This window comes from Hippoglossus hippoglossus, chromosome 2, assembly GCF_009819705.1.
Source record: "Hippoglossus hippoglossus isolate fHipHip1 chromosome 2, fHipHip1.pri, whole genome shotgun sequence".
Classification (NCBI taxonomy): Eukaryota; Metazoa; Chordata; class Actinopteri; order Pleuronectiformes; family Pleuronectidae; genus Hippoglossus; species Hippoglossus hippoglossus.
The window spans coordinates 2,101,093-2,245,271 of record NC_047152.1 but is presented as its reverse complement, the minus strand read 5'-3'; the positions used below and the strand labels follow the sequence as shown (position 1 = coordinate 2,245,271).

The 144,179-nt window shown below is 41.8% G+C and overlaps 1 protein-coding gene across 1 annotated transcript; it reads right to left on the bottom strand.

The window, feature by feature from the left end:
• Window positions 1–47,632: 47,632 nt before the first annotated feature.
• Window positions 47,633–128,395, bottom strand: nlgn4xa (neuroligin 4 X-linked a). Its single transcript, XM_034612446.1, has 6 exons — window positions 127,888–128,395; window positions 112,962–113,688; window positions 91,436–91,588; window positions 58,516–58,701; window positions 54,851–55,640; window positions 47,633–49,090 (listed from the first exon to the last, which is right to left on the bottom strand). The coding sequence occupies exons 2-6, from the start codon at window positions 113,410–113,412 to the stop codon at window positions 48,196–48,198; spliced, it is 2,475 nt and encodes an 824-aa protein (XP_034468337.1). The 5' UTR covers window positions 113,413–113,688; window positions 127,888–128,395; the 3' UTR covers window positions 47,633–48,195.
• Between the last annotated feature and the right edge of the window lie 15,784 nt (window positions 128,396–144,179).

The window sequence follows — 144,179 nt, the reverse complement described above, 5'->3', positions numbered from 1 at the left end:
TGGCTCTCCACTGATGTAGGTAAACAAGGCGACGCTGACAGAATCCAAATGTCCCAGTGTAGTGATCTGTACACATATCACAGTGATAACACTGTTTACATAATTAATCATGTAGCAAAATAAATCTCCCACAGGTGAACGCTTGATACATCATCTCTCAAATTAATGCCAGATATCTGGGTGCCCCAGTATTTAGACAAAATATCCCCGGAGCTCTTATTCTTTTTGCCCTTAAGACATTTCTGTGTTTCGATCCCGATTTCAGGCTCCACTGGTTCAGGCAATCATTAATCTTCATTTCAGCACTTTGGGATTTGTTGTGACAGTCCCCTCTGATTTCACTCCCCTCGTCCTCTGTCAGAAAATCAGCCGGCAACACATCTCGCTGTAAATTGAATGGCAAAAAAGAAAAGAAAAGGGAAAGAAAAAACCCCGAGCAAAGATAAAGGTATGGGAGATGAGAAGTGGGAGTTTCAAGGGGGCCTTTGACTCTTTGAATTAGAAAATGGACGAGACAAATATTCACAACACTTTAGATGCTCACATTGCACAGAGGCGATATGTTCCCGGTGGATTCACGGATAATTACATGCCCACTGGAGACATTAAAAGCGTATATGAGAGGGAATGTAATGAGGGGAGATATAAAAGAAGCCATCAAAAGGAATACCTCAAATGAGACCTGCAGGAATCAAAAGATTCGCCGGGTAAAATCGACTGCAGCTACTGAAACATCCCTCAGGTTGTAGTGTTCTCAGTTAAACTCTCTCTCTTACCTCGGTGCATCGGTTTTATGAGCTCACCAGGTGGGCGAGCACATTCGCGATGAGACTTCAGGGGCCCAAAATCATTTCATACAATCCAGTAAAATGGTACTGTAACAAATACATGCATTGTAAAGCTTTTAAAGCTGTTTGTTTTTGCTTTAATATTATTTTTGATTGGCGTCACAGAGGTGGTGATTCAGATTTGTCGCACTTTGGCTGAGCAGTCTGAAGAAGCAAACCTGCTTTCTCCTGCACAGCTAGCAACAGGAAATAGGGCTTGATTAGTCCAGTAAAATTTTTATTTACAATTTAAACTTCTTTATGTTTATTTGAAAATAAGTTTTATTGTACTTCATGACGGAAATCACACCAGCAACAACGCCATCTTGTTTGTAGTCAAGTTAAGGACATTTAATCCCGCCATCTCCCGCCATTTAGGTCTGTGCACACACAGTCTCTTACACATTTATGATTCATAATTTCTCAACATGTTTCCCCTTGCTGTTAACTAGCATTAACACTGCACCTGTAATACCCGTAACGACATCAGTTCGGTTAAATAATAATAAACGTCTCGTGTTCTGTGAAATGTCTAAAAGTGCCATTTACCTCAGTGTTAATGTTACGGTTGTTAATGTACTTCGATTTCTCCGTCGAGGAGGAAGAGTTATATCATTGGCCGGCATCTATTAAAACTAACTTCGAATCAGGACTCAGACAAACATGAAATATTCATAGTGGGTCATTTGCTGCCATAGTCTGCATGCAGGCACCAACTCACACACACAGATTCAGAAGACAAAGATTTATGTCAACAAAGGAGACGTCCCACACTTTGTTATAGACCCAGAGTCCTTCAACAAACCAAAGTTATTTGGGACCTTGGTGCAGCGTCCAATCTCCATACAACCACAGACAGAGCCTTAGTTAACTGGCCACAGCCTTTTATGTGGAATAAATCATGAGGACTGGCTATCGAATGAGGCCACATGCATAAAGTCTCAGATCTCATTGTGAATAGAGCCTTGCTTTTTCCACAGAAAACTTCTCGTGTAAAGAAACAAAGCAGTTAATGGATTTTTTCTTTTTTTCCCCCAGGAAGTATTACTGTTGAAAGATCACTGGATGCAATCCACTGAGCCCTCTGCCACTGAACTATACACGGCCACAGTATGAGATGCCTGGAAGCTAATTGAATCCCACTGGAAACATTTTGGCTGTTGATATACATATTTTACGTTCAAATAAAGAAACCATCCCTCAACATTGAAGCAGGTTTCTCTCAGCCGAACTGGTGCAGGCAGATAGTCAAAATCAAATCCAATCAAAACCACTGTTCTCATATTGTTCTCTGTAGTTATGGAGTAAGTTAGATGCATTTGCAGTAGTAGTTCCATTCTTTGACATTTATCTAAAGCAGTTGTTAATATTTTCAATATTCTGGCATTGCTACTTTTACTTCAGTGAAAGATCTGATCCGCTGCCATGCTTTTTACATACAATAAAAATGTCTGCAGTGAATTGGAGTTGGGCAGCTCTGAATATAACACAGTCCAGTACATAAATCATCACAGTAGTTTGTGAACCAGTCTGAATATAAAAACTGAATGATGTGACTAAAAAGGTCGTACTTATTTCAAAGCATCTGTATTAGTTGACATGTGTTCCCTTCTTGTGCTCGCCCCCTGTACTCACACTGGTCCATAAATGCAGAGAGGTGCACGTTTGATGCCGTGCCCTTCGTTTGTGTTCTCCATGCGCGTGCCATTCAGGACTGTCTGCGGTATTGATGTATCGAGCTGTGTGTCTTGACCTGGGCTGGGCCACCAAATTGAGCCATCATCAGTTTAAAGTATCTCTGAGGCCTCTCAAATGAGGCTGATCCTGCCCAGGCATCGATAACGTCCGCGGACGGCACAATGATTTTGGGAACAAGTGGTATTGATAAACATGTCTCGAGATTTGCGAGAAAATGCCAAACATGCTGTCCTTGCGCAGTCATCTCTGCTGGTGTTTCATGTAGTTAACAAGAAATCCAGCTGCTTGCAGAAGGATTCTGGATAGACTGGATATTCTGAGTGTCAAAATGTCCACAACTGCGGGGCTAATAAAGCGACCCTATAAGTGTTTTTTTTATAATTGGATGAGGTAACAATGCATAATGTGAAAGGAGCACAATCTCCACTTCTTCATTTAGCAGCTTAAGAACCAGAGATTTCCCTGAGGACTCGGCAGAGACCAGAATGAAACACCAGTCAAAATGAATAATCATGCTGCTCTGTGTCTGCGACATGTGGCGACAACAAGTTTACTGATTCAACTGTCTATTAATAGTAACTTTATTGAACTAGTAGTCTGTAATTGACTCTTAATAATCTTTTACAGGAGTGCCCGTGCTCTGATTGTAGCAGACTAAGACCAGTTTGGGGGGGTGCGCCGGTCTCTCACTTCCTGTGGCTACGTGGTGGGGACCAGAATGTTGGAACACTTACAGTATGTGCTTTGAAGTAATTTAGGAGGTGCCCTGCGGAGTTTTCTTGAAGAAAAGCACATTTATTTTAGGTCTCTCAACAAAACACATTAAACGTCCCTGGATACTAAGACATATGATACATTTTTAGTTCCTCAAATATAATCAATCCATCTAATCATCTACTGTATACCTCTTGTTCTTTGAGGACCGCATGCAGGGTGGATGCTGGAGGCAAATCCCAGGCTGGTTTGAACTGGGAATGTTTCCACAAGAAACATTTGGAAAGTAAGTTTCTTGAATCTTCAAATCCTACAATATTCACGACCACGTTTGTAAGCCTGCTGTCTTCTTCTTCACCTGCTTTAATCGTGCATTGGTCAGTCAAAAAGGTCTGAAGGTCATTGTTTGGGGAATATCTAGATTTATCAAGCATATATTGATTTCTCCCTTTGTGTCTGTGGCATGTTATATATAAACCTAGCACAGCGTTGTGTCCTCACACAGTCCTTCACAGGTTACGTCTAACATGTTATCATACTATCATGTCAAATATAGAAAGTCAGCTTCGAGATTATTGTCTCAGGTTGAACAAAGATTGGTACAGCATGAGTTTGAAGCCACCAGTCGGCCAGGCAGGGTTTAATTGGTCATATAAGACACGGTATGTTCTGCTGATGGCATGTTTTAATCATAACCTGGTAATCATGTGGTGTTTATATACCTGATGGACATATAATTTATATTTAGTACCGAGTCACGAAACAAACTAATGATCTGTGGGACACTTGCAGGATGAATTTGCTCTAAATTCAAATCCCCTCTGAGAATTTGAAGGTGACCTTTGTGTTATGGGGGCGCACACCACCCCGCCACAGCTTGTGATTAACATCTGCACTCAGTCCACACAGCACTCACACAGCCTGTGCTGTTAGAAGGGAAATATGGAACGAAAAGTGTGCGCCCACTGCGTGAGGAAAAATCTGCATGTTGGTAGCTGCATAAAAACCTCATTACCCAGACACCCGATCTTGTGTTTGTAAATCAAATGTCTACCGTGCTTTATGTTTCAAACCAACGCGCTGACATGCAAGAAGAATGTGGCAGCGTAATTATGTGTCCACCTTATCTGCATACGTTATAAGCTCTTGACATGTTGTGTGTGCACCTGAAGCGTTGCCTTGTGTTGCTCATCGCAAGTATCAAGAAGCAACCTGATTCTTTATGCAGCGACTTTTGACTCAGACATTCTTACAGGCTTATAGAGACACATCTTTATTCTTAATTCCTCCTGTTCACTGGCTTAATGCAAATACACTTCCTGATGGTGTTATTACGCTGATGCATTTTGTACGAGTACATTTTGCAAAGTACTAGTTCCAATAGCTCAATTCCATCACTCACAACTTTGCTACTTTTCATTCATTTACTTTGTATTTTGGTTTTTGAATTACTGTTAAGCTCTATTCAGTGAAAGTCGATACTGTCCTGTCCCTTTCCTGGTAGGCTAGGCTTATGTCTGTGTTTTTTAGCTGAGCATCTCTCATGTCAAATGACATGGTTGTGTTTTTTTTTGTGATGCATGTAATCACACGTGTTTCCCCTTGTAGATGTCACACTAAGCGTGAAAGATCATTTTTGAACTTGAAGTAAAAATAAATCGATAAGAAAATTGCTTTGCATGAGTAGTTCAAAATGCCTTTTTTCCAGGTACCCCTGCATCCCATAGGAGTTTAGACATAACCCACAGCTTTAGTAGATTGAAAACACATTTTCCTGCTCTTGTTTGCTGTTCCAGGATTACCAACCCTAGCTTTGAATACAATATACAACATTAGTGTAGCAGGGCTGGGGCTCCATTTACACCTGAATTCAATTACTTAGGATGGAAGGGCTGTTTCTGTGTAGTTCAGCATCAAGACTACGAGGTAAAAAAGAAAGGCCCTTGAAAGACTAAATGTGAATCCTTTCCTCTCTTCATGGCCAGAGTCTCACGGCCTTCCTCTGCTGTACATTCAACAACCCAGGAGACCTCAGTGCAAACTGCTTCAGAGTCTGTAGACAATCACAGCGGCATTTTAATTTGTCCCCTCGATATCTTATTTGCCAAGGTGGGACTCTGGAGGGGCCTTGGCCCAAAAGAGTGTAAAGCATTATTGAACCAGCCAAGGATCACATAAAGGGCTTAGTATTGATGCAGACAGGGAAGATGGGTGACAGAGAAGGGAGGGCCTGGCTAGGGGAAGACAGAGAAGATGGAGGAGGGAGGCAGAAGAGAGATGGAGGATCGCAATTGTGTTATGTGCTGTTGGGAGCATTAGGAGAGTTCTACAAAGAAGCAGAAGGAGGTAAAGTAGGAGATAATTAACAAGACGCTGGCTAAAAAACAACACTTCAAACAGGACCAGAAAGATCATTTTTTTAGTGACGTTCCCTCGTCCCTACCCCTGCCCCTTGTTTTCGAGGGTTGTCTTGCCCCTTGAAACAGAGTTACAAGGGCCAGTGGTTAAAATCTCCCCCTATGAATTGGGACGGCACTTCAAGAAGCATCATGTGTCTTCAAAAAATATCATCAAGGGCTCTCGAGGAAAAAGCTCTCTTCCTTTTTGTCTGCACTTTTATGAGATCCTCCAACTTCAGCTCTTTGGTTTGCATCAACTATTGAGTGCATTTACCGAAGCACTTTCAAAATCAGATAATTAGATCAAACTCACACCAGTGGAACGTCAAGCTTTATTACACTGCAAATTAGATCAGCTGAAAACTGGTTCGATGTTATTGAGGATAAACTTCACCAAACGAACGCTGAAGTCGAACTTGTGAATCATGGATAAAAGTAGAAAAAGTACCATATATTATTTATTGATCACTCAAAGCACCTTACAGTACATGCCTCATTCACCCAATAACACACTGATGGGGAAGGTAGGGATCTGTATCCCTATCTGTGGATGACCCACTCCTATCCCCTGGGCCACAGCCGCCCACAAAACCAAGTCATGTTATTTTAGCTATTAGCACTTTCACTTTACATCGTAACCACTAAAACCAACAACCATCTGACATCTTAATGGGTAATTATCCTCAATTGACAATGGATAGCACTGCAAAAATATGTTCCACCGTTTCCAGCAAAATAAGCACTGATGGTCTGTGTGTTGATGGGAGTTGGGAGGCTGCTCTAATTAGCTGCAAAATACTAAATATTACCGCAGTGATACAGATTGTCTTCTCTTCAAACTGAAAGGGAACCATCCCTTTATTATGTTAATATCCAAATAATTCATCCATGTAACAACAACATACACTGGGTGCTTATATATATACATCTAAAATGTAGCATTTACATCTTCAGATGCTTTGTAATATCATACTTCCTGGGCTCATTTGAAAATATTTGTATTGGATTCGCTTCAAAGACAGGGGGAAAAGTCAGGCCTTAATCACTTAGTATAAGCTATACACTATAGCTGGAAGACATTAGGGTGGACAGGTTGCTGACTCAATGCCTGCCTAAATCACCCAGGTAAAGCCTGTGCCGTCTGTTTCGTTTTATAGGACAGATACATCAGTTTAAGCAGGCGGAGACCAATCAAACTACTGACAGATGAACCGAAGGAGCCAAAGTGCTGGCTGCAGTTTGACAGGGGGGGTGATACCTGATCATGGGCTAAGATTTAATATCCAACTCTTTTTCGTATCAGCCTCGGATTATTTATCGATCAAATTGATCTGCAAAACTTGTTCCCACGGATCCATTTTTGGATGTATATATTTTCACATTTTTTACATTTTATTGCATATTACGTAGGCTGAAAGAATACTCATTTTTAGATCCCTTAAATATAATTTAAAATACTACTCATCTTAACCGCCCCCCCCCCAAAAAAAGTACCCTGAGCAAGACCTTTCTATTTAAAAGGCACAACTAACAATAAACAACTTTCAAGGTACACTGTTAAATTATTGAGTATACTTTGTTGACCAACCTTTCTACTATAATACTATAATAATAATAATTAGTATTATAAATTATGAATATACTACATGTTTAGAGGAAGTACCTTGCAAGGTACAGACATTTACTATTAAACTAAAATCTCGGGAAAAGTCGACCTCCCAAAGCATTCTAGGAGCTTAAGGCATTGAGTGTACAGGTATATCCCAAGGGCACCAAAACTATTACTTTATTGTGACCAAATTACCAGTTCCTCTTTCTTTCCATTAGAGATACGTGATTATTCACTCTGCACTATAGTAATCTCACACCTGTATAAAGATATTACACTTTAGTCCTAACAAGATGCATTCAGACTTTTATGCATCCCCTTCTCTCTAGGAGGACAACACTAGTTTGAAATACTCATCGACAAAGCAAATCAATATCTAATTACAAGCCGCACATTACGTTGCCTCGGCGGGGGAATGGGGAGAGGCCTTCCCTTCCTTCTTAAACCAAGGGCTCAATAACACCTTGTAGATTATTTCTTTGCCCGCCATTTGCATGCTGCCCTGGTAATGGCCCCTCACTTTGAGAATCTATTACCATTTTTGCCTTAAAGTCAGCAGTTTTCAGGGAACAGAGATTTGTCTTGCTGTGGTCCATCACTCAGCCTAAGCTGCATTCGATTTACACCACAAAAAGGTAATAACGTGGCCACTGAAGGCATGTTTGTCTTGCAGAAATTGAAGTGCCATTCTCTGGCTCCAGATGTTTAAAAGAGGAAGGCATTTGTAAGGACAACGTGAATCACAATGATCCATCTGCACTTATTCTCAATGCAAATAATCCATATGTAATAGCAGTTCCGTGAAAATGAGCCATTTCTGCCTTTACAATGTTCCAAAGAGGTAAAACTGTGGAGGACGGTGGCTGTGAACAAATGCTTCATGGAATCTGTAATTTATTCGGGAAATTGACTATTTTCTGTCATCCTTTAATATGTGTGAAAGTGACTGCCGTAGAAAGCTCGTCGCTTCAACATCGGCTTGAGGTGATGAGGTCAAGAGAAACAAAATTTCCGTCTAGTTTGGTCCGACCAGATGGTGATCAGCATACTCCCAGTGGGTGATAGCTGTCCGTCCATAGGGACCACATCGCATCTGCTGTTCTAATTAAATGGTTGGGAAGGCAGTGACACCTGATCTAATAGACTTTACTAAGTACTTCTTAGCACAAGGACCAGCTGTGCAGAGCACAACTCTTTTAAAACCACATCATTCAGAGAACTGCACAGTTAAAGGGCAATGGGCCGCTCTCCTCAAAATGACATAAATTTCAGTCGAGGTTCCACTATTAATAACACTCACCACCTACCGACCATATCTCTACTCGTGGAGCATTACCAGTAGTGGAGCTGCAATGTAGTTCATCCTGGATATGGAGTAAAGGTTATCAGTTCATTCAAATTAAAAGGGTTCATCCCCATGAGAGCAGGAATGACGATGTGCCCTTTTGACAATGATAAATCTGGTGTGCAAAGCTGGTATTTTTACCCAAGGGTAGTGCAAAAAGGAAGGAGTGTTTATTTCCTGGTAATCTGCCAGTAAGATTTTTAGTCTGATATTTAACATGTGGCCATTTTGGGTTAATTCTCAGGGAACCACTGATGTCCACAACACATGTCACAGAGTTTGTTATCAATGTACCCGGATGGATACCATTCTAAATCTCAGGCTCTTACTCTGAGCAAAAAGGCCTCAGCCTCTGATGCATGTGGAGCAAAAATCTGGCTCATGATTGCATAACTCCAAAAATGCACAATTTATAATCTAAAAAAAGCTCTCAAACTGCTTTGAAGACTTTAACTCAACATTACTTGACTTCGCCCAACACCTTTCTTGGGTCACCACTGGTGTGGCCCAAATCTCAACTTTCTTTGTTCAGGTATTTTCACTTTCCAATTTCTAAAGGCTACCGAGAATTCCTGCCATACTGGATAATTATGCACCTCACGATTGACCATTAAGTGCTAAGGGAATGTGCCAATACTGCAGTGTGCAAATGCTTGGGTTCTGAAATTTGAAATAAATCATTGTTTATTTAAAATGACAGTAAACTACTCTTTGTTATACTTTAATTTGAAATAATTCTTAACAAACAGTCTAGCCGAGCCTTGTTTCCCCTTTTTTTTTGCCTCTTCTCTTGTTGCCACTATATAAAGTCAATAAATTCTGTATTGTGGTTGCATTTTAAACGTTTAACAAGGTTTGCCACAGAACCTCAGCATCGACATCGGTGCTTTCCTGGAGCTGAAGTCTGCATTGTTTGGCAGAAGTAGAAGTAGTTCCTATCAACTTGCAGGTTTCTTTTTTCATGAAAATTACAATGTAGGTGAAATATTAATACATTTGCAATGAGGTAAAATGGAGAGAAAGTCTAATTTAGGCGCATTAACAAAGCAAGAACATGTATTTACCCCCTGTGCTCCTCTTTCACCTCACTTCTTATCTTGCCTATCCTTTAAACACAAATACGATGATGAAGTAATGGATAATCAATTGCGTATTTAACATTTGAATAGATCTCATATTGTCTTGTAAACTGCTTATATTTGTAAAGGCCGTGTATAGTGTTGTACCAATAGGCGTTGAATTGTGTTTGTTTGTAGATATCTATGGATGAAAAGAGTAAGACACGCTAACGCTAATGTGAGTGATGAGTCTGACTCCTTAAACAAACTGTGACGGCCCGGCAGTGTCACCAAATCAATATTATTTTACAGGATGATCTTTAGACATGAGCTAAGGTATCACTTTATCGAATGCAATTACAGCTAAGACTATATCCTTGAAGGAAACAAATGAGAACTAAATGTGACGCACGTATATAACTCTTGAGAGTGTGAGACTAATAAATCCCTTGCACTCCATTGAGCAACAGCCAAAGGTCATTGTAAACCTCTGCTGAGCAGCACTGGGCGTAGGAGAGTGGACAGAGACGTGCTTGACGTTTCCAATAAGTCACCCCTGTCAACAAAGAAGGTATATAACGTTCAAACAGTCTTTGCAGAGGATTAAGCTGGGTACAGTCATGTTTGGACGGCTCCATCTATCAAGCACTAAAAGTGAAGCAGATATGCATTGGGTCATCCCTCTCCTTGTCACACCATAAGAGTAGGCGAGCATGTACATAAATCTTCACCCTGTTTGCCAATGAGAATTAGCTCGAGGATTTGCCACGATCCCGCGGCAACAGATGCTTCACTTGATATTTATAAATGAATGATCATACACGCCACATCATCTGATTATGCACGTTGACTGTTGGCTCTCCGCACACTGGCACAGCCCGAGCAGCGAAACATGTGTAACTGGGCAAATGTCACAAATCTCTGCATGCACTGTAATGTTAGTAGACAATAGATACATACATATACATCTATCTAAACCTAAACTATCATTACCTAATGATATCTACATCTATCTTACTTACTTGTGTATAACTTGTATTTATCTTGAATGGCCAATCAAGTGGAAGAAACCATTTTCAAAGTGGAGATGTTTCTCGATCCAGATGAAGTTCAGCATGGTGTTGAATTTTATTTTATTTTATTTGTCAATCATTAATATCTACTCACAGAACCAACGTTTTTTCCTTTCTGTATGAGACTGTATACCCAAGGTCCTCTGTGGCTCAGGAGATAGAGCGGGTTGTCCACTTACGCAGAAGGTCAGTAGTTCGATCCCAGTCTCCCCCCATTCTTCTTGCCAAGGGACACTTTGGCAAGATACCGAACCCCAAGTGATGTATGATGGAGAAAGTGCTGCACATAGTGGCAATGTATAAATGTGTGAAAAGGGAAATAACAAAAATATACTGTAGAGCTCTTTGAGTGGTCATCAAGACGAGCAAAACGCGATATAAATACAGACATTAATCATTACTGACAGGCAGACCTGGATTTCATATTTCTATTTTAACCGGCCCAGCTTTTCTAGCTTTGATGGCACTGGTTTAGCAGCTCCAGACACTCACATCATACTACACAGCCAATCATTGGGAATCGAGTGTGTGAGCGAGATACACAGATGTGGATTATTTCCCCACCGGCTTATGAACTTGTGAAGTTATTAAACCAAACTGTTTAATCTTTTGGAATCCATTGTAACTGTTTTGAGCCCATAGACGCCAAAACTGTTAATTATTAAATGAATAAAGTAATAAGACATTAAGAAAAAAATGGTGAATAGAACCAGTGAAACTATACAGTATTGTAAAACAATTCGATACGTTTACAAATTAGCTCAATCGTATGATACTTAAAAAGGATTTCAGTACATCCTTTAAAATCTCTGTTTTAGGCCATAATGCAATTTTTCACTGAACCTTTTGTTTGGATCTGTTGGAGTTCCTGTTAAAAGATAAGTCTCAATCGCTCTCCCTCGACTGCTGCTATATGTAGGTTCATTGAAGGAAATAGATTTCTTTATAATATTGTAAGGTATTTGATGTACAATTAAGATTGAATTGAAAAAGATCTCAGGGTGAGAAGGGTTGCGGTTTATCACTAGATTTAAGCATTAATCCGAAAAAAAACACACATAAACAGAGGTTGGTGTTTATTTAACCACCTCTATTTACCTGATGCCCAGGGTCCTGCTGCCACGTCGGGTTTCAGCCCGCTGGTTAATGTTACACCTAATAAAGCCACTAACCAATGACATCGTTGGGTGGAAAGTGGCACTGACAACCAGTGCCGGGTTGCTGCGACATGATTTAGCTCTCGTGAGTGCAGCAAACACAATATTAAGCCCTTTCAAAGTGTGCTGCCCCCGGCATTATGACCGACCTTGTCTGCACCAGCTGTTGGCAGGTTTTCCTAGCAAGCCTCTTCTGGTCAGCAGTTTTTCACTTTTTACACACAATGGGTTCACAGTTCACTGGGAGACCAGAATGGATGGATTTCTGAGAGAAACATAAATTAAAACATCCCTTAAGACAAAATCTGGGGTCTGAATCTGCATTAATTGAGACTTAATCTTTTAATAATCTTGACAATTTGGTTAATTACTCAACTTGAGTGCAAAGAGTAAAGGCTTGGACAGAAAAGTTCTGAAAGTTGTGTTAATGTTAGTGTGGAATTGATAATATTCTGATTTTGCTGTGATGGACATGCTCTCTCTACAATTTAACAGTATAAAAAAAATGTTCTTGATGTATATACAACTTATGTAAAATACATTGCAGCTGAATTATTCATATATTATGGAAGGTCTTTCAGGGGGCACAGACACTGAAGGAGAATTTAGTTGCACCTGTACAATATGGGGCTCTGTTATCATTTCAAATGCGGCGGTGCTCACAGGGACTGATGCAGAAATGATTTATGCACATCCATGGGTGGTGCAACAGTAGCATCATGGTATCATGAGCACACGAGAACGCTTTGCCAACTTAAATTATAAATCTTTGGAGACAAAGTTAATCAAAGTCCCATTTAAAACAGCCCATCAGTTATAGCACAATGACATTGCTCCGGAAAGTATTGATGCTTTCATGGTAACATAAGTCAGCTGGTGTTATCTTGCTAGCTTACAGTCAGGTAAACAGTTGTCAGGTTTTCTTTTTTCAGAAGGGATAAAGTGGGATGCTGCTGCTGTAGGCATCCAAACTCCATATGCACAGGGGTCAGTCACAAAAGGAAAAGAAAAAAAGAATCTCCGTTTCAATCTTTCCCACTAAATGACCTTGGCAGATATCAAACAGAGTCCTTCACCCCTGCTGAATGATAATTGTAGCTGTCTGCAAGGACCAATACTCAGGGGGTCATCTGTGGCAGAGAGGCCGGACGCTGTGAAGAAAGATCTGCTGCCTCCCTCTTTCCCTCTCTTTACTCTGTCTTTTCTCCTTTTGGCTTTGCTTTGAATAATGCAGCTCCCGAGGCAGCTCAGCAACAACTGTACATGGTAAAGACAATGACTCATGCGCGTGGCATGAAGATGATCAATGGGCTCATATTTATCAAGCACGTCAGAGTAGGAAATGAGTCCTAATTGATCTTAATTGAGTCGAGCGTGCTACAGTATATATATATATTCAGTTCTGCTGTTGTTTGCAGTTATAAAGTTGTTAGCATGTTGTGTTTACATGCTAATATTTGCTAATTACCACTTAACACGTGTGCGACAGTCTGGTTTAAGGGTAAAAAGACATGGTAGACAGAGGCTCAGCAGAGTTCTTGCTTGTTGTTTCAGAGGTGAATAGTTTTATTTTGTGTGCTCACCAAAATCCCCCCCCGAAAATATAAAAAGGGAAGAATAATCAAACTATACAACTGGAGCGTCACCTCTCCTCTCTTTTTTATGGAGGTTGTCAAACAACTTTTAGGTGCACCGCCCTCTAAACTGGAGCATGGATCAGAATACTTTTTACTCCACACTATAATATTTTATTAGTCCTGTTCTAGTTAAAACAAAGAAAATATCGCCTTATACCCGAAAAAGCCCAGAGCCCAATGTCAGCATTTCTCCCATGGGAGATTTGAACTTTTTACTACTTAGTTCCTTATTTTTTTGTTTAATTTACTGGAATATGGTTTGAATCTTTAATCTCTGCATCTTCATATCTGGTATTAATTAGTTTATTTTAATCATAGTCATAGTCTATGGTCAGCAACCAGCAAGATCATGATCCACCATCAAGATCGGTTGGTTTTTACCTCTGGGCAAATGTACTGAAATGGGAAGTACATCCAAAGTATATCCAATGAGTTGAAAGGCAAGTTCTGCTGTTATTGTGTCTCATGGGCCTGGACCCTCACACTCGAACAACTTTTATTTTCAAATAGTGAAATATACATTTACTTTGGAAAACTTTCGAAATGCAATCTATGCATAGTCCTGACAGTTGTGGAATGAACATCGATTACTTGTATACCTTCAAGTCAGCGGCACACATGTTACCTTAATGTAAAAAGATCAATGTACCCAATTCAGAGACTGAGGAATTGGTTGTGTTAATTAGCAACCTCAGGTCTGTAGTCCATCACTGTAGACTGTGACAGACACAGTGGATTTGAATGCAAATCTTAAAGATTCCCAGAGAGACATTTACCCCACCACAGCTATAACAGGGAATTCCTGAAGATGGTGGTGATGATGAATAAGATTATGGAGGATAAGAATATTGTCATTCAGGATATATCTTTGCCCTGTTGCTCATGAAAGCTCCCAAGTCGATGGAAGGAAGGTCACTGCCTCCCTGGGAAAATCTGCAAGGGTCAGGAGTGACAATGACATGCAGGGTATATTAAACCAATTAATAGACTGCCAGCTTAATGAATTCAGTGCCAGGTTACACAGTGATCTGTATGGCCTGATGAAATAAGCTGCCACTGGAAAGCATTTTCCGTTTCACGTGTTTCTTCAGTATGCTGCAACCACCGACCATTTGGATTACTGGACGTGGGACGTGAGAGTGACAGCTGCCCACATGGGATCGGCAGATGCAACGAGGGAATTTTCCTGATCACTAGAAATCACTCACGCAATAAGCACCCCCCCATTCAGCAGCATCGCATCAGCAGACTGCAGAGGGGTCACTGCTTTCAAGACAAGGCATGTGACCAGTGGAGCTGAGCCAGCAGCCACTAGAAATCTTCAAGTCGGCTAAGATGCCTTTAACTGTCTGTCTGTCACTTCCCTCTATTCTTGCACAATTCCCCTGACTTGTCACAAACTGTGCTTGTCCAAGTCTAAACTTGCATAAATTGCACATTGGTGATCACAACGTGGTCATAATGGAGAAATAAGAACACCTGTTAACACCAGGTGTAAACATAAAGTTCCATGATCAAATGCTGTTATCCAGTTCACATATACGTGGTTAGAATATGCCTGAGTCCAAGTATGACAACTTGGAGGTCCAACAGGGGAGTTAGTCAAAGTGTGTTTTATTGGACTATTTTAGGAAGCACTTAAAATATTTCAACACATATTTCGGATATCGTAAATACTCGGGATCGTGTCTTTATCTATTCCTTATTGATGTCATTTTAAACTGAAATACTTCCGTTTTGTATTACTACCCTAAATTTTGAGTGACGTCCTTCATCCTTCATGTTAAATTATTCCTTGCTGAGAGTTCTTGTAGAAAGCTTAATAAATAACTCTGGGGAAGGTGTATTTATAGTTCCTGTCAACATTCAGCTACATTCTTTGGAGGGTTTCGTTTTTGGAACAAAAGTGACCAGTGATGAGATGCCATTCAGACAGCTGCTCTTTAAAAAGAAGGACTCCTCTGTTGGTTTTTACCTCCGGCCCTTAAATGATCCCACAGACCTGAGCAGGGAAGCTTCTTTGAACATCACAGGCAAATCTTTTTTGTCCTTGTAATCCATCTTGATTTGTTTTCCACTCACACACCTTTTAGATTCCACTTTGGCCCATATTTATCCAACTTTAAGCTAAGCTGACAGAATGAGAAGGGACTCTCATTCCAGCTATATAATAGGAAGAGACCCTTTCTAAATGGCAAAATGAATCTGCAATCGACCAGCCGCACATTAGCGCTCACGTACCCAATCCCGTAACCAGGCTTGAAACCAAATGTCCATACCTGTTACAGATGCAATTTATACACATCAGTTCAATTTGCCCGGGCCGGTCAATAGCGAGCTTGGGATCACCTTGTGACATGTAAATGAGGGTCCTTTTGTGTCACAAGACAGAATGAAATGAGCCTCATGATTTCCTGCCCCCTTGTTTCTTACAGTCCATATAGAAATGGACTCTAATGCTGGAAACTCAACTGAGAGCAGCTCATGTTTTATCGTACAGATATGCAATATTACTTCCTGCATTTGTCTGGTTTTTAATAGCATACTATTCATTTGATTTTTGTGTGTGACTATATCTTTTCAAATAACCTATACAACCAGAATGTCTTGTCGTGTTTGAAGGACCATATCAACAATTAAGGACATCTTGTTGTGCTTTTTGGCATAAGACTGGATACAGGGGAAACAAAATGTTGTAACCTATACAAAATGTATTTGCTTGTGTCTGTGGAAGAATTAGGGATTTCTACCTTTTTTACTACTTATTAGTTTTCATGAGAACAGAAGAAAAACAAATCCAAGCAAAGAAAGTGTCTGTCTTTCTGCTTACAAACAATAAGTAAGAAAAGCCAGTGGTGCATCCGCAACTGTGTTCTTCTGTGTGAAAAACATAATTGACATACACCCCCCCCCCCCCCCGCCAAAAAAAAATTGGCCACCCCACAGATTAAAGAGATTTCAAAAATCCATTCTTTCTTCTAGTAAAAGATGAACCATTTGGATACTGACAGAGTGTCGACAATAGGGCCAATCTTTTCTATTCAGTTCTATGTTATTCTATGTTTATACCCACAGGCGCATTTTGTGCCCCAGCAGCTCACAAGCAAGCAGCACACAGGAAAATCCTCAAACCAGGGTCCGTCTACACTTGTGTTTTCTGTTGCAGTTAAACGCCAGGGTCTATTTTATTCCACTAGTTAGCCTGCATCACAAGCTCAGGGTTAGTTGCAGCAGGACAGTCAGGACAACAAGCACCGTACGGCAAAACTCGGCGACCAGTATAACATTGGTCAACCTCCACTGCAATATATTCATACAACTTTGAGAAAATTCTACTTTAAACGAAGCAAGAAAACTAGGACAGCTTAATCTGTGTTATTTGGACTACTCCAACAGTAGAGCAAGAGAACACTAACACTAACCTGCTGTATGTCTAAAGTTATGTAGTTCCCAAGCTTAACCACAGTATACTGTATATAATTAAAACAATTAATAGGTTAATTAAAGGTTATCCTCAATCGGAAATCTTTGTCTGTATTTCAGGCGTATTACAATTTAATAAATGCATATACATTCATCTATTCCTTTGTTACATTTGCCTGACAAAGATGGCAACGCAATGTTTAAGTCAGGCCTGATGTTGCCTGATAAAGAAAGATGTCTGTCCTCACAGTGGATGAGTGTATACTGCTTATTAATTACACCCTGCCATAGGATCGGTGGTATCAGCTGATAACCAAAGCTCAGGTTTCAGCATCAGTGCGTGGACAGGAAAAGTTTGAGCGGTGCATCTTTACTTCTAATGGGGAATTAGAATCTAATGCACTTTGACATTTCCCATAATGCTGGAGTCAAAACTAATTTACAATGGGAAACAGATGGGAGCAGTATCATCTGCCTGGATATCATTTGTTCTCTATGCATTGCAGAATAGATGACTTTTCAAGTGCTTCTATAAGCAGGCTGTCCGGGTCCATCTGGTGTAACAGCACTATAAAGACAACTTTCTCGCACTCTGCGATACACAGAGTACATCACATGATAGCGGCCGTCGTTCCAGTGCCCGCTTTGCTCATTTATTCATTTTTGTAAATGTACAATCATTAACACCTTGCAGTGTACTGTATTGCCATGTTTACTGCTGATCAGGCGGCCTCTGTGTGTGGAGTGTGACATCTCTGCCACACACACACACACACACTGAGCAGTTGACGGATCGCAAAGGAGTGGGCCAGCCACGACCAATCAGAGAAGACTGCTCTTTTGTGGAAAAGCTGTATTCATGGGTTAGGGTAACTCTTTTCTTTTAGAAATAAGGTTTTTCGCAAATATGCTTTCCTGCACGTGTGTCTTACTTTAAGATATGTCTATCTCTACTTAGTAAAGGTGTGTGTGTGTGTGTCTGTTTGAAAAGTACCCTGAATAGATCCCACCTACCTCACCTCTAAGGAAATAATCTCCCAAAATAAACCAGCTACCTGTGTAGTTTACACAGTCGTACACAATACATGCTTCAGTATGTGTAATTAAAAGGGGAAGTGGATTACGGCACCTGCGAAAGCTCGTGAAAAACGGAACAAATAACCCTTCAAATACTGTGTCCGTTCAGATTACCTCCAGCCCCTGAAACACATCTGCTCTTAATCCAATCGATTTTTATTTCTAATTAGGTTTGAAGGTGAGGATCCGCACGAGTACATGCAGATAAATCTCCCAACACCTGGCCAATATCAAGTGACACAACCCCAAGGAAACACTTTATCCCCTCCTTTCAGTCTGCAGCAGAGGTGTGGGATATTCAGCCTCACGCGTTGGCCTGTCTTTGCTGGGCGGCGGTGAAAAGACCACCTTATCATCAATGATACATGGAGGTAATGCCTCCGTTTGAGAATGAATGGGAAAACTACGCCTCGATTCATGCTTCTCTCTCTCTGACTTTAAAGACATCCGAAGATCCTTTATTCGAAAGCAGAACACACCTCAGTCTCTGCCACAGAATATATTTTATGAAACTAAGTGCCTTCTGATTCCCTTCTAAGTCACTATTTGCCTTTCATATGCCGTTTCTTGCCATTTCCCCACGCCCCCGCCCCCCCCCTCCTCTCTCGCACGCCCATAAAATATTGATCTTTACATATTTATCCTGCAAACATCCACAGGATCCTGACCTGTGTTCCCAGTGTATGTGAAATATTCACCTTTTGCTAAATAATAGATGTCAACGCTCGTGTTTCAGCACCTTTTGCGGACATTTTAGTCAGGGCCCCAGCCGGGCTGCTTGAGCATGTTTTATTGGAAGGATCAAGCCTCGGAGCATCTGCTGTTTCTCGACAGTGACAAAGCAGAGCAAGCATTTTAATTGGGCCCTTGGCCGAGAGGCTAGGCTATAGGGGGGGGGGGGGGGGGGGTGTAAAGAGGTTAGCATGATGACCTCCAAGATGCTGATGGAGTTGTTTTTTAGATGGGTAAGACACAGAGGTAATGGGATGGGGACGAGGCCATAGGTGGGAGTGGGTATGGGGAGTTTGTGCTGATTTGTGACCCCTGTCCTCCCCTACTCAGTGGAAGTCATATTGATCCACCAGCTTCGAGTCAAGACATGGTAATCCCCCCCCCCCCCCCCCCCCCGAGCTCCACATTCACAGCAAAGGTCGCGGTAGCAGCAAATCCTGGTGAAGCTGGAGGACCCACAGGATACCGGCTGTCTGTTCACTTCCTCCTGTAACAGAGTGGAACACCATTGTGTTGTGTGAATTATTCACACAATATGTGCCTCAGGGGTGGGAAGGAGTGCTCAAAGACCCAACTCAAGAACAACTATTAAACTTAAGAAATAGCTCGAGGGTTCTGCTTATTTTCCGCTAACTTTTTATTTCAAATGAATCCAACATCAAATCTGTTTATCTTGTCTGAATCCTTTAAGCTTTCATCACAAATTAATTATGGTTCAGCTTTTAACGCTGTCAAGTGTATAACTCAAAAATGAATTAAATCACAAAAGGTGGAATTCAAATCTTTTATGACTTTTGCAGTTTTTGTGAGTCAGTGTGAGTTATTTTGACAACCCTGCAATTTCAATCTGAAAATAAAACGACATGCTAATAAAATATGGATCTGGCACGACGCTTTAGCCCACTTCTTTACACATTATTTTTGAAAACGTATTTATCGCTCTGCTGACAGAAGGCATCTATGGGTGTCGGTTTCAAGAGGCTGTTGATGGAGATGATCTACAAGGTCTTACGGTGATGGTGGAGTTGGGACTTCTTTGGATATGGACACTTCTATCAAATTAAAGCATAAATTCAGGTGAGAGCCCGGTGAGGAGTGGAGCAGCAGGCAGAGGCAGGGTGGAACATATCTATTCCATTGGGTAGATCCCCTGCTGTGCACTCACATTGCATTTCTGCAGACTTTCTGAGGACTTTATACTCGCGCGCCAGGTGGAGTAAAGTCTGCAGATACTCTGGAGGCCCTCCCTCGTACATTTGCGTTTACACATACGCCTCCTCTGTAGAAACACTGGAGAGTTCAGTGCATGTCTGAAAGCAGCTTTAGTGTGGTCTATATCCAACAACTTCTAGGCCTGGGTCAGGGCTCACTTCTTGTGCTCCACATATCCTGCTCTAGATTTTGTAAAACTGCTTCAAATCAAAGACATTGCACATAAAATGAAAGCTTAGATTTATTACTAGCTGTTACAAGCTCTGGTTTTGAATGCTTACTCAACCTGCCAGCTTTGTGGTTGGTATCCAGCAGCTTCTAGGATCGGGTCAGGGGGTATATTCCTGTAGTTTACATATCCTGCTCTGGATTTTGTTAAGCTTCTTCAAAGTTCTACATCACGTTAAGGCCTAGATTCACTTGTTCATTCTAAAAATATTTGATTTTGGATGAATTCTGTTCGATTATGGAGAATTTAACAAAATGCATTCAAATGAAAACCCAAAATGTGCAATTATGCACGTTAAAACTTACTTATAAATAAATGAAAAACTACATGCACTTATTCTTGAGTCGTTTTGGCTAAGCAGTTTTGACTTTGGGGTGTTTCTTTAAAGGTCAGGAGGTGTGAAAGTGAAGTCTTATCTTTGTACTGACTCCCGCCCTGACTTGCCCCACATGCATATTACTGCTTATTTATAGCTCCTCTTAGAATCACTGGAGTGTGGACAAGGGATCTCTTCCATTATGGGTGCCTGTGCTCAGCTGCACAGCTCTCCTCGATTATATTCCCTCATGTGTGCCTGTACACCTCGCTTTATGAATGTAAAAGGCAGCTAATGGATATGTGAGTTGACAGGAGGGCCAGTGCAGACATCGCGGTACATGTTGTCATCCTCAGCTCTCTGAAGGGCAAAACCAAGCTACCTCAGCCACGTGTCCCTTCCACCAAGGGACCCCGCCCCCCCCTCTTTGATAAGGATACACAAATTATTCCAATCTCCAAATCATGTGGGCTGCTTTCAAGCAACAGCTTGGAAAAAAGGCTGTTGGAGGGGTCCCAACTGCACACACGACTCTCGGGAAAAACTGTTCTTTGAGAATGAGATTTGCAAAAGTAAAGTGCTTATTTTTATTGCTACTAAAAAGTCGAAGGCTGTGTCCAGAATCCCTCACTAATCCCTACATAGAGTATGGTGAGTTTGCCATTTTGAAGTGGTTTCCGAATGTTTGGTGAAGTTTTTTTAATACCCTAAATCGTCGTTTCCCACAATGCATCCTAAAAAGTCGTGCACAATCGATGGTCACTAACCGAGCATTATATACCAGCATGCATTGCGCTGCTGGCGGAGAGACGCGAGAAGCGAGGGCATGAACAGCCTGACCAGTCGCATACATGTAAATAGAAGCAGAGCAACACAGCACAGCACAAAGTGCGGGAAACAAGTTTATTTCTACATTTAAAGATGATCATTCAATATGTTTTTTCAACGTAAAGTATAAATAGTAAGTGTAAAACAAAAGTTTTAAGTTTACCTTGGGATGTTCCCACGGCCGATGTTGTTGTTAGTTTAATTTGTCCTGGCTTGAACATGTTCCTCTGATATTCTGGCATTGATTCTATATCTTCTTACTGTTTTTCCCCAGAGAAATATCAGATTTGTGTTTCTATTTCTTTTCTTAATCTTTTAGTGTCTCTCTCCCCCCTCCCCCTATTTCTCTCTCTTCTCTCCCCTCTTTTCCACCCACCTCTTGCTCATTTTTCTCTGCTCACCCCAACCAGCCGAGGCAGATGGCCGCCGACATTAAGTCTGGTTCTGCTCGAGGTTTCCTCCACTTAATGACTGAGTTGTTTCTCTCCAAAGTGCTGCTCATATTGGGAACTGTTGGGTTTCTCTGTAATTTCTAAGGTCTTGACCTCACTATGTAAAGTGCCTTGAGATAATGCATATTATGATTTGGCGCCATACAAATACAATTTAATTTAGTTCTGACCCACATACTTACTCTCTCCACCTCTATTTCTTCCCACTCTCTTGTCCCTGTTTAATTTTACACCTTTTCATTAATTGATGACGCATTTTCTGATCTGAGTTGTATCTCTTTCACACACTTCACTGCATTTGAACAATGGTTCAGATTGCAATGTTAACTGTGACAACAAAGAATTCCATCACATGGCACTTTCAGCCACCTTATCACTTCTATTAGGTTTTGAGGCAAAACACTTGTCTTACCTGTTTTACGCTTGAATCGATTTTTTCTTGGTGCAAAGATGAATTTAAATGAAACACTTTGAAACATGACAATAAAGTGTCATTGTTAAAATGTGTCTAATTCATCGTACCAATCAAGAAAACCATTTATACTCCCTTACAACAAATGGGTATTACAAAGGACTGAATGAGTGATTACTGTACACCGTTCATGAATCATTTCCTTGAAATGAATTGTCAAAGGACCAGACGAAATGGAGACACAGATTGTACTTCAGCAGGGCTGGAGGGGGAGGGGGGTGGGGGGTCTGGCATCCAAGTAGAGGCCCAAAAGTGGTAATTAAAGTGGACACAAGGGTCCTCTCAATAAAGCATGTCATTTCAGCCCTGCCCGGATAGTCTGACAAGATCTATGGCAGGCTGATATTAAACTGGAGTTGATGAAGTTCGCAAAAAAATGGAAATTCAAAAGATGATTGTCTTTCAGATTTAATTATTCAAGCCCTGTTCGCCTGGCAGTGCCCGGAAGCTGGCGACTTCCACGGCTCGTTGATAAACTGCTGTAACTCACAGGCTAACTTCTAACAACCTCATCATTTGGGAACATGCTGGCCCCCAGCTGGACAAAAAAAGATTGCTTGGCTGGCATGCATATCTGGCTAGGTGTTGGTATTGTGGGATCATGTGACGCCCCAAAAAGCAATTATTATCCCTACTGATTCCTTACAAAGGGAAGAACAGCGATATCAATTCATGCAACAAAACAGTGGAGTTATTTAGGACGTGCATTTGTCCCACAACTCCAGCTTCATTATGAATAGGCTATACACCATTAGTCACCAATACAAATTATTGATCATCTTGTAATGGAATCGCACCAAGAAAAATCCAGCTCGAGAGAATTTAAATGAGGACTTTTAGCTCAAGCGCTTGCGATAAGATTGCAATATAGATCTCCTGATTAGGGAGATACAACCCCCCCCCACTACACTATTCCTCTTTTAGGCATATGAACAATCATAACAGTGCCCTTGTATGGCACAATGTGTTATCTTATTCAATTTAAAGCACTTGCTCTACTTTATTGTCTTGTACAATGTTGCATAATATACAACTTTCTGTCAAAAAGAGCGTACGGAGGGGTAAAGGAGGAAAGTCTACTGCAGGTAGTTTGCCCTGATCTGAGAGTTACCACATCTGACACTCCTGGGGATGCAGTGGGATGGTTTGGGTGGCGGGGGGGGGTGTGTCAATGGTGAGTTTGAGACACAGTTGGCAGAGGTCTTGGGGAATAAAGCAATTTGGTACTGAGGGCGGCCATCCAACAGAAAGGTCACGGGAGATGAAGAACAAGATGAAATGAGCAGAGGCGCCTTGCCAGAAAGTGACAAGACATAAAGATGAGGAGGATGATGAGGGCGGGCTCCCCACCACCTCCACTCCGCCCTTTAATTCATCCTTCCATCACACACACACACACACACACACACACTCCTCTTTGACAATTGCCAATTACCAGATATGCTGACTTGGTTCTGTTCACTTTAGGCTGTCAATCACTGCAGATAGGTGGCTAACTGGCCAATTTAGCCAATACTGTCATCCCGCAAGGACCACACATTCTGCTGTCCTCACCTCCAGCCCCCCCTTTTAATACAACAATACTTGATCTTAAGTAGGTGATAATGTAGTAATATTTATAATATATTTAAGATGAAGTTACCTGAAGTAAGCAGGTCGTAAGTACATTATTTGTTCTTACTACATGTAATGGCTGCGATTGTGTCATTCTTTTTTCCTTTTTTTTAAGATTAACAACAAATGTTTGCGAAAGCATTCTGTACTCGTTTCACAATAAATAAAATAAAGCACTCCAGCATTTCTGTTGACAGAATCCATTCATTTGTTTTGGATTTGCAGGAGCGGATGATGCACGGCTTCATACTAAAAGGACTACTTTTATTCAAGGGAATACAGTAGTCATTCCAGAAACCTCAGAAAGGCTGTTTTGTATGATAAAAGTTGAGTCACACAAAAAAAGCTGTCAAGTCCAAGAAAACTTCAGGCTAAAATAGTGATAGTGATAAACGGTCTGTATTTATATCGACTTTTCTCTAGTTTTGATGATCACTCAAATTCACACACACATTCACTTTTTCTAAGAGGGGCAATTCGGGGGTTCAGCATCTCGCCCAAGGACAGTTGGCATGCAGATGGGGAAGACTGGGATCGAACTGGGACCTTCTGGTTAGAGGACGGCCACTCTACCCCCTCAGCCGTACATGTGAGACATTGGACAGAGAGAAATTGAAACTGTTGTGATTGACCATTTTCACTTTCTAGTTTTGCTGTGAACCGCATGTTATAAGCGAGACCCCGACTTTCGACAGGAGCAGCACGGCTAAGCAAGATGACATGGGCACCAACATGACAAACAAGAAGGAATTCTTTGCAGTATTGTTGTGTTTCCCCATGACGTTAGCATTTAACAGAAGGTTCGTATTTTCAAGTACACCGGCCCTGCACTAGCCTTTTTTTGGTCCATTGCTGATGAAGATCTGTGTAACTTGGTTTCACACGGTGAGCCATGATGGAATTTTTAAAAGGTCAAGCAACTTGGACCGCTGGTGCAGAAAGCCATGTGTTGATAGGACACCCTTGCTCTCCTTGTCATTGCCACTTGTTTTAGTGGCATAACTCATATTGGGTTTACAGTGGCAGCAATAGACACATCAAAGTTCTGACAATTTATGATTTCTCACCATAATACTTAAGTACTAGAGAGATCATGTACTACTAAGACATGTTGAAGTATGTTATTACCAGATAACAGTTTGAATGACTATTCATACTGTCCAGTATACTGTATAGGCAAAGGCATTGTGTTACTGCTGTACAAGAATTACTAAGCAAATACTAAATTAGTTAGGTGTTATGCTCTTTATCTGCATTGTATTGGCCCTGAAGGTATTCACTTTATTCTTCAGCAGCCTTTGACACCTACTGTCCATGACAATGTTTGAATCCTTGTAACCAGATATCTATCTGTACTGAGCAGTGTATTTGCAAATGCCTGCATAGAAAAAAAAAACATCACATATCATCTGCCACTTTTCATACCAGAGCTTTTCAGTGTTGTTGCCAGGACACTGAACAAAAGTGCGAATTTGCATACAAACAACTGCGCATACTGACACACGCGCGTCTCACACACACACACACACACACACACAAACACTCGCTCCTCTCAATTATTGTTTGCTGTCGAAAAAAGATTGCATTAGCCACCTGTTGGTGACTGCGATGTTGACGCGTGCCTCCTAATGAAACGGCGTCTCATATAAACCATGCAGTCCTGTCACTTGGCTCAGTGAGGAGAAATGAGAATTGGGGGAGTTTTTTTTTTCCCAACAGATCAATGACAGTCTGTTGCTGTTTTTAACACCGCTCCCTGTTTAAAAGGCTGCTACCCGTCACTCTGAGCAGCCTTTTTTTTTTGTTTTATTCTCACACGTTGAATCAAAAGCAAAGGATGAAACAACAGATGCCACAGAATGATAATTGTGGTTGATGCATAGATGGTGAGCATCCAGCCACCAGACAGACAAAACTTTCAAAGGCATAGAGTACGTGACACCACCTAAGTAACAGTAACCCCCGGACCCTGTAATTATCTCCTTGCATATTCAATATTAGTACTCTGCATACGTGGTAGAGGCTATTAGACACACAGATATTTGAGGGAGGATGACAGGTGGAGTAATTGTGCCGACTGTGCTTCCCACAGCTCTTCCTGTCAGTACCGTGGGATGGCTGCATAATGACTCTGACTGAAGGCTTAGTATTCCTGTTGGGTGAATGCACAGCCCACTCCGCTGTCGTCCCCGTGGGGACTAATTTACCGTTGCGTCATTTACCCCGGCTGCGCCCCCCCCCCCTCTCCCTCCTAGATCACAGCAGCCGCCTCTGACCGTCTTCCGTTGGAGGCGACTGTGCACTCTGCCGCCGAGTCGACCTGATCGATGATTGATTCGTGGATTGATTGATTATGACTCATGTGTTTGCCTGCTGCGTTTCGGGCCCAATGTCTCTGTGATTGCTGACAGCTCATTTGTTAACATTAGAGCCTGCATCAGGGTAAAGTTGCCAGCTATTATAAGCCGTGGCTGGTGTTCACATTTTTTTACGTCACAAAGTCAGTCATGGTGGTCCGCTGCCTTACAGCTAAATGGCTGTCAACTGAAGTCTATATAAGATATTGAGAAACAAATTATAGTGTCATATAACCTGCAACATATTGTTTTGTTCTTATATGAAAATGAGATTAGTTTTTTTCTCAAATAAGATTATTTGCAATATTTGGTTTCTTTGAAAATTACAAGATCTTCTAACATTATCTATGACAAATGAATGGTGTCCTTTTTTAGCCACAGTGTGTGAGCGTGCTGATTTCAAAGAGAATAGTACGATTTTTGCCTCAGGTGCATATTGCGTGATAAAATTTGTGTTTTATAAATGTGAATATTTCCTGAAAAATGGTAAAAAACATCTCGCTCAAGCTGATGATTCTCCTTCTGTGTATCCGTCTGTCTAGCCTTCATGGATCCTCAACTCTGGTGCTTTTCTTTCCTCGTCTAGATTTACAGACTAAAATTCTCCCCATTATCGCTCTGCTCACGCAACAAGAAAGTGAACCATTGTGATATTCAAAACACATTAGCGAAGTGGCGTCCCGTTTTCAGGCAGGTTTTGAGTATTCTCACTGGAGGGTGACAAAAATACAGACGACAGCAGCAATCAACACGACACACAGTGCTTGCTTGATTCTTGTTGTTCTGGGTTTGTACCCTCACGGTTGAATGCACTTCTTGTAAGTCGCCTTGGATAAAAGCGTCAGCTAAATGAAAAATGTAAAAATGTAAATTGTCAAAAAAACAAAAAGAAAGTTGCATGGGTTTGAATTCACACGTGTCAGTGAAAGTATCCTCTGGTTAGCATTATATACTATACCTCTTGTATACCGTCTGGAATATATTGTATGCAACTAATGAAAATACCCCAAAAAAGTTATATTTTACTCGTTTGCTTACACGTTGCAGTATGAAAGTTTTACTATATTAGAACTGTCATGGATTAATTATTAATGATGGCTCTATGGGGGAAGGTTTGGCCTGCTTGGGGTTTTCTTTTGTTGCAATGCCGTGGCCTGCCACTGGAGCAGCTGGGGGCAATATATGATTTGAAAATAGCATTAAAAAACAAAATAAAGTGACTTGCCTTCTCTTGCATGCCACAAGGTCCGAGGTTTGTACTAATGGCTCAAACGGTACAAGAACATTGAGAGTTCTCTGAAAACATTGCTCACAGTAATTTGGGTTTCAGACAAACCGGGGAAGCCGTGCAATGGAGCAGGCCGAGAGATGTGAGCTGATGGATTTGCATTGGTGTCCTGATTTGTTTTGCGGACAGTGATAATATGTGAGTGTGTCTCTGTGGGCCATCGACACTGACAGCCGGAGGGGCTTGATATCTGACCTTTGAAGTCCTCTGCATCACCTTTTTAATTGTCAAAGTGAACTTTGAGCAGATTCATTACTGCACCGCCTCGGCTCTGTGGAGTAACGCTGCCTGTTCGCCTTCACATTTGATCATGTTTATTCTTAGATTCCCCACAATGCTCCAAAAATGCAGACCATGTATATGTCAGAGATCTGAGTCACGGTCAACACTGCTATTTTTGGGGCTGGACTGAAAGTGGCCCTGTCTGTTCTGTGAAGATGCAAAGATGAAAACTGATTTCTCTCTTCTTTTTTTTTGTATCTAACACAGTGGATTTGAGAATGTGCTCATGTAACGTTGTTTGAATGCATTAAAGGAACAGACTGATCAGAGCCTAATGGGTGGGAATAAGAACGTTGCTCGCTACCTAGCTCATGATTATATAACAACAACTGCATCATTATGTGACTTCACTTTGTAGTGAGTGAATCACTTGATCATGCGTTACCGAGAATGGCCTTTGCTTTCATGGGAAACAACGATACAAGTATAACCAAAACATGGTGACACATGTGGATGAGATGGATGCAGTGACTTGGAATTGGACTGATGTATCTCTTTAATTAGTGTGAACAACATTAAGTAAAATTAACTGCAGCCAGTAATTGCTACAGCTTTCGTATCAAATGAAACGGATGTCAGAGAGACAGACACACTCTGTCCTTGATCGGTTAATTGCAAAACAAATCCTAATGAATGTCCCTCTGATGGATGAGAAGCGGCATTCAAGTTCACTCAGGGTAGAAAAGTCCTCCTCCAGGACAAACATTAAAATGTTTGTTTTTTCTTCTCATGCACGGCCTTGTTAAGGACTGGCAAAGAGAGGCTGTGTCTATAAGGAAACATCATTATTGCATTTGCGGCTTGCCAGGCTAAATGTTGTCTTTTGAAATCAATAAACAATCAGCAGTGTCTAACGTTAGCTATGAGCTCCACGGATGGATTGTCAGCAGAGCCCAGCATGTTTATGAATTATATATTAGCAATATAAATCATTTATTATTGTTAATTTACGTATTTTTTTTATAAATGTATTCATAAATCAGACTGTTTAAACTGGATTCTGTTGTCTATTGTGTGGCTGAAGTGGACAAGTACTCGTTTAGGTTCATTATTCTTGCTTCTTTAGGATTGTCACTTCTTCTGAGGGAGCAGTGGGGATCAGTGATTGGCCCAGTGACCTCCTAACAAGAGGCCACTGGGCCAATCACTGATCACTTTATGAACTTAATGGGCTCATAAAGGTCAGCTGTCTGGCTTCTGGCTTTCCATGTTCTCCCTCTCCTTAATGAAGTTATCCTCCAGTTTTTTTTTATAAGGCTACAAATTTCACAATTGCCCCTCACATACACAAAATTCACCAACTATACTGAATACTCTCACATAAACAACTGAAACACCACATATACATTTTCAAATACACCTGCTTCCAAACCTACTGTATTTGTCAGTTACAGATCATGATTTTGTTTTAATGCACACTCTTACTAATTAAATTGTTCCCGGTTTGATGTAGAATGCACACAGGAAGTAATATTGTGTGTTTCGTCATTCTGCTGTGTCTACATCTCCTTTCGGCCCATCTCTCTTAACCTTCCACCTCTAACCAATTGCTAAGTCGATGTCCTACAGAAGATGCCGTTTGTATCGATTTTGTTTTCCATGTGTTGGGGTCCCTCCGTGCTTCTCTACCTCTTCATGTCACCCCTGTGGGCATTTTGGAGCGCAGCGCTGAGCAGGTTCGCCCTGTAAACGGAGCATCAAGGTCATCGTTAGCTGTGAGAAATGTTCTCTAATAAAGCTCCTGCAGATAGAGCAGTGGATCTCACCTTGCGAAAGCCAAGCAGCTGAGGGGATCTGCTGCTTTATTACCTTCCTCTGTAAATAATGTCCGCACGAATAAGGCCTTTCACACACAATGGGCGAATAAAGCATCACGTTTCACCCACCCTAGTCCTGAAATGAGCTATTAAGACTCAAACAAATTTGTAAAAAAATATATATAATGGCATGATGATACTAAAAAAACTCCCTCACTTACTTTAATTCGACCTTGTTCCACTCTTCAGTGCTCACAATGACCTTTTATAAGCAATCTCAAAGCTGTTAATGTGAAGTTATAAATAGTGACGGGGAAACGAATCGATTGGATTGTTTGGGGGATTCAGCATCAGGACCCTCACTTGGAAATCACAATTCAGCAGGTCATGCAGCACTTTAATGCGTCTTATGTGTACAGTGCATTCATGCTCCGTTGTTATTGTAATTTTAATGTTGGTTTTCAGTTGCTTGTCTCACAAAATGAGTCAGTTATTGTGTACAGTCTATGCTCGACACCCACACACTACATGCCTTTGTGCTCCAAGTCATTTTTTGAACCATGTGTGTCAATGTGTGACCTACACTGTGTTTCTAATTCAGTACAGCTTTTGAATTCACAGACAAGAAAAAAAATCGATTTCTATATTCTTCCTGAATATTCCTCATGTGACCAACATAACACTCTATCTATCTGCTAAACAAACCAATGTCAAGCATAAAAACTCATTTAAATTAACTAAATCTGGATTTTTATTTGGGAATTCAAAATACAATTACAAAACAATTTAAAACCTCAAAAATCACGAGGGCACAAAAAAAAAAGGCCAAATTAATTGTCATGTAAAAACCATGGCAGAGCTGCATCTGGGATTTTAAACGAATCCAGCGCGGCTCCTCCGGAAACAGAAACTCTTGTGGATTCTTCGGGGCCAGCAACTTCAAATAATAAACCAGACTAAACTAGTTTCATGTCAGAGTTCTCTCAATTATTTAGGATCCCAAAATAATTCAGTCTCACAGGTCTCCTATTCAGATCTCCCTCGCCTTGTGGCGCTGCGATGCATATTATTAGAAACAACTCAAAGCTGGGAATATCGAACGCACGCTGCTCCGCTTTTAACGATCCCAGAGAGAAGGACCAGTTACAGGACAATGTCGGACTTGCCGGAACCTCGTCCCCCAACTATGATCATAATGAAATGGCAGATATGACCTAAATACCTCTAATCCACCAGCAAGATTTTCTTTCTTGGGGGAAGATTTGTTCCTTCTACATCATCACCACCTCGCCAGGTGGCTGACTGGCGATCACTGGATCAAAGGGGTTGACTCACAGTCAGCTGGTCGGGGAGGAGGACGTGTACCTGGACTCTTTAATCAGCAGCGAGCAAGAGTCATGCTGCAGTTGTCCTAATCTTCCAAAACGGACGGTCTTATGTACACGCCTACCGCACACGGTAATTGTAAATGTGCAGAATGTGAACGGTGCCAGGAGTTGAGTTTTTCTCTTCATCCTTTAACCCCGTGAACTCTGGAAAGTGCCTATTTTTGCTTATCATGATGTCATTCTGTACATTCGAAAGCTTTATATCTCTGTTTTCTTTCTTCATTCTGTTTAGTTGTTTTTTAGCTAAATATTCCTCTGTCTCACACCAGTGTCATTCCAGAGTCCGCAGTGATCCCCTTTCAGCCACAGGGGCTTTGGATAAGTCAGGGGAAATTAACAGTGTCCTTTCAAGACCCAGATGTTGTTCTCCACTATATCCTTGCCTCTGGTCTGTGATAACAACGGACACAAATCTTGGAGGACACATTTAGACCAGCAAATAGAAGTTCAAGTCACGTTCGTCCTGTGCTCTGTCCTCTCTGTGAAAGACGATGTCCCTGGGGAAGGGTTCCTTTCACCAGACACATGTTATGAATAGTCCTCTCAAGGATTGCTGTTTGAAAGTAACCTTACTTGTGCATGTACAACCTATTTATTAGTCAGATTTAAAGTTGGTATAAGCTTGGTGATAGAGATACCTCGGCAGTGACAGAAGCTCTCTCTCCTTTGTTTCTATCAAAACAGTTCATGCAATTATTCAGAAGAGACTTGTGTAATGTAAGATTCCTTCCTCAGTATTAGCTAAACACCATGCCTTCTCTGTAAAGCAGGTTAAAGCGTGGCTAAAGAGGCTTGAAGTAAAAAAATACAGTTTATTTCAACTTGCAGTATTTGCATTCTCCAAACACAGTACACTCCAAGAGCAGCGCTGTTAAATGCTTCTATCGAGGTACAAACTTGCTCCAGATTCCTCAAGATACTGCCATTGTCCATTGTAGCAGCCCACGTTTGTTTTCATTTTCACTGACTTTGACCCCAAAGTGACCCATAAATCCATTATACCCACATATATGTTGATATAAAATGTAATTATCCTGGAGTGGATAGTGCAACCCCAGCTAAGAAGACTTGACAGCTTCCTTGGTTACGGGCTTCCCAACTCTTCTTCAAAGGTCAGCACTGTCGAGTTGGTTAAGTGGAACTGGTACCAGAAGTATTTCTCCCTACTCTCAATCCCCATTTATTTAAAAAAAAAAAAATCTCCTCAAGCATTTGCTTCAAAATTAAACACATCTATAGTTTATTAACAGACAGTTTAAATGATGTCAGTTTTTTTCTCTGTTGGTTTGTCATGTTAATGTTTTTTATTTTTATTTTGGCATTATCAGTTCATTTAATTATATATACTGAAGTCAGTCATTATCTAGAGGCTGCTCATGCCCACTCACTCTCTCAGCCATTTTCCTCACTCGCTTGTTCTTTCTCTCTTAAATTGTGTATGTAACCTATAACACCTATGTTATATAGGCAGATAACAATGAAAACCCTGTTTATAATTGTCGCTTAGGTGTGAACCACTCCCCCTCCCTTCCCTTAGAGGTGGATTCAAATGATAGATAAAATACCTGTCATAAATCACACCACATTCCACATGTGGGCAGATACACAAAAACATGTAACCGTTATAACATATGTGTTGAATAATTCAGTATGGTCTGTGAAGGATGTTATGGAAATTGAGTTGGCTCTTCCTGTAGCACCCTGATTAGGATGCCCATTCAAAATGCTAATGGTTTCATCCTCCAATGGTCCACTGAGATCAAAATGTGATTGTCCAAGACCCGTGTGACTGTGGAACTGCTAAAATAGGACGCTGCGTTGTATTGAAAGCATTGGAAAAACCGCATTCTAACAGATGCACCAGGTAACTCACAATCACGGTAGATCCTATGTAACAGATGAAGAAAATGATCGTATACAAATCAGGATCCAAGATGACTCCCAAATTCCTGACGGCGTCATCTAGAACAGCTATATCATTAGTTAATGCATCTCTAAGGGGTTTAGGGCCGAGCATTAGAACATCGGTTTTATCTGAGTTTAATGGGAGAAAGTTGCAGGTCATCCAGGTTTTTATGAAGCTTAAGCGTAAGTTCAGTCAGGAAGACTTAACCTGCATGCTGATCAGCTGATTGTGGGTGTTCCTAAATGTCCTATCAGGTCTGCCGCGGTCTGGAGGATGTATGCAGAGTTAAGAATGCTTGTCATTGTCTGAGGTAAAGAGCGGTGACATAGACACTTCACATTCTCACATTTAAGGCAAAGTCCAATATACATATATCCTACCACTGGCATGTTAGTATTTCTATATCGCCCGTGAGTTGCCTGTGTCGCTCTGATAGTCCATGAGTTGAGCTGTTACTTCCTCTGCTTTTCACCCTCTCTGAGCTGCATTCCCGTGTCTCTGTACATTGTCCAAAGCGTGCAGGATACTCAGTCCAAATCAAGAGTGCCTGAGATTCGAGAAGGAAGAGATGATCAATAAATTCCAAGTAAACTGAGCATACTGGTACTGCTACTCAAGACAGATATCCTAGATGACCTTGCTGCTTTTTTTGCAGTCAGAATAGAAACTTGAGAAAATACACAAATAGTAGAACTGCAGAGCATAACATGTCTGGACTACTGTTCAGCACCTGCTGCTGACTTAACAGAGTTAACTGTCATGCTACATTTACAACAATTTAACAATTAGAACTTACATTTTTTTCCCTTTATAACTCAAAATATTGCTTTTGTTGAGCCATTGATAATCTCAGTCAGATATGGGAAAACAAATACTCAGTGTCATATTGTGTGTCTATTTGGATGAGCTGTGGTCTTTAGAAATTTAATTTTCAATTTCAATTTCAATTGGCTCATCTGCTCATTTCAATTGTGTCGGTTGAATTTGTGTTCAGATATTCATGTGACTGATCTGCTGAAAGGAGTCGGCCATAATGTGGTGATGTTTGTGTTTTGTTGTTTTTGAGTGATTCCAGTGCAGACCATCTGGTCAACGACTCAGCCACCAGCAGGCACATCCACTAAGCTGTAAATCTATGTATATATGCTATTTTGTGAGACAGATTGGTGCATCTGTTCAGTGTTGTAAAATAATAACTTCCAAATGATATTAATTTACAATAAATTCTACACATACGGTCATTCAAAGTTGGCCCCTGTGCACGTTTCCATGGCACTTGTCGTCATGCTTGTCATGAAAACAAAATAAACAGGTGCAGGAAAATAGTTAGCTGATCTTCCACAAATCTGTCTCAACTCAAAGGAGTGAATGAACGAGAACTGAAAGGTTCCGGGAAAAAACTCAATGCAATAAATGCACACACTTGCATTCTAAAGCGTGCACTTATAGGTATGCGCGTGTGCCAACGGATGACTTGTGAAACTCATGCTTTCCCTGTTATCCTGTATTCTTTTGAAAGTTTAGAACTGGACTCTCTCACCCCATGGTTAGCTGGGAAGACGGTACGTGAAACTGCAGGAAAAATTCACTTATCAGTGGCGGACAAGTGTTTGGGTGGCAACTTGCTGTGAGGCTGCAGCTCTGAGCTTTTTTTTCCTCCACCTTCTTTTTAGTAATCGTCTGAATATCCAGGGCTTTGCATTTTACATTTATTTCATCAACATCGGTATTACAGACTCCTGCGCCTCCTCTAAGATTTTCAGTGCAAGTTGAATGCTCTGTATATAGAGCCTTTCTGGTCTTGATGACAACTCCAAGCGCGGTACAGTATTTCGACCTTCTGGTTGGAGGACGACCGCTCTACCCCCACAGCCGAGTTCTTTCCAACTCAATTCAACTTAGTTTTATTTGTATAGCACCCAATCACAACATACATTATCTCAAGGCAGTTAACATAAGGTCAAAACCTTACAGAGTTATACAGAAAGCCAATAGTTCCCACAATGAGGAAGCAGTTTGGTGAATATGGAGAGAAAAGCTCGAATTCTTGTTTTTATCAATGTTATTATTATTAGAATTATAATTCCAACATAATTCGCATGTCTTGGTGGATGCAACGTGACAAATTTCGGAATTCTATCTCAAAAGCAGACTTTTTAAAAATGCACGTCACCCATTGCAGTTGATGGAAATACATAACCTTTAAACATAATTTATCACTCAAGGAGCAATCAAACTTTGTGAAAATATATCACACACGTCTCTATACAGAATTGATAAAAAAAAATATCTTGATAACTGAATTTTGTATTTTTAGAACATAGGACAAGATGGAGGATGTCCCTTGTACGTTCTGCAGGACTAATTAATGTCTACCACCAGCGGATGTTAGGGACATATCATATGACAGGCTTAGGCACAGTATCAGGTCATACAGAAACCACTCCGACTTGGCAGTACTGAATGGGCAAATCTGAGCAGCCCTAATTAAATTCTAAAAGGGTTCGAACTTTAAATATCCCTTTGCTATTCACTGGTTGTTTCTGTGGGATTACGGCTGCTGCTAGACTTTGAAATTGGATTTGCAAAGTATTTACTTGCATATAACCAGAGGCAGCGTAACAGAGGCAGAAATCAAGTCAACTTATAGGATCAGTCTCACAGCCAACAGAAAAAAACACAACCAGCGTGGTTTCTCGTGTGGGAAGGATTTCTCTGTAGCATTTATTCAGAGCTGTGAGGAAACTGACAGAAAGAGTATCATTAATGGGGATTAGAAAATGTAGGCGAGCATTTGAATCAGTTTCCACATTATTACCTCCTGACCTTAAGGGATAGATGAAAAGCACCATTGCACTTTTCTCAATCAAAACGTCATGTCTTTTCTGAAGAACTGCACAATGCCCATGCATTATAGGCTTTTAGCATTGTCCTGCGCGATAACAAGTTGTACGAGTACGACTTCCAGACCCCTCCTCACCATCCCGCACTGCTGAGTAGGTTGTGGTGCACACGCAAGATAGTAACCACAGCAACAGAACAGGCCACAAAAGACAGCATGGACACCGCCAATTCACATAAACAACCAGTAGCAGATATATTGATTATCCTATTGGCTAAATAATCATTCATTAATTAACCCAACGTATTGTGCATGAGCAGGGATTGACACTCCCCCAGGCTCTGATTGGGGATTTATAAATGTTGGATTATTCAAGCTGTAGGTGGAGCCAAAGGAGACATCTTTTTTTCTGAGATTATAAACCTTGTGTATGTCAGATCAACAGACTATATAAAGATGGAATACATCATCTACGTCTAGGTAGGAACGCTGCCATCTTGCACACATGAGTGTGTGCACAGTAGCGATTTGGGGATGGAAGCACTGTCTTAAAGTCCGACTCATACACATTTCTGTTGTGGCCCATGTCACATCAGAGGAGATAGGGTAATGACATATACAGCCCCCCAACCACCAGGGAGCAATCAAGAGACTTTGGCTGGAATTTTGGGATGTTGTCATGTCCTCCATCTTTATATACAGTCTATAGTCAGGTCATAGTCACGGTTTTAGCAAACTTACAAACATAAAGTTATGTACATGTATCTTTGGTGGACAAACTGACACCTCAGTACAGTTCAGCACCTGAACCTCCAAAATGTTCATCCTGTTGAATCCAAAACTCTTCAACACAGTTTCAACACAATCCAAACATTATAGTCTTTATGCCAAAGGATTTAATGCAATGCAGTTTAATCAGTCTGCATTAGTTTTAGCTAGATGTCCCAAATAAACTAAAAGTGAGTATGTCAATATCCGGTCTAAAATCGCCCCGATAATCCATTAGTGTGCAGAAGTCTTTGCTTAAACGTGAAAAAGTACAAATCTCCCTCTATCCTTTGAGATATCCACTCTAAAAACCTGAGATATTGGAGTTAAACATGTGCTAATTAAAGGACTGGGTTTGATTAACATATAAAAGTAATTGTCAAACTAGTCTTGAATACTGCTGAATAGTAGATGTGGACGTGAGAGGCCAGATGTGCCCCACGCCGCTGCTTTTAAATCCCTGATGCATAATACACGCTGCTCTGTATACATTAACTGTGCTGCGGAGGTGGCGAGCTGGAAATCAATGCAATCGTTTCCAGTTGTCACCGCACAGCGTCTTCTTCCTGCCTGACAGATGGGCAACGCACTCCTCTGCTCTTTATGTAGCAATGATTAGATCCAGAGGCTTCCTGTGGCATCAGCACCTGCATGATGATGTAATCCACTTTATATCGGTTCACAAACAAGCAGGTGAAAAATGGTTTTGTCCTCTTTAAACGTGAATGTGGCCCACTTTGTCATTGTGGACGTGGAGTTGCATACGTGCATGTCCTATTTGTGCATGGTGCAAACTTGTCTTGTCTTGAGGGTTTATTTATTAATATCTATCAATGTAAAGCAGGAAATCAAATGCCGTCCCCAGCACCTATACCATATTTAGAATGTGGCTCTGACTGGGCCTAACAAATATAGATAGGTCTGACAAACTTGGATGTGTAAAGAATTATATCAAGTAAAAAACTATTGGGTCAGGAGTCGTTATTTTATCAATGTAGGTCGCTAACACGTTGCTTTAAATTACAACAATGTAGAGAAACCCTACTGTAACTAGTCCTGATCTGTTTCTAGTGCCAATCAATTGAATAGCATCAAGCTGCACCTGCTCTTTGTTTAGTTTTTTTGTTTAAAACTTTGTGATGGACATGTATTTTGCCATTGTTAAGTTAATGGTTAGTCACCAGGCACTGGTCACTGCTCATTTTTAGCTCAAGAATAAGCTAGCACTAATTCGCTGCAGCATAATTGCTGTAAAACAACCAATTTGGTGCAGCGCCCTCAGTAGATTTCCGCTGACAACACATGCCCATTAAAACATACATGATTTAAAGTGCAAGGAAAATGTTATGTAACAAATGCATACCTGGGAGAGGGATCCCTCACATGTGGCTCTCTCTGATGTTTCTGTTTGTTTCCCTGTTAAAAGAGTTTTTTGTAGTTTTTCCTCATCTTGTTGAGGATTAAGGACAGAGGATTTTTTTGTTTTTTTTTGTTGCTGTTGTTTGTTTATTTCAATTGTTTTTTCCAGTTAATAAAAGTTAAATTATAAGTAAAAGCTTCAAAGAGAGACGCATCGAATTGTTACGTTTTCATATTCGCAAAATTCACATCACTTTTATATTTAAGAACTATGAGGCAAACTGTGATCTTGGCTGCACAAATCAAATTTGATTTGACGTAATTTTAGTCCCGGCTGTGTGTGTGAACAGTTAAATATTCTATTCAAAACGTAGCATACAACTCCTCAATTATTTATGTAAAACATTCTATTATATATAAATGCAATTTTACAAACTAGAACCACTGTAACAGTTAAGATAATGGCTGTGTTTTCCCCCCCACTGGACCCTCATTATTCTAAATAAGGCCTTTTTGAACACACTGTATGGTCGCCCCCGTGCAAACAAGTTGCTTTATTCCCTTTCATCTTCTACTGCTGATGCTAATCCGCAGTGAAAAGAGCACGGTCTCATGACACAGATATGTGAATTAAGCAAATATTAATGCTCCCATGATGCCACAGTGCAGAGAAGAAGAGAAGCACAGCCGCAGAGGGGCAGAGCTGATGCACAGCTGATGCACAGCTAATATTCCTGTTGACTATGAAATAACCAATAGCGACTGTGCCCCCAGCGTGTAAATACTCTCTCACTGTAATAAACACTTGATGCAAAATGAAATAACAGCATCTGGCTGGGCAAAAGATAACAGGTTTACCTAACAACACTTTACCTCAGGTTTTACACATGAGACAAACTAGGCTGCAGTCACAGCTTGTGGGTTTACTGCAGCATTTTTTTTTATTCCGCTCACAACATTGCACAGTGTGGTAGTATACATGCAGTGTAATCAAATGCGTGTCATAAGAAATCACTTAAGTCAAATGTCAAAGTGTCAGACGGAGCAAGTGTCAGTAAATGGCAGTTCATTATCAGACGAGGAGTAGCCTCTGCATCCTAAAATCCAATTTATATATATAAAAAAAAAAACATTTTAGCTTGCCATGCCATGCTTCCCCCTTCACTTCATTTGTCTTTTTATCTTTTTAAATGATGTGCCTATAAAAGAACATTTTACCATCAAGGGAGAGGTGCAGAGTGTCTGCTCCAAAATTATTTTATTTAAAAACGTATAAAATATGAACAGCACTTGATGAATTGTATTTAAAAAAAAAAAAACAACCTATAAGAGCACTGGTTAATGACTCATCGACTATCAATACATGTGGCGGTGGCTCAGGAGGTAGAGCGGGTCATCTGCTGATCAGAATCAGGATTGATCCCTGGCTTCTACATATTAAAGTGTCCTTGAGCGTGCACTCTCATATATCTATATCTATATCTATATATATATAAACCCATTAGTTTCAACCCATGAATAGTTCAAACTTACAAGCTATGAATTAAACAAAAGTGTAATTTTCTGCTACTGACCTTTAATAACAGATGAAATGGTGTCTTAACTTCGCCAGTGAGATTACCCCCTTTTCCTACATTTAAATTAAAAAACAAGTTGTGCCTTTTAAACTTGATATATGCTCGAAGCTGGCCAAAAAAAAACATCTTCCTCAGAGGATCCTGTGTGTTTGCGCTGCAGCCCTATTGACAGGACCACGTCTGTGTCTGCTGTTAAGAGGCAGGGGGAGATGAGAGACCTCTGTAATCCAGCGCCATTAAAACAACCTGCAGGGGAGGAAGGCCATGATTCGATTTGTTAGTCTGAGACACAGACCTTTTACATTTTGTGAGTAACCCAATTTTGGCTGTGTCTGCCGGGGCCAGTGGAAACACTGCTCCCCGCACTGCTGCCAACCAGCCAGCCACCATAAATCATCTGTGCCATTTCATCTGGCAACCGAGCAGCAGGGCAAAATATCATCCGGCACTGACCTCCATGTCCTACATGTTATGCTTTCCATCAGAGGGGGGGGGACGCACTCTCTCTTCTTTTTTCCTACACTATCTCACATCATGATAAACATAGACCACCGCACTAAATTTAGCATGGATTAGGATATAGGTTATTACGGAACATGAATGACAGATAATGTTCCCCCCCCTATTTGATAAAACTGCTCTGGTACAAAAAGGAAAAGGTTCCGGAAAATGAAGTGTCTAAGGTGTAATTTTGAAATGACTCGGAAATAAAAACAAAATGCCAGTGCATTCAGAAGTGTGGATGCTTTTATAACGATGTAAATAACACTGTGAAAGGTTGTGTTTAACTCAAATATTAAAAGTAGCTTCTTATTTCAACGGAAAGAGCACTTCTCAGGGACAACATTTGTCAAACAAACTTTCAATGATAATGTAATGACTTAAAAAGTCTGTGGTCTGATCTGGCCTTGTATTAATCGATCGGTACTTTGTAAAATGAAGTGAATTAGAATGTGTTCCTCCCTTCTCTGGACGGGAAGAACACATGTGAGCATCCACTGCTGGAGTGCATGTTAAAAAATATTCAGGAGGAAGCTTCTAATAATAACAAAAGTTGCCGGCAGGAGTTCAAATCAGCATTGGCTGCATTAATTCCATGACTAACTGGATGAGAGGTCAAAATAAAATCAGCCTGTTGTCATATTTGTGTGCTGCCTGTGATTATTTATAATTAAAACCAGCATCACAGAGTAATGAAGGTTGTGCACCAGTGTTTTTTTGGAGTCTGAACTCAAACAGAGTGATACCTCATCTCGACAGCCATTTGCTTTGCTTTAAATGTCAGGAGTCACACCATCCTGATTAAACGCTCATTAATATCCTATCAATAATTTAGGCTTATGATCGAAATAGCTTTGAACCAGGACCTTCAGGATTTGCGTTCAAGGAGCTTGCGAAAAATAAGTTGAGCCAAATTTGAAAGGCTATAGCAGCTGCCAGATCCACTTTTGATCAATATTTAAGTATTTAAGTATTAGATCGGAGATACCAGGATGGGGCAAAATAAAATATTTGAACATCTACATTTTTTAATTTTGTAGATTTAAGTGCAGATTGCTATCTTGCAGTTTAGCAAAGACCTCGCAGGAGGGGTGTAATAACTACTGAGTCTGGTGTATCATAATTTCCAAAGCCTCACATCACTGGATCCTACATCTCCCATAATGAAACCAGGAGCATCATCAGCTCGACCCAGGTACATTTTTAAACTCCACATGGTCAGTCTGTAATTTTGCACATGAAAAGCCTTTCCTGTTCCACTAAAGACATGATAGCATTGTTTTGTAAACATGTATATATGCATTGCATTATAATGCATTATAATGTCCTAATGGATTCTTCACAGCATTTCACAGCAAACAAGATGGAGAAATAAAAAAAAAGTTGTAGCTTTTGCCAAATTCGAGAGAAAATGGTATACAGTAGCATCGTACATCAAACTCTTGCAGGTTGGGATCTTATGACTGCTGGAATATAACGTCATATGTTATGGCATAGTGGGTGTAATGGTAAAAGGTCTGTATTTGTATATAGCGCTATTCTAGTCTTGATCACCACTCAAAGCAATTTACAGTTTAGTTTTTGCCTTTCACCCATTCACACACACATTCGTACAGTGCATCTATGTGCAGCACTTTCTCTGAGAAGGGGCAATTTTGGGGTTCAGTATCAGGCACAAGGCAGGTTGAAGTTATGAAGCTACTCAATAATCATTAAAAAAGCAACAAAAAAAATAACAGTTAACTAACAGACGAGGTGACAAGATGGCCGACAGGTATCCATTACAGAAGTTAGATGAAACATGAGAAAACAGCGAAAGAGCCTGGGGGCGCATTTCAATGCACAATGAATCGCAGTGCAACTGGGAACGGATGAAACGAATTGGGTCAGAACAGAAAATCACAAAGACACACAAGGGTAGGAATCATGCTGCCTTTAAATGGAACTCGTGAGTTTGAGTCTGATGCTTCCACTAAGGTTCAAATCTGACATTATTCTGAAGGACTTTGTTAGCTGCCATATTTGTATTTGTTTTCTCTCCTTTTCTTCAACTATGACCTTGTACTTTATTTTCACCTGGTTCCCTTCCCCAAAAGTGCTTCACAATAACAACAGTGGAATTCTGAACTGACTCTAATGTCTGCCATGAGAAAAATACTTAGTGAAGTTGGATGCGATCCACTGTACAACAGTTTAGTAAACAAGATGGCAGTGCATCTGCTCGGCAGCCACAAAGTCACATTCAGCTGCATAATTACACTGCAACCCTCCTCCAACCAAAAGCAGCCTCTCTCATTCATCCCCGTCGTCTTTGCTCTCCCAGTTCACATTGTCGACTGTAAACATTTTAACTGAATGGCATCAGTTTGATGCTGTTTGATGAGACAATGGGGAAGCGAAGAGAAATGAGAACATTAGCGCGGGCCAGCTGCTTCCCCCAGATGCCCCCAGCTTACAGCATTAGTCCATCCGGGATAGCCTGGGTCCTGCTGGCCATTTCATTACACACAAATGAAGCCCATGCAATAAACCAGATCTAAGACAGAGTTAAGACAAGCAAATAAAAAGCACCCATATTTTTTACGATTGAAATTAGAATAGATGATTGGATGGAACTGGTTATCAGCCTGCATTGTAACAGAGGTCATATCATGAATCTTAATCTACAACTCTGTCTCCATAAAATATATTTGCACATGTTTAATTTTTGTATGTAAATACTGGTTGGTGGAAATGTAATGCTTGCCCAGAGTGTGGAACTGTCATCCTCAATAATCTATTATGTTTCCAATAAACTATATATACTATAACTATAGATTGCTGCTTGTCCAAGTTTCAGGACAAATAAATGTTTTCTCAAAAGGGAGGCAGTTTGTAAGCCTGTTGTGACAAAGAGAGATAAGATTAGGAACTCTTCTTAAAAGCGCCAATGGTAAAACTGACCTCCCCAAGTAAATAAAAAAAAAGCAAATGAGGAAAACAGATACGGCTCATACAATCTGCAGAGAGGGGAATCTAGGTGGCGTCAATAAAACATTAGTCATCACTCTTTTTGAAGCCACCCAGCAGAGTTTCAGGACTACACCTCATCTCACCACATCTTTCTGCGGTCTATAAACATCCTCCTTTCCCCCTCTCCCTCCTCCGTTCTCGTTTTCTGCACCAGAGCCAATAGCAAGCGATACCTGTTTGAAACGCTGGTCTTACCTATAATCCATCCACTCACCTCTCAGCAGCATGGACTCCATCTCGTTGTCCCTGTCAGATCTGTTCGGAAAAACAAACAAGACAATTGCAGCCAACGTTTTCCGCCGGCTCACGTCAGGGATACCAAGGATCAGATGTTGAAAGGCCCCTCTCTCCGCCATCCAAAAGCCTCCCAGCAAGCGAGTCTGGCTAGTCCTCACAGTTTGCTGTTGTCCATATCATCTATTGTCAACATACATGGCTAAAGTTCAGCCAAAGGGTCCACATCTCCCAGTACAGGGGAGAGTGACGCTCAGTATGTAAATCCTGCCCGATGCGTGCAGTAGGGGCCAAGAGCTCAGATTTACTTTGGAACCCTAGCATGTTGAATAAATGATAAACGTTTTTGAAAACCACCAATAGCCTTTAATGCAAACACACACACACACACACACACACACACACACACACACACAATCTTTCAATTCATGAATTTAGTCTGCCATTTTTAGACATGTTGTGGATGCGCATGTTGTGGCTGGTGATTTAGAATTACCTCTGAGTCACTCATTTGCACGGACAACAAGTAATGTCGAATATTCTCTTCATGCTGCAAATGGCGAGGACACTATTGAGGAGACTTGGATGTAAGTTTAGGACAGTAATATTTAAAATAAAAAGAGGTTGACACAGATATGTAGGGGGCATCACTGTGACCGCAACACTTACAGTATATACGTATCGACTCTGAATAATTTAGATTCAGCTGCTGAGGATCCAGCTACCCAGGGGAGGGTAATGCAATCAACTGCCTTTGCTGCTGAGGTATTCACCTGCATTTTAATTCATGTTTGGGAAACACTGTGGATGTGGGGGGGGGGGGGGGGGGGGGTTTGTGGGCTGCAGCTGCTCACAATGGGGTTTTGTATGTTTTTCATAGCACCTAGAAACAGCTCATCCCGCTTCCCAGTAGCCACACAAACGTATGCAGTGCCCATTCCAATTTGGCACACCTTGTCACCGTGGCAATCGATATGCCTTGGTAATGGCTGCCCTGGAGAGGGGTGCACTTTAATGGCAGTTCAAGGACTGGTTTGAGCGATGGAGCACTGTTGCTAGCTTAATTAACTTTCAGTTGAGTCTCCAGTATTCACATTTAACACTCCCCCCCAACATCACCAAAAGCATAAACAATATGCCAATTAAAAGGATGCCTGCACATTTGCACGGCTTTGTTTGTGCCCACGAAATGGATATTTTTCTCATCATCTATGAGGCTCATTGGTGGATTACTGTATATTATGGATCAAACTATCTTGCAAATGAAAGGACGTTTTTCACGTCCTCATGAAAATAATTTAAGACATCAGCCTTTACTTACGAGGGAGCTTCTGAAATGTCACAGAGGATTGTGTGGCGACATCCACTACGCCTCAGTAGCTGGAGATTACTATTAAAGATTTCAATTTTCCCCCTGTCACTTTAGTTTTAAGTCAAAAGCTAATTTGCTTGGCTTGTTGCAAAGGGGATCGATAGATTGACTAGTGAGGAGGGAGGTAGGGTGATGGTGGTGGTGATCTAAAGACAGTTTCACTGAATACAGCATGCTTAGCGACTGGATGCAAGTGTCAGGGGGAAATTCAGCTTAGCTGGCAGAGACCAAACAGTTTGCAGATGCAATTCAATGTTTCAAACGTTTCAAGTGCTAGATTGCTGGAATTGATTGAGTCAAACTCAATGGGCACCATGCAGCTGGATCGTTCAATCAACATTCTTTACAAATTAGCATAGGAGAGCTGTAATACAAACAGTCAACCTGCACAATATAGTTGTAGTTATGCAGTATACTATAATTTCTAATATATATAACTCATGGTCCACACAAAGAATGAAGGGAAATGGACTACCCGCATAATAATGGCTCTAACTGCTCATCTAATAACAATGCATCCTGGCAGGGTTACATACAGACCACTGTGTGCTTTTGATTCATACGTGAAATAATGCAGAGCATCCAAGCTTTTTAATGTCAAATGTCATTTGATTCACCTGCATTAGCATAGATGTTCTCAACAATGTTATTACAATGACATCCCCAGTCTGTTTAAATCGACGGCTACTGATGACGTAACGGCTTCTTGAAGGGCTGTCCCAATTAGTAGGGGAAGATTTTAACCACTACCCCGTGTGACTCTGTTTCAAGGGGCAAGATAACCCTCGAAAACAAGGGGTAGGGGCAGGGGTAGGGAGAAGGGGTGAATGGGATTGGGCCTAAGTGTCTGCTTTCAGTTTTCTCTAACCAAATTGCAAATTGGCAATTCAGTTTGCAAATTGCTTCTTAAAGCAAGCAAACACAACAACGCAACTTCACAGGTGACTGCCATATTCTTGTATTTGTATTCTTCTATCATTTTGTTTGTTTGTTTGATGCATTATTGGACGCGGGAGGATAAGCTGGAGTCGGACCTAGCACTCAGTTCTCAATATAGCTATTTCAAAGAAAGGCCATAATTATGCCATCTTAGCTGCTGGCTTTCATTGAAAAACATCCGTGCATGAGTAGTTTTAGTTTCATTTTAAGGGCTTCACCATAATCAAAAGAAAAACAAAATTGATGCTTTCTGTATTAATACTCTTTATACTAGAATCCGAACTGAATTAATTACATACACTTCAATATATTCGTACAATTCAAGGAGTCAATCTATAGAATGGTTCATAATATAAAGATTCAACTGGACAACAAGTTGAAATTCTACTTCTTTAAAGTATTTAATAAATGTCAATTTTGAAATAATAGCGTGGTCCTAAATAAAAATGGTCAGCACAAACGAATTAAGGCCAGGTCAACAAACACTCACATCATCTGTACTATTGTGCTTTCCATGGAAATCTCTGCATAATATTTTGCTGTAATAAGTGTGTCCTTAAGAGTAGTGTGAGATGATAATGTGTGAGGAAAGTGTAATACTCAAAGTAGGCATACATGGGACTGCCTTAAGGAGAGCCCCTAAAGTAAGTCACATTTAACCCAGAGCGGCTCCCATTATGGACTTTAAATTTGGGTCTGTGACAATAAACATATGAACTGATGTTTATTATGATTTACAAGCGTGATTTTGTGTTTAAAACCTGATAAAAAAACTCTACACAAGGAACTCAAGTTATCTGTAATGTCATGTTTAATCTAATTTGTGCAGGGTTTTTCCAGCTTTACAAAAGGTGGTGTGCAACTCCATTCGGGTCCCTTCTAACATTAAGCTTGTGAACATTTTTGATTTTTGATTTTGACTTCAATTTAGACTGGTGCACCTCCTATTTTCCATAGTTTATAACTTACCAGTTTGCTAGTTGTTGTGCAACCAAAGAGGGGGACAGCAACTAAATCCAACCAAAGAGGGGGATGCCCACTGCGCTGCCGGAGGGTATAATGTGTGAGGAAAAGTTGAATTTCATAGAGGTGAGATTAAAATCATTCAATCAATTTCTAGTATTATTAAACTGACATCCCAAACCATCATTCAAACATACCACACACTGTACAATCACGCAACCAAATCCAATTAAGCATTCTATGTATATTCTGTTTTTAGAAAATACTGTGATATTTTATTAAAAATGTTGCAGAAAAAGTTCATACAGGTGTCCAGCCAGAAATATCTCTATTATCACTTAAGGCAAAACTGCAAACAATTATAAGACAAACCAAGGATTTTAAAACTCTATATTAAAACCCTTGTTATCTTGACTGGTTTAGGGATCAAATGTCAAGAATATATCTTTTATAGAATTTACAAATGTAGCTTAAAACCTTCTGGATGTACTTCCATTTTTTTAATATTAGGATGCAAAACAGAAAGAGAGTTAATGGTTACTTTGTTATAATTTTATAATAATATCATTACTATTTACACATTCACTTGCTTTTGCCCAAAATATCACAAGCCTGGCACAATACTTTACATATTGCTAGCATATGACAATTTCAAATATCTAACATACACTTCTTTACAAACATATCCAACTAATAGTGATACAAAAGAAAATCACTGCCTTTTTTTATTTCTAAATAATACATTGCTGGTCACACTGTAAGCTCAGGCAGTGCCGAGATTGCAAGACAGAAAAAGCCCACAACGAAAAGTACGGCAAGCATAACAGAATGGGAGCAGGTGATGAGATCCAGTCAGTCCTCACTTTCAGACAGGAGACGTGTCTGAGAATATAGAGTAAAGCTCTTCCTGGACATGCAATGTCTCGAGAGTGAACACAACGCAACGCACAAAACAGCACTGTATGCGATGACCTGCAGACGCCCCAAAGTGCAACTCTTTAAGGATGGGATTGTGTTCGCATTTTGGTCATTGTGTGAAAAAATAATAAAACACAGGTTGTTATTGGGAAAAAAGAATGAAGGATGTTCTAATATATTTACAAGCACCTCAACAGAAACAGCAAGCTGGAAAAAAAATATATAAAAAATAAGGAAACAGCCAAAATGAAAACAACAGAAGCTCTTCGAATATAATTTTTTTTCTTTTTTTTTTTTTTTAAATCCATAAATTTCCACACACAACTATATACCTTTTTTTTCTCCTTTTTCTCCTTTTTTAACAAAGTTTTCATAAATACATTTCAGGCTGGGGTGTAGAATTGTGTGCCTAAGTCAGGTGTCTGATGCATGACGGATCATATTTTCGTGATGTTCCGGATGTTCAATTGTTGCTTCTCAACAACTTTTGCCACTGTCTTCTTATTGTGTTGATATGGCACAAAAAGTCTCTTCTCTGTCACACGGAATCTGTTCATCTTGTATTATAAGAATATTAACAGTCATCCCCTGGTTGCCTTTTGTTTTGGTAAAACTCCTCAATATCCTTCCATGAAACTTAGCTCCAAATAGAGTTATTACTATAGTAACATTCACATTGAATATTTTCATGAGTCCATGATCAATTTATACTATTTATACTTTTCAAGAAGGCATGGTAGCAAAACAGCATCTGCTGAGACTTTGTAGTCTGTGCTTCACACAGTCAGTCACTAATGTTTGCCTTGTGTGGTAAGTTGCTTGTCCAGAGGGAAGCCACCGCTATTCCTGTCCCAGCAGAGCTATACCCGTGTGGTGGAGTGGCCGTGGGGTAAGTTGGTACTGTTCTGGCTGCCTCCAAAAGTATTGAAGTTGTGCAGAGGCTGCATGCCAGCCAGTGAGTTTGGGATCATGGTGATGGTGCTCGGTGTCATCAGCGGTATGTCGTCGGGTGACCTGCGCAGGGTGAGGGTGTAGTCGGGCGGGCAGGTGAGGCGCAGCGCGTCGTGGGCCTGCAGCGATTCGCACTCGTGGTGGTGCTCCAGCTCCAGCTGCTGCTGCTTCATCTGCAGTGACATCAGCTCCTCGCTCTGCAGGTGGGCCACGTCGTTGGCGGTGGATGGGGTATTGGTGGGTGCAGAGTTGCGCTGCGGGGTGGGAACGCGTCGGTTGGAATCGTGCCGCCGTTTGTCTTTCTTGTAGTACAGCGCAGCAAAGGCAAGGATGTTAAGAAAGAGCAGCGAGGCTCCAACTGCGATGGTGACACTGAGTTCCGTGGAGTAGTCCCTCTTGGTCTCGATCACCACAGTGGACTCGTCGGTCAGGTCGCCACTCTTGCGCTGGTCGGTGGTTTGTTTTGTGTTCGCAGGCGGCACCCCTGGGTGACGGGTGGTGGATGGCCAGTTAATTTTGTTCGGGAACCGCTTGGTGTAAGGATAGGGGGTGGTGTCCTGTGGGGGTATCTTGGTGGTGGTGGATACATACTGAAAAAATTCGTTGATGTTGTGGAGATGCGGTACTAGCTCCAACCAGAATGCAACCTTGGTAGCTCGATAGTGGTCTCGGACTCGAGGTTTGAGGCCGATGTGGAGGTAGAGCTGGTCTTTGGGGTTGTACTTGGTCCAGGCTACTTCCTCGAACCGGTTGGGCTTTGTATGGATGAACTTTGTATCCTGGGGAACTGGTTGGTTTGGATCCCTGAAAGAGGAAAACACAACAGAGAAGAGATGAAATACAAGTACCAAATACTTATATGTACCTATATTATACAGTTTTGGACAGAAAGCTGGATAATGAATACATGTCATCCCAAAATAATAAAGAGGATACTAAATATAACATGTTCCTTCATTACCATTTAAAACATAATGACCACTTTAATAACAGGCATTTATTGTAAAACTAGAACATCCTTCAGAAGATGTTAAAGCAGCCCGATGATACAAGTCAGCAATATAACTGTCCATTAGATTCACTTAGCAGTAATTTGTAACATTTACAGATGAGTCATTACTCAATAAAGTCATAGCCTTCTTCAATTTTTCTTCTCCCTCACATTAAATCTAATGGATTTTTGAGGTGAATAAAAATTTGAATGCAGAAGCGAACAACATTTTCAGAGTATGCTACAAACCAATGACAGATCCAGGTATTCTGTCCATTTTCTTAATTTTCTGTTTTATACTACATGCCTTTTATTTTTTACAGCTGCCTTTCTCGTCTTTGTGACAGTGATTCCATTTCGTTTGATGGGGTGAGGGGGAGAAAAGGCGAGACAACAACCGTGGAGATGACACACTGGGGCGTTTGTGTGTCTGTAAATGCATGTGTGAATGGGGGATTGTGTATTTAAATACTCAACAGGGAGGACTCATCTTGAGTCCCGCATCGCATTTGGAGGGACACACAGAAACACTGATGAACGATTACGTGTACGAGAGGCAAACAATCAGTGAGGGCACATTTGTGTGTTCACATGTGTTACTAAAATGGCTCTTTGTGGTTTTGGATAGATGAGTGTGGACATGGGCACTTGTCCAAGTAGTGGTGTAGTATACAGCATATATATGGCATAGAGTATAACCACTTCGTATCTGTAGCTCAGGGAGTGATTAGTCCCATGGCATTTAAAAGTCCAAATAAATGTAATACAAATACGTAACTATATAGGTACGTATATAGGAAAACTTATACTGCTAATGTACATCCGTGTCATACTGTAACTGACACATACCCGAAAAATGGTGTCTGCAATTTATGCTGCAGGCAGATCACCTCAACAGACTGAAAATAACAAAATCAGGCATCTTGCAAATATCATGTCAAATAGTACAGCTCAAATCAAACCCTAGACTCAAGATGTCCCACCATATGGCAAACAATCGCAAGATGGCAGATGGTAGCAGCTGCAAACAGGTTACATCAGTAAAGACACGGCCCCGATGTACCGTTTGAAAAGAGCATTGAGTAATGTGTTAGATAGTTGAGAAATATGTAGTTGTCTGGATATGCAATAGCCTCTTTAATGAGTAAATTGGATTTTGATCATATTGCACAGCCCTGGATATGAGATATGTTGAGTTGAGGAGAACATTCAGGGACTCCTTCCATTTATCTCACTGAACACTGAAATGTTACAGTTAAAACGTTGTTATAGTTGTAATATTTGGTTTGATATTAGTCTGTTCTAAAAGATTTAAAAAGCAGCAATAGCATATCTTGTTAAAGCCCAAAATATTGTTGGAAATGACCCGTCTGCTCAGGGCTGATCTATATTCCTGTGTTCATGTGACTACATGTGTCAGATGGCTATTATAACCAGCCCATAAAGACCCAATCACAAGCCCACATTTATGGTTACTGCACAGAGGACGTTTCATAGCATTATTTGACCAAATGCTATCAGGAATGTTTTCAAGGGCAACACAGAGGAGCAAACTCAGGGATGAGAGAAGTCCCTGTTGTTTGCTCTTCCACCACTTCTGAAGCTTTGGTTCAGTTGATGTGATTCAACACAGATAAGTTGGCCTCCCGTTCCTTGAATACTTTCATATGATGGAAATGTTCTGTGGGGAACAAAATGCCTTCATTTTGCCCCATCCTCAAGTATTTTCTGGAGGAATGAAGCATTGAAGCACACACGTATTGTGTCCATAAGTAGATAAAGTAGCTTTAACAGTTTAGGAGTCATTGAATTAACTTTCAGCAAGTAAAAAGAAATAGAAGCTTTTGAGAATGTGTTTCAAGATCAACACACTGAGGTTTAGTGTTTCTTTAAACAGCCTAATGCTGAAAAAGAAAAGAAAAAAGAAAAACAACAGAAAAAACAAATATCGCCGCGTGGAAAACGTGGTAACACATGCCGACGACACCGACGAGGATGTCAAGAGAGTTTGTGGTGACAAGAGCTGATCATACGAACTTGGCAGCGGAGTTAATACGTCATCTCCTGCTTCTGCCTGCAGCTTCACCTCTCGCCTGTCATGTCTGAAAACGGCTTAAATCATAGCCTACCTTGAAAAGTGTTAAAGTGAGACTATGTGAGATGACTACACCTTCTTACGGCACATGCAATTCACTCTTTTTGGTCATTGTGGCATACTGTCAGTGCTCTGCTCACTCTTTGGCAGCCTTGCCTTTAGCTATGCTGAAACTTGCTACTAGTGCTGTTACTGTTCGTATAGCATTTCTTCAGCCCCGCATCCACCAACGCATCCACCCGTAAACCTCGAGTCTTCCTTTCCCTCCAGAGTCATACCCGAGTGAGCTCAGTGTTTCCATGCGGGGAGTGATTCAGTCAGAGCCACTGAACTGACTCCATAAATGTCAGTCCGGACAACGACATTTATCTATAGTTTGCTAAAAATGTGAGAGCTTCTCCTCAGCTTTCCAGTCCCTTATCCCAAGGCATTGCCAGGCCTCCCAAGGCATTGCCAGACCTCCAACCACTTCAATGTGCCTCTTACCAGTTGGACTCAGCCATAAAGCATTGTCAGTCCTCCAACTGGTGGCTGCATATGGAATTGTACACACGGCACTGCTGACATGTGGAGGGGTTTCACTTAACTCCTGTTATCTCAGTTCGAGCATATGCTGGAGCAATATGCCACTCCTTTGCAGCTGATTTGCTGAGAAAAAAAGGAAAATAAATAAACCAAAGAAATGCTTGAGGCCTCACATGCTAATTGAACTGAATACTACATGCTTTGCTTGCATATGTTCCCATCATGCCTCCAATCTGTTGATACAAACATTAACTCCTGCTATCGGTTCTAATTCTGTGCTCCTCAATCTGACAGCGGGATGAAAACAGAAATATCACAGTTACAATACCTGTCACCAGAGCGGTGGAACAGATGCTTTTGGATATGTATAATGTGTTATCTTGTACCCTCTGACACCAGATAAGTTATTACATTGGATATGTGTATATTTAAATGTGTAGGCTAAATATTAATCATATATTAACCTTTAAATGAACAACAATTTTTCAAATTTCTACTACTCCATATCGTTGCAGTAAATTAATTCCATCATTCAGTATTCTATATATATTCCTGAATTAACTTATTTTTGATCATCACAAATCCTTTTTTTTTTTCTGACTTTATTCTGATGTTTTTATTTCTGAACATTTTTGTATTATTACCCTTCCAATGTTAAGCATGGGTTAAAAGTGTTTTATTTGATCATTTATTAAATATCCTGTTTTCAAATGCAACAAATGATTATTTTTTGTTTTTGTCTCTCACTTTATATTCATGGTCAACACAAGGCACAGGTGGAAAAGTGTAACACAATATGTAAAGAAACAATTATTCCTACCTCTCCTCAGTTTGCATTGTCTGCCTCCCACCAACCAACCCTTCCCCATGCAGCTACTATATACTCAGAGATCTATCGTAATGTTATGGGTGGAGCCAGCAACATTCCTGCCTAAAAATAATTAGACGATAATGCTAATTTGCTCCAACGGCCGTGATGCTATCCGCGTTAATAGTCAAGAGTATTTAGTAGGAAGACAGTTAATTCTCATGTATAATAAAGCGCTAATTTTCTCTAGGAGCTTTGATCAGAAAATAATATTTATCTTGGCATAGTGTAATTGCGGAGAGCTAGTCCCTCTCTCACAGTGTATGTGGTAGTTTCCACTGACAGGCTACCATCCTTTTTTAGCAGCTGAATTTGAAAGGAACTTCTGATGTATTTGAAATGTTTTCCCTTCGTAACACATTCAGTGCAGGCAAGCTCTCAAACTGAGCATGGCTGCATTTGCAAATCTGACGAAACTAGGTCTTGTGTGTATAATTTATTCTTACAGAAGAAACATTTGATATATCTTGTGAATATTGAGGTTGGGTTACACCATTTGAACGTCTGGGTTAAGGATATGTAGATCTCGACATGGATTGCTAGTCGCACTACCCAGGTGTCCCAGTTAGAGTTGTCCGCAGACAGTGTTCCCAGTGTACCAGGCCCTTGCACTTAAACAGTCAGTGTTTGAGTCCACAAAACACTTTTGGAGTTTCAGGGGTAAATTGTGTAGCAGCCGAATCAAATACAAAAGTCAATAGTGAGTCCTTCTTCAGACATATTTGCTCAAATTGTATCAATCAAACACATCAGTTTAACATCAATATATCAGTCTTTACAACCTAGTTTCTGTGGCACAAACCCATACTTCCACACAAAAACCACACTCATCCACCCTGTGCCCAACTATCCATTTCCTTTGTACCCCATCAGGAAAAAGTTTCAAGACATCAATATGTCGTGATTCACTGCGAGGGACTTTGCAAAGAGTGGGGGAGAGTTGAAAAATGGCAACACTTCCAGTGATTCATTTGCCGTCAGTTGCTGCTTTATTGGAAACAAACTGGAAAAAAAGAGCAGCGAGGAAAAATGGAGTCCTCCCAAAATGTCTACAAGTCAGCCGATCGCCGTGAAACAGAGAGCAGCCTACAAGCTATGAAGCTGATCAAGATTTGATGCATACACCTTTAAGTGAATTTATGAGTATCCCAAGGTATGTGAAACAAAAACATGATCCACATTTACAGCTCCTCGCATCAAATCCAGCACCTCCACAGCATCAGGGGAGGACTTGATGTGTTTTATTAACCGCCATTTGATATCTTTGACTTGTGTGCTAGTCATTAAAACACTAATCATAACCAAATATGTGTGGATACCCCACCTCAGATCTGTCTTGGGAGATTCAAGTACTCTCCTCTGGGGACTTTACAAGTCATCTTTCATTCCACATAAATGATGGTGTATAATACAATAGCTCCTAGGATATCATGTTTAAGCTGTACATGTAGATCACCTGTCACACATACTTAACAGTGATCTCTCTCTCTCTCTCTCTCTCCATCAGGACACATGTGAACACAGCCAGAAACATGGAAGGTGCAACGAGGATTACGTTTTAATTCTCATGCTAATTTAATGTGTTTCGATTTAAATGGTTTGTTTTTCCCTCTTTCCCTTGAAAAACAATGATAATTGTTTCTTGTTTTATCCATAGCTTTGTTTATTGGGGTATTTATTTCTGGTCTTCTGTAATCAGTGTTGGTTGGATTGAAAGGGAGCAAGGATTGGGATTCCCATGAATAAATTGAGCCACTGAACCTTTCATACATACTTAACTACTTTTGTGAGTTAGCACATGTCAAAACATAATCATCAGGAGACAAGTTCTGATTATATTAACAGTGCTTCTAAAAAGATTGTGGATTTGTATTGTTAATGGCAGATGTAGAGTTGTAAAGATTCCGGCTGTATGTGTTTGAGTCGGTGTGTTCGCTGGTGACCTAAGGAAGAGCGAGGTGAACGTTTAGATGCAAAATCAATGCTAATGGTTGTGTGTCTCTGAGTGAACCGATTCTCAGACAACCGTAGTGCATCCTGGACAAAAATGCAAGAAAGGAAAGGACAAAGGAAAGGAGCACTCACCCTGTTTTAGCGAAGTTTGTCCAGTAGGTCATGACAACAGCGCTCAGCATCACGTCGTTCTTGGAGAAGTTGCAGTTGAAGAGATCCGTGGGACCAATCATAGGAATCCCAAACACGTATGGTACCTCGTCCCCGTGGGCGGAGTCGGCCCAGCTGGGCTTCATGTCGCTTTGACAGTGGTGGTAGAAAGCGTAGAAATAGGTGGGTGATCCGTACTGGGCATGGAGGTCAGCGGTGGCCACTGCTGGCGCCACCCACTGGTGATCAGTGAACAGAGCCACCAGGGTCTTACGTCGAGTTTCCGGGTTCTCCTTGTCCGCCCAGTCTGTGTACATGAATTTGATCGTCTCCCGCAGAGTGTCCTTCCCCTCCGGGTATCCATAGAGATGGTCCACAAAGTCCGACACAGCAAAGTCAAAATCGTTGGCAGACACCCCGTCCTCACTGTCCACAATGCCATCGACAAACTTAAACCCCTCCCCTTGATTGACCCCCAGCATTATGTCATAGTTAAGGAACTCCCCTTGCTCCATTAGGATCTGGGGGTCATCCGGGATCACATCGCCATCAATCACAGGCCCGAAGGCGATGTGGTACTTTGCGGGTGTGATGTACTGCTCAATCAGCTCCTTGTAGTTCTTGTTCTGCAAACACTCCACCAGGTCTATGGTGTCCAGCATGTTGCAGCCCACCTTCTCAGCCAGGGCTCGTGTGTACTTGGCAGGCTGGTAGTTGACTGCCCAGCTGGACAGTGCCGTGCCACTCTGGATGATGGCTTTCTGGAACAGATCTGAGAGGGGAGCGGGTATTAGTGGAAGGCTCATACACACAATGCTGGCAGCACAGACTCAATGCTTCATGTGAGGTAAAAAGCAGAAAACATTGCATTGGGTAAAAGCATGGCAATTGGCATTTTTCGAAACAGGTTTAGCTCTGAAGAGGTAACAGAAAGACCGCACACAAACGTTTTAGGTCTTAACAACTAGTTCATGTACGGCAGCTGTCATGTTGACGTGTGTGTGTCTGCTTGTGACAGAATAGTAACAATACTGCTTTGCGCAACCATAGTTTGACATGGAATGATTTAGGTTGGATGTATGAAGACAAGTCGGCAGTCAGTTAATGAAAATGACAAACGCACAACCTTGAAACCAAGTTATATAAATTTCTCCCTTTTGGCTACTGAAAAAAAATGTAATTTCAGCATAACTTTGACTCTCTAGACCTCTCAGTTGAGATATTTCAATTTGCAAAGTAAGATCACAATACATAATGCCCCGCTTAAGTGGAAATGTTGCGGAGACATTCATATACCAACATTCCTCACCGCTTCACCTGCGTGTAGCTGCACAAGCCCAGTCCAACTCAAAATTCTCTTGCTCTCTCTCTCCTTTCATAGCAGCATAAATGTATTTCTCGGCAAATGAAAGGGTGACTCAGAATACAGACGTTACATATGTGTGTCCTTAATGAACCAAATATATTTCCTATTTATCTAGCAACAGCACCTCCAGGCAGTTTCCACATCCCTGAATAGGTAGCGCAGCTTCACGGACTGCCAATAAGCAAGTAGGCTACAGTACACGAGAAACACTGGAGTTATGTGTGTTCTTTTTGTTTCAGAGATTGCTATTTATACTCATGCAAACACGTTGTGACTCAATCAGGCCGACTTGAAAAGTATGTTTTGAGCATAATGAAGACATTTCCCACAAGGCTTTGTAAGCTGCGTACAAGGTTTCACTGCTGCCGCCGTTAGTCTAGTCGAGTATCAGTTAAACCTCAAGTCAGATGTCAACAACAAAACTGTACGTACTGAGTGACTGAGAACCTTTTATGACCTTAGTAGGCTTTTTGCTGAATGCCTTGATGGTACCGTCTCCAGAGCAGCTTCCCAACAGAGCTCCAGGTTACAGGAGCAAATGCTTAAGGGAGCAGTAACCTTCACAGTGATGTATTGTACATTACCAAAGATGCCTGGCAATGCACAGCGCTGTTGACTCTCAGTCATTATGGCCGCCCATCAGGACATTATATTAATGTATAGTAAGCCATTCCTATTCCCTCTAGTACAACACGGAGAAAGATGAAACCGTTCAAATAACTGCAAATACAAGGCCGAGAGGAAAATGGGAAATCTCCCTCACACTTGTTGGCCTCTAAGGCAAACCCAAAGAACTTCTAGCAGCAATATAACAAGGTTGATTTTGTGGGAAGGTGCATTTTTCTCAAAGATTGTATTCGTCCCTCACGGAGAGAAAAAGGGACTGGGGACTGCAGCCGCATTTTTGAAATTCAATCTTCCAAATGCTCCTCTCTTTCTGACAGACGGGTCAGGCGATTTTCTTCAATTTGAGGTCGCACAGAGCTATTCATTAGCGAGTTTCCATGGGAGTCAGAAAATTCTACAATAGTCTTGGCTCCTCTATTTATATTCTCCATTAATAATACATATAAATACAAATGCACTATGATAATGCAGAGTCTGTTCCCATTCATTCCTTCTCCTTCAATGCAGATGTTTGGAGACGGAGGCATGGACACACACTTGAATGAACCATTGGTTGGACACTTCGCATGTGGTGATAGAAAATAATGTCATGAGTAATCTGATAGAAAGTAACAGAGCACGGTATTTGATTTACTGCCTGTGTGTTTTTATTTCAACCAAATAAAATAAATGTATATTGTTAGCGAATCTGAGATGCTACATTGTTAACTTTACCCCATGTTAATCAGACCAGCTCTTCCCAAACCAAAGTTTCGGACTTCCCAAGTTTTGGAAAATATAGATGTGAACATTTCTATAATTATTCTCATTTATTTTGCATAACCCTCTGCGCTTTTTTTTTAGTTCAAACTAGTCATAACATACAGTAAGTGGTTACTAAGCCAGAATTCACAGATAACTAAAGGAAAGTGTCTTGGACCACACAACATAGCTTTTATGTTTGTGAATTTATTGAGATCAGATTTTACTACACTGATTTTACCAAGGTCGTGAGGTCATTTATATTAAAGGGGGAAATTAGAGGGAATATATTTGTTGTGTCTCAGTAGAAATGCCTTCCTAATGTTGGAACTAATAGTAAGGTCAATATAATCTACTTTAGACTATGAAAATCAAAGGTCAGAGATTAGCCAAAATCTATAAAATGTATGACCATGTTCACGATAAGGCATGGCTGATAAAACCTCTTTCTCTAGAGCTGCAGGATCCAACAGCAAAAAAAGTTATTATTATTATTATTATTAAGTGCCTTGAGATAATGTATGTTATTACTTGGTACTATATAAATAAAAAAAAATGAATTGCACCGAAGAGGAAAGCAATTGATTCTGCTTCCATGTATGTTTGTGCACAAACTTCGAATGGCTGAATGTGTGAATCACACTCGACTTCACTCTGCCATCGCTTTAAACTGGATCTTGAGATCAAAAATACTCTGTGTCACTCGAGTTTAAATGTTGCTCATCACACCTCCCTCGAATCAAACAACACTAACATCCCAGAGCTCCCTTTGAAAACGTGTTCCTGGTGTAACACCCGCACCGTATCAAAGCACGGGAGTAGATACAGCAAACTCTGCAAAAATAATGAAAGGGGTCTCTTGCTTGTGAGCAAATCGGTGTTCCTCTGCGTGCCTGTGAGCGAGTAGACGTACCTTCTGAGTAATGGGAGAGGGTGAGCAGGCTGACGCACGACGCCCCAGCGCCGGAGCCAAAGATGGTCACTCTCTTTGGGTCTCCTTTGAAGGCCTGGATGTTTTCCTTGATCCACCGGAGAGCCTGAATTTGATCCAGCAGGCCGTAGTTGCCCTTGGCTGCCTGGTCGCCTGTGCTTAGAAAACCTGGATTGATGGAAACAAACAGAGGCAATAAGTGATCTCAACTTTACTTCAGAAAGGGTTTTGGGATTGATTTGATGTAAACCTGAGAGATCACCCCCATTGAGTAAAGTGGAGAGGCCATTTCCCGACTATCCTCCAGCTATTCTCTTACCTTTCCTGAGGCCTAAACTGTCCCTAATCATTACCGTTCAAGAGATGAATTGGTGAAATTAAGAGAGGATCATGGCACTCAATCTATCTGGCTGGTCTTCACTATTTTATAACGATATAAAAAAAAATGTTTTAATAGATTCCAAGGGTATATAACGGATCTATTATTACATCCGAGCTGTCCTTAGCTACTTTAAACTGCCATTTTACGGAGCTTTTTTCAGTTAGGTGACAGCCTTTTATGTAGCCAGTTGTTTGAAGTGTGGAACTTTACTTCAGTATTTAGTTGGATAGCAGAGCCTCCAAACACCAGATGAACAAACTCACGTTGATTCTGTTGCACATTTGCATATCATGTCAGCAGAATATTACAAGAACCCTAATAACTAATTATGGGAACGTGACCTGGGCCAACAAAGCAGCGTAAATTGGACGGATGGATTAATCTATTTGAAATTAAACATTTTCTGTTCTTAACTTCCCAATTCTGAGCTGATCTTCCCGGTGGTGTGCCTGCAGAAACTCTGTCTCCTCATTAGTGTGCAATTTCAATAAGGTGCAATACTTTTAAGGCCTTAAGGGCCTGAATTCAGTCTTTTCTAAGACTTCTCAGAAACCGACATATAATATGTTGTGGCTGTATTTCACTGGTTTTAATGACTGGTCTGTCTGGTCTGTGTTTTGTCTCTGTCAAGAAAAAAGAAACGTTGGGTTCCCTCTCCCGTTTCACAGACTGACAGACTTACAGAGACAATTAAATCAAAACTACAAGGTCATATAAGATATTTTATTTAATGGTATCTTATACGTACTTATATTGATTCCATCGACCTGACATATAATGGAATGAGCCAAATGGATGAAATTGGCACATGCTGAAATTATCTTAATGGAGACTGAACGTGAAATCTCCAGTGGACATTGCATCTTACTTCTGAATTGACAACAACGGTTGATTGTTATGGTGTGTATGTAATTCCCCTGTTACACACACACAGATATAAACAGTAGTATGAATTAAACCCATTTTTTAACCAAATACCAAGTTAATGAGGTACAAAGAGTTGAAAACCTAAACAACACGCGGTAAAACATCTGAGAAATGACTTTGACATGCGGAAGTACAATGGCAACGTGAGAATAAGACTACGTTAACAGACATGAGAAGGTTAATCATGTACTCAACACCAAAGACGGGAAATGTGAATGAGGTGTCTGTGACGACAGATTTGATCATCCTCCAACAACAATAAGAGACAAGGTTATTTATTGCATCTCCTATCTTCTTTGCTACACTCAAATACCCCCTGAATCTGTCTCCATTGAGACTACAGGACAATGCTGATAATTAGTCAGTACATCAGCTTGTTTGTAAGCCATTCAGCATGAAGCTCCGCAGCCTCAAGCACCAACACGCACCCTTTTTAATTTGATTTCACCCGTGGCTCCAGAAATCGCCGGCCAGTGGTGATCCCTTCCAGTCAAGTGCCAGGCCAACCAGCTTGGAAGTGAGTTCCACATCCAAAACTTGTTGACAAATTAGCAAATGTGCCTAAACCCATTAAGTGGCTTTCTAAATGATGCCACTGGGGGAACTGGTGGCGCCTCCTTGCCAGGCCTGAGAGCTCGGCGGCCAAGCCTGGCAGCAACAGCCTGTCCCTGTGAGCTGACCAAGACCGAGGCAGTGTAAATGACAAATGGGATGAGGGCCGCTGGGTAAGAAAGGAGGAAAAAAGGGGAGAGGTAGCCTGAGGTTGTTTGATAAAGAGCAGATCCGGTTTGTCATGGTGAGGTGGAGGAGATGATAGAGAGGGGATGGAGGGCAGGGGCGGGGGGGAGGATTACAAGGCCTCTGGCAGCCTCATACACCCTGTAGAATGACCAACAGGCCCTGGCCCTCTCATCTCCCCACTCCACCTTTCCCATCTCCCCCCCTCCCTCACTCATTTCTCTTCTGCTCCCCCATGTTTCCCCATCTCCTCTCAAACCTAACCACAAAGGAGCCGGGGAGAGGAGCATGCCTACCAGGTGCTCCCCAGGATGTGTGAAGATTAGTCAAAGCTTCATTTCAAAGCACTACGTTCCGAAAATAGAGTGCATACATAACTAAGCCTGTCGCCTAGAGACCCACCGTGGACGTCTAAAGAACAGACTTATCTGAAACCAAAGAGGCCTAAAAAAGAACAAAAAATTCAGAAGAATAGGAAATATAAATGTGATAAAATAAACCTGTGCAGGATTGTAACTTTGCATCAAAGGTAGGGTTTTAAGAAGAGAGATTTTGAAATGCTGTGATTATAATCCAAATAGCTAATCATGCTGTGGCAAGTCCGATGTGTCGACCATTTTTTACCAGCGATAATGACACACTTGTAGCTATTGTGTTATTATAGCATTTTTTTTTTTTTTTAGTTTTCCATTCAACGCTGTTCCCACTATGGCAAAAACATGCATCGATAATTGTGTTTCATAGACAGTAAGACAACGATTTTTGGATTGATTAACCCTTAGAAGTCCAGGGCTATTTTAGCAATTTCTTTTGTGCTTTTGTAGTTGTGTATTCAGCCTATTCTGAATACGACAAAAAATGACAAAGATTATTGAAATAGATGCCTCTGCCATCCTATCTTGCATACTTTGACTCACGTGTTAAATACAAATGTTTACGTCAGATTTAAACAACCACATCTTATTTATATTCTAAGAAATAGAATAGAGAGAGAGAGAGAGAAACGTGGCTGTGATGCAGTAGGTTCATACTGGTACTCAGACAACTATTCATTCTACTGATATGTTCATGATTTAAAAACAACTGACAGGCCCAACATTTCTTTAATGGTACACAATTAAAAACAATCTGCAGGATGAACTACACAAACAAACTGCCTATCCTTTCAACTAACAAACATGAAATAACGAGTAGAATGGGAGGTAGATCCCCCCCGTAAAACACACACACACACACACACTTATTTTACTACATGTCACAACTTTCTCTTCCATAGTTTGTGCTCTCACATCTTTGTTATTTGAAACTACTTGTGCCTAGAGAGCCTCAACCCACAGGCAAACATAAAGCTGAGAAATATGGAGGACAGATTTGAGCAGTTCTTTCAAGGTCACACGGCGTCATATTTAACTTTTCAAAAAGACATGGATTTGTTCTGCTGAGGTTTAAATAACTGTATAGATTTTGCATTTAATTAGCTGCATCCTGAAGTCATTCTCATCCATGAACACGTGACTCTTCCCTGTGGCATGCTGCAACTGCAACTTTTTTGAGATATTTAAAAAAATGAAACATAGCAAGGTCAACTGAGGAGACACCATCTGCTGAGGAAGCCCATAATATGTGACTTACAGCTTCTGCATAACAGGAAAGCAGGTCTAGTGATCAGTAAAATAAAGAAGTACTTTCAGCCTAACTTAAGTTTTTCTACAATTTGTAGTACCAGAAGATTATCCTCGATGCTTTATGCTACCTCCGGAATCACAGATGACTGTACTTTATGTTCCTAACAGTAAAACATACAAATACATCCTGGTACACTTACATGTTTTTTCTTGAATGTTTATAGAGCAAAGGTGTTCAGTTAAGTTGAGCCAGTACTGTGTCCTATAAACTGGTGACAGAGCCGTTTCCTTAATGATATAGGAAGGTCACAATGATATAAGTAGCACATACATGTCACTACCATTTAAATACATACCATAAACATGCCACTCCTTTTTATATGCATACCATATATGTGACACTCTCTTTAATACACGCAACATATACATGTCACTTCCTCTTCCTGCCTCCTGACCTATACCTCAGGAGTTCAATGGAAATAAATCATGTGACTTCATCACAGCCTCCCGATGGATTCTCGTGCCCTATGCAGATTTGTGCCGTGTATCCATCAAACCAAATCAATCACTCGTTTTTTTTTTAGCCTGGAACATTTATGTCGCAACCAAAAAACCTACGATTTCAAACGCATACGACACACAGGATGTAACAGCTTTAATATTTTCCGGGCCAAAGTGAATCTTATTGTTGTTTCCAGATAAGGTTTTTCCCGTGCTGTTAGTGACCCTGTGATCTCTCTCTGCGCCCAGAGGAAGCGCTTCATCATCAGCATTACTCCCTCTGCTCCAGGGGGGGGGGGAGCAATAATCCCTTCCCTCCACTATTTGTATTAATGCTGCCCTGACAGGGGCTGGGGGCTCAATGTAGGTCAGTCATGAAAAGCACACAGTGGACACAAGCACAAGGTTTGGACTGAATCGTGGCAGGAGTGTCTGCTGATTGATTTTCGAACTCCTGGTGGAGAGACGGAGAAACTGAAAGCTTTGTTTTGTGAGGTTTGCTCCATTTGGGGATATTTGACATATCTTCTTATAATAGGTAAATGATAATCATTGATGTGGCATGTCACATGTATTTGAAACCATTAAAATGGTTGAACTTCTTTCTCACTAAGTGTGTGACCCGGCTTAATTTACACTTTAATGTCAATAATCATTATTACTGATGATGATTATTGATGTTTATTATTGTTATCATTATTGGTGATGTTATTATAAATTACATTAGCGGTGGCAAGACAATTATAAGTATTAATACACTTTTTTTCCCCTCCAAGATTATTAAAATGATGATGATGGTTAATATTATATTACTATCAATATTATTTTCTACAATTATTGTTGTAATATTAAGACTATTATCGTAGTGGTCAGACTGTTAATATAATATATGACTTGTGCTATCTGCCAAATTATTATTATTGTTCTGATTGTTGTACATAATTATAAATATATTATAGAAAACAATACACACACACCCTCTCTCTACTCACAGCTCCTGGTTGAGGTAAGAGAAAGACCATGGTATTGGTTCAGAACAGATTTCGACCATTCTTCCTTTACTGTTTATTTTGTGATCCAACTTCAAATGCGTGATTGGAGTGGATTGTTCAAAACCACAATATTTGTGTTGGTGCGATGGCTGTTTGACAGCTTGGTGAATTACAAAAAGATCAAGAAATACTCCTCTAACATGCACAAGTCCAGATTTATGTGGTCATCTGACAAATCAACTAGACGTTGGCATTTTGGAGACACGAGCGATTTCCCCCCGACAATAGAAATGTGTTTGCTTCAGGTTTAAATCCCCGTCAGTCAGTTCCATTTAGAGCAGCTGCACTGACTTAATCTGTGCCAAATATCAGAGTTGAAATTGAAAAAGGATTTTTTTGTTCTTTTACCAAGTCCTGAAAATACCACCGGTGTTATCCAAATGCCACTGCATGCAATTGCACACGGTTAAATGTTTCAAAGTCGGCGCGTCAGATGACAGCAGAGCAGCCCGAGTGACACAGATGACGGAGTGAAGCGGCGTTGGAGCTCCGCGGACAGACAGTGACCCGGCGGAATGCCAAGCGCTGGAGCTTTGAGCACAACATGTTCACAGGCCAGAGTGCCATATGAGTCATTACATCACCCACTAATGGAGAAATGTCCCTAATGTTGCACAAAACAAACAAAGATGCAGGTTTTTTTGTTTGTATTCTTCATGATCGTTTGGACTATTACAGCTACATTTGCTATAGAATGCATAACATTACAGCATTTCATAATTTATTACATGCAGTTACTTTAATTTAAGCACTGTGTGGTTATGGAGGAGAAGTAACAGCACACTGGGACCTCAGTGGGTGAGGGAGCCTGTGAAGTGGATGATACATTCATCTTGCTTGCAGTCAATGCACATGGTTATATCCTATTTTTGCATTAGGTTAAAGCCAATTGCTCTAGATCTACTGATGACGTGCGGCATTATATAACCTCACCCTTCTTCACTGAGGAGCCAATTCTGACTCACATGGAGCACAGGGACACTAAAACAGAATCTTATTGAATTTGTAATCAAGCCAATGGAAATAAATATGTGTCCGACTGTAAATACAGTGGTTTTGAATTTCATCCACTTTTTACTAACACAGCACTCCTTGGCCTCCATTTACATAAGTGATCTCTGTGAGCTCCACGCAGTGGGCATTACATATAGCACCCCCCCCCCCCCCCCAAGAAAAAGAAAAAACATAATCAAATAAAAAACATATATAGATAGATAAATAGATTATGTTGACGCGCTCCACTTGAATTTACTAAGGCTTGTGTGGTGAAATATTCACTATAGTCTTTATAGTATCACTCACATTATTATTATTACGACTTTATAATAACCTGCTGAATTCATATTTATGTGTTGATGGATAAACGGGCCGTAGCCTCTTCTGCAACAATGACGTTAAATCGCTACGTCATTATCTGCAGGAAGAAGAGTGTTAGTGTCTGCTCATCTCTGTTGCTCGGTAAAAGAATACCAGACCGATAATGTGTGTTTGCCCAAATCCTGAAGGAGCGACGGGCTGCGGCTGCAAGATGAAGTAGCTCTCATCACACCTATGTATGTTCAAGTGTTCATTTTTCGTTTTCGTGGTGTTATAAAAACTGGGTGAACCGTCATGATTGCCAGCTGAGATCGGTCGGCAGGACCCGAGATCGGTCGGCAGGACCCGCGTCTGTGGTGCAAGATGGCAGCATTCATGTCATCAAGATATTTTGGCTAGGGGGAGGAAGTGACTACACACTGTCTATCCTTATATACAGTGTATGACCAGGAATCAATATTAACAAGATACCCTAGACTTAATCAATATTGGCAAAGAAATTGTTTGATTCAGTGCATCTTGAATTTGCATCTTTGTTAAACACAATGCAAATACTCAATACACACCGACAGATGCACGTCTCTGGTTCACAGTGCGAGCGCAAATATCTGACAGTGTAATTTTGCCATAAAAGCTCAAACATCCATTAAGTCCGCACTCAGTAGTTGTAAATGGAGCAGCCTCGGTTTTATCAATTCTCACACTCTGGGAAACCTGGTTGTAATCATTAAAAATAAAGTAAAAGCAGCAAATAACCCATTTCAATTCATTTGTAACTTCAATAGAGCAAGGGAACAAGTAGAGGTCCTTTATCATCCTATGGTGAGAGGCAAAGCACCCTGACAATGTGACAGTAATAGTCGTTAATTGTGCTCTCTGTCCAGAGTGTTCCTCCCGCGGCTACCAGATGAAATGTGAATTATCAAAAGGGAATGATGGGAAGGGAATGGTTTTGGATAAACTCAGCAAGGTCAGCCGAGCTCAGCCGCAGCCGCAGTCAAACCTCCTGTCCGTCACATTCGAAGCCGCCCATCAGGCCGGTCAGACAGGCTCCGAGCGCAGTCACCAAAGACAAGGGAAGGTGACGGGGGGGGTGGGGGGACGACCATAGCCGAGTGTCTTCTCGTGGCTGAGCTCTGTAATTAGGATGAGGCATTAAGCCCACACGGGGCACGCCTGGTGTTAAACATAACCTCTCCTGACTGACAGTGCAGTGGTGGGAAAAAAAACACACCACAGCTGTCAGAGCGCATCAGCCCACACTGGCGCGTTTGAGGGTCACATCAGGTGACAGACTTTGGGTGACAGCGGAGCAATGAGTCACACTCAGAATGACATTATGATAATGACTGAGAAAGACAAACGTGGACATTTAAATTGAAGATTAGCTGTGGTTGGCTAAGCTACCTCCCCTCGCCACAGACCAGGAATATTTGAGGTAATTTCAAAGGATTACACCAGTGTCATATATATACATATATATATATATATCAGATTTTGCTTACCTTTTAAAAGCCCCCAAAGTCATTAAAAAGAGCTCACAAAGACACAGGGCTGCCTTGACTAATGTCATCCATCATGTTCAACAGCACCGTTTTGTCTTGCCGTGGCTTTATTACACAGTTAATTAGCACTTAAATTGGAGTGTGTTATTTATTTCTCCAAGTGGCGGTGACGAAACGTAAGCAGGAGGCAGAGTGGGAGGTGGAAACACAACATGATCTCTGCGTAGTCACTGTCGGCCAAAAGCAGGTTGTATGCAATCAATGGCAATCAGAGGCTTTCAGAGCTGGTTGGGAGTGGCCTGTGTTTATAAAACCACAAGGCCTTCAATTTAAATGAGTTTAATGTTATACTTTTAACACTTTTAATATTTTCTCATCCGTTATGAGTTGTTTTGTTGAGTTTTCTCGTTTTCCCTCTTTGCACCTTTAGTCTGTGGACTTTTGAGCAAGGCTTGTAACACCAGGGGTTGATATTGCTACAAGTAAGTTCAAACTATGAACTTCTAACAGCAACAGACACCTCAACTGTAGCAAATAATGAGAGACACAACATGAGCACTATGAGGCTATATCACAGTGAAAATCATTTTATCTTCCAGTTCCATGGTTGCCGGTGCAAGCACTTATCATTTGCAACTTTTTGATTGGCCAAAAGTTGATTCAGACTCGCTTTGTCTTCCAGAGTTGGTAATGGCGCCCCTGCAGTTCCAAAGCGGTGGCGTCATTGAAATATATCTCTCATTTTGTACGTCCAAACGCACCTTTTCCATTACATCCACTCACTGTCTCTTCTAATGTCATCTGCTTAACTTTTCATTTCGCAAACCTCTCTGCCCTACTGTTGTTGCAAAACTGGAAACTGAAATGATGCTTGCTCCGGGCTGCTCAAAGCTGATATCATGATTTAACCCAACTATCAAGAACCTCTGTAAACATGTACCAATCGCCTCTAGGCTAACACTACAGGCTCCTCTCACTCCAGCTCATGTCCAGAACCAGCATATTTAATATTGATGCGCATTGATATCATCAATATATATGAAATGGTGTTTCAGATTATAAAGGAATAACGACCATAGAACCCACTGTGTGTAATTGCAACTGTGGAGTCTTTATTAACTTTCATTTCAAAGTTGTGATTCAACCACCTCATAAAAATACACTAATGACATTGACCTTCTTGATTGGTAATTGCAGGCTGAAAACGTCTGACTTTCCTAAAAGCTGCAGCAAATCAATATCATATCTCAGATCACGTTGTAAGAGCACAATAAACAGGGAGCTAGAGATTAAATGAGTCACTTCAAGGCAGCATGGCCACCCCCCCCCCCCCCTCTTAATAGTTCACACAATGCCAGCAGAGCCCAGATGTTGCCCAGTTTAATTATTTGGGGGCGATTTCAAAGCAGGTAAACAGTATGCATCTGTTGTCGGAGTTTTCCCCCGTTTTCAGCGAGAAAGCCTTTGATGAGCGGTGTCTCCTCTCCCCAGCAACACGGCGGTAGCGTTCCTCCCGGTGTTGTTTACTTTGACGATGAGCGATGTCGGTTTCCACAGCATCAAAGGGAATGAACAGTGAGTTCATTTTCTGATCCCAGCAAGCCAGCTCTGGGCACAGACACACGTCGGAGTACAGCGTGTGTTCTGTATCAGAACATCGGGGGTGTGACAGTATCACACTCTGGCGGTAGGAGCTCTATGTCTGGTTCTAATGGCTGTGTCACCTCCAGATTGGGATCGCGACTCAGTAATAATCCTGTATCTAAGTAAAAAAAAACAGAACTGTATCTAGGAACTTACCAAGTAGCTAATTCCTCCTCTGAGTTGATTTATTGTCATTGATTTGGACACGTGATAAGTTCAATATTAATAAAACTTGAATAAACATGTGACCATTACCTGTGCATTAGCATCTTGCATATACGTGCAATTTAAATGCAAACTGCAGTTGTAAGAAATAGAGAGATGAGATTTTAAATGTATAAAACTAAATAAAAAAATAAAAGCAAGATGCTTTGTGAGGGGTTTCTTTTCTTAACGCTAAGCTAAACACATCTTGGATCTGGATCCCTGTACTGGACTCACAGAGATGAAATTGGAATTGATCTACTCTGACAATGGTTAACAAAGTGCGTATTTTCCCAAAATGTCAGATTGTGCCATTAAAATTGAAACCTGACAAGCGGGGAGAAATCAGTTTTCTCTCTGTGTACCAGAGCTGCATGCTGATAGCAGCTCTAAATACGATCGAGCTCCATGGAGCCTAACAGTGAGCCCTTTCGATTTGAATATCTCGGAGATCTTCATGGTGATTCCGGAGCACGTATCGTGGATTTGACGCATTTCTTTGTAATTAGAATCTAATCACCAGGGACGGAGGACTGCAGGTGTTGGAATGGTTCCCGTGTCCACCTCACTGTGACATTCGACTGTGCGAGCTGAAAATGGATTCGACGGAGGTAAATCAATGTGAGAATCAAGGACAGGAACGAGGAACAGAACCGAAACCAGACATTTACACAAGCACTATCAATGGTAAATACTGTAATGTGATAAACACGCTTTCTGCTTACTTGGCCTCCTTTATTGCCCTCTGCAAAAATACTTCATGGTCTGCATATGTAGAGTGAAAGTCATCCACATACAAGGGGGAAAAAAGCGGAGTGGGAATGTGCCAGGGAGATATTCTGCTGCAGTGGGCTCCTCTCAACTGTGGAAAAGTGTGATTGGTTACACATCCATTCAGCCGGGGCGCTACCCCAGTGATCCACCGGCGTATGTTCATTAAATTCTGCAGAGCTAATTAGAATCTATTTGACATCCGTTGGGAGACATTTGCACAGCTTGCAGAACTGCACAAACAATTCACGGGCACAAGCAGCCGTGCACACTGCAGGCATTTTTTTTTAAAAGGGAGAAGATGCAGTACAGCACGCAAGGTATTGTACGGTAAGTAAATTAAGCAAGTGGCTTTACTCAACTTGAAATGCCTCATTAGCCACATGTGATGAAAGCACGTTTGGCTTTTACTTCTCCTCAAACGTTCTGAGCAGGCCTAACACTGTTTTTGTTATTGTTCATTTGTATTCTCTTACCGCCGACCCACGTCCTTGCTGGAGGATCATCGGATTGTAAATTATTTCAAGTCACGTTTCAAAATGTGTGTGCTTGAAATGTCATTTTGTAAAATGCAAAGGCATGAAAAGTGAAAAACAGTGCAATCTGATTATTGATCAATGAAAATAATTCTTCATCTATTTTATGATAATAAAGCATTTTATAGCTAATAAATATGCATTTGATTTTTGATTAAAAAGATTATTAAATTAAGATATCACTCTCATAATCACAATAAGACATATTTCCTAATTATGCCATAATATCTCCTAATTAGGACAAAGTGACATTTCATCATGTTTATGAATTATCATTCGCTTATTGTGAGATCTGTATTTTCCAATTAAAAACAACTGCATAACTTCAGAATCGTCTTATTTTGACAGAAAAACTGTTAAGTAAAAAAAAAAATATATATATATATATATACGGAAAGTATTTTGCCTCCACATAGCTAGACAAGACTACTATACTGTATTTAGCTTTTGTGACTTACCACATAGTTTACACCACATATAACTGTAAATTGGAATTTTGAAATGGTGGATCAACAAATACATTTATAGCATTTGTTTAGTGCCATTGTATTTGTTATGGAAGAAAGATATTCCACAACAACAGAATCCATCTCTCCAACAACAAATTAAAGATGCCGTCAAGTGTGAGTTTCCTCATATGCATCAATTTCCTTTCCACGGGGAGTTCAGTGTGTTCCTGAATGCTCTACTTCAGTGATCACTTTTATCATCTCTCTACTGATCATCGTAGATGCTGTCCGACCAAACTGCAACAGACTCATAGATGCTTTATCTCCAAATGACAGCCTCTTCATATGGATTTGATTATTCGGGTGCTGAGTAAGACTATGGCAGCAGAGAGCAGTACAAAAGTCACACTGGGACATTGTTGGTTGCACCCTGCTAAAGACAGGACCGGTCGAGCAGATGCAGACTCTTTTTACACGGCACTGTGACACATTCAGTTTGATAGATGCACATCAGCGAGCACTGTTCAAACAGCAGGCACCAAGGGATGAAATCAAATGTTTAGTATCAGCGCAAACAAACACAAGTGTGTGCAAATTACGTTGAAAAACCCACACCGCGAGCTTGTTTTGTCACATTCCTGTGTGGTGTGCGATGGCGAGATCCTGAGGCGCGTGACTCTGCGACGGTTTGCCGCTTCGTAAATGTCACCGGAGATGTCACACTGCGATCGTGTGTCAGCCTGAGTCAAAGATACTTCCTTGTCGTCTCCCTCTACTCAACATCCGTCCATATGATGGCGGGCCCAGGGCAGAGCTGCTGCTGCTGCTGCTGCTGCTCCAGCACCCACATCATTAAAATCATCACGAGAGCATGCAGGAGACTGACAGTTCCGATGGTTTGATGTTGACTCTCTGGCAAAACTACTGCTAAACAGCAAGCAAGGGCGAATCAGAATGGTCACCCACAAGTGTGTCTGGTACTGGGGAAAAAACAGGCCTCCAGGATGTGTCCCCCCCCCCCAGAATAGTCTGTCTTTTCTCTGCCTTTGCTTCCTCTGACACTCACCCACTCTCACCCCCCTCCCATCATCTGTATGAGTTGAGTGGGGATGTCAGGCCCCTCTTACTTTTTCAAATTGCTCCCAAAACCTAGCCAGCCATGGCAGATCTGCATTCGGCAGAGGACGGAATGAGGGCACACAGAGAGGAATACATTTCTGGAATGAAACATGTAGATGTTTCTTTGCATGATGGCCCCCGGGAAACAGGCTTTTTTAAAAAAAGGGTGAAGGAGTCACTCAGTCATACCGGCGGATAAAAGCCAACCTTCAGGATACGTGTGGAAGGACGACGAGGCGATTTCCAATGATTTGATTATTACTGCAGCAATGTATGTGTATGTGTAAAAGAGTCTCTTTGATGAGGATGCAAATGACTGAACAGCAAAAATGAGAATTCAAATCAAATTCAAGACTGCAGAAACAACATCAGAGGCGGGGAGGAACCAGTACAAGTTGAGTTTGGGATTTCCTACTTCTCTTTTGATTGGACATTTGATTTGTGTCCTCTCTCATTTTCTGCGGAATCATATCCTTCACTCTGTGCTTCTGTCCTTCCATTTCCTTTCCTTTTATATTGTGCAAAGTGCACAAAACAACATTGGCGTTCATTTTTTAAATATAATAAAATACATTTTAGTTTATTATTTCATAACCAGGGGGCGTTCACAGACATGTAGCCAACTTTTGTGCCTTTGAGACTGTTTCTTATTCCCTTATTGATTTTTTATGTTTTTTTTATAATACAGTAGAAGTCATAGCACGACCATAGTCCCAAGTGAGTTTCGGGGTGTGGATTATTTTTTGTGTCGATAACAGATTTAAAGTTTATTAGCGTAGGAGTTTATTTTTCTATCTGTTTAGTTCTAGTAACATCATTAGCTCTAGGTTAGAGTCCTACCCTTGTTTGTACAAGCCATTTCATCCTCACTCACTTTCTACCTCCCTACTTTCTTCATGATAAAAGACAAGAAATGATTTTTAGTCTTCCTGTCTCTGTCCTTCCTCAAAATATTTCCCCGTAATCCTTCCATGTGCCTTAAAAAATCTTTACCCCATACTGTAATTTCAGCTCTTTTCTTTATATTGACCATTTTACCGTTTTATTCTTGAGTAAAGATTGGACTGCAGGGTTTTGACTTGTCGTACAGTATTCTCTCAGTGTTATTGATTCTTTATCTTGAATAAAGGATGAGAATAGTTCTTCCACAACAGTACCCTTGAGAAGTGAGGTGTAGATTCGCTGTCAACTCAACACTTTACACTTGTCATTTGGGGGAAACGGCAGACAGAGAAGAAGAAAATTGGTGGGAATGTGAGGGCTGCGGCAGGGACAGCGGACCTCGCAGTGAGGCTTAACAAGCTTTCAGCTCTGACCCCAGCTGTGCTCTGCCCCTCCTTGTACTCCTCTGCCAGCGTACATATGGCAGGGGTGTATGATGTGTGACAGAGCTGTCACAGGTATCAAGCCTGTGTGCGGCAAATCCACTGACTGTGGCAGGGAGAGCTGGGAGGATGGGGCAGGAGGGAAGCAAGCAATGTTGGACGAGAGGGGTTAGAGGAAAGGAGATGGAGACCCCTGCTGGAGTGACAGCTTTTTCCAGGTGGGGGACAGCCGGGTGACAGTGATGGAGGGGCCGCAGCTTCAACACACATTGTCATCTCGTCCCTATAGTCAGTGCTATGCTTTGCTGTCTTGCAGACTTCCTCGTTGCTTCTAAAGTAAAAAAAAAACCCGGAGTGTTTGCAGATGTGTGCACTAAAAGGCTGATAATGGAGTGTGTATACATACTGTAGAGCTCTTCACATATACGCATCCACAATGAAACCCCACTACAGCACTGAACACTGGACACACGGCAGTGCTCAGGCTAGATCTGGGTCACAAGGCATTAAATCCCCTTGTTCATCAGCTGCCCTCACACACACACACACACTGCAACCCACTACCGTCACCTCACCACATACCATCTGTCCTCCAAAAGCTGGGCTATCAAATCCATCAGGGTCTAGCGGGTCAGCCTCCACAGAGATGGCAGACGCACGTGAACTGGCCAGCTGACAATGCACACGCCTGCACAGCACCACACACAGCCGGGGAAGAACACCGTCACACTGCAGCAGGAGACGACTCACGCTCATCGCTTGAGTTTTAGCGGCGATGTTTACAAAGTATTCAATCACACGAGAATGTTGCCCTTAATGGTTGTGGATTCAGCTTTAATTGGAGTGTTTCTGTTTTGACTTGTATTAAAGTTTTACTACGCAATTTGGATGAGAGATGTGCACAACACCATCAATTGATTTGTGGTCTCTTTTAAATCTGCACTACAGTAGAAAAGAAAAGACCTTTGCAATGTGGATGTATTATTGTCGCTTTACGAATTTTTTTTATGTCTGTTTTTTAATGCAGGACTTGGAGTTTACGGACAATAGTTTTAGATTCACTGAAGGAGATTGCTTGGCAATTCAGATCCAGTCCATTAGGAGTTAGGAGTGCGAATCTATAAAAAATAGCAGAATTATAACGAGTCTGCGTAGTTGCTATAGAAGTCCAACAGGAAGAAAAGGAAAAGTGTGAATCATTTAAATATAAAATACTATGAGCCATTTTCTAATTTCCTAATTGTACAGTAATAAGTAACAACCGTGGAAAGCATCTGATAGTTATTATAATATATCTCGTAATTATGGCTCTAAATGTTCTAATTAAGAATGTGAGTTTATAATTATGAAGTTGGATCTCAAAGGTCATAATGTTGTCGCATAAATGTGATGTAGTATCTCAAATGTCTTTTTTTATGTCTTCCTATGTGTATACATGCGCACACACACACGCACTGAAGTGGAAAACGTACTATGGCTATAATATTAGTCTCTTAGAGTGTTGTATCTATATGAGTGTGTGTGTGTGTGTGTGTGTGTGTGTGTGTGTGTGTGTGTGTGTACAGGGCCCATTCTGCCTCTTGGCCTGTGGTAATGCTCCAGAGCTTCTTTCAGGATTCGACCTTGTCCCCTCCTGAAACAAACCTACAATATCCCTTTATTTTGAATGTGCTGGATGTTGCGTGCACACATTTTTTCAACAATCTAGTAGTCAGAGTGAAGTTGGAAAACAAATAAAACAAAATTTGCTGTCCCGATTACGTTGAAAAGTGATTTAAGTGGGGCGGGAGAGGAGGAGCTCTGCCTCCCCACAGTTTGAGTTGTAGCAGCCTCTGTCATCGTGGCACAGTTTTTATTGTTTCTCACTTATTTTTGTCCTTTTGAGTTATGGGTCTAGTTGTCCTGTTTTCAGTTTGGCTTCGTGCTTCTTTGTTTCTCACTTGGATAGTCAAGGGGAAGTTTCTCAGTCCGATGGTTCATGGCACAGTTGGCCCAGATCTTCCCATGTTGTTATTTTTAGCCAGGCTCCCATAGTTTGATTTAATCGTTTTTGCTTTTACCGTAATTCCGACGTGTCGTCCATCTTATCTGTTGTGATCACTGATTGAGCCAAGTAAACTCTGAGGTTGTGGCTGTTACACTGTTCACATATTTGGCTAAACAGTACATGTTTACACACATCTCTGTACAGCACGTTCTCTATGAGAAGGGGCAATTTGGGGTTCAGTATCTTGCCCAAGGACACTTCGTCAAGCGGACTAAGGAAGACTGGGATTTAACCGCCGACCTCCTGGTTAGAGGAGGTCACTAAGCACTGTAATTTAGCTCGATGTAAAGCAATGCAGCAACAAAAGGGTTACCCTTTTTTTTCAAACCTCAACCAGGAGCGTTACCTTAAAATAACCATCATACAAATGAGGAAATGAAACAAAGTTTAAATGAGGGTTCTGGAATTAATTTGACACTATTTTTGAAGTAACAATGCAAATACAAGGCTTGCGGCAAACACCAGGCATTAATAATGCATTTTGTTAAATGTTAATGAACTGTTGCTTTATATTTCATCAACTTCATTTAAAAAAAAGGGAGAAAACAATGGTAATTGTCACTTGTAAAATACTCCTAACCCTATTAATTTGTTATTTAGGTTAGGTAATTAATTCATTACGATTTCAAAGGTAGGTGCAGAATTGTCAGCCGATAATTAATTGACACTTCGAACCTTGTGGTAACACTCAACAAACATTGGCTAAGCAACAGAGGTTCGACTGAGGGTATGAAAAATATGTCAACGCAGATTCAAATGAAGAAAAGGCAATTAGAGGGAGAAGACCTGGAAGACCAAGACAACTTTCAGATAAGACTGCATATTTGCAGAAAGGCAGAACATGAAATCTCTCATGTGACTGCAACCCTCTCCCCTGTGGCTCCGTTTGAAGGGGGGACCCTCCCAGCAAAGGGCACTTCATATCTAGGGGTAGGGCCTTACTTTACCAGAAGTGACGTAGGGCAAGAGGTAGGGGAAATCCGAGATAAGTGATAATTGATTGCATGTATGTTCAAAGAGGACATGCACAGATGTAGGCAGAGCTCCACACAGAGGGGCCCATGGACCTTGCTGCACTGTATGCAAATCTGGATAATCCAGAGTTCTACTGGAAACAGATGGCCAGACCTTCTGAATGATCTATCCTGCCTCAGTTCTAGAAAAAAGGATAATTTGATGAAAAGGACGCGGGAACATTACGTGTGGAGAAAAATAATGATTTAAATACATATAAGCAAACTCTGGAAGCAGATGTCATGCAGTCAGTAAGTGGAGGAGGAAAGAGGCTGGTTTCCATACCAGGGCGGTGACCTAAAGCAGACCCCAAAATCCACACTTCAAGAAATAGGCCTTTAGCTTTAATTTCCAAAGTATGTGCTTTAACTGTTGAGCGGAACAGCCTATAATACCTCAGAGCTTGAGGTGATCTGCGAGAGGCCAAAAAAAAAAAAAATCGACAAAATCAAGAACAGAAGGAAATGTGTGCAAAAAGCTGTGATATCTGCCAAAGGTCAAGTCACTAAGATAAAATATTACCTCATTATCTTGGTCAAAAATATATTCTTCACCTCAGAAACAATGTGAGAAACATGTTTTTCCTAAAACTGCTGTTGCAGGGTAGAATTGAGACAGTAGAGGGAAATATCCACTTCATCATTTCCATATGCATGTATCCAACTGCCATCATGCCATGGGTATTTATGTATTTTTCTTGGCAGCAAGTACCTTCCATAGAGGAATGTCTCCATATTGCAGCCTTACCATTCTTGGTCAGATTGCTAGTGAAGACTGTCAAGCAGAGAGATTGGCCAACTGATGGGAGTGACCATAAAAAGGAGAACTAACAGGTCTCCGAACAGTCAGGGAGAAAGAGATTGAGAGAGACACGGGAGGATGGAATGCTTTCCGCAGAAAAAGAAAATAAAGATTGTCTGGTGGGCAGAGGAAGATCAACAGAGCTCAGGGGGGGGAAAGGAAACGGCCATGTTAGCTGAATTCTCCGATACAACTTCAGCACAGCCAGTGTTTCCCCAGCCAGAATCTACTGTCAAGCTCCGCCATAAAATGCTTCAGTTATCCTGATGTTCAATCCGACTTCAGGAAATCAATCAAGGGAGATGAGAAAAACTGACCTCTCCTGCGAAACAAGGGGGTAAGAGAGCCAGCAGACATTCTGTTCAGCCGAGCATGAGCTTGCATTTATTGGTTATGTCGAGCCACAGAACTGTTTTAGCAGCACCTGAGCAGTTGCGGAACGTCCAAAGCAAACAGCAGTTTCGAAAAGGGCCGAGTCTGACAGATTCATGTGGCGGATGAGGGAAGAGATTGCATGTAATAAACAATCAATATCAGGGATTACGCCTCAAATGACGGAGCCCAAAGACTTGCAATTTGCGCAGGCTGTGTTTGTTCAACTCGGCCAATTGTGCCCTGTCAACAGAAGTGGGTCACAAAAGCAGGAAAATGACATAAGTAATCAATAGTAAGCAAGTATACACACATGTCGAAGCGGCCGCTGGTCCTCTTTTTCAAGAGTGCCACGGCTGTTCCAGGGAGCAGCTCCTACAGGGCGGCTGACAGGGACATAAAATGCATCTACCTACCCTGAAATAACAAAGTTTGAAATCAATGCTCTATTACTGGAATAGGTCAAAACATTGTTGAAATACTAGCTACAGTGCACAGACACCTCTAGAACATCTATACATGCTGATTGTGATTAAATAACCAAATCCACTGAGTCACAGCTGCCCATTAGAAGAAGTCACTAGTTACTTCATTTTAAAGTTTGCATTTAGAATCTCCACACTGGATGTTTAGGCCGAGTGGAAAAAAAAAAGTACTTTTACGGAGGCCTCGTAATGAGGCTTAAGCTAATGTTGCCCCGTTTCAGTCAGATGCTCAACTGGCAGGTTGCATAACGGGCAGTTTGGAATAAAACATAACTTTGTGAGCTGTGATTAATACAAAGCTTCTCTCGTGGAGTCTAAGAATAAAAATATAAAAGTGGAAATGAGAATAATAGGTCCCCTTTAATGCTTTTAATAGTCAGCATAATGGGATAGGCTATGTAGCTTGTCTGTAGTACTTGCCCTTACCTTTTACAGCTATTTTAACATGAGTGGCTGAAATGCATTTTCACTAAGTTCTATGGCTGCTCTTGTAATTATCACACATGAATGCAGTGAAGTGTAGCGGTGTGACACCAAGGTCCTCTGGGTGCTCAGAGAGAGCAGGGCATCACTCATCCCAGGCAGTGAATCACAGTCATATGGGATGAAACCAGGCATTACGGGAATGGCTATTTTTAAAATGACAAAGTTTGCCCACCCAACTTCCTCCTAATTTGCTCAAACACAAAGGAATAATGGGAAACTGTGGGGATATCTATTGTTTGGGACACGTTTCCTTCCTCAGGATGATAGCCAGTAGTCATGTGACTTACAAAGAGCCCATCTCCACCTGGAATTAGATGATTCACTTAATAAACACATTACACATCTATTACAAATCTTACCCAGATCATGTAAAACTCATATTTCGACCTCAGCAAGGTATTAGTTTGGATAAAAGTAAATCCAAAACCAGCAAGGCAGTTGAAGAACAACAAAACCTCTCAAACGAGGTTAGCCTCTCAGCATTTCCACTACATGCGTGTGTGATTACCTCCCGCGACATTGAGACTCTCCTCATCGAAAAGCTACAGGTAAAATACAATTGATAATAGGGGAATACATCTGGAGATTCTCGAGGATCCTGAATTGCGTCCTCACACCAGAGATGCACTGTCCTTGTGGATAAGACCGCCAACTGTACCTAGTACCAATCTACCCACACACAATGCTTCTTAAACCCAACTCAGTTCACGGCTGATGACTAAATCCCTTCCATGCAGCTGAGACCTCCTCCTTTAGATCACAGACGTCCTGTTGTTCCTTGTCGCCCAGCGGCGATCACCTGTCCTACTGTTACAGGTCACTGCATTCAGCTGTGGTAATTGTTGGAATCAGGAAAACTGCACATCAGTCTGCTCGGCTTAAAAGCTCTTAAGAGGATGTGGTTGTGTGTGCGGTTTGGCTAACCGCAGAGTCTGACTCAGTGGCAGAAGAAACATCGGGTGGGATGTTACGGCGCTACAGAACCTTTTGGGAAGGAGGTGGTAGATCCAATGTAGGTCCTCCCATCTGTTAAGTTGTTTCTTTTAACTATGACCATTTTATCTAACACTAACCAAGTGGTTTTCAATATTATGTTACTTTTTTTTTTAAGAGTCATGTGGGTTTCTTTTCTTCCAGTTAGTTTCTTCCAGGGAGTTTTCTTTCTCCTTAGTAGCCACTTGTTTGCTAGTTGTGGAAACTGTTTGGTTTCTCTCTAACTTATTAAGGTCTTGACCTCACTAAGTGCCTTGAGATAATGTAGTAATTTGGGCGCAGTAAAAAGTCAAACTGAATTGAATCCTCCACGTGCATCTGCATTCTGAGAAAATCTACTGTTGTAATGGTTGACATTTTTTTTCTGACGCTACATCATTGGTATTCAGGTGTAGCGCAGCGCCGAGTCCAATTATTTAAAATATGAAATTTGCAAACGGCGGCATATTTACAATCACTTAACAATTCTATTAACTGATATTGTTCCCGGCCTTTTTGTATTTATTGTAAGAGGAGTTCTTTGCCTGTTTCCCAGAAGACATTGAGTGATTCTGCCCCCTAGTCTGCTCTCCTGCGTTCTGTGATGAGTTTATAATCATGCACTTTCATTAGGATTCAGACAGGTTAATTAGGGAGAGAAGCAGCAGCCACCGCGTCTATGCCTGTGTCTTCAGAACATCAAAGCGGCGCTGGCCCACTTGGTGGTCAGCCATCTCACTCGTCTCTCCCTTTGCCCATGAGTTGTGTTGCGCGACATCACTCTGTAATCAGCCTTGCATCTGGGGAGCATTCTGCCCCACAGACATCATGCAAATGAGCCCACTCCTCTTTGATGGAGGCCCCGATGCATTCTGGTGGTCTGCCGCTCGCCACTTGGCACCGGAGTGTTCCATCATTACGCCCGGGCCAAGGCAGTGCTGCTTCCCCTGTAGTCCCACAGGAACAAAAAAAGTTTACCTCTTCACCCTCAATTCAGTTCTGGCAAGAATCCCGTTGTTTATGTGGGCTACCAGATGGTTGGATCTGGAAAGTGATACTTTCTTTTGGCTCGTGCGGTAGCTGTGAGTGTGCCCCTGGGTCGCTGAACGTGCTACTCCTGGCTACACTGACCAAAGCTTTTTCAATAAAGTCTCGACGGCCTGAATCCCAGGTGAATATGAGGGGTCTCGTCTGCTGCTGATGTATTCAAACTTAGCAGCGATACAGCCGGCATGCTAGGCAGGAAAAAAATAACCAAAATAATCAACTGTATGCTGAAAGAAGCTGAGCAGCATCAAGGAATGCAATCCAAGGAGACAGCGATTGACTGACAGCTTGTGGGCCTGGACGGGCAGATCAAACTCTCTCACACCATTACACAAACCTAGGGCTTATGTGGTCCTCCGAACTGTTTCTTGACAAGACTGCGCACACCAGTGTGCCAGCAGCAGTGGGATAAAGGAAATCCTTTCTATGCAGGGCATTAACTGCTTCTGGGCATCATGAGTAGGGCCATCAGAGGCCCGTTGGAGGTTCTGAAGAGCCTCCAGACTGGTGGTCGGAAGGAGAGATCTGTGGGGAAGTTTGACATGGGTCTGATCAGAATGGTTGAGCAGATACAACCTTTTTTTTTGCCATTTGCGGCAATTGCATCTTTCATTTTTTGCAGAAACTTTAGCCATGATGGTGGCCATTTGGGGGACAACGCAACTCCCCCCTCTCGACAGCAACTCGTGTTTTGTCAGACGCGGCAAACCAAGACGTGCGGTGTAAACCCTATCGCCACCCCCGCGAGTGAGACGGCTGCACGTGGCCGCAGAACAGTTTTGGAAATAACCGTCTCTTTCATTCTGACACCAAAACCTGACATTTACTGTTTGCGATTTAGATCTCCGAAAAACACGCAGCTATTAAACTCTGCAACAGTGTAGATATCTGAGCTGTCTCCGTTTGACATCACATTAACCGGTATCCACGGGAAGAATCTCACCAAGACGAACAGGAAAAAAGGATGACACAGCAGTCCACTATGTCACTGTATAAGGACATGCACAGTAAGCTCACTGATCATATAAGCCCTGAGCGGTAACTAGGAGAAGGAATGTCCATCCTTCTCTCCTTCCCTTCTATCGCCATATCTCGTCTATCCTAATGCAGCACATGACAGCGAGAAGATAAAAGAACTTCAGTAATATCCCCTGACAGCAGCTTTTACCTTTCTGCAAATGTGAGGAAGTGCCGTCTCTGATGCACTGTGTGCAGCAGTTGAGCCTTTGTGCAGACATCCTGCTCTTCAGCCACAGCAGACAGAAAGCGTGAGTCATTTGAAACAAAGCTGTCGTCTCTCTTCACTGTTGTTTACCGCTTAAAATTATGGCTTTTACCTCAGTTGTCACTCACATCCCAGGGCCTGGGCACGGTGACATATTTAACTGTGCGGAAGAACGCACATTCAAAATAAAAATGCGAATGTGACATATCCGCTGTGATGTCAGGATAATGGCTAAAATAATATTATTGAGAGAAAAGGGTTAACCACGCGATGAACTCAAAGGACACTCTTCAACTAGTTTGTTCTTGGGGGTCAACATGAATTTGAGAAATATATTTAAAGCCAAGCAGACATAAGTCTATTTGAGGCGTAAGCGGAACGTGATTCCAGAGTAATTAGAACAGGTTTTTCAAAAAAAAAAACTGACAACACCTGCTCCATGGTCTCCAGAACCACATTTCTTTTTTTAATGTTTTCTAATTTGATGCCTCAGCAGGATCACGTCATCATCAAAAACAAATCTGCTGTATGGTTTGACATTTGGTGAGCAAAATATCTTGATTATTTGATGTCAAAAGAAAACAGTGTTGAATTCACCTGCATGTGAAGCAGAACATTAGTTAAAGACACAGTCAGTAGCTGGTCTGGCCCAAATCCGGTGTAGTGGTGGGTAAACACAAGTATTCACATCATTAATGGTACTTAACACTATCTTTGTGGGCGCAGCACGTAATTATGAGAGAGTGCAAGTGTGAAAATGTATGTGGTCACATCGATGCAGGAGACCGCTGAGTTCTCACAGTTGGACCGGACAAATACATGTGTGCACTATGCTACACACCCAACACACATTTCCCTCACTGTGTCTGCACGAAATGGCAAAAATCTAACGCAAATGAGTTTCATGGCTTGAAGGAATTGCACTGCAAGCAGGAGGAATACGACCGTGATCGGGGTGCAGGTAGATCGATAAACAATATAGTGAACTCAAATGTGGTTTTCATCCTTTCTGCTAAACAGCCAAACTAAAATGTGCACGTCTTCCAAGTCCATATATCAACGCCTCCTTTTTTTAGATGTGCTGCACACAGAGTGGCACATATGATCGAGGCAGTGCGTTAGCATTAGGAGATGGGAAAGAACCTTCCATACCTTGTGAGCACATTAATCTCAGATGATTTACTCGCACGGTGTGAGGTGGGATTTGATAACAACAGTCACACAGTGTGTGACCAGCTTACGTGTCTACTATATCAAATAGGTCAAATTATAGAAGCCCCTCATAATCTGCAAAAATGAAGGGACACGATTGATGTTATCAGTGTTTCTCACACACACACAGACGCACACATATACAGTATATATAGCTGTTTTAGTGGGATTCATATTTATTTTTGCTTAGTCACTCCACCATTTTTGCTCTGGAATCAAATACCTCAACAAAGAAACAGCATTTTAAACATCAACTAGCTCCAGAGTATAAATCCAGAAGACTCTGCTGATCCTCGGACTTTCCACACAGTGCATGTGTTGTTACTGTATATATTTAATTATATTTGTGGATTGAGTCTGGGAGACCTGTTTAAGGTCAGGTTGTTGCAAATTGCATCATCATGTATGTGATGTGTTGTGCAGATCTGTATTTGAGGTGCAAAAACAATGTCAGAATTACAGACCTGTTTCCTACAGCATTCCGCCATAATAAAGTTACGGCGGCGGCATATACGAAATAGGTGGTTCATTATGCTAAACACATGGCATATGCCATTTTGAGGGCAATGACTCGACTGAAATGTGGCTGGGGTCGCAGAGGAGTGACTCATAACTGCTAAGCCAGTAAAGACACCGGCTCTGTCAGCTCCAGAATAACAAGTCAACTGTCCGACCCGTGGTTGTCGGAGATTCGAAGCTAATGCAAGTGTCTCCGCTGTAATTCTCCTCCACTTAGCCATCTCTGATGTCGATGTTTTGGGAATATTTCTTTGTGTTTTGCTCTGTCAAAGTAACCATTTGGATGAGCTACTGGCTGCTCCCTTTCATTATTCTCCAGACGTGCTGCGCTGCTTTTTAGATACGGGCAAACTGAACCCGCCATCTCCGAAGCGGTAATTGCTGAAAATTCATTTGCAGCGTGCAATTATCTTCACTATCCTTGGCTCACAACATGTATTCAAAGGGTAGTATATCACACTCATCCAACACATTCTCTGAGGAAAACAGGCGAGTAGGAGGGGGGGGGGTGTTGAGGGGTTGTTGGTGCTGCTGCCCCCATCATCTGCCATTGGGGGGTCGTCCAGGACGATTAAGAAAAACAACACAGCCTCGTATCAGGGAGATTTACTCGGCAACTTAAAAAACAAACAAACTCGTAAACAACATCCTACTTTAGCTCATTTCATCAGCTGTGATTAGCCACAAACAGCCATGTCCATGTGCAGGTTAAAGCTGGCAGGGACGTCCTTCTCCTCTCAGGGGAAAAAAACCATCTGGGCCTATTTTTCAAGCCTATCAAATCCCTCCAGTGCATCTGCTTCCTTCTCCAGCGGCTCCGAAAGCTGATGCTCGAAACTGCAACATCTCCTCAGTACAACACCCCCCCCACCCCCCAGTCGTTTCAGACGGCAGAGTTTGGAGAGAGTACACGGCTTCAACATGAATATCAATATAGTTTGGTTTTTGTTTGGAATCATAATGAAGGCTGAGCGCAGAGCTGTGACAACGCTGACCTTTAAAAGCCAGGTTTGCTTAGAAAGCCGCGGCCAGGGTTATATAAGAAGAAACTTTCCGAGTTACAAAAGCAAACAGAGTGAAGTAAGGGATAGCTCCACGGTTTGCCTCTCCTGCAACCAAACGAGAGGTGGTGGCTTCACAGAGGAGCTGCTGGAAAGGGATAACTCCAGATTCGAATCGCTCGAACAACAGCTCATCCTATATGCATGTATTGTATTGACTGCGCATGTTGCTTCTACACTGGTAGATCAGCGAAGGTTACAAAAGAGCCAATCAGCAAGCGGTTGTCTGTGTCTACATCATCATCATTTCAAAATGAAAATGGGCTTTTTCAAACTTCTTTGTTTTAGTGCGTCTAAAACTCCAGTGTGGTTGTGGTTGTAACTTCTGTGAGTGGGTGCATTTTCAAATGAAATCATAGTAGTGTGGAATTTGCCCGAAACTCTTCAGTAAATATAAACCTTTCAATTATCCATTTCACATGAAAAAACATGGCTACGTCTCAACACACACCTTGTCTGTTTATTGCAACAGACCATTTTGAGTATGCACAAACTGATAATAATAAATCAAATTAATTTTAACAAAATATTACCATACCAGATTGATGACTATTATAGAAAAATAGGCACTGCCTGAAATTTTTGGTTAAAACTTTGTGAAGTGTTCTAAAACCTCTGCTTTAAAACAAGCTGCTACAACAGTTTAAATTATTGCTCAAAACATGTATAAAGCTGCTTTTAAATGTTTGACCCTCCTCAATTATTTGCTTTTATCTCTGGTTTAGTTGATGTCTTTATTGAAATTTTTCCCTTTTATCCTTAATTTGCCAATAAAAGTCTCTTTTCCTCTGTGTATTTCACTGCTTTGTTCTGCCTCAGCCCTTTGTGTCTTATAAAGTGCTATATAAATAAAGGTTTAAATATAAGTATTATTATTTGGACTCAGTGAGTTTTACAGGTGTTAGCAGTTGCATTTCTGAACTTTGGACAGAGCCAGGCTAGCTGATCCCCCTTGTTAAGCTAAGATAGCTTGATTGAGGGTCTGTCTTTAACACACAGGCAGGAGATGGGTCTCCTCATCTGACTTTGAATAAAAAAGGAAACAGCTGTTAGTGTTGAACATTCTTTAGGGGGACTGAATCAATGTGAAAAATACTGTCACAGGAGGGCGGACGGCAAAGGGTGATGCATTGACAGTGAGTGGACGCTGCTGATTAGTCTGGAACATGGCAGTGGCACACATTGTCAAAAGCACACACCGGGCGCCATTTGTCATGTTAATGACTGGGCTGCCAAAGCGACAGATGACTCTGCTCACCCTCCTCCCCTCCCCTCCCCCCGGCAACGTCATGCGTGCCCGGCCAAGACGAGAAGCATGTTTTGCGAGACGTCTTCTCCTTTGTCTCTCGCAGCGCGGTCTGAGCGGCAGCTGCGGCCCTCTGCCTTTCTGTGCCACGTCAGAAGGCATCACCTCACCCTCTGGACTTACGGCCGTGGCGGATATCTGCCTCTGCCGAATGTTGTGAGATAGCCACAGCGATGACACATTTCCATCTTGCTCCTCAAGTGTTGTTGATTACTCAGGGGGCGGGGGGGGTGGGGTGAATAGTAATGACCTCCTCCTAGCCACGGCTGTCCTTGCATGCATGGAGGAGTCATGGAGGAGCAGGAAGAGAAGGGAGGCTGAGTACCTGACCTACAGCTAGAGAGTCCACTATGTCAAATTAGAATAAATCACAGTGAAACAGAATGACACAATGGGAATCAGACAGAAAAAGGGAGACTAGAGGGGATATAGAGGGTAAGTGAGGATAGATATTTAACTTAAAGACAGTTTCACTTGCTTTTAGGCTTTGTATTAAGCCTATAAAGAGGCCCTGGATGTCTGTTCTAAATGGAGATAATAGCAATACTAATCTTCTGACTGAGTAATATGGTAAACACCATCACATCACATCACAGTTTCATACTGTCCCTCTAAAGCTGCTTTAGCGAGGAGTGTTTCCACACTTAGACCAAGGTCTAAGGTTCATGGTTTTGTTGTACTCTACATTTGATACAGTCAGTTTTGGTTTCACATTGCAGTTTTACAAGCAGACTGAAGAGCTGTTGACATCACCTGTGAGTCTCTACTCTACTATTACATTGTAATGGCATTATTGCAAGCAGCACGGCTCATAGAGTTACGATCAAATCTCCTCCTCCCTGCCCGAGCCTGCTGTGGTTCATTTGAACTCCTCTCCCTGTTATCTTTCTCTTTGTCCTTGTAGTTAAGCAGGTTATGAATCTGCCTCAATTTTCAAAGATTTCAAAAATCTGAAGGATATTATCTCACCGACAAAACTGCAGGTCAATTTGAACTGGACCGAGACCACCTCTTTTGTTCGGATCAATTTTTTTTGTATTTGTTCGAGGCTGTGGTCCAGCACCGATTTAACATCTTTGTGATCGTGATGGCATCTGATTATGGATTATGATTACAACTACAAAGCTTTGTTGCATACTTTGAACATTGATACACCTCCCTGTTAAGTCAGGCATTGTTTTCTCTCATGAATATTGTTATTTTATCGATGTTACACGCGCCATCTATTCCACTTTTGTCCATCCTGGGAGAGGGATCCCTTACATGCGGCTCTCTCTGTAAAGCTTAAGCGTTTCTCCTCCCCTCTGTCTCCCTCTGTCACCCACTGGTTTGTGGCAAATAGAAAGCAAGGCAGCAACACGTCTCCGTCAGGCAGCCATCACTAGTCATCTCACGTCTCGCCACAATGGGCAGTAGGGGGTTAGGAGAGAAAATGGAGAGTGTCATGTGCCTCTGACAGATCCCAGCGCGCTGTAATGAACGCTCACGTCACTCTGGCTCATGTGACAGCTTCCTGAGGCCAGATGGCACTCAGTCTTATCCAAGAGACCTCATCCTGGCATCTCCAGCACCTCATTCGCTGGGACCAAAATCTGCACTCACTAATAGTCCACTGCAGCTCTGGTGCAAACTGCAACCGCCCTAAAGAGAGAACCTAGATCATGGCCTAGTTGGTGTACAATCCTGCTATCTTAATGACTGCCCCCGAATGTGTTGTGCCTTGAAGGGCAGGTATCTTCAAGGCACCTGATAAATCATGCACCTTCTCTGCCAATGTTTTCTGTTTCCTACGTATAGAGAAGGTCACGGTGGCCTCACAAAGTATGTTTATAATTTTCTTTGATTGAACGTTTGGAAACGATGATGTAGACACCTGCAACCGCTTGCTGATTGGGTCTTTACGTCACAACGTAGCCTTCCCTGATTGGTCAGGCTCCTATCACACGACCCTCTTCTGGAAGGAACCAACCCGAATTAGCCTTGGCGACCAGTGTAGAATGCAATAAGGACAATCAATTACAAGCATTTCCGACTCTGTTGTCTTTGTTAACAGGTCTGCATTTTAAAATGTTGCAACTGCCTACATGCGTAGGAGACACGCTATTATTCGAGTAATCTGCGAGAATTCCGAAAATAATAATAAAATGCTTCCTGTTAACACCAGCCCGCACATGCCCAGAGTAAGCTGGTTTCTAGGCGAGTTAGTATGGAGATTAAAACCGAAGCAGATCCTTGCGCCCAACAGGGTGTGTGAGGTGCGAGCGGCGAAGGGTGATGAGTGTCTGATGGCTTCTCTCACTCCACTCGCACCCTTTTCTTTATCTGCCCCTCCAGCTCGCCATCCCTTCACACAAGATGTCTGCTTCAGCTCAGCGTCACACCGTTCACACACTCCCTGCACCCAGACAGCTTTGCACACTCGCACCTTTTTCCAACAGCAGCTGGAGGTATCGGTTTGAATCATTTCAACCACAAAAGCCACGGCAATTAGTGAGGTGAGGGGACTGCTGCGTACAGACATTTAGAAGACATTCAGCTGTGTCCTTTTTCTTCATGCACTTGACTTTTATTCCGGCTTTTGCAAACACCACCTTTGCAAAGAATATATAAAATCTTTTTTTTTAGTTAATGTGGTAATAAGCCCACCAACATTAATGCCACAAGGAAAACATGATCACTCAGGCTGGAACACTGAACAATAAAGCTATTTCATTGCATCAGCTCCAGATTCAAGTTTGATACTTAAAGTTATAGACCCGTGCTGCATCTAGCGTTCTTGGTCTCTAATGCTGGTTACCTTCAATATTAACATCACCAAAAAAAAAAATCAGCAAAGAAGAGGAAAGTATGCTCTCTCTTGTAGTAAATAGTTATTCAGCAGAGTAACTTCCGATGGCCAAGGCTTCTCTGTTTTGACAAATAAAAACCTGGTTGCTGGCCTATGTATGAGCTAACTCGGGAAATTGCTTCCACTTGTCATGAAGATCGCCAACTACATAGTTGTCAACTGTGCAGTTCTATAAATAACTAGTGCAGTGCCCATTCTAAACATGTCTGTTTGGATGGGTTTGTGTATTGGACGTTGTGCGCAGAGCTTTTTTATAAAAGGTCTATGATGCAGAGTGAACTCAGAAAACTGCATTCATCCTACCTGGTTTATCTGCAATGAAGATTATATAGTCAATGTTCAATGCTCTGAATTAGTAGTGGAACTAATTTCTTCGCGTTTGGCTTTATAATATCTTCAAATATCTGGGGTCAATCCCTTGAAGTCTATCAAACCTCTTAACTCTTTATCTTCTTGGGTTGATATTGTTTTGTGTGTATTTTAATAATGTAAACCACTTAGAACATTTATATTTTATTATATTATATATATATATTTTAATGTCTTCTTAATGTATTATTGCTATTATAGTAATGTCTTTTATGACTTAATTGTAATGTCATGCCATGTAAAGCAATTTTAAATTCCTTGTTTTATTGTCTTGTATATAATATTTGTAAATTTGTTGTAATGTATTCTTTTTAAGGTCTTTAATGACTTCTTTTAATATAGGTCAATGCCTTTGTATTACATTGTGTCTGAATGGTTCTAAATAAGCTTGCTTTGTTTTCCTTGTAAATTCAACATTTTTACTGATTACTTTAACTTTCTGCAGTCCTGCAGCCACTGTTTCACATTAAAAGGTTTCCACCAGGGAGCCAGTGGGATACTTTTATTGTCAAGCGGCCGCAGTCGAGGATGCGGAGTGTGTTTGTGACCGAGCTAGCAGAACTTAGCTGGCTGTGCAGTTGTTGAAATGAAAATCGGTCTCCACAACAACATATGGACAAACCCAGCACTGTTTATCCAGCTTAAAGGTTTTAAACATTGCAGGCATGGAGTGATTGACATATTCTGGTGCCCCGGGGTGTCAAAAATTTACAGTTGGCCCCCACTGACCCATCTGCTCACATTTATTTACAAGTATGCAGCATTTTGCAGCACAACAGAGTCAAACTGAAACCTGAACTCCTTGGTTCTGTTCGAGAGGTGAATAAATCCTTATTCAGAATGCCACCATTATTTGAATTTATCCTAGAAATTGAATATATATACATTTTCAGAAAAGAGCCGCTCTAAACATTGCATTTGCTGGCATAATGCAACAGAAAAGGCAAGTCAGTTAGTAGGTTTAGGGGCTAGTATATGTTTGATACTGTACTTGCACGCTCACTGCTGTTTCATCATACAGTCTTACAGTTTTGTTACTTTCTGTGACTCCAATGTGAGCATCATTATATTCCAGCAAAACATAAAAACAATATCTCAAATTTCTACAGTCACAATGGTTTTCCTCTCACCTTCCTCTCTCGTCTCTATCTGTATTCTCATCTACATTCCCTCTCTCTCTCTCTCTCATCATCTCGTTTTCTTCCCTCTCTGCAGTGCACACGTTTCCAGAACACCTTCCTCCCCCCCCTGGCTCTCAGGCAACTAAATATAGGGACTGGTGCAGACAGCTCAGCCTTATAACGAATGGTAAGCAGAACAGAGCAGTGGCGGTGGTGAACGACATGCGAACAATAAAGAGTGCCATACCTAAATAAGTGTGACCGGTGCTATTGTGCTATAAATCAAGGCTAAATCTCTGCAATTACCATGAAATATGCTCAGATGAGTGCACATGGTATCTAAGTGGTAACAAGACAGATATTACTTGCATATAACTGGATGGTGTAAGAACTCATATGCCATGTGAAGCAGAAGAGATTTGTGTAAAATCTACAGAGCAGCACACACTGCATGGAGTTAAAGTCTGTTTGCAGTGGGCTGTAATTAGTGAGCCCTCGTCAACAATATACTGTCACTATTTGATTGTTTGTGTGCTGGACGTTGTGTGCCGAGCTTTTTATAAAACAGCCTTTGGTTCAGAGTGAAGTTAGGAAACTTTGCAGCACTTCCTCTATCGCACATCACTCACACACTGCCGGCACAGCCGTAAGGGGCAATTTGGGGTTCAGCGTCCAAGGACAACTTCAGCTGTGGTTAGTGGACAACCCGCTCTACCTCCTGAACCACAGCTGTCAAGATGTTTGCTTATAAATTAGAAATCACTAATAGAGCTGTGATTAGAAAAGACAAATACTATTTTCCAACTGCATCAGCTGCCTATGATCATTAATATAACATAATATTGATGCAGACATGTTCGTCATGTAAATCTGTTCCTATAGGTTGACCATCACTTAAAGTCCCTTATTAGGATTCAGAGGGGACAGTTTATGAAGAGATTAGGTTCACAGATTTATTAGATTCATAAGAACTAAGCAAAATTTTAATTTAAATTTAATTTTAGCTGATATTTCAATTAAGAGTTTCAAAAGGGGAAAAGGGCTCCAGGTATACCCCCATCTAGAGGGACATTTTCAAATTACTTCCTTCAAAAACCTGATGCTATCGGCCTCCTCTCAGACTCCAACATTTTATCGGGCACCAGACATTTAGAGCCCGAACCTGTATGTCAGAGCCTAGATAAAGTATCCCTGTGTGAGCCAGACACTACTTTCATCTTACAGACAGGAACAAAGTAAGATGCACATCACTGGGGTGCAGATACCCGGCTCGGATCCCTCTTCCCAGCACCGAATTTCTCAGGCTTATTGACGTTTTGCTGCAGAACGATTCAAGTAATTGAATAGGGCAGTGATGTAAGAGTGTTTCTTTTAATTTGCATGTGCTTATCTTGTGCTGTGTGGGCCATCCAAGGCTGCGCTAAAAGACAACTATTTGTTAAGAACGCAGACAAATGCTAAGTACCTCCTACACTGTGGTTCGCAGCTGATTGGCATTGGCAGAGCAGCACACATGATAGCTGGAAGTGATGAAACCCCGCACGCAATCAAGGATGAGAATCATGCGCCACACATCTTCGCGTAAGCGTGTACGGGAGTGTGAAGGGATTGACCTGGTTGATTTGCTTCGCTATAAATAAGAATGGCATCTGAAAGCCATGTTAACATGCACACCATTAAAGGAATCAGATGTTGAAAAAATGTATTCAGCAAAAGTCTAAGAGGGTTTTGAGTGCCACCCTCCCTGCATGTACGCCCCAGACAACAATGTAAATGTCGTAGCTTTTCCAAGACCGGCCAGCTGGTGAAACGCTGGGAGCCAATTAGCCATTAAATCAATCACTAAATCAATAACTCATGTTCTGATTCAATTAGCCTTCCCCAAAGTAATTAAAGCCCCCCCCGCCGATTGGAGGACTCACCCAGAACTCCGAGCCGGTAGTTGATTGTGATGACGATGACATTCCCGTAGCTGGCCAGGATGCTGCCGTCAATCATGTTGCCGGTTCCCTCCATGTAGGAGCCGCCGTGGATGTAAACCATGACCGGCTTCAATCCGTTCTCATCATGGATATCTGCAAAGGAAATAAATAAAAAGGTTGCCTTAATGCGTCAAGCCTTTATTTTTATATTGGCACTATATTCAGTGTTGGATGGGTTTGGAAACAGATACCAGAAAGACATCAGTGAAGTTTTTTATTTTATTATATCAGAGGTTAGTATTTCAATTTCCGTTACTTTATGAGGAAAGTTGAGTGTATGAACCTCATAAAGTCATGCAGGGGAGGTAATAATGAAAAAGGACAGAAGAGTGACATGCATACATTTCCAAATCAAATTAAATACACAGCGACTATCCCAGATCTTTAGGCTTAACGAGTGCGATTCAATAAACTGCATGTGTGTTCAAGCATATGGCCTCACAGTGCCTTCTATATTTTAATGTCAAACAGTAACAATCTAGTTGTAGTTTAGTTTGAATTAGTCTGGCTCTCCATATAAACATGTGTGTACATAAGAGGGGTGGAAATAAAAATGGAGGCACTTCATACACCATATTAAATACAAAAGGTGCACTGTTGAACCAAATGTGGATAATTAAAATACTGAATTGCAGTTAAAAGACTCTGACTGGGGTCACTCTCTATGATAGACACTGAGTTCTGGTACTGAACCCTTGGTCTCATACCCTTGAATTACATTTATATCCATTAATGGACATACCTGTTTAAGTATAAACTCCACAATGCAATAGATAGATAGATAGATAGATAGATAGATAGATAGATAACTTTATAATACTTTTACTTGTATAGGGAAATTTGAAATATCCCATGCGATATCCCACCACTTACTGAGACCAAAGTCTCTAACATAAATCGTTTGGGACGGCTCTTGCCATTCCCTTGATGTTGTAATCAAGAATCCAACACTATCAATGTCTTCACAGCAGGGAAACTAGTTTGACCTTTTTCGAATGTCAGTGATCATTTTACAGTAGTGCATATACGACACATAAGATGGGCTGTCTGGGGTTGGAGTTGTAGTCTGATATTCTCCACCAGATCCTGATGGGAATGTTATGGCTTTAACCTTACAATAGCCACATCTGTCTCCTCTCCCCTCCTCCGTTCTTTCTCTGTCTTATGCTCAGTGATCACTGCAATTATGCCAGATGAATACCTTGTTTATGAGGCTCTCCAGTTGTGAGTGAGCTTGGTGATTAGTACATGTGTAGGCGGTCATTATAAATTAAGACTAGGTCCTTAGCATGAAAGGAGATGGAAGGAAAAGATACAAATCCTCCCAACAAGCAGGGTTAGTATCAGCCTGCAGTATCTTCCTCATCTGCGGATCAGCTAGCGTTAAACATTAAATCCTCTGGGTGTGTCAAAACAGGCAGTCTGATGCATAAAAAACATCTTTTTTTTCAGTTCACCCCCCCAAAAAAAAAATGCAAGAAAGGAAAAAAAAAATAATTTCACTGCTGTCCTCACACGGCCCAGCGTGTCTCAGATCTCCCCGCACTACAGTAAGCTTTGGTTGCCTGGAACCAACAGCTGAACGAACCCATTATCCCCGGCCCTGACGACCAGGCTGCTTGGATGTCTCTCAAATGTCATTCAGGATGAGAGCGTCTGCTGAGGGAAATATCAAACTGCGAGGGAAGCTGGCCAAGGATTCGAGATATTGTGCACACTGTGAATGATCAAATAGCGGCCGTTATTTGCCCAAACCGCAGGAAAAGAAGGCCTTTATTTTAAATTGCTTTTATTAGAGACATAATGTTAATTGCTAATTTAGAAGGGCTGTCTGCTCCTGTTGTAATTTGCTGTTAGGGCAAACTGAACACTAACGCCATTAACACCATTAGAGCAGTCATGTCATATCACTCTGACGCTGCATCTCTCTAATCTGGTTCTTGTTTTCAGCCATCAATAGCAAATCCATTTTGCGGTTTCTCCCATTATAGTTAATGTCAATGAAATGCAACACTCCGACAACAGATGTTTGATATTAAAAGCCGAAAGGGCACAATTCCTCTAATTCCAGGCAGGATGAGAAATTGCAGAGTTGAACCATGAGGTAACAATTTTCAATCGATCAACCGATCAAAATGTATTTGTATCGCCCAAATTCACAAATCACAAGGTGGCCTTCCCTTGTAGAACCACACAGACAGACATCTGTGGACGCGATGGACGCACTGTTGTTCTCAATGTCTGCTTCCAAGGAAACTGTAGAGAGTGCAGTCAGTGCCCTGTGGGTCCATGCAGACAAAACTAATTATAGGGTATACGGATGTCCACACCGCGTGCACCTTCTAAACACAAAATGGACGTCATGTGATCAGAGTCGCACCTACCGCGGATACAAAAAGGACATCGCTAGTCTACCTGTACTCACTATTCAGGACACAGACGCAAAAGTAGGAAGGAAATGAATAAAATGACTGTTGTAATTACTCCACCAGCACTGTGAAATTGTAGATTACATTGAATTTAACACAGGGGCTTTTAAATTTCAGGGGATTTCTGCTCTCTGTTTTTTTTTGGTTGTATTAGTAAGTATGCTTCAGTTGGTCACACTGCCTGTTATTTGAGATTTTCATTGTGTTTGTTAAGGAAATAATTCAACTGTATACTCGGGAGCATGAATGTTAAACATCATCTTGAACACCACTCTGTGCTTCGGTTTGAAAGAGGATGCCTCCTGTCCACATCTGCTATTGCTTTCTCTCCCAGTTGCTGTGGGCCGTGACAACTGGGAAACTGGCTTTGCCGTCTGTTGTGTATGTTGCACCTAAGTAGGCCTGGCAGAAAGCAACACAGCCAGCCAGGCAGGCAGCCAGGCAGGCAGGCATGGGGCAGGTGGACTACATCAACCCCCTCCTCCACTAAAGAACACAGTGAGCTAAGTCAAAAGCAAGTCTCAGTGGCAGGTTATCAATCTCCACGGTGCGATAAAAAAGAAGAGTTCTCGGCTTTGCTAACGTGCCTTTGTCATTTTGCAACTCCCCACCTGCAACCAAGGCCAAGGATGGGGGGTGGGGTTTCTACGCACTGGGTCTGCACCAGCACTGGACCAGCCCTGCAAAGACTCACTGCAGTTAAATGCAAATCGTCTGATTAAAGCACGGAAGGTGTGGCGTCTGCAAGCTCCCGTTGGAATTAGGACATTAGAAGACGGCCAGCGGAGCAGTGTGGGAAGACAAAACAACCTTGAAGAGGCAGACGCACACAAAACAAGATCGCAGCCATTAAGTTGCCATAGTCTCTAACTGATACACATCTAATGGTCGCTGCAGGCATTTGGGGGCTCAGACGCAACTATTCAGCTGGCTCTCCATCAAACAAACAAGCAAATCGACTGTTACTACCCATCTCCATTGGTCAGAAGTCGGGAGGGGTGGAGAGGAGGAGGGGGACCCACTCAGGGCACTTTGATATAGCAGAGAGATCCCCTGCAGATTTAGAGCCACATTTTAACGGCTGGGAGAGGAGAGGGTGGTCTTCGGGCCGGCGTGTCCCCATCCTGTCAGCGAGGAGTACACTTAGAACTAAAGAAATCAAACCCGCTTCGAGTGCTCTTCTCTCTTTCCCTTACTATCAGTGTGTCTCTCACTCTCCGCACTCCCCGGGGCCCGCGGAGCTGCCTGGGTGACTGTGCAGCGGGTTCGTCCCAGACATTCATCACTGCCACCCGAGCCGGGGGGGATAATATATTCCTCCACTGGCTGCGCAGCGTTGCACACATTACTCATCTTTATATGGGTGAGGGTGGTGGGGTGGTGAGATGGTGTATGAAGGGAGGAGGGAGATTGTTTGGGGGCGTCTATTTGAATTTCCCATTGCTTCCAGTGTTGTCTACCGTTAACGGGACAAATACAAATGGCGGCGATGTAAAGCGAGTGCCCGTGTTGCCCCCCCCCACCACCACTCAACCACTATCACTGCCATCGCGGCTGTCTGTCCCACCGTGCTCTCCGCGGACTGCAGTCTACTTCCTGTTCAACACATTTCCACTGACATGCCAAAATACAGCCAGCGTCCTCTCTCTCCAGAGTCACGGCAAGTCATTACGTGGCTCAGAGCCAAACAAAAACTTGTCAGGAACATATACACAGCTACTGAAAACAGTATAATGACTGTTATGCACTCACAAAGTATAGAAAACATGTAAAAAATCAAGTGTGTGATCACAAATGAGTATAGCCATATAAGCAAAGCACTCTTTGAGCCCTGTCTTACACCCACAACTAAAGCAACTACAGTGTCTTTGGTTGGTTCAGACCAACACGGCTGTCATCTGTGCGCTGGTCTTGAAATGGGATCGTGAACAGGCGCGTTGTCGGTGCATTGCTATCTTGAGGCACCAAGACGCTGGTCTGAAGTCAGTGGTGCAGTATCTCTATGTTATTTTAAGGGCATGTCATGGAGACAGTAATATGCACCTATGTATGCAGGTGCGCGGTGCATGCTCTCTCCATGTTAAACACACAAAAATGTTTCCTCTGCAGAGAAGCATCACCCTGCAGTTGTTTTTTTTAAAGGAATCGAACATGACACTAAATTATTTTTTAATGCTTTTCAGGACAAAAGCCCACCTATGATCAATTTAGAGACAAAGTACAACCATTCTGAAACGTGTGTGGTGCAGTGGACATGCAAAAGCTCATTTGAATATGTCCCCACTGGATGTCTACCTGGAGTATATGGAAATAAACTTGAAACATTTTTAACAAATCATCTGTAACTTTTCACATGCTATATATTAAATACTGTATCCGCTGCAGGAATACTTTTTGAGCACACAGACAGCCGTCAGGGGCCAGAGCCTTAAATACTGTCCATTTTGTTTAACACGCTATACAACCTTATCAACATCCCTCTCATACAGAGGTTACCCCCCCCCCCACCCCCCCACCCCCTCGCTCATGCCCAATGCTACCGTGATATATATATAATGGATTTGTAAAAGTGTATATATGCAGCCCTTGTACTTTTAACTCACCGGAATGATTTATCTATTTTCAAACGAAGCCCCAATTAAAATGTCAAAAGCAACACTTGCACTCGGGACATAAGTGCATGATTATAACCGAGAATAACTGGTTTCAGTCAAAACCTCTGACAGGATCCCGTGTAATGGTATAGAGCACACTTCCAAAAAAAAGGGGGGGGGGGGTAACGTGGGGATGGAACAGCTCGTTAGGTCCGAGAGAGGCGGTCTGCAGTGCTGCGAGGTTTCTCTGCAGCAGACGTCGAGGTAGAGGTGGAACCACAGGGGAGCCACAGGAGTAATTCATTGCCACTGCAGATGTTCAAACAGTCGGAGCGCATCGATCCTGCACGCCCTCGTGAAAAAAAGCAGGCAGGCCGAAGCAGTAGCCTGCTCCCTCCAGATCTTTCCCCGTATACAGATGTTTTGTCCAGGTGTGCAAAGTGTTGGCCTTTATCTCCCTAACCCTCAGCCAACATCATCCAAGGCTTTGGGATTTAATGCCGCAATTCCAATATATAAATTGTATTTTTTTCCACACCTTGGTGAGGGCAGATGCTTTATTTAAATTCTATTTCACAACACAGTATCACCCTCCACTGCTCTGGCTCTATGCTACATCTGTTAGATGCAAACCCAATATAAGGTGATGTTCCCTGACCAATGGGATAAACCCCAGAGGGAATTCAAGCTTTGAGAAACTCCCACGACACACCAACAATAATAATACGGCGCGGAGTTCAGCGTCTCGCTGTACAAACACGGTTCAGCCCGTGAGCGCAGTTGCATCAGGGCTCTCTGTAGCTCTGGAAGGGCTTTGTGAAGTATGATCAAATACCTCTGATGATGTCATGGTGATGCCATCAGGGTATTTTCACTTGGAGGGGGGGGAAAAAGCCTGAGTTACAAGTGTCTTATGCGGGATGTTATTGAGTTACATTAGGAAACCTATGTAACCTTTCACTGACTGGAGATTGACACCTGTGTGTCTAAAGCCAAGACATATGTCTCTCAAGTATATTTGAATGACTGGCCAGCTACACTAGGTAATATAAAATGTGAAATGGTCTTTATTTATACAGCACCTTGCACCCAGCACTTCCTCTATCTCACATCACACAGGTATTTGTCGCAAATTCGGGAGTCAGTATCTTGCCCGAGGACACTTCAGCATGCGGAATGTGGGAGACGGGGGTAGAACCGCAGACCTTCTGGTTAGAAGACGACCCGTTCTACCTCCTGAGCCACGGCCACCCACACATGGCATGAATCATTGATTCGACTTCATCTCCATCCTCCAACTTCCCTGACGCATCTCTTTTTTCTCACTTTTGCCATTCTACCAAATGCCGACTGCATTTTCACTCAGGAGTCGCGTGCTCCTGGGTGATTTCGATGATGAACCAAATCATTAAAGCCATGATGGCTATAATGACTCCATATAATGTGAAATGTGCTTCTCATCAGGGACAATATCAGTTTGTGAAAGTAGAGCGTGTAGAAGCTAAAACGTCTGACATCAAGTTCAAGGTTAATTAAATCCTATAATAGTAAATCCCTTATAGGGGCAGATGTTGCAGATGAGCTAGAGCAGGTTGTCGACTAATCAGAACACTATAGTCCACGGTTGACGTGTATGTAAAGGAAATCGGTCATGTGTGGGGAGAAGGTCTCAAAATGAAGCACAAGACATTTATGAAGCAGCAGTACAACAGCTTTGAGAGTTCAGAGTATACAAAATCTTAAAAAAAAAATGAATATTATACTTGTAGAGGTGTGAAATCATCTCCGAGTATCCATCCATCTATCATCTATACCTCTTATCCTGTAAGGGTCACAGCTTGATCCAATCCTAGCTGACATTGGGAGAAAGTGTGTCGTGAAATAATTATTATTATTTCAAAGTAAAGATTGAACATTATGAACATAAAAATTGCATGTTGAAAAAAAAGGTGTACTAAAATAATCCTGGAATTCGGCTGAAAAATGACCTGCAAGGTAAATGAAAATAATAATGAATTCAACTTTTCATTAAATAAGCCGTTTTTTAATATTACCTCATTTGCATGAATGTATTGATACAGGACTTTTAATAAAGCCTTACTTAATTATCTATTTCTGGGCACTTTGACTTAAAGGACCCATTGGTGTAGTGGGAAGCAATTTTACAAGATGGGAAGATGTAGATGTATATCGTCTTACTGTTTCATAAGTGCTCCCAGATCCATCGTGCATTTTCCACTTTGTGATGTTTTTATGTCTGTATAGTTTCTTTGCGGTTTCTTGCATGGTTTGAAAGAACCAAAAGAAAACAAAATGGCCGACCTGCGGTTGTATGAAATCACCAACCAGTGCAGTTCCAGTCAACGTATCTTTTTTTTCAAGAGTCATATGAGGTCACTCTCCCCTTTACCTTTGACAATTAAAATATAATCAGTTAGTATATCCTGTCCAAAAGACATCTGGTCAAAATTTGTAGAAAGTTCTTAAGGCTGATTTGAGATACACCCACATTTAATCAGTTAATGCAGGTTTCTGAATGAAAATCTGTACCAAATTTGATCGGATTTGTGGCTTACAAAAGATATCACGCTAACAAGATGAAAAGAATGTTATGTGAGGTCATCATAACCTAGGACCCTTTTGATCTCCGACCAACAAAATCTAATCACTTCATCTTTCAGTTGAAACGAACGCTTGCAAGAAATGTCACCGAATTCCCTGAAAGCGTTCTTGAGATGTTGCGCTCGCGGGACAAAAATAATTGATTGCGACCGTGTGTGTCACTGTGACTTTGACCTTTGGACGCCAACGTGTAATCACTTCACCCGTGAGTCCGACTGAATGTGTGTGCTGAATTCGAAAACAAAAAAATCCCTTGAGGTGTTCTGAAGATATTGTGTTCGCAAGAAATTGATGGACAGATGGATAACCTGAATACATAAAGCAGCACAGGAGCTCCATATTTAGCAGAAGAAGCAAAATCCCTTGTAATAGGTACATTGATAGGGTCACCTTCCTAAATTTCGAAATAATCATGAAGGCAAACATACCCCATTACATTGCAAATCATTTTCCTCCATTCAAACCCTTTGTTTGAAAGACTGGTTGCATTTTACCCTCACACACACACACAGAGCTGCACGGCTAATGCTAACTCATGTAGAAGAATGCACAGTGAGCGCCGTGTCAAACATCGCTCTCTGGAGGAACATCGATAAAACCGCCCATAATAATGTGTTTGAGAAATGTCACTGCTTCGTGCCCCCCCCCAAAAAAGACAAATGTTGTCCTCTAACTAAAACGTCTCCTGTGGATTTTTCCACCTCCAGTTATGTGTCAGTCCCCACAGAATACCGAACACACAGATGGAAAAAAAACACTGCACCATTTGGTTATTGTCATGCAGAGGAGTGAGATTTTAATTGAAAAAGTAAGAATAACATTTGGATGCTGTGCTGCTGATGAACAAATTGCCACTGTCGAGACAACATTGGTTAGTGCTCATGCTTCGCCAAGCGATGGAGGACGAAAAAAAAAAAGGACATGTAGAAAGGGAGGAGAGGGACTTTTTAAAATGTTAACTCATCCGAGGAGGGAAACTAACATGCAGAGCTGAATTCAGATCGCATTTTTGAGTTGGCAAAAAAAAAAGGTTAGAAAAGGATTTACTGGGACCTCCTTCCTGTTTAGAGGTGCCCTTGTTGCCTCAGACAGGACTCTGCTTTACATGACTCCAAAGAGGAAAGAGGCTGTCACAAAAAAATGAAGAGCTGAGAGGACCGCAATCAGAAGCACTTCAAGTGGAGGAAAAAATAGAGGGCGATTAAAAGGGGTCAAATGAGATTGATTAAAAAAGAGGTCTGTACGCTTGCTGTCATGCATAAGTGCCAGGCTTTTCTTTTGTTGGTCAAAAAGGGGGGAAAAGATAGAAAAGATACCTTTATTATGGCCACCATTACTGTTGAAATCTGCGCCTTGACTGTTTGAGTCGGCCCCTGGTGTTGAGGAGAAAAGTAGAATAAAAAGTTCTGAGCCAAAAAGACGAAAAAAACAGGGTCAGGGTGCTGTGAGAGGAAAAACAAGTGGGAGCGGATTCACAGTGAGCCGACCGGGCCGCAGCGTGATGAAGAGGGCAGAGGCAGCGTGATGAAGAGGGCAGAGGCAGCGTGGCCGGGGCCCGAACAGCAATTTGTGACAGTCCCATCTGCTAAAAACAAATTTGCCACACTAGTGGGATACAGACTCTCATTAAGCGTACTGTCAGTGCGCTGCAGCAAAGCAAGCCCATCAGTCAGACATGAAGAGCTTACGTTACTCGGGAGTGTTGGATCCACAATCAGGTTGCATTTTGATGGTTCTTTCATTTGAAGACATCAAAAGTAACAATGACATGCATGTTATTCTGTTCAAATCTACTGTCGCAGATGAGATTCATTCACACGAACACTGCATCTTCCACCTGTTGCTAAGCTAATTCAACAGTTCAACGACACAATATCACTTCTTTATTTGTTTATTGTTATTGCTTTTTATAAAAACGCTGTGTTCATCCCAACTGGTTTATCTGCAATGGAGATTTTATAGTCAATGTTTTCCATAAAATGAAACTGAATTAGCTTTATTGCTGTTCACGCGTCTGGTTTGAATGACTTACTTAATTGGTACATCGATATATTGCATGTCTGTTATTTCAATCAATGCAACCTTCAGACCTAAGTTCATAACTTTTATTTTGAAGACAGTTGAAGAGGAAGTGACTCTATGCATGTTATTGCCACGACAGATCAGCATCTGCGACTGCAGGCAATTTACAATAAACATGGCAAGTGTGAAGTCACTTAGATGAACTGTTTGCAAGACATGTATTCCACATAGAGACAGACTTAGCATGACCTTAAAGAAATATTTATTTAAATACAAACCACGACCTTTCCTTAACCTAACCCGACCACGACCATTCCACCATCTAAACTGTGTTTGTTATCCTTGCCATGAAGGTAAAAGTCTGGTATCCCTTCTGGATCACTCATATATGTTGTATCAGAGTGTAAGGTCAAGTGACGTGTTGCTCCTCCAGATAAACATGAAGAGCGGCCAACTGGCTGAGCAACATCTGAGATGCAGCTTTAAAAAAAAAAAAGTACCGTTTGGGTATTTTGGCTCATTTTGATTGGGAGGTCACTGCTCCTTCAGGATCCAAAGGCTAATTACTTGCAGGAATCCATTTTGTGCTTTTAGACAACCACCTCTCCCTGTTATGTGTGAGTCAAAATCTTTTCTCGAAGGGCTGTCCCAATTCGTAGGGGAGGATTTCAACCACGACCCTTTGTGACTCCGTTCCACGGGGGCACGACAACCCTCGGAAAACAAGGGGCAAGGCCGAAGGGTGAAATGGGATTTGGCCATTTGGTGCCTCTGTTTGAAAGGGAAACTGGGGCAAACAGCTGCAGTGGCGGAGAGCACTCAGACCAGAGGTGATGGTCTGGGCTGAGAGGTCTGAGAAGAGAGCTGCACCCCCCCCCCCCCCCCCCCCCCCGTGCTGGAGAGTGAGAAGAGAGAAAAGAGACACACTTCTCCTGAAAGAAAAGTGGGAAGAGAGAGGAGAGGAGAGGGGGGCTGAGGTTTTACTGGCCTGGTGACGTTGTGGGTCCAGGGACAGGTTTCAGGCTAATGCTCAACAATCTGTTTTAATATATATATATATATAGCAATTCATTCATATTTTTAAAAAACTTAAATGCATTTGTGTAAAGTTGTTTTTTGTTGCCATCTATGATGTGACTAGTTTACCAAGTCTAAATCTAAAGCATTGATGTTTTCTTCCCTCTGATTATTAGTTTCCTCATGAACTTTAAAGACACAATATATATTTTGTGTGTAAGTAGGTAACAAAGCTTTCAACTCTTTCTTTTTTGTGTAGATTTTTTTTTTTTAATTGCTGAAGGTTTTTTGCCTCAGGTGTGGTTATAGAGAAGGTAACAGTCTTCGGTGGTTTAACGGATCAAAGCATACGATTTTCAAGAAGCTCCCATTTTATTCACGGACTTCCTTAACATATTATTTTCATTGTTTCGCTTGTGAAATTTCTTGTCGAGTGCCAACAGATGTTCTTTTCTCTACGCCGGTCAACACGCAATCCTGCTCTTTTCTAATCTCACATAGAGCCGATCTTTATAATACCTTCATGAATTCATAATGCAGGGCTTTTATGTGTTTCTGGATAAGTGGTTTGTCGCTTCCTCTGCAACAATGATGCTAAAAGGACCATCACCTTGTGTGATGATCTGCAGGGAATTACTACTCTCCTGCCTGTGTGCTTGTTTGTGTGTGTGTGTGTGTGTGTGTGTGTGTGTGTGTGTGTGTGTGTGTGTGTGTGTGTGTGTGTGTGGTTCGACTCATCTGTCTCACTCTTCTCTCTGTTTAGACACTCGCATTTATTTACTTATTAATCGACGGTGCCAGACAGGGAAGTGAAGTGACAGTCAACAGACTGCAAGCAGTTACACATTGTGTCACCGCGCCTCCCCCTTGCGGAGTTTGAGTGATCATTGTGAATAATAGTTGGACTGTCAATCAAGAGACAAGGGGGGGGGGGGGGATCCCAGTGGGCAGCCATATCTGAGGAGAGGGTTTACAGAAGATGTTAATTCATGTTTAACTAAAAAATAAAAAAAGTCATTGGCCAAAACCTGTAAAGCTTAATGTAAAATCCAGAGATTTTGTCGTTAGGTCTTGAAATTTATTGACAAATGATAGCATATCACTCCACTCAGCGTTTCTGTATTGCATTTCCAGCTCTAATGGGAAATAGTCTTTATTTTGATTGCGCTTTTCTAGTCTTGGAAGAATTGTGGGGTTCAGTATTTTGCCCAAGGACACTTCAGCAAGCGGAACGGGGGATACTGAGATTGAACCATTGCTACCCGCTCTACCCCCTGAGCCACAGCCCTTTTGTTCTCTGCACTGGACACCTGGCTTTCACTGGACATAGATCCATGCCCATAACTGCCCTTCAAACCGCTTCATTTGATTTTCAACATTTCTTTTTGTGAACAGTTTAAACAAATAAGATCAACATCTTAATTATTCTATAGACATTTGTTCATTGGGTTTGTTTAAACAACCCCAAATCCAGACATGATACAAATGAAAAAAGAGGGGCTCCATTATCCCTGCTGCCTAATAATCCTTGAGCTCTAAAACTGAACACACTGTATCATCTGTACATCCTCATCGTACCCTCCATGATGTATGCTAGATCTGTAGCTGATCAGCAAATAGTGGGAGAATAGCTCTCAACAGGCACATTATGTGGCAGCATGGCTGGGATGGTGGAGTGTTTGCACAATATAGCTGCTCACCGAGAGAGCAAGCTGCACAAACACGGGCTAGTGCCATGTCAGTGTAACCCAGCCGAGCATGAACGGCCACATCTGCTCAGCCTGGTCACTCACACACACACACACACACACACACACACACACACACACACACACACACACGCACACGCTCAACATACATCCAAGCTTAAATAAATCAGTATACTGTAGATGAATAGCCACACCCACGGCCTTATGAAATCAATATTTCACAGCAATTTTTAGTATTTGGCCAGTGTAGCTTTACACCCACAATACATGCGACTGCTATAAGCATGTTAGACAACAATTGGAGTGAATGAAGGATTTAAATTGTTAGGCTTTAATTTACGGTATAACTAAAATTATACGTTATGTGAGTACACTTGTACTTGAGTTTTGAGACATTTTATTTTCTGAGGTTGCGTCTCAGCGTATATAGGTGCAAAGAGTGGACCTCTACAAGTTATAGAATAATAACATACACATTTTATATCTCATGATAATAACCTTATGTAAAAGCAATTCACACTGAGTATTTTGAAACTATGGGGATTGTTTTTCCAAGGTAATAAAGCAAGTATACGGTCAAAAAAATAAATAACAGAAGTAAGGATGCCACTATATTTTCACTTAGAGACAAGCAAATACTGTTTGCGAGAGAACACGAGTTTGATCACGATAAAACACGCATTCTTAAAGAAGAGAGGTGGAGGAATAGTCCTAAAAGTTTCCATGCCGATCTGTGTCAGCTGGTGTCACGCAACGCCATGCAGTTCTCCGGGGCTCCCTTGAAGGCAGCTCGACATGTCACAAGATCACAGGCTCCCGAATGTAACATCCTAACTGTGGTTTTATCTCTGGCATTTGATGGGAGCGTTGAGCAGAAGGAGGGAAGAGGAGTTTCTGACACAGATACAGCGTCTCTCTCTCTGCTATGTTGCAACCCAGCCTGAAGTCATTTCCCTAGGTATGACTGACTTGTAAAGAAACGACAGCTTCTTTCCTTTGAGCTCCACGAGGCTACTTACTGCGGAAAAAGAGGGCCAGGAGAGGAAATCTCCGGTATTAGTGAAATGTTGCCTTTTGACAACATCAAGTGGGTTTGGTTATGCAGATACTGTAGGCGGAGTGACAAAAGGTCCAGGCGTGCGTTTTACTCCCTGAAAGGACCCAGGCTGTGGCTGCGATTTCATGTTCATACATAAATCTTGAATCTGAAAAGTTCAAAGGCTTGAAGGAAATTCGAGCATTTGACCATATGTGCAGCAAGTGCGCTTTTCAATCCTTTTTTTCGAGGATCCGGTCGACATAGGAAATAGACGTACCTCGCGAAATGCTGATGATTTCATTTTCTGACTTCTTCGTGAACTCACTTATTATCATATGATGGGAAATATTCTTCTCGCAATCATCAATAAGCTTGATTGTCTCTGTAGCCCTCTTATTTGCTGAGACGTGTATTTTGAAACGTCATTTTGATGTACTGTATCTCCAAAGGTTAACACACACAAAAACACAAACAAACACAAAACACACATGCTTTCAATTTAAGTTTAGTATGTGTGTGTATATACTCGTTTAACCAAGTGAGTGGACAACGAAATCGGAGGTTCTTCGACAAAAATAAATAAAATAAATACGGATACATGTCCAGTGTGTACAGTCATGTTCAACTGTAGTGTCTTTTGGGGAGAATATTATGGTTATGCAATAAGATTATGATCTCAAGTTATGCATGACCTCGTGAAAAGGCAAATGTCAGCTGCAGCTTGTAAAATCGCTACGAGCAAATGCTCTAATGCATTATATAACAAAATGTTCCTATAAATGAAGGAGTAAGTGCAGGAGACCTGGATGAGTCCAGGTGCTTTTACGATAGCTTTCTGTAAGAGCAGCTGCACTAAAAGGACCTGATTTAGAGAGAAACTGTAAAAGTGGATTTCCCTTGAGTTTTTCGATTTTTCTGTAGTTTCCGTTTTTTTTGGTTACGTACTTTGGGTGCTGTATTGCTTCCAGGCAGAAACATTAGTTTCGCGCCAGATGTCAGGACTAGCATCTATGAAATTATGGAACTCTGCACAGCAATAAACTGATTAGTTAAGTGCATGGTGTGGTACAACATCCTCATCTTTCATATTATAATGCACTTATGTCCTCCATAAATTGCTCTTATTTGATAAACGTTGTGCAAAAAAACAGAACGGTGAAGCTGAAGTGTGTTTATATCGGACAGTGTCTTTCAGTAGTGGAGGGTATAACTAATGGTCTTGTTGGTTGTGTGTTGTATGTGGATAGAAAATCTGGCAACTGAACAAGGACACAACATGTTGACTGTATAATGTTGTGTATTATGGGGCCCCAGGGTAAACAAAATGTCACCAAGCACCTGCACCTACTGCTGCCTGGCCCCTCTGTGCCTGTTGCCTCCAAGGTTGAATGATTAAACCAACCAATGCCTGGCCCCAGGTCAGTTAGAGGCATTTCATAAAAAAAAACAGCTTTCTTTACATGATCCATGTGAGAACAATCAAAACTGGTCTAAAAACGTAATGCTGGAGAAACTCTACTGTTTTTGTTTACATTTTCACCACAGCAAAAACTCCAGTATGGAATATTATAAATGCCTAAATTAAAACAAATCAATAATTTAATAAAGTAAACTAAAATACATGCTCATATATGTATTAAGAGAATAAGATTTTCAGTGATGGTTAAATTGACGTCGTTTTTTTTTTATATCAGTAAAATAAACATCATCTTGTTATTAATTATTGCAATTATTGAATGTAATTATCCCATCAAATGATGCTTTCTATCTTTAATAACCCTTATATACAATTTTCTAAAACCTTAATTACACAAAGTGGAAAATAGGAAGTTGATGTTAGTTGACTTTATTTCTTATTACACATCAGGGAGACTGTGAGTCAAGCACAATTTTGGACGATAAGGTTCACCAATAAAGTGGAAGTGCTGACTATACACCCAACACAATTACCTAACCACTTGATGTGTTTGGCATGGAGATGCAGGTGAATAAACTAAACAGCAGTGCCTAGGAAAATGCAGTGTTAGAGCTATTTCCTTTCTCAGTTTTCCTCGGTTTACCTCATTCCATCTTTGCCCTATAAAGTGGAGCAACGGCTATTTTAATTTAAGGAACAGCTCTCTCCGACACTGCACAAAAAGCTGAAAATGTCTTTTTCGGTTCGCGAGCTCGGAATAAATCAGAGCTGGAGCCGAAACATTAAGCTGCTGGTAGTGCCTGTGGAAGGGAATATGAAAGAAACAGGTCGCTGTAACACCACGCTGGGTCTTACATTTGAGGCAAGTGTGGAGCAGTAAAACAGAACTAATCCAGGAGATGTCGACAATTAAAAAAATGAAGACGAGGGCCGCCCGTGCTATTGTCTCCCTCTCGGAGAAAGCCCCCCCGAGGAAACATCTTCACTCTGATTAATTCACTCAACAGCAGCATGCCACCTCCCCAGTCAATCTGATAAAGCCAGCCTCACGGCCTCAACACCACACACACACACACACACACACACTCGTACAGATACACCGATCAGTCGCAACCAAATCAAAATGCAAGTGTTTTCAGTTCTGTGGCTTATCAGTGCACTGTGTCGTACATTTAAAGACTTCAACCGGAACCACGAGTTATGTGATTTTAAAAACGCACAAATGCAGAACCTTATCTAAACCTGCCTGTTTCGCTCGGTGCACCTAAAGTCTGAATTATTGCTTGGCATTAGTGAGTCCCCCTCAAAAAGGGGAGGTTAGAAAACTTAACATTCATCCTACCTGGTTAATCTGCAATGGTGATTTGTATGGTCAATGTTTTTTTTTTAAATACATGAACTATCCCTTTAAGGCACACTGCCTAACATTCAACGTGTTAATATTGAAACTATGCATGTCAAATTGCTTTAAACTCTGCACTTCACTTTCTCAACACAGATAGGCATTAGTGGAATTAAAAAATCATAATTAGATATTGCTTTTTAAGAATTAACTTTGGAAAAAAATGACACCCGTTTAAACGCAGAGGCTAATTGGTAGGAATTACAACTAGCCTCTCTTTTTACTATCACACTTTCTTTATACACACAAATGATACGAGCTCTTGAGCATTTCAGCGGCACGCCCATGTCTGGCTGGCCTCTGAATTGAGCAGCAAATCTCAAAGGCTATGATAATACAGTCATGTCAGTGTCCCTGGAGCCGGCCATAGTGGATTTCCCCTTTCGACTCAAATCAGATGACAAAGAATAGGAATTGCTTAATCTGTCAACCCACTCGAGGTGCAGTAAAACTATAAATCTGTCCCTGATCCTCGGCTGGCTGGATATTTTGACATTAAACCAGCTTTCTGAAAAGGCCAACATGGAGGCTATAAAGATGATGGGCAGTGAGGGGAGCTCTAACTGGGACGGACATGTCACTCCCAGTGAGCTCAGACTGTAGGGACATATTCTTTTTTGCAAAACAAAAGAGTCAGTACGAACGGATAAAAGACTCATAACAGGAAATATTGTGATCGAAAAATGGAATTCAGTACATTATCTGCACCGACAGGTTCCTCTTTGGTCCATTCATCATACCAGGAGCATTGAGCGTGCATTTTATTTCCAGGTAGAAACCTAGTAACTCCACTTTGGGTGGTTTTAATGTGCACTCAAGCCTCTGTGCTGTGGTTTTCCTGCAGGTTCACCTTACCTCCAAACAGACTCCCATTGCTTTAAACAAAACCCATTAAATATCCATTCAAAATAGCTTATTGACACAGGGCTGTCTGGACTTACAGTATGTAGTGTATTGTGTTTCAATACCTGCTCTGATAATAAGAGGTGGAATTGTGTTTCATGTGACACCAACAACAATTTTCTAATGAACATATGTGAGTCGGTTTCACACATACATTAGAAGTGGTCACAAAATGAACAGACAAACAAATTTGTAGCAAACCTATATATTGTGTAAAACAATTTCATAAAGGCGCATTTCCACCAACAACTTGGAGCCACAAGGGCTGAGGTATAGACTTACATAGCTGGAGTAAACAGGAAAAGTAGAGGTCACGAACCGGAAACTAAATGTTTTTGAACCACATGTTTAAAAAAATACCAAGGGACATTAAAACTTTCTTGTCATGTCCACCTTCCGCTCTGTTGCTAGGCAACATCATAAGGGCAGGACGAGCCGGTAACGGCGATCACGGACTCCCTCTTTAGACCTGTCGGTTCGGCCATCGTGGTTTACGCGGCCCACAGAGGAGGCAGTCGTAGTGGACATTCAACTCTAAGACGCGAGTTAAATATTCACAACGTCAGAATTTATTCAAAGTTATTATTCTCTCTCACACCCCTGTCATTTCCCTTTGACTGGGGCTTAACGTGGGCTAGAAGGATCTGACTTCCAGCACCTTCAATTAATATGTAAATAAATGTGAGTGTTCAAACAGGGAGCAGAGTTAGACAGATGAACGAACACACACACGCACACGCACACACACACACACACACACACGAGAAAGCCCATTCACTGCAGATCATCATACAGGCCAGAACCACCACAACCAATCAAGCTTTTTCAATGACAAAAAAGTATGTGATTGATAATATACAGTACATTATCAATTACATATATATATATATATAATATGACATATATAACATATGTATTTGAAAATCTTCAGTTTCAGCATTCATTTTCTAAATAGTCGCTGCAAAAATGTATGTTTATGCACCATCCCCAATTGGTATGTAATAAAAGGCAAACGGAAGAAAGAAGTGTTCTTCAAAATGTTGGCAAAAAAACCCCCAAAACAACAATGTGAAATTTTTGCCTCTGATGCTCATCACAAAGAGACTGATGTTTCTGCTCGGCTGACGATCTGAAGTAGCAAATACAAGGAATACCACAGTTAAGCTTATCATCACCAAAGTACTGCAATTCAGTGAAGCACAAATAACACCATGGAGTGTAAGCACTTGCATCCTCCACCTCACCCGCAATTACAACCGTCCACTTGAACGCGGAGCGAAGCACTCAGAGAAGCTCGTGCTAAAATGTGCATTTCCACAGCGCCAACAACAGTGCAGCGGAGTCATGTCTATTGATCATTTGTTTAAATGCTGTTAACCTCCGCGTGTTGTGTGTTTGCGTTCAGGAAAGAGGGGGAATTAGAAATAAAGCCACTGCCTGCTTCTCTCATTAAAGGTAAACAAAGCCACTGTATCCACTGGAAATCAAGGGTTTCCATCAGTGGATGAAATTGGTTAAAGTGACCAAACTACATCTGATAATGACTCTAAGATATTTGTCACACTTCACTAATATGACTTATTTCAAGGTGAAAGCAAAAGTATAATTTATGGTTCGCCACGTCACCCAACCCTACAAGCTCATACAATATTATACATCTCCCTGATTTACAGATTATTATTATAATTATTTTCTGGCACGGTTGGTAGTCATGCTGAGACATTCCATGTGCACACCGATGCAAGCGCACACTGCAAGGTAAAGTTGTTTACATTGATGGCGATGTGTTGGAGGCAAACACCTGAGTAATTAGCTATTAATATTTCAGTACTGTTTATTTATTCACGTGAATTGTTGTGAAGGAACCTGTGTTTATTTTTGATGTGGTTGATTATTCATACGCGCCGGCTGTGGGAGCGAGAGAGCGCCCGCCCCTTGCTAAGTAGGTGACTGCCGCAGCCCTTGCATCTTGCTAGTTTTAGACGGCACTAAGCAAAAGGCTTTGGTGCGGTTGCACCGTGAACACCGGGAAACGGGGGCTGCCTCTCCCTCCCTCAACTCCGGTAAGACCAGTGTCATTTCATCGAATTGTGAAGATGAGGAATAAAATGATATTCCTGATGTTAAAAGTTATATCCCCAGTGTGATTGATGGTTGTGCCTGAGCATGTCATACCACAGCTCATCGCCTGAAGAGCATTTTGGAAACCATAGGAGGGGGTAACGGAGGAAATAATTGCTCTCACAGCCTGCTTGAGGTGCGGAGATCAATCAAACGCTCATCCCAAATTTGATTTGTTCAGCTTATAATCACAAATCACGTTGTGTCTCATAAGGCTTAACACGGTGTGTGACCTCTGCCCTTAAGATCACCGACCAAAACAAGAGCCATGTGTTTATTGAATAATAGCTCATGCAGTAAAGATCTGCCATACAGCTGAAAAGGAGCAGTCAACAGTTACATAGGGCTTAAATATGACAGCGCACTCGTATCCACGGACCTTCATCTGGGCTGCAAAGTTACGGAGGGGTAAACAACTGTCTCCAGCCACACAGCTGCACAAGACAAGGGAGATCATGACGCGCTGGCCTTGGTTGTCCCTGCAGGACCGGAGCAGCACGCCAGCACAGCAGGCACGGCCGCTGTCTGCTGTGAGGCTGTAATGGAAATGTGTGTCAGCACAGCTTGGCATGGACAGCAAAAAGGGAATAACCCAGGCCCATGGGAAAATGATATTACTAGCTTACACCACTATTGGCCATTGTCAGAGGGAAAGCCATGTAAAAAGGGCCACAAAAACAAATTGTGTTATACGTACAGGATTTTTAAGCACGGGATTTATTGTTGCCAGTGGAGAACAATGTTTTTTTGTTGTTTTGTCTTTCTTTTCTTTTCTTTTTTTTCGAGATACTGAATCATTTGAGAAAAGCCCCCCCCGACTGTGCACCGATGAAGGATTGTGAGATTATCCCTCTCCTGCACTTTTTAATCTACCATGTACTCAGAGAGCTCAAACTAAATTTAGCACGGGGCTGTCAAGGGTCTCAGCCAGACACACGCGTTAATGTGGCTCCCCATCCTTCCACACTGTCCCGCTGCTTCCTAAAACAGCCTGCTCCCCCTGACCCTCAAACACTCCAGGTTATGTTCAACACACAGGGCTTTTTTTAAAAGGACAAACACTGAGAACCGCTGTAGGGCCGAGTGGAATGGGTGCAGTGCCACACCAACTCCGAGTCACGAGTGCTGGCCCACACAAGAGAGTGGAGAACATAAGCCATTATAGATGAGCCTTGCCGAAACCTCACACTGTTCGCTACTTTTTGTTTGATTATACATCACTTATAGATAACTAGCACTCAAATCTTAATACAAAGCAGCGTTTGGACTGTCGGCAGCTCTCGGCACTTTGACAAGAGGCCCTGCATTTCCTCTCAATTCGGCTGAACCGTTGTTCACTGGCAAAACCAACAGATCTTTGAGGAAGGTAATTACAAGGAAACAGGTTGAATTTCACCATTTTTGTAAAAAAAAAACATGCATAAGTATGTCCCGTATGTTAAGTACGTAGTTTTTAGAATAAAGTACCTTTGACCAAAAGATTCGGACAAAAATCACAACTGAAAGGAGCTCAATCATGTCAAAGTGGGTTTAAAATGTGTTGGTAATGCGTTGTTTTGTTCGTAAAAGGAGGAACAAAAGCTCTTCGGGGGGAAACGTTGTCAGTGTTCCTTCCCTCTTTGTTGTGTAGACGTGCATGTTAGACTGACAGCTGAGTAGGCAGGGTGGAAGAGGACTTCTCTGCGTGCGCAGAAGGAAAATTAAAAGCACTTCTGGTTAATTAATGCTTGTTTGTGCTGTCGATAAAAAAAAAGGTCCATCCTTTTCCTGGCAATCTTTTCATTCGAAACATTTACAGGGAAAAAAAAACATGTATCACTGAGGGCAAATGAACCACAATTTGCAAAAACAGCAGAGTAGAAAGTATGAAAAATGATGAATGAATGAAAACAATTATTACAGTTATTTAATTAAGAGTGATGAGCTATTTAAATTGTAGTTATTATTTAGTTATTAGTTATAACTTCAAACAATGGCGATAATATTAACACACCATGATTCCGCACCAGTGGGTATCGTAACAAAAATCACAGTTTTGTCAAGTGGTGCTGGAATCTCAGCCAACAAATAATTGTGTGTACCATTCTGTAATATACTGCCTCAAGTTCAGGGTCGACCTGCACAAGCAAGTGCAGAACAACAACAACATAGAAGGGACATGACGGGGAGAAGACAGAGTCGGTCGACCTACCGTCCTCCGTGGGGACGTAGATATTCAGGTAAAGGCAGTCCTCACTCTGCTCCTGCACGTAGGTTACCAGTGTATCCAAGTTGGCTGTGAACCACACAGGGAGCATGTCATTGAGCAAAAAGCGGTCCTCTAAGAACTGAGGACAAACTGGAGCAAACTGAGTAGCATTCCTGATGCCCGGCCAGGACATGGGTGACTCTGGCGGCTGAAACCTCCGCTCCCCTGTCGGTGCCAACGCATATGGGATCCCCAAGTACTGCTCCACTGGTCCCAGGATTTCATTGGGTAATGTAACCTTCACTCCCCGCAATTTCCCATAATTGGTGGTGACCACTGGGTGCTGCTGGGCCTGAACAGTGGCCACACAGACGGACATCAGCCCTAACCACAGCAGAAGGTTGGCCTTGGCTGTGGAGCAGTGCACCCATGAATGTCCTCTGGGCACTGACATGCTCCTGTTGTGCTGAGCTTGAGCCTGGCAGGTTGTGGTTGAGGTCAACCTCGGGTCCTGGGCGCGGCCCCCTGCCACTCCACCGGAGACGCTGCTCCTCTTCAGACTTTGAACTGAGAGAGGGAGCCCCCGCCAAACAAAGCGGCTTTCTTAAAGCTCCCCATCCTGAGAGTCTGCATGGAGACCGACTGCTGCTGTATGACTCCCTTGTCCCCGAAACGAGAGAGAGCCTGGGGCCGGTCTCGGGTTACCTGGGCTCCAGCTTGATGGGAAATCCTGAGAGAACAAAAAGAAAGCAAACAGTTGATTGAATATACCATTATGAGTAATGAGTGTAATCCACTTATCCATATAGTAGGTGTACGACAGTAATTGAACGTGTTTGTTCATCAATGCTCAATAGTGTTGGTCAACCACTTAGATTAAGACTTAAATATTTTTGACACATAGAATGGATTGCCAATATTTTTCATTTGCAAATCCGTGGTGCCTTGAGGACACATTAATTAATACAAGGGACGGCATTACATTTCATCTAACACCACCAAGAGGTGACAATTATTGAATGCCTCCAAAACATTGGATAAATTGCCATGAAACTGCCATGAAATCTTTGGTCGCCAGAGGATAAATGAAAGACTTTGGTGATGAGCTGCCGTGAAACCCTCAGCACACTGGAGACATGTATGGTCTCTAGAGGACAGATACACTACTCTGCTGATTTCCTTTATTTTCTACCAGAGCCCTCTGCTGAGATTTGTTTTTTAAATTTAAAAGACAAAATCTGGACAAATCAACAATTACCGTCCATGTTAAAAGATATAATATTCCTGTCTCCGACCCTTTGACCAGATCTACACCAAAATGTGATGGCTTCTTTTTGGCTAATGTCCCATACTTCCACCCCGGTTCATGGAAATTTGGTTCAGTAACCTTTGCATAATCATGCTGAGAACATGCTTGGTTCAGTAACCTTTGCATAATCCCGCTGAGAGCTGACCGACAAACTGTCAGGGGGGGGGGAAACGTAACCTTCTTGGCACAGGTAAAAATGCACCGTGACTCTGATCAATTGCAGCCCTCTTGTGAATCCAATGTTAATCCAAGGAGTTTATGATTAGTCAATGTTGGATATATTAAAATGCATTTGTGCAAATAAATTAAGCTGCTTTATTTAGTTTTTAAGGGACAGCACTAAGACTTCCCTATCCACCCACATTGTCACGTTGGAGAAGCCTTGAAATGTTATATTGTCGTCATTGTTTCGAGATTGTTAATTTCTGTAAATTAGGCAGGCATAATTAGCAAATCTACTGTTGCTTGCATGGCTCAGAACTCTAAGGATTTTTGGAAAGCTATCTTGTGCTGGCAGTCTATGCTACAGCTGAAGCAACGGTGAATTATGTCAAAATTAACCTGTAAAAACTAATTGCAAAGCTAGTGGCGGCCTGTCGAAGTCATGAGATTGGTTGAAATAATTTGAGGACAGATAAGTCCCAGGCTCCTCTGTGAGGCACTTTTGGAAAGCCCCGTTTCAATTAGAAATCTGCTTTGTGGGCTCGGGGGTGTCTCATGGACAGTTGTATCAGAACCAGATGGCATGCAGCCCCATTATTCAATTTCCTGATGGAGCTCTCACCTCATTCCACTGCCCCCAAGCCTTAATATAATACATATCTCTTTTTTTTTTTTCACATTTGAAGTGGTTTGTGTGGGGGGAAAAAAAAATCTCACACCTGAGTTGAAAAATGTCGATTAACTGTCCCCCTTACTCACATGAATAAATAAAAAAGTAAATACTGTGTGCCACTTAAATTCGGGCCAAATCAATAATTAAATCTTACAATGACCGGCACTGACTCCTTTCTGATATCAAATATAAATGAAAAAGCTGCATGAATAAATTACTTGAATTCTGCTTAAAGAGCCAAAGTACATGCCAATCTTTGCAGGCAAGACATTTAAACTAAACAGTTTTCAAACAAGGATTAGCGGAACCGAAAAACAGAAAAGGATTCAAGCTGTTCCTGACTAGCAGCGAGGATTTGTCTTGTGTCTGCCTGGGACCACACCAGAGACAAGAAACTGCCTGCTGAAAATTCAGTGTCATGCATCGGTGTGGCAGCGTTCCAGAGCCGGCTGAGTTTGATATCACCCTGGAAAAGCTATTTATTGTGTCTTAGTATGTTGGAGCAAGGGTGTGACAAGGTGGGTGCAAGGACTGAAGTACTTTGTCACTTTGCTACATTGCATAATAATATAACATTATGATATAACAGTGAAGGGGACCTGCTTGGCTTTTCCTTATTTTCTGTCACATATGTATTATTAGTGTAGTCAAATAATGAGGTCAAAGTCTCCCAGTGAGACAAAAGCCCATGAATCAGACTGTTCTAAACACCACAGGCTCCATTATTTGTTTCTACTTTTGTCCCAATTCCTTTACCTGCTCCAGTACAAGCTTGTTTCCCAAAACTTTACTACAGTGGTAATGTATATATTTAATGTTCTCCAGCATATAGGTTTACTATACAATCATTTGGCGACTAAAAAATATATATTTTAACATATACTTGAGTGTTTGTATGTTCTGACAGCACCTTTTCTGCTTCTGTTGCAGTTTTATCTCGTTCCCCACATGTACAGCTATTAACATCCACTGTTATGTCACACAATAAGCAGGTACAGCAGCCTGCAGTAATCTCTGTTGCTGCGGACGTCTGCACTGTCAACTTTCATGTTTTGGGTCGGAGTCAGGTTTGAACATGTACTGGCTAACAAGACTTGGGTCTTTATAGTTCCAGACAACATCACTTCTAAGGTTTCTCAGTGTATTGCGTTTATTTGACCAGATGACAAATCTACTCTCGCAAATCTTGGTGCCATTTTTAATCGGGGGTTTGTATTTCTAGCCACACAACATCTTGATTTGACTACAGAACTCCTCGTCTCCCCTCAGCAAGTCATCTCCAGTAAGGCCGCTGACCGAATCCAGAGAGAGTGACCCACATCACATCCGTTCTCCATTCTTTACAATAGCCTCTATTTCATTTCAGGATTAATTTGCAGCTTTATCCATCTTTGACCTGCTTCTACCTCACATTACCAGCATGTCACTGAGCCAAGTCGAATACGCCATGCGATGTGAGCCCACGTGTGACGTGTTTTCTGAGTCACATGACTTTTCCGCTGTGTCTGAGTACTGATCAGTTGCTGAATTTCGGACATGTTAGACATTTTGATCGGCTGTCTTTAGGCTCAGAGTCACAAGTCGATTCCCCCCCCCCCAAAATCGGCACATTTTCCTTCACTGCATCTGCGAGAAATGGCAAAATATAATAAAAGGACGTGCAGTTTATGGCTAGAAGCAATTGTGTCTGCTTTCACCTACTGTGTATTTATCCAGCTCTGAAAGCAGACCCAATTATTAACTCAGCACTATTTCCTCCTGTGGAGGGAAAAAGCAATGAAAATAATGAATTATTAAGATTTGATATTGTATTGCATGTATTGTAATATATTGTAGATACACACACACACACACACACACACACACACACACAAACAAACAAACAAACAAACACACATATATATATATATGTATATAAAAGATTTGCCATCCTATACTCAAGCTTATTTCAGAACCAGCAGAGATGTTTCCATGGTAACGATCAATGACACCTGATGACAACTGGCAAAAACTGAGGCAAAAATGTCTCATAATTTCTGCTTCGCTAACAATGTTGCGGAGCTGCCAGTGAGAAGAAAGGGCATTTCTCAAGAAGAAAACAAATATTTGAACTAAAAATATATTTGAGAAGAAAATATTTTTTTTAAATCCCTGATACTGCTGCACTCACGTTTGTATTTCCTACAGAAAATATCCCTGAAACTTTTTTCTGCCGAACTGCAAGTGGTAGAGCAGCCAGCTGCATGCCTCCAGCGTGAAGGGAGAATACCCAGAATACACTGCAAGCTGGAACGGTTAAGAATAAATCGAAGATACATTTTCGCGAGGAGATTTTTTGCATTTTGACCAAAAAAAAAGAGCAAAGTGTGATTATGGGCCAGAACACATGGGTGACATCATGATGCCATGTGGTCGGTCACCTCAGGGATCAGCTACAGATGGCTCAGCTTTCACTGTGACCCAACAGAGTTTCAGTGTTGGCAATGCCAGCATATTAAAATCTATACTTATGACGATAGTTGCTGGACATATACAAGTGTAGGGGGCATAATCAAGCTTCTCAGTCTAAATCAGTCTTTAACTGGCCCATACCTGTCTGTCATGGCACTGAGAGCAGACTGTCACACTTTCTTAAGCATACGTGCAAATCTTAGTTTGATTAATTTCTCCTTTTCTGGAGATACAGAGGAAAAGACAAGGTTCCATGTCCTCATCGGAGAAGTGCTCCACACCTCACAGATGGTTTGCAACAGTAGTGATAGAAGTACAATATCTCACTACTATAAGCTGCAAAGTGATTTAATGGGATAGGGCTAACACTAGCTGTGTCCCAATTTAGGTCCCCTTGGGCCGTGTGGACGGCAAAGGCCGAACCGAAACGAATTCCCTTGATCTGCGTCACCAGCTTGTCAAAAGAGCTGCAGTTGGACACAACGAGAACGCCTATTGTTTTTTTGGCAATGGGGACCGTTGTCTCTTCGGTTGACTTAAAGCATTCCACTCAAGCATCGAAAACATTTTGTCACCAAAGCTGGTAGGATTTGTTTGGGAAGATAGAACTCATTCAGACTAATATCTTTACTGTGATGCAATCAGTCTTCAAATGCGTCCTCCGAAGGCTGCAGCCCCGGAATCGCGAAACAGCTTATATGTCACACGGCTCTATTGAAATCACCTTGTATCTAAAATTGTGTGTTTATTTGAGCTTGCTGGGGATTTAGCTACAGTTACGCAAAAGGCTTATTGTGAAATTTGCACCGATCAGCCACAACATTAAAGCCATCTCTTTAATTAGCTATGCCCTTTCAGAGCTGTCAGGGGAGGCTGGAACCAACCCGAGCTGACAGTCAAACATCCACAGTCACATTCACACCTACGGGCAATTTAGTCATCAATCAACCTAACCGGCATTGGGACTGTGGAAGGAAGTGGGAGAAATAGCCCACGCAGACGCGAGGAGAACATGCAGCTGACAGTGCAGGTTCTCCACACCTGTTTAAAATGTGGTCGTGTTAATGTGCACAAATCCCACGTGTTATAAAGGAGAGTCATTTTCTGCATTTTACCCTCCATTATCTAACGCAATCCGTGACTAAAAGGTATGTGACATCAGGATAAACTTCATCATGCTAAATATACTAATGTTGATGTAGGGGGATTCATAAAAATACTTGGTAAATGCAGACTGGTATCGTATCTTCAGATCTCCAGGTCATTCCTTTCCAACGTAATTTGACAAAGAAAATTATGTTTGAAAACAAAAAATCTACTGAGGAAGTAAGCAGACAGAATCTGTGACATGATCATGTGCTGGCAGTGTCTCTATAGACTATGTGACAGAGCCCAGGGGACGTTCCACAGTAAATACTGTCACGTGTTAATGTGACATAAAGACTGCAGGCTTGTTTGAACTCAAGCAAACAGGGTCCACCAGGTCTCGGTCTGATACACTGTTAATGGAGCGGCTCCACAAAGTGTCAGTACCTCTGAGACAGAGTTGTTCGTGTATTGATTAAACTGACTGTGACGTTACAGTCAATATCACTGCTGATTTTTTTTTTTTTTCCAGGAACACACAGACACTGTTGACATTTAAAAGTCATTTAGATCAGTCCTTAGGTTAGTGAGAGAGTTGAGAGTGCTCGACTGGACAATGATTTGGTCACAAGTCCCCAAAATGAACCCCCTCTCTGAAAGAGATTTTTTTTTCCATTTTGCACAAACAATAGATCTTATTTGTGTTAATGGTACAAAGACAAATCCCAAATTCTGCTATGATATTTTACTGTATGTTGGAAAAATAAAGAACCAACCTGTGGTTTGCATTTTAGCATAACAGCATTATGAGAGTGAAGAGGAAGCAGCTTACTTCTCTGAATCATCTACATAAGAGTGGAAACTGATAAAATCATGGTTCATAGGGTAACTTAGTTTGTGGTTACTTGGTGAGCACAAATTGATGTAGTAAGATGCACCATGTAATCACATGCAGTACTGTATATAATAAAATAACAAAGGCCTTTGCCTAAAAAACATTATTTTACATTTTAAAAAGTACTTAAACACATCTGAAATTAATTGAATTACTTCATTCAATTCAAGTTTATTTATATAGCGACAAATTATAATATACATTATCTTGAGGCACTCAAACTATGACAAACTAACTGGACATGGAGCCCTTAGGTCTGAAGGGTCTGGGGCACTTGTCCATTTTGATCCAGCCTCCTACTACGAGTAACATTTTGGGGATGTGTTTTCCCGAAGCAAAACTAACAAACTACTAATAAAGCCGGCTACTTTATTATATCCTCAAATAGTAGCAAGAGCCTTTGTTAACCCAACTACAGCGCAGACCTTTAATGAGGCCCTGTAGTTTGAATTCCCTCTGTCTTATAAGTGTTAAAGGCCATATCTTGATATGAAGCCTGGCCAAGGGGGGCTCAGTGCATACTTTCTCTATCACACATCAGTCATACACGGCCTGCAGAGCCGTCAGGGTCAATTTTGGGTTGAGTATTTTTTTCCAAGGACACTTCGGCGCGCAGAATGGGGGAGACGGGGATTGAAACGCCAACCTTCTGGTCGTTGGACGACTTGCTCTAAATCCTGAGCCACAGCCGCCCTGTAGACGTGTAGATAAAACAATATTTTCCGTCCCTTTTTCTCCTTTTTCCTGTCAACATATTTTACACAACTACAGTGCTCTGGTTGAAACTAAAACGAATGACAGTGGACAGGAGGAAGGACTGATACTGACTCATGTCTATGTAACATTTCTGATTAGTTTTCAATGACATATTATTAGGTTAATGCCGACTTTGCTGTCATGAACATTACTGTTGATACTCTAGAAACAGTATTTAGTTGCAATAGCCAATCAAATACTTTAAAAACATTTTTAAAAACAATGATGAATGGAACTCTGCATTCATGCTCCGGTATATAGCTACTTGGGCAGGCAATATCATTAGAATGTATGTTACTATATAAGATCAGCGTATATGGTGGAATAGTGGCATTAGAGGAGGCTTTTTTAACCCTTTTTTTGGAAACTGGACATTGTTTCAGGGTTGTGCCTTTGGGTCCTCAGTTCACGTACTCAGTCTTACACCTATAGTGGATCGATCCAACTAATAAGTATTAATTAATCAATGTGCCACAAGATAACACAATATCGGAAAGTCTAAAAACCTTAACAGACTGGTTCTGGGTGTTTTCTTGACATCACTAGACAGTCAGAAAAACTGCAACAACACTTCAAACAACAACAGTAAAATCTGAAAAAACCCAGGTACTAAAATAACATTGCTTAGGCTTCCTTTGTCTTTTTCAGTTTTGTGAAACTACAGTAAATTGAAAATACCACTGTCTCCATTTGGGATTGTTAAAGGTGAACACACAAGCCCAAGAACAGAAAATAATAAATCTTAATATTTACCCCAAAGCCTCTTCTTTCTTCACTGATTACATTCAACACATTTGCATATTAATAAGGACACTGCAAAGCTCAAAATGCTTTCCGCTCATATTAATAGCAAAAGAATGAAATGCGTCTGTTGACTCATTAAGCAGCTTAATGTACAGTATGTTATAGATATATGACTATAGCATAGTATTCATAGAAGACAGCTGGCTAATTGAAAATGTAATTACATATACTTTAGATCTAGAGCAATTGTCTTTAAATACAACGATAGGCTCTTCATCGTTGGCTGTTTGTCTACAAGTGGGTTTATATGGAGATAAAATGCACTGTGATATGAAGAATGCAGCCACCTGGCAGCACAGAAACAGTCAAACAGTAAAAGAGGTGAATGCAGTAATGCTTTGTGTAGCTAAAATTGTCGCATATTGTTCACTGAGGTTATGTGCTTGTAAATGTTTCCGTGATAAACTGACACGGTGTACAGTATTTATTCTAATGCAGCGTTTTTTATGATAAACTGTCCTTCAGACGGCTCGGGCTGAATATGGAGCGTGCTCCGTGGCTCTCCTTGGCAGACGCACACAGGAGATTGCGAACATTGTTCCCACCCTTAATGATTGTAGGAGATAAGCGTCATGAATACCAATGAAGGCGCTCACTGTCATTTGCATTTCAATCATTATGAAATGATCCTGTCAGAGGCACCCTGTCCTCTCAACGGGAAAATGTCACAAACACTTTGAACCATTGCGGTTCATAATTAGCTACGTATAAATAATATATTTATTATAGCATTTACAGTTGTGTTTGTGCATAGGTTTTTGCATTTTTACAAATGTATGTATTCATTTAATGACATAAAACATTGTGAAGAATCATTCGGACCGTGATGGAGGTGAGATTTCTTGAACCTATCTTTTCATATTGGCGGAACATAAAGTGTGCTCACACTAACTGGGCACAGCCTGGGTCACATGCATAAAGCATGAGAGTCTGAAAAACAACGGAATGCAAAAGAAAGAGAGTTCTCTGCTTCTGAGCTCAAAGTACTTGAGGGGCTGTCACCATCTGAGCACCCTCCCTTTGAGTATGATCATTCGGTACAAGAAGAAACTTTTGCCTTCGGATAAGGTCAGATGACACTTTGTGTGAACCAGTTCACCTCAAGCATAACCCAGCCTTTACATTCACATATCAACCCGTTATCTGTACCTGCATATCCTTCACAAAGCTGCCACAGGGTCTGTAGCCAATTCCAAGTCACACAGTGTAGAAGACACGATTAGACAGTGCAGGCAATTTGGAGTCTCCATCAAACTGCATATTTTTGGACTGTGGAAGAAACATTCAGCGAAAAACAACCGAACACCGGCGGATCAGGAGAACTCCACACACACAGGAGTCCCAGGTGGCCAGTTCTGGATTCCACCGTTTTAATTGCTAAGCCACCTTGCAAGTGGTGCAACGCCTCTCCTTTGTGAAATGTCCTTTACTGGCCAATGATGTGTCCCACAAATAAAAACCAAGCCCGCATGCTTACACTTTCATCCCTTCTCCTTCTTGTTCTCGGCAATGACAAATCAGTTTCGGCAGCCATTTCTATGTTTTGAATGTCGCTAACATTTCAATGAGACTGAGATGCCCTTTCGTTTCCTCATTAACACATTCGCGCGGCTCGTTTTCTGCTCAGGAGGTTATTTTTGTCCTAGCAATCAAAAGAGACGGATGTATTTGACCCACACATCATTACAGCAAATGTAGTGGCAATTAACATACAATCAAAGGAATATATTGATGTTGGAGTGTTTAGTCCACTAAGTGGACTTCAAAATGGACACCAACACATCAACGCAAGTATCTATGATTTTTTTTTTTTAGTCAGCACATATATGGTACCAATAACAATGTCTGTGGTGGAGCTGAAGGATGAAGCTTTCAGGGAAATCTTCAAATCTCAAGCAGAAGTATTTCCTGAGGCTTGGTGCATCAGAGGGAAAGGTGATGAACAACACACATGTTAGCAACCGAATGCCATCATACACCTAAACAATCCTCCAGACAAGTCATATTTAAACCCAAATAGACTCATATAGACTATAGGTCCAAAGCATGTTATTTTTCATCGCATAGATTCTAGTGTGTACAAAATACTTAACATTACCACACGTTTTCTTTTACGCACCAGTTACATATTCCACATGTTCACTCCTCCACCCTGTCCATCTCATCTTCTGACAGCCGTGAACAATGAACCAATGTTTAAAGTAAATGAAGTTTTCCGTGGAAAAAGCAGCGAAGTAAGGCCTAATGCACATAAAAACCTAATAATCCATCAATCCATCCATCCATTAGCGATACCACGTATCCTATAGGTTTTGTGTGTGTGTAATGTCGTGTAATTTACTGACACACAGGTTGTTTTGCATGTGCATGTATACATATCTGTATACAGCATCCTGACTGTCCTTCGTAGTCTGTATTTGTCTTGTTTACTGTCAAATCCAAACCAGGCAGTGATGGATGTTCAGAGAACAGAGTCAATGATTGCAGTGTAGTACTGGATCAGCATCTCCTGAGGCAGGTTGAACTTCCTGAGCCCGGCATGCGGGCAGCGTTTCTCTTGAAGTTCACTGTCATCTCCACAATTGTTGAGTGTGCTGAGCCCCAGGAGGGCCCGAAAAGCCCTCCATAAAAAGTACATTGATTATTTGTTTACCACGCCGGTGTCACGGTGATACAGCAGTTAGAAGTGTTGCCTCAAAGCAAGACGGTTACCAGCTCCTGGTACTCTGGCTTCCTCCTTTCAAGTCTAAAGACATGCAGATTAGGGTTTGGTTAATCCGAGACTCTAAATTGAACGTGGGTGTGAATGTGAATGGTTGTTTGTCTCTCTATGTTGGCCCTGTGGTGCGCTGGCGTCCTGTCTAGGGTGTACCCTGCCTTTTGGCCAGTGTCAGTTGGGATTGGCTCCAACTACCCCCAGGACCCTCAAAAGACAAGCCGTATAGATAACGGATGAATGGATGTTAACCACTTAACTCACAGTTGCATCTTTATCATTTTAAAGAATATCAAATATAGCCCCAGAGAAATGTGCCGTGAACACTGGAAAAGACATGGCTCCCATTATCATCATCAACAGATAGTAGGCTCAAGATCGTAGGTTAACGAAAACATGAAAAACCAAACCACGGTACTAAAATTAACAATCAAAAGGCTAGATTACGTTGCAAGAAAAAATCTGGTAGAATACTTGTGCATGATGTGCATGACGGGGAGCACAGCTGAGTTCGGACTCGAGCAGTTCCGGCTTTGACAAGTTGGTTCACCTAATCACAATCTTGACCACAGATTTGACTTTCTTCTTGTGAATTGGGCGAAGACGTACCAGACATTGATCAGAGAGCCACAACAAAGCTGTGCAAGGAACCAAGTGATTATGATTATGATTATGTTGTCTGTATTCTGGCTCTGTTAATTATCAAAAGGCGGTCTGGATGTTTGTTTCCCCTGCTGGTTATCTGGTCAGGTGTTGTCTGCTCACAGGCCTGAGGTGGAATATAAAGCATCGTAGACAGTGCCATAAACTCCCTCAAGTACCGTTTGATGAAGTTCAGTTTGCTTTAAGCAGTGAAGGCAGTGACAGACTGAATCAAGATGACCTGAGATGACCGGAGAGAGGCTGTTTAGTTCTTCAAACCAGCACCAAAACAGCTCACAGTGAGTCTACGCGTTTGCTGCAACCGGCTTTCATACTGACTTACTCGCATTAACACTCCAGCTCGTATGCCAAAGACTGCCAAACACTACTGTACATTACTGGGGCTAGCTGGATTACTCCATGTACCACAGTAGCCTGTTAGCTTGTAAACTAATGGGTAACTAATGGGTATTACTGCTAATTCCTGCTGCAGTTCAGTTAACTTACACATCCTTTAGAGTCTCTTAGTGTCAATAACTCTTTTACATTTGGATTTAAGTTAGGTTCCTTTATACTCCTGCAATTTCCCTAAGAAGTAATTTCAGTCTGTTTAGCTATTTCACCCCCCCCCCCGAAATTCACCTCTCATATATTCTGCCCACGCTCCTTGAGAGTCAGTGCTTTTCACTGACAGACACATGAGGCACCTGTTGCTCAGGTGGTAAAAGGCATCATCCATCATTGGAAGGTCGATGGTTCGATCGCCGGCTCCTCCAGTCCACATGTTAAAGTGTTGTTGAGCATGACACTGGACCCCTAATTGCCCCTGATGGCTATGTGACTGTGGTGAATGAATAATAGAGAACCGATATACATATATATATATATATGTATAAATTTCCCTCACACCCCTCACATGGGACATGGGGTTGTATGTCATTCTCAGCTTCTACTGTTCCTAGGACTGCTCATTTTGGGACAGAGGCTTCAGATGTTGTACCTGGGATCTGCTGGAGCCACAGCCCCCTAATGCTATATATATATATATACAGTATATGCGCTGTATAAATGCAGTCCATTTTCTATTTACAAGCAAGTCAAACACAGCCTCAAACTAGCTCAAGCTACTAAACCCATGCATATGCGGTACATTTAGTAAAGAATGATATTAACACATTTGTTTAAAGAGCAAAAGCACATCTGAGACTGCTGAACACTCACTCCTCTGTGATCCAAATACAGCGTGATTAAAGATTAAACATATAGGGAACAGATCTGTGTGATTCTTTTTACTGCAAGTCTTTGTCGGTTACTGCAGCAAACAGGCCTCCTGGAATTGTGTGTGTGTGTGAGAGAGAGAGAGAGAGAGAGAGAGAGAGACTGGCATACAACAGGACATCTCACATCTGTATCAGTCATGAGTTTATGTGTGTATGATTGGGACGGATCAGAAAACAGCTGCCTGCTTGACACCCACATGTCGTCACTGTCAGATGAACGTGTTGCTCTGCTGTATCGTACGACGGGAGGCCTGCATTGGAAATTGCGCACAGTAATGGACCAAACTACTTGCAATGTATTAAAACTGCAATAGCTTCTTCAGATTGAATCCCAGTTTGGAATTTCGACACCATTTGTTTATTGGTAAAAGGCAACAAGGAAGACTGGGGTCAGCAGTAATATCCATGGAATGAAAAAAGAAAAAGAAAAAAAACAATTTTCTGCATTTGTCCCACGACATTGTTTTCAGCAATCTGTAATAATATTGGGAACATGCAGGGAGAGTGGATTATGCGATGTCGTGTGCATGTTGCAAATGTTTGACTTTAATTTTGAACGACACGACTTTCATCCCGGATGAAGTGTGCAGCTTGTCGAAAGAGAACAGGAATCTTGCCGAGCAATCACGAGCCAGAAGGGGAACTGTGATTTTAAGAGGACGACTGTTTGATTGGACGGGGGACTGCACTGCACAAAACAAATGTCGTAGACGCTGGACACGTCCTGTTCTCTCAGTCACCGTGTAACACAAACTAATTCAAAATGACTATCATGTCCAAATGGTGTCTCATACAGTCACCCTGGTGTGAATTTACACCTGCCTGGCCAGTATTCCTCTCTCCTAAAGATGGACGCATTTGCTCTACACCAGAATGAGTCAAAGCTTACATGCAGTGGGGGAAGATATTAAGAGCATTCTAGGAATCCATTTCCTTGGAGATTAATTTCATTATCAGTTATTACGCCTCGTACAATATCAATGAAGACCCGAGCTGGATTAAAAAGCTTAAGAGGTCACACCAACACCTATTCCAGGCACCCACGCACCAACACTGAGAGAGCTTGTTTTTTCCTTGAGAACGATTGTACGGTCTGTGTCTCTGTGGCCCCTTGGGACCAAGTTTAAAACCTAAAAGGCCACTCCGGACATTGTGATTGTTGTCCAGGAGCCGCTGTCAGAATGACAACACACACACACACACACACAAGGTCACCTCAAGTTAAACCGGCAGCCTGCGCCGGAGCAGACTCGCACAGCTGCCACCCGGTGTGAACACAAGCTTCAAATCACAGCAGCGGCGTATAGCTGCAAAAATCCATGCAAGGCACAAACCACACTCGACACACCACCCGCACCTCCCGCCCCCCCTTTCCCTTTCCCCTCAAAATCCACATCCAGATATCCACACCACCATCTTGTGGCTGCCTGGATTGGGATGCGCGCGGGGAGCTGCAGGAAGATGCCTCATCTCCGCCGCAACTCAGACACACAAGAGTTGTGGGGTGTGGGGTGTGGGGGGGGGGGGACGCAGGTGTGAAATGGCTTTTAAACGCTTCGCTATCTTGAGGGGGAAAAAGGCGCCTCGTGCTGTCGGATCACAGGCGCCTCTCGTTGTCGCCCTGTTGCTTTTAAAGTGAACGGAGCTGTTGCTTCGGCGCCGAGTGGGGGGATTGTTACAGAAACACAGATTTACATACATGATGACACGCATGATGTGAGATGTGGCCGCCCGTTATCAGCCTCCCTCACTGCGGTCCCTTTTTGTTTTTATCATCCCTTCCTTCATCCGTATTTAGACACATCCAAGTGCGCAAGGATGATCCAAAGCTGCAGCAGGTTATTTTTTGGGGGGGGGGGGGGGGGGGACATGATAACTCCATAGAGATTCAGATTTTTCCAGAAGAAGTTCTGATTGCTAAAAGAATTACTATTAAGCCGAGCTGAACAATGAACGTCTGTGGATGAATCCCCCCCGTGGATCATGCGCCATTGGGGGATTCATCCAGTGCGTCCGGACAAGCAGTCAGCCGAGGACGCGGAGGAGGAGGAGGGGGTCAGCGCCTGGAGACGCACACAAATTCGGCCGCTTGTTTTTTAGTCTGCTTTTCCCTCGCTGGAGGAAAAGCTGGAGGGCTCGACATCGGCGCACTCACCTCAGCCTGTGTCTCCGCCGTCCGCGTCTTTTTATGTAAGTCCCGACTTCAGGCGAAATGCGCACCACATAGGGCAAAAAAAAAAAACAGAATAAAGTCCACGTCCAGCCTGCTGCTCGGCAAATCCAAAGTAAGACGCGCAGTCCCGATGCACTGGAGGCAGCCCAACTATACGTCCTTTACGCGCGCGTGTGTGTGATAGTGTGTGTGCGTCTATGAGTGTCTGTGTGTGTGTGTGTGTGTGTGTGCTGGGGCAGAATAGAGATGCAGCTTTATCAACACGGAAGATATTTCAATGAGTCATTGCAGAGGCACTGGAAACGGTGCTGCATCTAATTGCTCTCATACAGGGAGTGTATTGCGAGGACGAGATTAGTGATAGAGAAACCAGGTCTCTCTCTCTTTCGCTCTCTTTCTCTCTCTCTCTCTCTCTCTCTCTCTCTCTCTCACTCTCTCTCTAGTTTGCCATTGGACTACACCGACTGAAATTTACTAAGCCTGCAGCCAATGGATTGCCGCATTCTCTCCATCACCCTTAAGCAGCCGCTGTGTTGTGGCAGCTCTGGCATGGAGCTTGGAACATGGCACCGGCTGCTTTTCATAAAACCGGGGTCCGGGTCTCCCACAGGCCACACAGAACCTCCCCGTGATGCTAAGGAAAAAATGATTCCCCTTTTCTTGTCATACTCTTTGTCCGTGGCCCTTGTCCTGTCTGCTCAGGGCAGGATGAACACAATACATGGCCTCAGGGCAAGCTGCGGGAGCTCAATTACACATCACTCGTTTAGTTGGAATTGGTTTTTAATTAGTTCTGATGAAAGCTGTACTTCATTAATAAAAACGTTCATAAATGCCAAATCAACTTTCCCCCCCCCCTCGTTAATTTTTTTGTTATCTTATCAGCAGAGCTTATACACGCAGAGAATTATTAAATTGGCAATTTAGAGACTGGGTCTTGTGCTTTCGATGTGCAGACGTGTTCATGATGTATTGTTATTTCACAGAATTCATATTTTTGTTTGGTTTTTACTTGCTGTATGAGCTTTGCACGGGTATACATTTACTGCAGTGCCCGTTCCAAACCTTCCTGTTGGGAATGGGCTGTTTGCGTGGCCTGTGGTGATGCTGCAGGGTCTACCTCAGAAGTATTTCTTTTCATTAATGAGTCCTCCTCAAGCACTTCTACAATACCCTGTCCCTTGTTGTTATTGTGAATATGTTGAACATTGTGTGCAGAGCTTTTCGTTCAGAACTGTGTGTTCTTCCTACAGCAATGACTGGATGTCATTAGGACTAGACAAGTGTGGTCGGGTGATATCAAAGAGAGGCAAGATGATCCGAACTGAAGGGATTCACCTACCAGGCAAGTCCTGAAAAGTCAGCTGAATGGAAAGAATAAGGTTCGAGCCATCAATACATACAGTATGCCCTGCCAGTCATCAGATACCCAGCTGGTGTAATAACCTGGCCAAAGGAGGAGATAGAGGCCACTGATATCGAGACATGGAAGCTCCTCGCTATGCATGGAGGGTTTCACCCCAAGTCCAACACCCTGAGGCTGTACACTGAGCGAGAGGAGGGAGGCAAAGGACTAGTGAGCGTCAAAGCCTGTATCCAGGATGAGGCAATGCAAATCCAGGACTACATCAGGAAGATGTCCCCAAGTGACGAGCTGCACAGCATGTACCACCGACAAATAGAGGAAGTGGATGATATCAAGAGATCCGACCAGTGGTTGGAAAAGGCTGGTCTGACAGATAGCACAAAGGCCCCAATTATGGCAGCACAAAAACAGGCCCTGAGCACAAGATCCATAGAGGCTATAGGGTCTACCACAGCAGACAAGACCAGAGGTGCAGGCTGTGTAAAGATGCCCCTGAGACAGCCCTGCAAATAGTAGCATAGTGTAAGATTCATAAACCGAGAGGCATAACCAAGTGGCTGGGATAGTGTACAGGAACATCTGTGCTGATTATGGATTAGAGGTGCCCCAAGTCCTGATTGGACATACCACTGTAGATGGTTGAGAACAACAGAACTAAGATCCTGTGGGACTTCAGATTCCAGACTTACAAACACCTGCTGTATATATAATATATAAATTACACTGTAGTGCATTTGTGTGTATGTGTGTCTTTTGCCAGATTGGAGTCTCTGGAATAGGTGGTGACCGGGATGGGAAGGATCAGCAATGATCTTGCCTGCTCTCTTGCTGGCCCTGGAGTGGAACAGGTCTAGGAGAGCCGGCAGGTCGCAGCCGACGACCTTCTCGGCTGACCGAATGATCCGCTGCAGTCTGCCTTTGTCCTTGGCAGTGGAGGCAGCGAACCAGACGGTGATTGATGAGGTGAGGATGGACTCAATGATGGCTGTGTAGAATTTCTTCAACTGCCGCAGGAGGAACATCCTCTGCTGGGCCTTCTTGATGGTGGAGGTGATGTTCTCCGACCACCTCAGGTCCTGTGCAATTATAGTCCCCAGGAATCTGAAAGACTCCGCTGTGTTAACTGGGGAGTCGCACATGGTGAGGGGGACGGTTTGGGCTCCTCCTGAAGTCTGCTGTCCACCATCTCTACAGTTTTCAGAGCGTTCAGCTCCAGGTAGTTCTGGCTGCACCATTAGTGATAGATGTGGCAATCCCAGCAGATAGTAACATCAGGAAAAAGGAGCATGGGGAGATTGAGAAGCACCAAGGGCTGAAAGAACGGCTAGAACAGATGTGGAAGGTGAAATACAATGTGATCCCAGTGATAGTAGGAACATTAGGGGTTGTAACCCCCAAACTGGGAGAGTGGCTCCAGCAGATCCCAGGTACAACATCTGAAGACTCTATCCAGAACATTGCAGTCCTAGGAACAGCTAAGATACTGTGCAGTACCCTCAAACTCCCAGGCATATGATAAAGACATACCACCCCATGTCCCATGTGTGGGGTGCGAAAAAACAATTCATTGTATATATAAATATATATATATATATTTTACATAACAGCTTTTATTTTGCATATTTCAGAGGTCTGTGAGCCATCGGCACTATCTTCAGACCCAAAATCACAGCTTCTCAAAATAAAAGCTCTGTATTTCAGCTCGATATAAAGGATTGCAAAATGAATGTTGTGCTTTTACGTTCAAGCAAAATTGCTAAACATGAAGACGTTCTGTGAGTGTTGTTGCCATGACAGAGATAAGCACTTGTGCTGAGTAGTCTGTGTCTTGGTGAAATCAAAATCATTTATCAAAAAGATCTGGCAGTGTGTTTGACCCACAGTTTGACCCAGTTACGGACCACTGCTGCAGTGTATCTGCAGAAGAAATGTTCAACTCAGTCCACAGTCTAAGGGTACACTGGTCCGCCCCCACTGACTGCCACGGAGTAGGAATAGATTAAAACAGATATGTATTTTAAAAATGAATAAGACATCATTAAGCAGGATGACAAGCCTATTGTTCAGTTGAGCTAAGAGGACTTGGTCTGTCAGAGTTCAATTCTTTGTGTGCTAACCATCCACTCTGACCTCCTCATTTAAGGCTTTCGTGGGGCTATAACTAAGTCATGCTCCACTTAACACCTCTCTAGCATATGGGTGTATCACTGGCTATTATTCTACTGGGCTTTTCATTTAAAGCAGCCGAAATTAATTTGGGGTTCCAGGACATTAGGATGCTCAATGATGCACTTGGACACAGGACATTATTAATGAAACATTTTATACACATCCTTTAAGTCTTCTTTATCTTTCCAAACCCAATTAATAACATCTGCCTTTCTAGTCTAATTGTTATTTTACACACAGATGATAGCAGTTCTCCCAGTATTTTTCAACAGCCTATATTTGTGTTAGATAATGGAAAAGGAAATCGAAAAGGTTGTAAAGGTTGCAGTAGTAATCGTGTCATATCAATGTCAAGTTCATCTCACATAAGCATGAGTAAAATCATGGATTGTAGTGATCGTGATGTCAGTGGAAACAAGCTTATAGCATGACTGAACACTGGAGTGAGAGCCCGGAGGAGGCTGGCTGAGCGCTGCACAGAAGGCAGGCCTCTCTTTGATGCCGTCATCATTTATTCCCTCTCCCCACATCACAACCCTCAGCGGTCGGGGGGTATCCTCCGAAGCCTCTGAAGTCTCGGCTTCAGTCGGCGGCCAGGCCCAGATTGACTGTGTGACTTTCATGAGGCTGATGAGGGGCTTCGACTGCTGCCTGGGCGAAGCCAAATCAAATGTTTGGCAGGATTTACAAATCCACCTGTGACCTGTGGCCGTGGACCTCTGCATGTGACACATGTGACCTTTCTCCCTCTCTATTAGCATGCATGTTGCATGATGGAACTGTCACCGGTGATCCCATCATCCAAAATGCAGCCACAATGGCCTTTTTACAGAATAGTTTTGTGGAGTATTGTGTTTTATTGTACTTTACTTTGTCTATTTGTGTTAGTGGAGTTCTCCCCATGGTACACATAATGTTATCAGAGGTATATTTTAAAGCTCTTTCTCCAGGACAATATTAACAGATCCAAACACAATCATTTCTTTTTACTTTAACACATGGTTTCTCTTAATGATTTCTTTCTGAATCAAACTCATCTTCCATTTAAATTGACTAAAACCTCCAGTTTTGTTCCTATCTGTATTGTGAGTGGTTTTACTGAGGGGTCTGTTAATATATTATTCTCAGCCTGATTAGTAAAAATATATTCATGGAGTGATAAAAAGAGAGACAAAACTTTGACTCTAGTAAGTCATCAAAATGTAACAAGAGCCTGGTTTTATACAATAGTTAGATTTATGTTCCCGAAATACATTTTTAATTAGATAGTCATTAATTTAATTGGGTTGTCAAATGAGGAAGGTTTGTGATGATGTTTCTCTTCTTTTTTGTTATCACTTGCATATCATATCTATTTGGGGATCGAGTATTTTAATTTAAAATGCTTCAATTCCTTGTTGCTTAGAAATATTGACAGATAAACCATATGGTTCTTATCTGGCGTTTCGCTTCAATTCCTCAAGAAAGGTTTTTTAAATTTTTTAATTAAAGAGTCACATGATGGGAGGATTGTTATAGCTCAAGAGCAGTCACAGAGTTTCTTCTCCCTGATTCAAATGAAGTAAAGCATAATCCTTTCAGGTTGTCACTTCAACCTACTTTCACTGTAAATAACGCACACCAACCTCCGATTTGATATCAATATATTAGGACTGGTTCTGGTTTTAAATGGACTGCCTATAGTGGCCCTGTTACAAGTTCTTCCTACGTCGCCTAGCCAAAACCTTGCATAAACCACAAGGACAAAGCAGTACATTTGTGTTCCAAATAACAGAAGTATAACCAGATATGGCCGCCCACATTGGGTCAAGAGGTTCCTTCCCATTAATAGGACATCTCTTACTCTCCACAGTTGAAACTGTTGGGTTTCTCTATAACGTTGTAAGGTCTCAACCTCATGTTGTAGTCGTTGAAGAGCCTTGATGTAATGTATGTTGTTGCTACGGTGGGAGCCAAGGCTAATGAAAATGTCATGTGATACAGTTTCTGTCCATCCAGACTAAAAGCTGCCCCGGCTGTAAAACTACTAGAGTAGTGTGGACGCCAGGCGTATCCATAGCAGAGCGGTGCATTGTCAAACAAAACGTAATAATTTGGATGTAGCCTAATTTCACATTTAAATCACTGATTGTGTCTCTACTCCACCAAGTTAGTGGTAAAGTTCCATAGAGATGGCAACTCAGGTGAGACAAAAAAAGTAAATCTGAGTATTAGTCATTAGTGGGAGTTTAGGCTCCTAAAAACATTTCCCATAATGCAACACAGTAGAATATTTGCATTAGACTCTCCCCCTGGTAAATAACCCTTAAAAAGGAGACGTCACCTAGCTCAGGTGACATCACTGTGACATCATCAGGCTTATTTGCATTGACAGAGCATCGGCATTATGAAGATGCCGTTTTCACAGGACAATAATACAATTGTCTTCCTGTCAAATGTCCGTGTGTATGCAGCAGTGTAGGGACAAAATAGACTTGAAGTCCGGTGTAAATCCAGCAGTGGATAGACTGTGTGTGTGTGTGTGTGAATCAATAGGGTGTGTGGCCAAGTAAAGACACTGTCAGACCTGGAGACGTGAAGAAACACCAGAAGAAGTGTGGCGTTTCATACTTCACAGACGACAAGCTCGCTTCTGATGATTTAGACAAACAGTGGCAGTAACCGCAAGCAGAGAGACAGAGACAGGGGAGAGGGAGATGGGGGGGGATCTGAGACGACGAGGACTCCTCTCTTCCTCTGTGTTTAAGCACAGACGATTCCTGTCGCCTCGGGGAAGCAAACAGATACATAAAGGCGGTAAAGAGGCCGCTGAGGCATGACAATGGGATTCTACAGGCGCAGCCAGCTCTCTGGTGTTGACATGTGAAGACGAGGACAAGGTCTCTTCAGCAAATACTTCGCAACAAGTGCCGTTTGTCTGCCTTCATTGGATGTTTGACGTGGAGTAGTCTCTGTGTTGACGAAGGAGAGACGGAGCGGATAGCTTCCATTTCCATCTTTTTTTGAAAAACTGTAATCTTTAAGGGATCAGCAATCAGTAATATTCACACTCTTCCCTCAGAAGAACCAAAATGTTCAACACCAGTCACTCCTCCGCTCCTCAGTGTTGCTCAGTAGCATATAGGGGGCGCTTCTCTTTGTATTTGCTCCATGTTCCCCGGACACTAGGCAAAGAAAAGATTTTGCTGTGATGAAACTTGCCACAACCTTCCTCTTAAAGTAACATTCCACACTCAGATACACTGTGAGTCTGTGGCTATGTGAACAATGACTGTGCATGTTTCAGAAGCAGAGGGAGTAGCATGATGTAATAGCACCACCCAACCTTTTGAGGGGAGATCTTGATCTGAGAATATATGTGATATTGTAGTAGGCGGTGTAGAGGTTTGGGCTGTGGATTGGCTTTGCTGTGTGTCTAGCTTTTGTGTTTTTACAATTTGCACGGACCTGTATTAAGTGTCTGTTTGTAGTCAGGGTATATGCACAGTGCAGATATAATACAACTTTAACATCCAGGGTTTCCCAAGGTCATTCAATATGAAACGTCCTTGTCTGGTGATAGGCTTGTGTTTAGTGAGTGTCTTAATTTCAAACTGGAGACCACATTCTTGGCACGGTTTAATTTTGACCCAGGCCAATCATTTCCTCATTATAAGTCTCCATACCAAATTTTGGACTACAGCTCTATTTAGAATGTATAAATAGACTATCTGACAGTAATAAATGGATGATTAATCCTTAATTAATGTTTCAGAGAGCAGGGAGAGTGTATCTTTTAGGTTTCACACCAATTGTTTTTTGGAGAAACGAATGGTGCTATCACACAATATCATGTCCGGTTTTACCCAAGGCATGAAAACGCAACAGCCATAATTATTGGAATATATTTGATTGAAAAGTAAGAATGGCAAGAACATTGTGGAACTGTTGGGATTTATTATATAACCATGTATAACCATTCAAACCGAGTCATTCGAACAATTTCCCGCTCTGGAAGTGAGGACAAACTTATAGTATTGTTTTTCGACACATAAATGTCTAAATCAGAGGGGCTGTAATCAGAGTTTTCCTCCATGTTGTCTTCCTGCTCCGACACATCCTCCTCCAAATCACTATCTGCCCCCCCCCCACTGTCCCTTCAAAGACCAGCAGGTGCCTGTCTCTGCAGGAACCTGGGCAAATGTGGTGTGAACAAAGACACTTCGAATGACAGTGTCAAGGCCCCGCTTGAACTCTGTCCCCACTGTTCCATAAAAAATACACACAGACATGACAAGTACAGCTTCACACTTTCAAGATTCCCTAAAACGAAATTACAAAAATATGTACCACCTGTACGAAAGTATAACACTTCTAAATATATACATTTTTGTTTATTTTGTCATCAATTTTCAGGCTAAACGAATGAGATTGAGGGTGGAAGAGTTAAAGCCGCACTCAAGAATAAAATTTGAAAGGTGAATTTGGCAGGATTCAACACCTGCAGTACTCAGCATGCCCAGTGGGCAACAGCATCAGGCCGCAAAAGTTGTGAGTTGTGAATGAGACATCTTTTCAAAAAACACGCTTCCGATTGAGCAGTCAGTTCCATGCCCCCTCTCTCAAACTGGCTGGATAAAGGAGCCTTTGGACTTCACCTGTCAACCTTCAGTCTGATTTAACTCTGCACAAAAGGGAAGAGGGCAGATCAATACATGGCCGGAAGAAAATATGTCCTGCTCTGTTCTACTTAGACAAATCTGGTCCAGTCTGCCTGAGCCACTGGGATAACACGGCCCCTATTCACATACACGGTGTTAACCCAGGGTTAACCGGAGCCCAGGGCTACATGATTCACACTGCACTTCTACTAGCCCTGAGTTAAATGTCTATTTTAACTGTGTTTATATTTTAGAATAATGCCTCTAGGCAGGACATTAACCACAAGCAGCCCATTTCAGGCCAACCCTGCCCCAGAGTAGGCCAAGCAAACCATAAGCTAAAGTCAAAGTTAGCCCAGTTGCTACTGTGCCAGGATTATGGATTCTGCATCATCATTTACATGTTTTTTCTTATTCATATTCATATTTGAAGTGAAAAATAACCACCCAAACCACATTGCATTGTTGAAGCTTTGTGTAATTATAGTCATTCAACTTCTATTAATTTCACTCACTCATTCATTGCCTTCTTTAGCAGCCAAATGGAACTTCAGCAGGTGTCATCACAATCTACTTTTGTGTTTATCTACCAACTAATTGCACACACATCTGTCTTTTTCTCTCTTCGTATGTGGGAAGACACTCAATCCCTGAAAATAATTGTCTGAAAACACCATGTTGGTTTTGCAATGCTTTTATATCGAAGTGCTACTTTGACTAGATGTGAACTTGAATCTGACCATTTTGTGATTTGCTTAACACACCTCCGAGATAGCCGACATGCAGTGTCTGAAAAAAGTTAAGTCGTTCAAACTTTATATATAAGCCACACACATGGAATAATTATCAAGTAGGCTCCAGAGCATTAGTATAGGCCGAGCAAACAGGCGGGTTTATAATGGGCACTCCGCTAGTTAAACCAAAGTGTATTATAAACAATAGGCTTACATAAATAGAATAGGACATTTATCACTTAGTGACTTTTTTGACTTCTTGTCTGATGAACTATTATAAACCGAAGCTCAAGAGACACATGAGGGTTTTTACCTCTTAGCATGTTGCTTTGCACCACAGTGACAGAATAAGAGTATTGTTGAGAATCTTTGTTCATTTGAAAATGAAGCAAATACTTATGATGTATTCAACTAGTATGACAAACAATCCCCTTTGAATATTAGATGTTCTGTTTTAAAGCCAAAGTGGACACATGGAAAGTCTGGGATATCAAAAAGTTTTTCGATTGATGTGTAAAATACAAACACTATTTTCTATATAAAACATGAACATATATAAAATAATAAATGGTCTGCATATATACAATTTTTACAGTACAATTTTTTGCCACTCACACACAAATTCATAATGTGCATCTATATGTGCAGCACTTTCTCTGTGAGAAAGGACAATTTTGGGGTTCAGTATCCTGCCAAAGGACACTTCGACATGCAGAATAGGGAAGAATGGGATCAATCTGCAGGCCATCTGGCTAGAGGACAACCGCTCTGTCCCCTTAGCCACAGCCGCCCACAGACCTTCTGTGGAAACTCTTTTTTCCCTGTCAGCACCCTTTAGATTCTATCTTGAACTTAACCTGCTCCGGTGCAAGTTACCGGTGGAGCATAAGTTACCGTGGTGGTTCACCCTGGTAAACTAGGTGGGGACAGAGTTGGGAAATATAGGATCATGCTTAGCCTATATAGAGCTTGGGTTCACTGAATTAGCCAAAGAACAAACCTCTGATAGACTGGAATACATTTGAAATTGCTGCCGCACTTTAAAAGAAGTCAGCCTTTCAGAGCTAAATTTATCGGGGGGGGGAAAACCCAACAGGTCAATTTGTGTTCAGAAAGAGAATTTTGGGTTAAGTACGAGTCAAGTAGACTCAAAACACAAACTGCTCGGTGTCTACATGGATCATGGATACAAAAATGGCAACTCAAAAAAGACGGCCTTGTTCTATGAATGCGACAAACTGACACTGAAACCTGAAGCTGAGCTGAAATGTTCCTCTGGCATTCACTCTGCTATCTACTCAGTTGTGAGTTATTGAAGGAAGAATTCAGTTTACTTGCACATTTTGCTCTGGACTCCGGACTAGACCAAATTCCCCCCCCTTAAGAAATGTACAGATCTCTGATTCCTTCTGGCGCTGTTATAGTTCAGATGAGGGGCACGCAATTGCAAGGTCCCTTTACTTTATGTTTTTAGTTAAAGACCCTGAAAACCCTACCCTGGTTTGATTCAGTGAGTTTTAATCGTGTTTGTTGTTCCTCACTTTGATACAATCTTAAGTTAAGCTAGGAGACTCCCAGTCAATATTTACAGATGGGTAAATTTGCGAAGCTACAGACTTCATATATTTTATTCTATCAGTAAATACAGTATAGTGGAATAATAAGACTGCTTTGAATTCTGGTGTAACTGTTAAATATTAATGCCTGCATGAACAAATAGTTTATTGTTGTGTCTTCAATTAAAGTAGCTATAAGGCAGGTTCTCCAGAGACATTCCATTTAGACCTGTATAGTGCCACCACAGCAGAAGCTGTCCACGTCGAAACTCATTTAAGCAAAGAGCCTGACAACAAGTAATACACATTTTATGTAACAGGGAGGCTTGATGTAAAACGTGGGCAGGAAGTATTGAAGGGCCAAAAACCAAACCAAAAAAACCAATATATTAAATTAGTTTCTATATTTAATCATGATTAATAATGATATAAATGCTGAAAACACTGAATACGAGCAGCAGAGGGATGAGTGTGACATGACTCTATTCTTGTATTGATTCAATTAGGGCTGCGTGGGAATCCAAATGAATCTGTTTGAATTGTGAATTGTGAAGATTGAAGTAGGGTGGAAATTGCAAATTGACAGGAACGTATTGACATTGAGAGCAGTGTGTGTAGTTTGATCCCCAGTTTTGTTCTGATGGCGCACACATTCTTAAAGTATAACATTGTATGGGTTACACTAGAAATAGTGGTTTCCAGGAAAGATTATTTCAAGGAAAAAACGGAGAAATTACAGACGTAAACTGAAGTGAGAGACAACGATTTTGTGTAGGAATAAAACAGTCGGGTGGCTGAGGGGTAGAGCGGTTGTCCTCCAGCCAGAAGGTCGGTAGTTTGATCCCAAGATGTTGAATCACTCGATGCCCCTTATAGAAAAAAAAAAGTGCTGGTAATAGATGAACTATAAGAATGGGTGAATGGCAAATTGTACTGTACAGCTCTTTGAGTGGTCATCAAGACTAGAAAAGTGCTATATAAATACAAACTATTTACCATAACTGCAACCTCAGCATATTGACGATAAAACTATTTGCTGTTGGACATTTTTGTACCCGCCCCCACCACCGCACACTACTACAATATTTCTTTCCCACAAGTGTGAATTTCTTGTGCGCCACCATTTTCCCACTCTGACCAGGACAATCAAAACCCTCCTGGCGGAGGCTGGAAAATGGGAGCCGAGCGGGTGATTGCTAATGGCTCTGGGGTGCGAGTTAAATTACTCAGGCCTCTCCAGCAGTGAAGGAGCCGCCACCCTGTACGACCGGTGTTTAACCTCCGAAACCATTCAGATCATTCCTGCGATTTACATGGCGCCTTTTACAGAATTGTGGAGTAACGTGTTCTTAGAGGTGAGATTAAAACGGGAATCAGTTTTACGCCCTGGCCACGCTGGGCGGAATGTCTTGCTTTTCATTCCGACATCCACGTTATGAGATTAGATTTTGTCGTCAGTAAGTTACTCTCGGTCACTTTGCATATCTTTGTTGCTTGCCCTACTTAAGTTCTGGTTATTTTGTGCCTACAGAAACTCTTGATTGGGTTATAATGTATTGTGCTGACTAAGGTTATATCACTGGACAAATACTGAAAGTGCTCACCACATATAATTGTTAATAAAGCTATATTTCTCCATATTAAGCTACTTTCCCCCTAAAATGCAGTGCACTCTCCACATGTAGTGGAATGCTATTGTAACAGTAGCGCAACTGGAGCTTATGCTGATAATGTGAAATGCTTGCTTCACCTCTTCCGCTAGTAGAAATTTTGAAATAATGACAACCAAGAAGTTTAGATTGGCCAGATACTTGGAATTCAGTATCACGTCTTTATATTCGTCATCTTACCTTTATTTTTTTTGATGCCAAAACTATTTCCTCTGTCTCTGGTTCGCGTTGATATCTCCCCACATCCCTCTCCTTGACCTGCTAGTGATCCTTGCATCTCAAATAGTGAAGTGCACCTTGCAGCTGTGCCATGTCATCCGTGATTCTCGCAAATTCGGATTGATGTTGCCCACAGTTTGTCCCCGACCTTAGACCGCAGAAAATTTCCAGGCAATCCCGCTGACCAACTGGGCCTTTGATCCAAATCGTAAATGGCAGCTGCCATAGCGAACGGGCAGACAGACAGATGGGGGTGTCACGGATCACAATATGTACAGGATATCATAAAGTCTAAGGTGAAGCACGTATTCCAGTGCTGCAGCTGGTGTTTGTTGTGTTTTTTAGTCAAAATGTTTAATGACTATGAGGGCAATAATTGTATTTAAATAGGACAGGCGTGAATGTGGTTCAACCGCTGCATTATTACTCCGGATTCACCCCCTCACAAGCTGTCCTGTAGCAATCCCTTTCTCACCGGCTTTCCTGTCTCATCCTATAAGCCGAGATGTCATTCACTTCTTTGTTTTGCTTGCTTTTCTGTGCCATTGCATCAAATCCCCCGAAAACAATCTCTCAGCAAGTCCATCAACGCCCAGTTGGCTTTAATCTCAGCATCTGATGGAGCGCGTGAACAGGTGTAATGACTGCATGAAGCAATTCTGAAAGAATACGATCACCGCCACTACGATAAATATTTCAGGCAAAGAGCACAAATCCATTCAACTGCAAACATCCAGGAAACATGTTGCTTGCTACGTAGTATAGTTGACCTCAGGATATTGTCCAATTCTACTTCCTCGTGTTTACAGAAAACAAAAAGTCTGAAGTTGTGTTGATACGCCACACCATTGTTGTAAGGAGAGGGTCTGTAATGAATACCATACCCCTAACCCCGAAGTGTAACCTATCTCTTTTGCCGCATTGCGTCGTGATCCACTCATGCTCGGTCCGAGTGGAGCGCATCTTTGCAGAAATCCGACTCATCAAACCTGACACGTTTGGCTCAACCTGAATCAAACATTGCAGACACTGGTCTGATCTTGGATCTGTTTGGTATATGCCAGTACATTGTATCATAGAGTGACATACCTTGTTGCTTACAAATATTATATATTCAATTAATAAGACTTGGAAAAATATCCGAGCAGCATGCAAACTTACACTCACGAGATATTTTAACCATGGACTCTGCCCATTTTTTTGTATTCTGGAGATTTGGGTGTTTTTTGGTGTCTACATACTAACCTAGTAGCCACTGCTGTGCCTACCAGGATTGCTTAAAGTTCTGCACTTCATATGCTGTGTTTTTTGGGGATCTGTCCGCCTGATAAATACACACTTAGGGATAATGGTGATGTCCTTCCTCGTCCCAGATGCAGTGCAGATCAGGGTGCCAATGCTTTCCAAGTGAAATGGATCTACAATAAAGACAGGGCCGTGTGCCTAGTTTGCAGGCCCGTGCTTACGCTGGTGAAACTAAAGTTGATTTTGTCATTACCGCTGGAGCCATTCAGCGAAACAAGTTGATTTCCGAGAACAAATTCACTTTGATGAGGTCAACGCTCTTGTCCAAAATGTGGATAGATGGGTCCACAAAACATGTTTTGCATGTGAAACCATAAATTAAGGTTTAATCAAATGAAAAGGAAGTCATGGTGTTGCTCCACCTCCATGGTCGGTCCAGCCACCAAAACAGACTAGCCTACTGTACGGCAATAGCCCATTTCTCTGTCCCTTTTGCTTGGGGTTAATTTAATTTAATTTGGCACTAGAATTTCCTTTTTTCCTTTTGAGTAATTCAACCATGCACATCAGCTGGAAGCTTGGATAAGGCATTCATGGCAGTATTCATGTTGGTATGACATCCTCTTCAACTCAGGTCGACAGGAGTAATATGATTCTGAAATAAAATTACGCTTGGTAAATGCTTTGTATTTATACGGCGCTCTTCTAGTCTTGATGTCCACTCAAAGCTCTTTACAGTACAGTTTTGCCATTCACCCATTCACACAGTGCATCTATTAGCAGCACTTTTATTCTTTTACCTTGCCCAAGAACACTTCCACATGCAGAGGAGGAAGACTAGGACCGAGCCGCCGAACTTCTGGTTGGAGGACGAGCGCTCTGCCCCTCAGCCACAGCCACTTGAAGTACGTTTTCAATTTAAGAAATATATAAATAATCAATAATTTGTTCACATACCTGCAGTGATACTTGATGATGTGCAATTGCATGCAAACAAATACTCAGTGGATTGAGTTGTAGTAATTCTCATTAAGAGTGAGTACACACGTTTTTAAATAAGTAAATACACCATTAATAAACATAATTGTACATTGAATCTATTTAATAAATATAGTTATAAATATATGCCTTCCATATAATATATGTAATGTAGGCTGACATTCTTATACTGATTACGTTTAAATTATATTGTGTTAAACATGTATTAATATACTTATACACTGCTATTACACTGCTAACAGGAATTATGTCTGGGAAACTAACAAAACAGTTGAGGACTCTGAAAAGCAACCAAACATCCATCCATCCATTATCTATACCGTGTATCCTTAGGTGGGGTACACCCTGAACAACCATTCACACTCACATTCACACCTACTGGCAGTCTTCAATTAAACTAACCCCAATCTGTATGGTTTCAGACTGCGGGAGGAAGACGGAGTACGAGGAGAAACCCACGCAGACATGGGGAGAACATGCTAAACTCCACATAGCATGACCCCCGACCAAGCCGGGATTCAAATCTGACTTTCATATTTCAGCGCCAGGACTCCCTGGGTATTTGAAACTGGGAGAACTGGAACAAACCCCAGAATGTAAAGCTGGGACCAAAATGAATCCACGACCTTGACCTGTAAAAAAAAACAGGCCCCGTCTCGCAGCAATGGCCGCAGCCACAGAGAGCCCATTAGTTACTGGCAGGTGGTGTGGTTGCTGCAGCTCTCACTGCCTGGTTTTAGGAATCGTGTTTAATCACATAAAATCATAATCTGCGGGCATTAGTTTGTGCAGTCACGCATGTCTCCGAGCTGTGTGAGTCAGCAGCGTGAGGAAACAAAATACAGTATGTCAAATGTTCATTACAGCTGCATTAGAGCACTATCTGTTGGACACTAAGTGGCAGGGTGGGAGGCTGCAGACACACAGCTGCCATGTTAGATTAAGATGGATTATTTGTTGGGCTCTGAAGTAATCCTGTGTGGCTGCTGATTGGCTGGAACTCGCCTGTGTTGTCGTGAAAAAGGTGCTCTGAGTCGTCACTTAACTTTCCCGTTCACTTAAACCCGGAGGTTAAAGTGTGTTTCGGGGGAATCAAATGAGCACTGGAGCGATAACTACCGTGAGGACCTGCGTTCCACAGCTGGCAGGAACCCCTCCTGCAGTGAACAACGGCGACTGCCAGTGCTAAAATACTCGGGAGGATGTTAGCATGTTGGAAAGAGCCTGTCTCTGTGGCATGGTGCAGCAGCGTTTAGCACTGTCGCCTCACAGCAGGGTCAGCAGGGGCCTTCCTGTGTGGCGTTTGCGTGTTCTCCTTGTGCCTGCATTGGCTTTCTCTGGTTATTCTGGCTTCCTCCGAAAGTCCAAAGACACATTAGGTTAATTGGTGATGCTAACCTGCCTGTAGGTGTGTGGGGGTGTGAATGTTTGTGTGTGTTCCGGTGACCTGACTGATTGGCCCCAGCAGTTTATGATATTTTATCATTGTGTCATGAATTAAACATGCCCAGCCCAAATAGGCTCGCAAGCTACCGTTAATTAAACAAAAGCAGATGCTGTGATAACAACAAAGTGAGAATCATCCAGAAGGAAGACCGAAAACTATAATCCACAATGGCGACATAAATAACAGATAATACTAAACAAATCAACCCTCCTGACGTTTATTGTCCACC

Coding starts and splice junctions, on each gene's coding strand:
- nlgn4xa (XM_034612446.1), bottom strand. CDS start 113,412: ATGTCAGTGCCCAGAGGACATTCATGGGTGCACTGCTCCACAGCCAAG. Junction 91,589..112,961: donor CTACGTCCCCACGGAGGACG/GTAGGTCGACCG, acceptor TTTCCTTTGCAG/ATATCCATGATGAGAACGGA. Junction 49,091..54,850: donor ACAAACTTCGCTAAAACAGG/GTGAGTGCTCCT, acceptor TTCCTCTTTCAG/GGATCCAAACCAACCAGTTC.